Source organism: Telopea speciosissima, chromosome 10 (assembly GCF_018873765.1).
Source record: "Telopea speciosissima isolate NSW1024214 ecotype Mountain lineage chromosome 10, Tspe_v1, whole genome shotgun sequence".
Taxonomy (NCBI): domain Eukaryota; kingdom Viridiplantae; phylum Streptophyta; class Magnoliopsida; order Proteales; family Proteaceae; genus Telopea; species Telopea speciosissima.
This window is the reverse complement of record NC_057925.1, coordinates 25,293,871-25,434,859: the sequence shown is the minus strand read 5'-3', so window position 1 is coordinate 25,434,859 and position 140,989 is coordinate 25,293,871. Positions and strand designations below refer to the sequence as shown.

The 140,989-nt window shown below is 41.2% G+C and overlaps 1 protein-coding gene and 1 pseudogene across 1 annotated transcript; both read right to left on the bottom strand.

Annotated features, from left to right (window-relative positions):
- Window positions 1–39,448: 39,448 nt before the first annotated feature.
- LOC122642816 (ubiquitin carboxyl-terminal hydrolase 5-like) lies at window positions 39,449–87,282 on the bottom strand. The gene is made up of 13 exons (XM_043836416.1): window positions 87,109–87,282; window positions 74,371–74,631; window positions 71,770–71,914; window positions 71,610–71,669; window positions 71,428–71,523; window positions 67,196–67,615; window positions 63,996–64,136; window positions 63,733–63,903; window positions 44,586–44,843; window positions 44,352–44,500; window positions 43,371–43,943; window positions 40,574–40,847; window positions 39,449–39,879 (listed from the first exon to the last, which is right to left on the bottom strand). The coding sequence occupies exons 1-13, from the start codon at window positions 87,231–87,233 to the stop codon at window positions 39,736–39,738; spliced, it is 2,817 nt and encodes a 938-aa protein (XP_043692351.1). The 5' UTR covers window positions 87,234–87,282; the 3' UTR covers window positions 39,449–39,735.
- A 244-nt stretch (window positions 87,283–87,526) lies between these two features.
- LOC122643448 lies at window positions 87,527–129,491 on the bottom strand (annotated as a pseudogene).
- Between the last annotated feature and the right edge of the window lie 11,498 nt (window positions 129,492–140,989).

Sequence of the window (140,989 nt, the reverse complement as noted above, 5' to 3'; positions counted from 1 at the left end):
TGTTGCATTCTAGGTTAGTTTTTCTTTTTTGCTTTACTTGAGGACAAGAAAAGTTCAAGTGTGGGGGAATCTGATAAGCACATTAATGTGTGAAATCTTAGGGTCATAAGCATGCATTTTACTCACATTTTATGGAGCTACTCGGGTATTTTTCTGTGTTTTTCAAGTTTTAGGTCTTTTTGGTCACTTTATGCTATCGGGAGTTGAATCTCCAAATTCACACGTAAAGTTGCCCAATGTTTTTGCACGGCTGTGTTCAGAGCTAAAAGTTAGGCTAGATGGACGTGACAGAATTCAAGTACGCATTCGGTTAGGCCATCACACGAGCAATTATCATTTTCAGGCCGTAAAAGAATAATGGGTCAGAAATGAGCTGAAATGCAAGCCCGGGACAGTCTGCATTTTTTTAGAGTTATATTTGGCATCAAGAAAGACAATTATGATCAAGGGTTGAGATCCTCTCAAGCATTTACCCTCTTTTTGCAGTTTTCACTATTGGAAGAGAGAAAAAAACCACATAGGACCTACACCTGTTCACATGTGACTAAGGGTAGGATGAGAATAATTCTCACTAAAGCAACCAAGGACAAAGGAGGAATTTCATATTCAAATTAGAAGTTTGACTAGAAAGTGGGCTGCAAGCAAGGATCGGCCAAGATGGGATTTGCGCAAGAAAGAAAGGAGAAAGAGTAGGAGAGATAGGGAAAAAAAAACAAAAAAAAAAAAAGAAATTCCATCCTACTCACGTTTCTCTCCACTTCTCTCTTATTTTTTCTCTTTCTTCCATCTCAATTCCCACTCACGGCCTCTCTCTCCCTCTTTCCTAATCTGTCTCTCACAATTTCATCCCACTCACGGCGCTCACCACCTCTCTCCTATTTTTTTCTCTCTCTTCCATCTAAATTCCCACTCACGGCCTCTGTCTCTCTCTCACCATTCTGTCTCATTTTCTTCCCTCTCTCCTAAAATCTCTCCCCCTCTTTAATACTACTTCCCCCCACCGAATATCCCCCTTCTCTAATTAGATTTTCCTATTCTCTCTATCTCTTTTCTCTTATCTTTTATCTTATTTTTTATTTTTTTATTATTTCTCCCACCTAATCACCCTCCACAGTTTTAGAAGGAGAAGAGCTCCCAAAACCATGGGCTCTCTCCTCTCCTCTTCTCCTCCTTCTCCTATATATACCCCTAGGGTTGGGGCTTGTAACTTGTTCAATTGCTTAATAAATTTTTGCTTTCTTCTCCTTCTAATTTTTGGCTTTCTAAGTTTTAGTTTGATTTTATGAGTTTAATAATTCCATGGTTGTAATGCTTTTGATTCAAGCTTTAATTTGATTATATCTTCAATATGGTTGTAATCTCTTAATTCTAGTTCTAGTTTTAAAGCTTTCTAGTCTATACTTCTAATCCTTGTGAGAAGAATTAGAGACTTGGAAGAGGGAGCCATGCAAGGTTTATTCAAGTTGTTCAAGCTTCATCAACTTCATTCATGCAAAGTCTAATCAATTCATGCACTTTCAACTTTGGTAGAAGGGAGTATTGGTTCAAGTTCTTATTTTTAGTTTTATTTTTTTCTTCTTCTTATCCTCTAAATTCTTCTATTATTTTTATTTTAATCTCACTCTCATCCCCTCTATTCCTTCTATTCTAGTAGGACTTTAATTCTCTAATTTTTACTTTTATTCTCATTCTCTACCTCTTTAATTCTTCCATGCTTTTGGAATCTTATTTTCTATTTTCTATTATCATCATGCATTATGTTAAGTTCTTAATATAATTATTTATTTATTTATTTTTCAGTTTTGGTAGCGTCATTTCAAGTGTGATATTAACTTCAATCCGGTTCAAGCTTCAATTAGTTAGTTCTATTTCTTTGATTTCTAGCTTTTGATTGTGGGGTAGCGCCATTTTAATTCCTCCAATTTCGTCAATCCGCGTTAGCTGCATAATAGGTTAGATGGATGTGTGCTAGGACGTAGATGCTTGTGAGTTAGGCTTCGTTAGTTTAATTACCGTTAGTTTAATCCAACACTTTAATTAATTTGGTTCTTGCTTTTAAGTAAGTAAGATAGAGTGGCATACATTTCCTTGTGATCGACCCGTAGCTACGATTGACCCGTACGCTTGCGGTAATTTTTAAACTCAAACATGCATCAAAATCTAAAAAGAAGTGTACACAGGGGGCTAGTTCCACTGAACCAGTGAGGGGATGGGGAATGCGCAAACACACAGTTCACAAATAATCTATGATATATGAAATGTTAATAGATTTTACACCTAGCAATCAAACTAAGTCAATGGTATATGCTACTGTGATAACTCAGATAAACACCGTAGATCACTTAACTTCTCGCCACAGTGAACCTTCGTTATCACAAGGGAGCCTACGCCTGTCGAAACCTCAATACCACCTAGTGACAAACCCCAATAACCATTACTATCCCTGGCCTGGCCTCTCTCACATTCCACAGGCGGCAGGTGCTCTGGCTATCCAACACCTAAACCCCTGTTGGTAAGGGTTGTAGCATAAGGGTACAAAGATCCTAGCTACAGTTATACTACATGCAAGATCCTATCGTCCCGAGAGCTATTCCGGGTGCATCAACGTCTCATACCATCTAGCACCCGGGTACCAGCATGCTACAATGCATGCAGACCAATATGACAAGCAATTTAAAGAGCGTAATCATTTCTAGGGTTCCGGCACCGTAACCCGATACTAGATAAGCTATACATGTCATCACAATCACATCAATTGTAACAAGATAAATAATATGCAATATGCAACATGCTTGATAATGATGCAATAATAAATATAACATGTTTAATAATTAAACAAGCCCAAACAAAGCCCAAAACCCACTTACCAAATATTCGTGTAATGTTCGGGTGTTTAGAAGAGGTTGCCGAACACACATCTTTGAATAAGTTAGATTGCCTACGGATGCGTGAGATAAGTGTTAGAAGAGTGTATGTGGGCCCCTTGATGAGTCCCAAAAGTCAAAGTTAAGTAACTCAAAGTACAATGGGGACAGATTCAGGAACGGAGGTAGCAGGGTGAGTCCATCCCTGGTTCCGTCCAGGCTATAGGGTCAAATCGTTAAGGATGGATCCATAGACGAAACCTACCCATGGATCCGTTCGTGCAACCGTTTGATACCCTGAGACATTCTTGAAAGGTATGGAACTACGGATGGAGGCACAGGGTGAGTCCGACCCTGGTTCCGCCCAGGTAAAACACACAAAATGCAAGGGACAGATCTACAGATTGAAACACGACGCTAGATCCATTCGTTGATCCTTCCAAGTTTTAGAATTTAAACACTTCCACCTTCAACCCTTGAGATCCCATGGCTTCAAGAGCTAGGGAGGGGTGATCTAAACCTTCCTAGGGTCACTAGGTAACCAACCATCCATAGGTTTTAGGGTTTACAATGGTTTAAACCTTTCCTTGGTCAATTCTAGGGTTATGGTTAATGGGAGTTAAGAACAGCAACAATGTTGCAAGTAAGGCATTCTTGGAGTTCAATATTAATTTCAAAACCCCAAGAGGGAGTCCAACATACCACTAAGCACATGACTTGGGTCCCAAGTAGAATCCTAAGTCTATCCATACCAAAGTGGGATCCCCCAAAACCCAAAATGGAAAGGTGGGGAGGAGAGAGAGGTGTGAGCTTTACCTTTAGACCCTTGGAAGCCAAGATTCCACCTCCAAGTAATCAAGCCTCACCAACTTAGCCTTCTTCCCTCTTCCTTCTCCTCTCTTCAATGCCCAATCGATGGTGGTTGTGAAGAGTAATGGCCAATAAAGGCCAAGTTCCCTTATGAACTAAGTCTACGGCCCTAGGGCCTGTTTGGCTTAGGTCCCTAATAACAAAAATCTAATTTAGAACTCATTACTAGGCTTATGGGCCCACCAACATAGCCCATATAAGGAAGTCAAGGGTGGGGTCTGCCATGCTCGGGGCATAGTCATGAGGTTTGAGACACGGGGATGGGGGCCCCACACTAGAAAAACATCCAAAAGCATGAGACAACATGGACGGAACATCGAATGGATTTAATCCGGTGAGTTCGTCCGTGACTCTGTCGCTGCTGTAAAGTTTGAAAACACACTGAAAGCCATCAGGCTTTGACCCACACTTCAAGGCCATAGAGGGGAGGATAAACAAGTATACTTAAGGTTAGTAGCTCATCCTTTGATCGTCACGGCATACCCCCCATGATTCCGAAGAGCTTCCCCACAGCGACGCTAAGCTCATCTTTGAGCAAAGTGTCCAAATGGAGCAACACTGGGTGTGCCCTCTGATACTCCTCGCTCTTAGGGCTGGTACTAGGAGGGTAGTCGACAAAGTCGCCAACGATGAATTTTCCATACTGTCGATTGAGGAACCTTTCTTTGACGGACAAGCCTATATAGTGGTCAATGATCTTATGAGTGGGCTTGACCATCAATGAGAACAGCTCACCGGCATACGTGGCAGCACCATCTATACGTCACACGGATAACAATAAAATATTAGGACTTCGGGTGTGGGTATAACATTCCCCCCACCTTATAAGAAATTTCATCCCCAAAATTTGTCGTACCTTGTAAGTAACCCAGGGAAGGGTACTTCGCCCGCACCTCAACTTTCGCTCCCCAAGATGCTTCTTCCTCCGGATGATTGCACCACTTCATCTTCACATAGTGCATAGGTCGGTTGTGAAGGTGAACAATCTTACTATCCAGAATCTTCTCAGGCTGCTCCTTGTAGGACATATCAGTGGTGAGCTCTGGGGGTTCTAGAGATAGAATATGGCTCAGGTCGTGAACGTACTTCCTCAACATGGAAACATAGAAGACATTATGCATACCATCCAGTGATGGTGGGAGTGCAAATCAATAAGCCACCAGCCCGATCTTTGCAAGGATCTCATATGGTCCAATGAATATCAGACTCAACTTGCTCTTCTTGCTGAACCGCATCACCCCTTTAGTAGGTGATACCTTAAGAAACACTTTATCGCCGATAGTAAATTCCAGATCCTTTCAATGTTGATCTGCATAACCCTTTTGTCTAGATTAGGCTGCCTTGATTCGTTCACGAATCAGATCCACCTTCTCATTTGTTGCCTGGATCAACTCAGGACCAAGGATACGACGTTCACCCACCTCATCCCAGTATAGAGGTGTTTGACCCTTCTTCCCACACTAGGTTTCAAACGGTGCCATTCCAATGGTAGCTTGGTAACTGTTGTTATAAGCAAACTCAATGAGTGAGATATGCTCATCCCAGCTGCCTTGCATATCAATGGTACAGGCTCAGAGCATATCTTCTAATGTCTGGATGGTCCTCTTTGACTATCCGTCTGTCTAAGGATGGAAAACAGTAATAAAACTCAGTAATGTACCCATTGCTTTCTGAAATCAGTCCCAGAACTTAGATGTAAACCTGGGATCATAGTCAGAGACGATGCTAACCAAAACTCCATACAGGCAAACCACATTATCGATATACAAGTGAGACATCTTGCCACAAACTCAACTACATCCCTCTTCATTCCCACTCCACCAGTAGTGACCCTTCAAGTCTCTGTACATATTTGTGCTACCTGGATGGATTGAATAAAGAGAGTCATAAGCTTCGGATAACACTTTCTTCCTCAACTGTGTATCACTAGGAACGCAAAGTCAGTCTCTAAACATGAGGACTCCACTCTTAGCCAAGGTAAAGTCTAGTTCTCGCTGGGTGTCTTCTTTGATTGCTTCATTGATTCTTTGAAACTCTTCATCAGAGGCTTGGGCCGACTTGATCTTTTCCACCAAGGTCGACTGTACTAATAAGGCTATCATAGACAAGGTAACACCCTCTACCAGTAGCTCTAGGTTCATCCTCCTAGCTTCTTCAATAACCTCTTCACTGACCGCCAAAGACACTAAAAACAAAGTCTATGATTTTCGGCTCAGCGCATCAGCTACTATATTTGCCTTACCAGGGTGGTAATGGATAGTGCAGTCATAGTCTTTCATCAACTCCAACCACCGCCGCTGTCGCATATTAAGCTCCTTCCTTATGAAGAAGTACTTGAGACTCTTGTGGTCACTGTAAATCTCGCTCTTCTCGCTGTACAAGTAATGTCTCTAGATTTTCAAAGCGAAAACCATAGCTGCAAGCTCTAGATCATAGGTAGGGTAATTCTTCTCATAATCCTTCAACTGTCGAGAAGCGTAGGCCACTACCGTCCCATCTTGCATTAGAACACTACCTAAGCCCATTTTGGATGCGTCACTATAGACTACCATCCCTCTAGTACCATTTTGAATAGTGAGTACCGGAGTAGAAATCAGCCTCTACTTTAGCTCTTGGAAGCTATTCTCACAGTTCTCAGATTACTCGAACTTCACTCCCTTTTGGGTCAGTAGTGCCATAGGAGCGGAAATCGTTGAGAAGTTCTCAATGAATCTTCTATAATAGCCTACTAAACCCAAGAAACTGTGAATGTCTGCTACATTCATGGGTGTCTCCCAGTTAACTACTGATTTTACCTTGCCAAGGTCAACTTCAATACCCTTGGCGGAAACAAAATGTCCCAGAAATGCCACTTGTTGTAGCCAAAACTCACACTTACAGAATTTGGCGTACAGTTATTTCTCTCTCAAGTGCTGCAATACCAGACGGAGATGATTTGCATGCTCTTCTTTAATCGTGGAATAGATCAAGATGTCATCTATGAAGAGGATAACATACTTATCTAGGACATTATGGAACACCCGATTCATCAACTCCATGAAGGTAGCCGGGGCATTGGTCTGCCTGAAGGACATGACCAAGAACTCATAATGACCATAGCGAGATCTAAATGTTGTCTTGCCAATGTCACCTTCCCTGATCTTCAGTTGATGGTACCCCGATCGAAGGTCAATCTTTGAGAAAACCTTGGCACCCTGTAATTGGTTGAATTAGTCATCGATTCTGGGCAAAGGATACCGATTCTTGATCGATCATCAATTTGTTGAGCTCATGATAATCAATGCACATCTGCATACTACCGTCATTCTTCACAAAAAACACAGGCGCTCCCCAAGGAGACACACTAAGTCTAATGAAGCCTTTCTTTAATAAGTCATTTAGTTGCACCTATAACTCCTTCAACTCAGATGGGGCCATCCTGTAAGGAGCCTTGGACACTGGAGCTGCACTAGGTACCAGATCAATCATGAACTCTATTTCACGATCTGGTGGTAACCATGTCAAATCTTTCGGGAAGACATCTAGAAAGTCTCTTACCACACTTATCTCTTCCAACGGCTTGACTTTCATCTCCGCATCTACCACAGATGCCAGTAACACTGACATCCCTCATCCAACAGTTTCTAAACTTAGAGAGTAGAGATAATAGTTTTCTTGGGTTTCTCCCACCTAATACCTTTGAACACAAACTCTACACCACTCTCTGGTTTGAACAGGACTGTCCTTTTGGCAAAGATTAGGCTAGCTCCATTAGTGGACAGCCAATCCATTCCCAAGGTGACGTCAAAGTCCTTCATGTCATGGACTATCAAACTTGCCACTAGCCCATGATTACATACACGTACAGGACAAGGATCATAATTCATGTCGAGTTTGACCTTGCTGCCCGTTGGTGTACTAACCATCAGGTTTTAAGCCATCTTCTTTGGTTTGATAGGCAACTTCTTGAAGGGGATACGAAGGAGTGTGACGCACCCGATTCAAACAAGGTATAAGCAGGTAGAGAGCAAACATAAATCATACCTGACAAACAACAGACAACCAATCATAGAAACAAAACTTACATGAATGCACATCTCAAGAGTTGAGTGCATTACCTATGATAACGCCGGGATCAGCCCGGGCTTCTTCATTGGTAACAAAGTACACCTGCCCTTGAGTTTTGCTGGTAGGGGCAGGAAGAAGAGAGTGAACGGCTGCCTTAGCTTGAGGTGCCTTTGGAGACATAGTAGGCCATGAATTTCCATGGCGGGGCTTCTGGCAATCTCTGCTTATGTGCCCGACTTCCTTGCAGTTATGGCATGTGATGGTCTGAATCCCATAGTGAGGGTTCATGGGGGCCTAGGCACATCGGGCTTGCGAGACTGAATAGGGAATGCATTAGTGTAAGATCTGCTTCTCTGAAACTTGCCAGATCCTCTGGAATCATAAGAGATCATAGGCCTCTTGCCAGCTTGGATAGCCCTGTAATTCTCTCTTTGCTCATCCTCAATGATCTTGGCCGCCTGCACTACCTCAGTATAGGTGAGGTAGTTGTACAACACTACAGATGTGCTAATGCTAGCCCTCAGCCCTTTCTTGAACTTTCTCGCCTTGACATCGTCAGGCTTTTGGTGAGCAGGAGCAAAGTAGAACAAATCCTCGAACTACTGCTAATAGTTGAGGACTGACTTAGAGCCTTGGTACACATTCATGAACTCTACCTCCCTTCTATCCTGAAAGTTTCGAGGAAAGAAGTTCTATAGTAAGACCTCTGTGAACTGAGCCCATATAGCATTAGGGTGTGTGGCCCAGAAGTTTTCCTTAGTGGAATGCCAAAAAGAATCGACATCACCCCAAAATTGATACACCGCACACCTGATCTTCTCAGTATCGGAGCACTGAAGCACTTCGAAAATCTTCTCAAGGTTCCGAATCCAATGGACCGGTAGAAAAGTGTCACCGATCGACTTCTCGAACACAGGAGGACGGTGTTTTTGAAACTTCTCTAAACGTTTGGAGGGATCCGCATAAGCTGGTGCCACCATTGAAACTTGTGGAGCCTGAGGAGTAGGAGGAAGAGGTGGTACTGGCACAACTTGTGCCAAAGGAGTCCCAGCAGTGGGTGCCGAGAGGGATGCCGGCCCAGGCAAACGTCTGGGGGGGGGGGGGGGGGGGGGGGGGGGGGGGGGGGGGGGGGGGGGGGGGGGGGGGGGCAGGAGCTAGAGGGGGAGGAACTGCATGTACTAGAGGGGGTACTTGTTGCCGTTCTCTAGAGATCTCCCCGAGTTGATTAGTCATTTCTGCATGAAGGTGCGTTGTTCTTGTTATGCCTCTCAATGCTCCCGTTGCAATGCTTGCAACATATTGCTCATCAATGCGGCCACATTTGCACTATTATTGATTAGCGGAGGTACCACTAAGGCAGTGTGTATCGCCCTTGAAACCACCTTAGTGGTTTAGGGACATTTACAGTCCACAAAATCTCAAGCTAAAGGTTATGAACCAGAGCTGAACCAAAGACAGATACATTAAAAGCAAAATGGTTAAACTAAAGATGTTCCATTAATATTAAAAATTTTAAAGTTGCTGAAATGAAAATTACATCCTTGAAAATTCAAACCATAATTAAAAGTCTAATTCCAATTTATATAAAACCTCAAGAATAACTTAAGTCTTAAAACATAAAAGTCTTAATCCAAAGTCTAAAGCTAAAGATAGTTAATATAAAGGTTCATCCTCCTCATCATGAGTAAAGTCCTCAACGCCCTCATACGTATAGTCACCTCCAAATTCCATTATATCTTAAATGTAGTGGGGATAAGCTTCGAAAAAAGTTTAGCAAGTACATTACATGATTCCACAAGTGTAAAAAAATAATCATACAAACAAGTCCAAAAGACATATATATAATGTAAGATATTTAGTATCCTATCAAGAAAATGTACATCACCATGATCATAGCGTATCATCAAATAGATAAGCCAAGATGTTAATACTCATCAACACAGCAATAAAGATAGTAAATAAATAAATGTTGAAAGTAAAGGCAGAAGAAAATAATTACGTCTCTTATGTAAAATCGACTAGTAGAGCGATTGCAATCATACACTGATCATGGCCTTTGTGGTAGCAACACATGCAACAGTCTTGAACTACATCCTCCTACCGTCCCTCTCAATCAAACAAAAACGATTGACACTACCAGTGACCTATAGTAACAGTAGCTCCGCAATGCCCCCAAAGGTTTTACCAACATGCTTCTCAAACTCAAATACTATGGTATGGAAGCACAATGTTCCAACAAGGAAAGTCATCTTACCTCGTCCCCACTCGTAAGCCCATACAGGTAAGGCAAAGCAAATCAATAAAAATATCCTATAACATACATACAATTTTTGAAATAAAGGTTAGCTACACCTCAACTCCACCCTATGATATACTAATGGTAAAACGAACTAAAAATGTGAAAATAAATTTTTTATGTGAAAACAGAATTTTTAAAGAATGAAATAAATATGAGAAAACAAAAATTTTAAAACACCAATAAGTATCCAAAACATGCACTTATAATCGTGAAGATCAAACAATAATCTCCAATCAAATGGTAAACAACTTCTCCAATTAGAAAATAAAGTTACTATAATTAGGGATTCTTATTGTGGACTACTTCTTTATTAAAAGATCTAATTAATTAAATGATTTCAATCTCTTCTATCCTATTGGTTAGGTGTCACCATAATAAAATTTGAAGGATAATTGCACTAAATAGGATTATTCTTATAGATAAAATCTAATTTAACTTAAATATCATCCTAGTGGTTGAGTAATGTGGTAATAGTATTGGGAGTGTTTAAGACCTTTGGATTAGAATTTCTTGAGCTAGAAGCAAGGGAGAGAGAGAGAGAAAGTCCAAGTTGGAAGAAAATAAGTCATTGCGACTAGACTAGAATGAAGCCACGATTCTACTCATTCTCTTATTCCCTCATTCCCTCATTCAAAAAAAATAAATCGTTCAAGGAGAGAGAAGGGCTGGAAAATTCGAAGAAGGGAGGAAGAGAAAGAAAAGGAAGAAGAAGAGAAAGAAAAGGAAGAAGAAGAGAAGAGAAGAAGAAGGAAGGAGAAGAGGGGGATTCAGACTGTGCAGGACCAGTCACTTGACAGGAAATTTTGATCCTTTTTAGAGTCGAATTAAGAAAATTCTATTTCACAATAAAACGTAGCCTCATCTCTTAGCTTCACAACCAAACTAGAGTCACCCCAATCGGATATTGGAGCAGAGAGATATCACGAATTTACTAAAGGTATGTTTTTCTGTCAATAATCTGTGTTTCCCAATTCTGAATTTAAAAAATACTTTGAAGTTAATTTCATAATTAATTTATTCCTTGAACTCCATTCAATCTTCTCAACCCTAGAAGAGGAAGATCATCACCATTAGAGCACTTAGCAAGCTTGAGATTTCAATAACTTTTGGAATTTTTGTCTAATCGGATTTTCTCGAAGAGGTGAGTACTGTACATGATTTTACTTGATATTTTATATATGTCAAACCAGAATTTTATTTCATATCTCTTGTTTAGTTAATTATTTCATGCTCATTTCAAATTTTTATATTGTTTAATTGATGCATGCACTTGAGTGTTTGAGAAGAGTATTTTATTCTTGACTATTTAACTCAAGATAGGTGCTGTTGAAATTTTCTTTAAAAGTATGAATGCTTCAGATAAAATTTATACATGATTGTGATGGTATGACGAAGTGCTTTGAATGGTGCTTCCTAATTGATAAATTCATACATTTTATTGTGCATAAAAATTCTGTTTTATTATTTTGAATTAAAACTTGTAGTTACGTTCCAAGAGAATTGGAGAACTCCAAATGGAGAAGTATTCCTTTCTGATATGGAGTCAGTCTTTCCAAATCTCCATATCCTCAGTCTCAGATTGACATTGAAGAGATGGAGAGGATTCTCTATGCCTCTGCAGTAGGGAGTCTTGTGTAATCTATGTTGTGTACGATTGTGAGTCGTTACCAGTCTAATCCTGGATGAGAACGTTAGACTGCTGTCAAGAATATCCTAAAGTACCTAAGAAGGACTAAGGATTTTCTTTATTTTTGTATTTGATCAGTTGTCAGTTCTAGGCTACACGTCTGGGATGGTATAGCTAATGGATGGAGGTGCATTGTATAGAGGAGTACAAAATAGAAATCTACAATCGATTCCAATTTTTTATGTGATGCAACAAAATAAGGTGTTTGGGTTAGGAAATTCGTAACTTTTCTAGAGAAGTCTCTGATCTTGTCAAATACCCTATTCCCCTATTATGTGACAACAGAGGGGCAGTTGCACAAGCAAAGGAGCCTAGGGCTCATCAGAGGAACAAGCATGTGTAGCGAAAGTATCATCTTATCAGAGAGATTATCCAGCTGGCCGACGTGAGTATCTCCAAAGTAGACACTACTGGAAATATGTCAGATGACATGGCAAAGAGTTTGTCTCCTAGAATGTTTGAAAAACACATGGACAGCATGGTTTTAAAATGTATGGGAAATTGGCTTTGATGTACAAGTGGGAGATTGTTGGATTTATGTGTCCATAAAACCTAGTTCGGTCCGATTCAGTTCGTTTTACTTTGTACTGAACCTGTAATACATTTTGATTTAATATTATCATATAGAATATAAACTTTTTGAGCATTATGTGTCCATAAGTTTTACTTAAAATGGTAGTCACGACTAGGGTTTGGGCTGGGCACCCTTATCATATGATTGTCACATTGGGTATGCCTAGACATATTGATGTTAAGGTACGAATGCGAGTACACATTATGTTGTGCATTGGCAAAAATCTTATTTTTCGATTCCCTCATGTATTACTGCCAAATGTAGGATGGGATAAACATGTGTCACTGAGACCCTGTACCTGAGAGGACCTTGTCACTATGAAATGTGACCGCATTCTTTGGATCATCAATGACTAAGATTCGAGAGAGTCAAAGCTGGTGTTCTGGGAATGCGTGAACATTTCATGAGTGAGAGAGTTACTCAACATGGTCACATAAAGCCTTGTGACCTATAGGTCTTGGTTGGCATGAACGCCTCATGGCCGACAGGCCTTGGTGCTTGTGCGAACTTGATCAGCAATGGAGAAGTACAACTAAGACCTTTTATTACTTGAAAATCTTTAACTTGGGAAATACATAAAAAATTCCTCCTTGAAAAAACTTCAAAAAATTCTTGAAACATAAAAATAACTAAACTAAACTAAGTGTGGTTGATCCTTTACTAGTAGAACTTTTTCAGATGTTCAGAGTTCCAAGGCCGATCTCTCTTCTTACCCCCCAAGAATTTTCAAGGGATATGTCCCTGGTTGTATCTGCTTAGAAACTATGTAGGGCCCTTCTTAGTTTGCCGATAGTTTACCTTCCTTCCTTGGCTGTGATGCTCAAGCCCTTCTTAGAACTAGGTCTCCTTGGTGAAACAACCTCTCTCTGACCCTTGAATTATAGTACTTGGCTGTTCACTACTGGTATGCCATGTTCCTGAGTAATACCTTCTTGCGAACCTCATCCAAGAAATCCAAATTCGCTCAAAGTCCATTATCGTATGTTCACTCATTGAAGTGCAAGACTCAATGTGACAAGGAGAGGACCTCGACTGGTGCTAGAGTTTCGGTTCCATATGCTAGTTGGAATGGGCTCTCTCTTGTGGGTGTCCTCACTGTTGTTTGGTATGCCTATAGGACACTGAGAAGTTCTTCCACCCATCTCCCCTTTGCTTCAGCTAGTCTCCTCTTGATTCCCTCGAGTAGTGTTCTATTTGTTACCTCTACCTGACCATTGGCCTATGGGTAAGCTATGGAGATGGGTCGGAAGTCAATGTGGTACGTTTGACAGAAGATCTTGAATATGGGATTGCTGAAGTGTGTCCCACTATCCATGACAAGAATCCTTGGTATCCCAGACTGGTAGATCACTTTATCGTGAACAAATTTTCCATCTCTTTCTCCATTATCTTCGCCAATGGTTCAGCTTTAAACCATTTGGTAAAATAGTCAATTGCCACCACCAAGTATTTTCTATTCCCGGACGCTGGTGTGAAGTCTCCCAGAATTTCCATCCCTCACATGGTGAAAGGTATAGGACTAAGGATGGAAGTCAATTGTGTCGTTGACTGATGGGGTACTGGGGCGAATAGTTGACATTTCTCGCAGGCCTTAACATAGTTTATAGCCTCTTCTTGCATCTTCGGCCAATAATATCCTTGACATAGTATTTTATAGACTAGGTTTTGTCCTCCCATGTGGCTTTCGCATATTCCTTTATGCACCTCTGCTAAGGCATACTTAGCTCCCTTGGGTCCTTGGCACCTAAGTAGCGGCGCCGTGACCGCTCTGTTATATAGCACTCCATCAATCAACGTGTATTTGGCTGCCCGAATTTTTACCTTTCTAGCTTCGAACTATCCTCGGGCAATACATCATTTTGTAGATAGTTGACAATGGGATCCATCCAGCTTGGCCCTTCCTTGATCTTGTTGACTTGTTTTTCCTTATATGTCGGTTCATGAAGTACCTCGATGTATACCGCACTGGCCAAGTTTTGGAGTTCATTATTTGCAAGCCTTGATAGGGCATTTGCTACAACTTTCTTGATCCGCAGGACTCGAACCATCTTGAACTTCTCAAACTCGACCACTAAATCATGAGCTCACATCAGGTAGGCTGTCATGCGCTCATCCTTTGCCTCGTAATCTTCGTTTACTTGGTTTACCACGAGTTGGGAATCACTTCGGATGGCTAGGAGGGTGATTAGGATTGCTCTTGCGACTGGTAGTTTGGCAAGCAATGTCTCATACTCTGCCTTGTTGTTTGAGGTTTGGAAGGTGAATCGAAGTATGTATTGAATCTAGAAACCTTTTGGTCTAGTGATTATGAACCCAGCCCTGCTCCCTGCTGCGTTACTCGACCCATCCACGAGCATCTTCCACGATCCTCGATTATGCTCCTCATGTCCAACCTCTTTTGGCTCGATCTCTAAGAAAGTGCGTTCGACGATGAAGTCCGCTAGGGCAGACCTTTGATTGTCATTCGAGGTTGGAACTTGATGTCATACTCGCTTAACTCCACTACCCAGGTGATCAGTCGCCTTGATATATCTGGCTTGTGTAACACATTCTTCAATGGTAGGTCTGTGAGTACAATGGCCGTATGGGCTTGGAAGTATGGCCTTAGCTTCCTTGTAGTGATCACGAGCATATAGGCTATCTTCTCTATCTTGGTGTACCTGGTCTCTACATCGATCAATATGTGGTTGACGTAGTAGTTGGGCTTCTGTTGTTTGTCTTCTTCCTTCAGTAATACTGCACTTACTGCTACTGGGGTTACCGCCAAGTAGAGCTGCAATTCCTTATTAGGTTCTGGTCGCCCCAGCAACGGTGGACTCTCCAAATATTTCTTTAATTCCTCGAAGGCTCTCTGGCATTCTTCCGTCCATGTGAAGTCTTTGGAGCTTCTTAGGTTCTCCAAAGTTTTGAAGAATGGTAGGCACTTGTCCCTAGCTCGCAACATGAACCTCATCAAGGCTGCTATCCTTCCATTCAGTCTTTGCACCTCTCTTACTGTTCGGGGTGGCGGCATCTCTTGGATGGCCTTGATCTTCACCGGATTAGCTTCTATGCCTCAAGCTGAAACCATAAAGCCTAGAAATTTTCTTAATGTCATGCCGAAGGTGCACTTTGCCGGGCTCAACTTCATCTGGTTTTCCTCAATACCTCAAACACTTATTTGAGATCGGCTAAATGATCTTTGGCCTTGACACTTTTTACAAGCATATCATCTATGTACACTTCCATGTTGCACCTAATCTGTGCCTCGAACATTTTATTGACCATCCTCTGGTAGGTTGCTCCTGCATTCTTTAGCCCAAACGGAATGACTCAGTAATAATAGTTCTCCTGATCTATCTTGAACGCCGTGTAGATCTCATCCTCTTCTTTCATAAGGATCTGGTTGTAGCCTGAGTATGCATCCATAAAGCTTAGCATCTCATGACCTGCGATCGCATCGATTAGCAAGTCAATCCTTGGCAGGGGATATTCATCTTTGGGACATGCCTTGTTTAGGTCGGTATAATCCACGCACATTCTGTACTTGTTTGGTTTGAGAACCATCACGGTGTTTGCGAGCCAAGTAGGGAATTTCTCCCCCTAATGAACCCCGAACAACTCAGCTTCTCGACCTCTTATTTGATTATAGCTTGTCTGTCGAGGGTAAAATTCCTCCACTTTTGTTAGACTGGCTTCTTAGTTGGATCCACATGTAGCCTATGTTTGACAATGTGTTGAGGTATGCCTAGCATGTTGGAGGCCGACCATGCGAAGACATCCGAGTTCTCCTTCAAGAGTTCCCCAACTTACCTTTCTATTCTTTATCTAGCAACGATCCAACCTGCACTATCTTGGTGGGTTCATCCTTGGTAAGAGGGAATGGGATGAGGTCTTCCACCAGTTTTCCTCTTTGTTCTATGAACTCATCCCTCTGATCGCTAATGAGGTTCTCTATGCATAGAGCCATCCCCCAAGTGTTGCCATTATTCTTCTTAACAAATAGTGCATAACACTCCCTAGCTTTCTTTTGGTCCCCCTTAATCTCGCCAACTCCATTCTCTGTTGGGAACTTTATCTTCAGGTGTATCGGTGATACCATTCCCTTCAGGGCATTTAGGGTTGGTCATCCCAGGATGCCGATAAAGGATATGACTGACCTTAGTACCATAAAGGTAAGTAATCATGATCGTAACTTATCGAGGGTGGTCTCCGAAGGTGTCTGACAATTCGATTGTTCCTCTAATGGAAGAGGAGGCTCCTGAGAACCCATGGAGGTAGGTTGCTTCAGGCTTGAGCTTATCATCACTAAACCCAAACTGCCTGTAGGCCTCCAGTGAGATTATATCTACAGACGCTCCAGTGTCAACCAGCATCCTATGCACGGCTCAATTGGCTATCTCCACCTGCACCACGAGGGCATCTTCATGCAGTAAGCTCACTCCTTCTAGCTCAGCGTTGGTGAAGGAGATTACCATTTTGGTCTTGGCTACTTTGTTCGGCATCTTTGTTACCCCTATGAACCAAGCATGGGCTTTTGCCTTTCTTATAGACTCCTGTCCTGGTCCCCCCACTATAGTGAGGATTGGGGCTCCTCTGGTATTGCTTGGTCCTAGAGCATACCTTCCTTCTTCGTGGCGGCCTCTGTCCCCATCACGATCTATTCTCCTCTCCTCTCGTCGTGGCTCCTCTCTTCCCCGACAATGATCTCTACCTCCTTGACCCGAACGGCTCTCACGAACTCCCTTCACGTACTTATTCAGGTTCTTTGCTTTGATGAGTTGTTCAATCTCCGTCTTCAGTTGAATGCACTCTTCTATGTCATGTTTTGTGTCTTAGTGGAAGAGACAATACTTATTTGGATTTTGCTTCTCGGGTCTTGTAAGCATGGGTCGCGATCAATGGAGCAAGCCACGGTCTTGAATCTATAAAAGGATCTGTGACCTTGTAGTGTTCAGGGGAGTGTAGTCGGGGCTTCTAGCTCGATCAATCTTCTCTGGGCGATGCTCAGTTTTTTCTGATCGGTGATCACCCTTCTCTTATCGATGCTCAATTTTAGTCCGTTTGCTTTCTCCGCGATCATCTGGTGCCGATCTCTTAACCTCCTGTGGTTTGGCTTCGATCACTTTCTTTCGGGCTTGTAGTACTTCGACCATGTTAGCAAACTCATTGCATCGCTCCAGTAGTTCTCTCATTGTCTGGGTCTCATGCCATGCCAGGTCCTTGATAAGGTCTAGGTCTCTTATTCCCCCAGCTAGGGTTGCATGTTGAGTTTGGTCGTCCAGGTCTCTACCTCTAGGGATTCCTTCATAAATCTTGTGACATACTCCCTGAGGGACTCCCCTGGATTCTATACCATGTTCAATAAGTTAACTGTGGTTTTCTTCTGTTTGACACTGCATTGGAAGCGAGTGACAAACTGTTCGCAGAGTTCTGCGAAGGTGTTTATTGATCGAGGCTTAAGCCTTGAGAACCACGAAGTGGTCGCCCCTTTGAGGGTTGCCAGGAAAGCTTGGCAAGAGATAACCTCTGATCCACCAAATAGGGTCATCATCCCATTAAAGTAGTTGATGTGATCATTGGGGTCCGTGGTTCTGCTGTAGAGTTCGAAGGTAGATAACCTGAATCTGGAGGGGAGAGATGCGCTTATGATTTCTGTCGAGAATGGATGTTGGCCTGGTAAGGAGTGTGTTTCGCCTTTCGTCTACTTCTTCAATCCTTCCAACTTCTCGTCCAATTCTCGGAGTCTTTTATCTAACTCCTCATCACGTGACTGTCCATCACGCCTGGTTGCATGTTCACTGTGAACCCGCGCTCGACCACTTCTTGATGTTTCCTCCCGTGGTGAGTTTTAACGTGATGGTGAGAGCTTACGGCGTGATGAGCCTTAATGTGAACGTGAGGGACTCTCTTCATGATATGTCCGACTTGGCCTCAGTGTGCGACTTCCTCATAGTCGCCCCTAGAATACCGATCTTCTAATCATACCATCCTGATTAGGTTCCACCAACCTATGTGTCTGGGATGCCACATGTTCTAATTGGATCGACAGATCCGTAATCCTCTCAGGATGAGGTGAAGGATTTCCTTATGGATGGGCCGAACCTGTGCGTTTCACGGGTCTCTCTGATTTTTTACCTTCAGGGAGAGACCTCCTAGGGTTTTGCTCTTGCCGAGGAATTGGTCCTATCCTTGGTAGTGGCACCACCCTTGTGTGGGAAATCACCCGCTGTCTTAGAAAGTCACGAAAGAGGCCTTGGTCATGTAGAATTTGTCTCTATAAGTCATTGATTTGAACCACAGCTGGTGGTGCATTTGGGTCAGGTACAGCCTCCACAGCTACTTCGTTACTGAGATTTACTTCTACATCGACGTGCTCATTCTTTAGGTTCTCCATCTCTTGAAGTTCATGATTATTGGCTCTCCGAAGAGACCTCTCCGGTGGTGGCGTCTCATTCCTCTCCCTCGAAGCATTGGTAGAGGAAGTTGCCTTCTTACACGGTGCCATTGAGTACTTGGGGATGCGAGCTAGTAGAAACATTGGCTAGCGTCGTTCCCACAGACGACGCCAATCTGTTGCATCAGGAAATCTCCTATAGGTCCTTTTGGTGCCGCAACCTACAAAAGGACCTCAGAGACAAGGGAGAACCGATGTAGTTCCAGCTTAGGACTCTCCAATGCCTAAGTTAGATCTCTCTTAGCAACAGATGAATTACTGGAATTTAATATTGTTGGGGAACTCTAACCCACCTCCATTGGTGTTTTGATGATAACAAACAGATGATAACAAACATGTTGACAAGGTTGTGTGTGTCTCTATGTCGACAGGAAAATAAGATGTGAAACTTAAAGACACAAAGTAAGAGAAGATAATAAAGAGAAGTTCAAGAACTAACCATTGAAGACCATATGACAAAGCTTGACAAGCATAGAAAACATCAAAAGAGTTATTGAAGAGTGAAGAGTGACGAAGATGCTCGTGTGCACTCTTAGAACACTAATTGCATGACTGTAATTGCACTTGCATAAAATAAATGAATGAGCATGTGCATCTTTTAGGGACCATAGGAGGATACAAATGAATCCCCTATGACCTTAGAATAAGCCAAAATTGGTTGGAAAAAGTCCCGGACCAAATCCATCAGTCATACAGTCAGAATCAAATCCTGACTATGATCCGGTCTGTTGATCCGATCGATCGAATCTCAGGGTGTGCATAGACCGGATTAGGCAGTAGCCTCATGGGTACGTTCCCATAGATGATTTGATCGATCGGATCATATAGGACGATGATCCAGTCGACCGGACATCGATTGGATGCCCTTGCTGCCTTTGAATAAATGGTTTCCAACGGCTACTTTTTGTAACAGCTAGGATTCGATCGACCGGATCAGTTTTCAGGTCGACCGGATTGGTAAAAATAGAGCCGTTAGAGCACTTTTTATACATGTTTCTTAGGCCATTAATGAGCCTATAAATAGAGAACATGTCAGACCTTTTCACCTATCCATTACAGTCCAAAATCCTACTTTTGAGAAAGGTGAAAAGTGAGAATTGCTCTCATAAGTAAAGTCTTGTCCGCATCGATCAAGAGTTGACTTCAAAGCTTTAAAGGACCTTCCCAAGCTCATTCAAGGAATTAATTCTAAAAGAAGGTCTGCATTGTGCAAGCATACATTCGCATCATTTGGCACTTGCAAGGAGTACACATCACACTCCTTGCTTAGGTATTTCTACCTTATTTCTTTTTGTATTTAGTTTATGCTTTTAAGTTTAAAAAGCATTGTTTGCATTGGCCTAGACTGTACTTAGGCATTGCAAGGATCCTCTTATCCTTAAAAGATTTCGGATTCTCTTATCCTTAAAAGATTGGGATCCTCTTATCCCGTGTAAAAAGAATGTAAAGGTATTCTTCCCACCTACTGTACTGAAAAGAAAAAACTAGTGAATTCTCTCAAGGTTGAGAGGAGTGGACGTAGGCTAAGTTTAACCGAACCACTATAAATTCTTTGTGTCCTCTATTTGCGCACTCTCTTTTTCTCTATCTTATTTAATTTTTTTCAAAATTTAAGAAGGACATAAATTCACTAGTGATAACCTATTCACCCCCTCTAGGTTATCCAACAGTGGTATCAGAGCGGGAGCTCATTTTGATTGAGACTAAGATCTATGGGATCGCATTACACCAATCCTCTTGAGGAGCTAAATGTCTCTAGACCTCCCTTGTTCAATGGAGATAATTTTTCTTATTGGAAAATTAGATTTTGGAACTTCACATGTGCACATAATCTTGAAATTTGGCATGTAATTGAACATGGACCTTACTCTTTCAATAAGACTGTAGATGATGAAAGTGTACCTAAAGAAACCTCTGAATTGACTCCTGCTGAAAAGGAGAAAATTTAGTACAATTTCAAGGCTATCACCTTCCTACAATATGCTTTGACTGATTTTGAATTTAATAAAATAGCCATGTGTGAAACGGCTAAAGAAATATGGGATATACTTGTGGTTTCATATGAAGGAACCTCACAAGTAAAAGAATCCAAGATTGATAAATTAGTACATGAATATGAACTGTTTAAAATGTTAGAAAATGAGAGCATTTCTAGTATGTTTTTGCGTTTTACTAACATCACCAACAAGTTGAATAGCTTGGGTAAAACATATACCAAGTCCGAAAATGTGAGAAAAATTCTCAGGTCACTTTCCCCCAAGTAAAGACCGAAAGTAACAGCCATTAAGGAAGCAAAGGACCTCGACAAAGTGAGCCTGGACAAACTACTTGGATCTCTTCTTAGTCACGAAGTCGAATTGAGTGAAGATGAAAGATGGTCGAAAATAAAAGAACCAAAGAAGAAGATAATAGCTCTCAAGACAGCTAAATCATTAGATGAAGAGAGCAATAAAGAAGAGGATATCAATTTCTCAGAAAAGGAAATGTCTCTTACCACCAAGAAATTCCAAAAATTCCTCAAAAGAAAAGGAGGCAAATACTTTAATAAGGGATAAGCAAGCAAAGGCAAGATTCTTACCAAAGATAAAACTTTTCCTTCTAAGAAAGATATTATCTGCTATGACTGCAAAAAGTCTAGCCACTTTAGAACTGAGTGCCCAAAAGGATAAGAAAAGAAGAAAGCTTATGCCGCTGAAATTTCATGGGACTCAAGTGAAGAAGAAGTGGTAGGGGATTCTGATGAAGAAGTCACAAATCTAGCTCTAATGGCAACAGAAGATGACAGAGAGGTAAGTTCGGCCTATCTTACTTCTAATTCTAAATATAGTGATTCAATTGATGAGATAGATATGGATGACATAGATGAAGATGATATTGAAAAGGCATTTGAAGCTCTCTATGAGGCAAGTCGAAAGCTTGAAGCTTCAAACTCTTTTTTAGAAAAGGAAGTAATAGAGTTGAACAATAAAATAGATGACCTACGGATCTACATTGCCCAGCTCGAAGGAGAAAATGGGAGATTGACATCAGCTTGGCTAACCTTCACCAAAGGTAAAAAATCTTTAGACACTCTCCTTGGTACCCCTCAAAAGCCACCACAAGACAAAGAAGGTTTAGGCTATAATGGAAAAATCCCATGCCATGCCAAAGGTAAAGAAAAAGTGGTAGAGGGAAGAACATACCAAGGTCAAACGTCAACTTCTCATGTTCCCCTTTCAAGGAATCAAGGATATAGAAATCAAGAGCATAGAAATCAAAGGTATAGAAATCAACATCATCATGCATTTCAATATACCTCTCAAAGAAGGAATAGACCTCAAAGGGAATATGTACCTCAAAGACCTCAAAGACCCCAAGGTCAATATTATAGGCCATATGCTCCATACTCGGTAGAAAGAAGCTATAGACCTCAACCAAATCATAGGCCATATATAAAGTATAACTCATATAGACCTTATGACCATCAAAGATTCCAAAGAGGTAGAAGGACTCAAAACTCCTTCAATAATCAAAGACCACAAAGGCAGAAAAGGACATCATCTCCATTTGACATTTGTGACCCTAGGTGCCAATGACCTAAGAACTATGTTCCAGACACAAACTATAGTCCTAATTACAAGACAGTTTGGATACCTAAGGAATCTCTCAACTCTAACAACAATAGACCCATGAGATTATGGGGACCAATGCATGTGTAAACCTTGTTTTGTAGGTATGCTTGAAGAGCAAAGGGCAAGTAGAATGGTATATCGATAGTGGATGCTCCAAGCATATGACGGAAAATACGAAGTTATTCACAAAGTTGAGAAAGTATGATGGAGGATGGGTGACTTTTGGAGATAATGGCAAAGGAAAGATAATTGACATTGGAAACATCAATATAGAAGGTACTACCATCTCAAACGTCTATCTAGTAAACAAACTTGCCTACAACCTACTCAGTGTAAGTCAACTATGTAGTGTTGGATATAAAGTAAGTTTTGATGTTTCACATTGCTTAGTTATGGATACAAATAACAAAGTAGTATTGAAAGGAACTAGAAATAACAATATATATACTTGTATCATTGATGAAGCTAGTTCTAGCAATACTTGCTTAGTTTCCTATGAAGATTAAAGTGTTTAGCATAGAAAACTTGGGCATATAAATATCAAATTGATTCAATCAATAGCTTCCAAGGATCTTGTCCAAAACTTACCTAAACTAAAGTTTGACAAGAATCATTTTTGTGATACATGCTAAAAGGGTAAACAAGTTAAGGTTTCTCACAAATTTAAGAACATAGTTTCAACTTTTAGACCACTTGAACTTCTTCATTTAGATCTTTTTGGTCCTATCCCTACTCCAAGCTTGAGTGGAAAAGTATACACTTTTGTTATTGTTGATGATTATTCTAAATGTACTTGGACCTCTTCTCTTAGACATAAAAATGAGGCTTTCGATGAATTTTCAAAATTATGTAAGAAAATCCAAAACCAAAAGGGCTATTTGGTCACTACAATAAGAAGTGATCATGGTGATGAGTTTGACAACTCAAACCAGTTTGGGAAATACTGTGATGATGAAAGCATCACTCATAATTTTTTTGCTCCTAGAACACCCCAATCCAATGGGGTTGTTGAAAGGAAAAATAGATCTCTTCAAGAGATTGCTCGGACTATGCTTAATAAATATTCCCTACCTAAATATTTTTGGGCTGAAGCTGTGAATACTGCTTGTTATGTTTTAAACCGTGTTTTGATTCGAAAGATCCTATCCAAAACACCTTATGAGTTATATTTTGAAAAGAAACCCAAAGTTGATTATTTTCAGATTTTTTGTTGTAAATGTTTCATTTTGAATATTAAAGACTTCAAAGAAAAATTTGATGAAAAATCATATGAAGGCATTTTTCTTAGGTACTCTAGCAATAATCGTGCATATAGAGTATTCAACAAAAACACCTTAGTAGTGGAGGAATCTATGAACATTAGATTTGATATTTCTACTCCAAAAGAAAAGTATAAACCTCTAGTTGATGATGATGAGGATGTTATATCCGAAATCTCAAAAAGAGTTGAGACTACCTCTTTAAATGAGAATAATTCTCTTCTAGACACATCAAATGAAGACTCATTAGAACTTCCTAAAGAAGTTAGACTAGTAAGAAATCATCCATTAGAATAAGTTATTGGTGATTTAAAATCAGGTGTTCAAACTAGGTCTAAACTTCAAAACACTTGCAATTTTTCTGCATTTCTATCCATGGTAGAGCCTAAGAACATTAAAGAAGCCTTGATGGATAATGATTGGATTTTGGCCATGCAAGAAGAATTTCATTAATTCGAAAGAAATGATGTTTGGGAGCTTGTGCCCAAACCCAAGAATAAATCCATAATTGGAACAAAATGGGTATTCAGAAATAAATTGGATGAAAATGGTATTGTGGTAAGAAATAAAGCTAGACTAGTGGCTCAAGGATATAATCAGTAGGAGGGAATTGATTTTGATGAGACATATGCCTCTGTTGCTAGATTAGAAGCCATTAGAATGCTCCTAGCTTTTGCTTGTCATAAAAATTTTAAACTTTTTCAATTGGATGTGAAAAGTGTTTTCTTGAATGGGTTTATTGAAGAAGAAGTGTATGTATCTCAACCTCCTGGTTTTGAAAGTTCTTCTCACCCTGATCATGTTTTTGGATTAAAGAAAGCTTTATATGGACTTAAACAAGCACCAAGAGCATGGTATGACAGATTTAAGACATTTTTGATAAAAAATGCTTATACCATTGGTAAGATAGATACTATATTATTTGTTAAACGTAAGGGCTCTAATTTGATTATAGTGCAAATATATATAGATGATATTATATTTGGTGCTACTGATGATTCACTATGTATTGAATTTAGTAATTGCATGAAAAGTGAGTTTGAAATGAGTTTAATGGGTGAACTCAATTTCTTTTTAGGCCTTCAAATCAAACAAACTGAAAATGAGATTTTTATCAATCAATCTAAATATATCAAAGAGTTGCTAAAAAAATTTGATATTAACTCCCAAAAGGCCTCTAACACTCCAATGAGTACCTCTATAACTCTCTCAAAAGATGAGAGTGGAACCCCTGTTAATCCTACTCGTTATCGAGGTATGATTGGAAGTTTGTTATATTTAACTGCTAGTAGACCTGACATCATGTTTAGTGTTTGTGCATGTGCTAGATTTCAGGCTAGTCCAATGCAATCACATATTAGTGCAGTTAAAAGAATCTTTAAATATTTAAAAGGGTCAATTAATATAGGATTATGGTATCCAATGCATAATAATTTTGAATTACTTAGTTTCTCTGAAGCTGATTTTGCTGGTTGTCATGTTGATCGCAAGAGCACGAGTGGTACTCTTGGATCTTGTTTGGTTTCTTGGTTCAGCAAGAAGCAAAACTGTGTGGCACTCTCAACCACCGAAGGTGAATATATTACAGCCGGCAGGTGTTGTGCCCAAATTCTTTGGATGCGTTAGACTCTTCAAGATTATGGACTCCAATTCAATCCTTCCAAAATACTCTGCGACAGCACTAGCGCCATCAATTTGAGCAAAAACCCAATTCTTCACTCAAGAGCAAAACATATAGATGTTCACCATCACTTTCTTTGAGACACTGTCCAAAAGGGAGAAGTAGTACTCGAACACATTGAGACTGAAAAACAAGTTACGGATATCTTCACCAAACCTTTGTCCGAAGAACGTTTCTGCAATCTTCGTTGAGAGTTAGGTATGTATAACCCTTTCGATTGAGAAAAATCCTCTGTGCCTGTCCCTATAGACCTTACGATCCAAATCTGGGGAAGACCGGATGGCGGAAATCTTGTTTTAAACCCAAATCCGTGGGTTCTCAAACCCATTTCTAATTTTTCAAAATCTATCTCTCTTCTCTCCCAAACCCCTCTTTTGAGTTTCTAGGGCAAAATCTTGCCAAATCCTTGAAGATTTTTGCTTTTTTGGTGATCCAAACTCATTCTCACCATCAAATCTCTAGTTTTTCACACCTTTTCTTTTCAAAATCCTTTCCAATCCCTCTTTCTCAAAACCCTTGCTCTCAATGGCTTCAAAAGGAGAATCATCAAAGAAGAGAAAGACTGTGGCTTTAAAGAAGGATCAATATAATGGAACTTTGTTCATCTCAAAGGAGGCATCGATTTGGTGGAAAGAATTTCAACTGAAGAAACTCATTCAAGAAAGGCTAGTAAGTGTTATCGAACTCAATGCCATTCTTTCTTATGAGATAAACACTTTCTTTGAGATGTTGGGTTGGGATGCTATTCTCTATCCCCAAGAGAAAGCCTATACTAGGCTTGTGCAACTATTTTATTACAATCTCAAAGTAGTTGGTATTGAAGGTGACTACACCATCACCTCCTTAGTTAAGGGCAAATATATTTCCTTTGACACTGTAGAACTTGCCCAAATAATTGGGGTTGATGACTCTGGAGAACAAAAGTATCTCCATACCAAGACTTCCCCTACAGAATTTATGGATGTTGATGCAGTGTATGGTTCAATTTTTAAGAATTATTTGGGGGAAACCAAGGGTCTTACTGCTATTCATCTTGGAGACATTCCTAGGGTAGTCAATTTGATTTTGACCTATAATATCCTCCCACTTGGTGGGCATAGAGATGCAGTTATCCATTTCCAAGCATATCTCATTTGGTGCATTGTCAATACTCATCAAATTTGTCTTCCCTATGTGATTATGAAAACTATGGAATTGGCTGCTGAAAGGGACTCCAAGGCAAGCCTCCCCTATAGTCGGTTCCTAACAGTTATCTTCAAGCATTTTGAAGTTGATCAATCTGATGAAATTCCAACTTCAAGTCCTTCGGCAATTAATTCTTCCACTTTGAAGAAGATGGCTATCTCTACTAGTGGAGCTGATCCTCCTCCTCCTCCTCCTCCTCCTCCTCCTCCTCCGGGTCTTCAGGCTAGGCGTAAGCAAGCCTCTTCATCCATCGTTGATAGTGATGCTTCTGATGAGGATGCTAGCGAAGATGAAGAATATGTGACAAGGGTCGAATTTGCTGCATACCAGGAGAAGCTTGATTCTCGCCTGCAGGGCTTTGATAATCAGTTCACAGAACTTCGTGGAGACAACAAGGAGATCATGGCTCAGCTTAGGGCGATTACTTAGCATTTCCACATCTCTACCCCTCCTGCAGATGATTAGTTTTATTTACTTATGTTTTCTTTTAAAGACAATTTGGGTTGTAATACTTTAAACCTACTGCTTTACTTTTGCTATGACTTTTCAGTAGTGCACCTCTCTAGGGGGAGAGTGTTTTGATCTTTAAAGATGATAGACCTGCTTTAGACTCTTACAACTATGTGATGGATGTTATTGCCTTTGGTTGAAATTATTCTACTTATTGCTCATGGATGTCTATTGCAGGGGGAGCCTTCTCTACCTTTGTTGGTAATGACAAAGGGGGAGAAGCTATGCTGATTTGCATGTTATGATTTGCATTTTATATTTGGATTTTATGCTATGATATGCCTGCATATACTTGGTGGATATGATTTTGATGCTTAGTTTGATAACTTTGATCTTTTGATAATGAATGTTGTGCTATATTTATTATTGCCAAATCATATGTTTGTCATCATCAAAAAGGGGGAGAATGTTGGGGAATTCTAACCCACCTCCATTATTGTTTTGATGATAACAAACATGTAGACAAGGTTGTGTGTGTGGTCTTGTGTGTGTCTCTATGTCGACAAAAAAATAAGATGTAAAACTTGAAGACACAAAGTAAGAGAAGATAATAAAGAGAAGTTCAAGAACTAACCATTGAAGACTATGAAGGCATGACAAAGCTTGACAAGCATAAAAGACATCAAAAGAGTTATTGAAGAGTGAAGAGTGACGAAGATGCTCGTGTGCACTCTTAGAACACTAATTGCATGATTGTAATTGCACTTGCATAAAATAAATGAATGAGCATGTACATCTTTTAGGGACCTTAGGAGGATACAAATGAATTCCCTATGACCTTAGAATAAGCCAAAATTGGTTGGAAAAAGTCCCAGACTGAACCCATCAGTCATACAGTCGGAATCAAATCTTGACTGTGATTCAATCTATTGATCCGGTCGACCGGATCTCAGGGTGTGCATAGATCGGATTAGGCAGTAGCCTCATGGGTACGTTCCCATAGATGATCCGGTCGACCGGATCATATGGGACGATGATCCAGTCGATCGGACATCGACCGGATGCCCCTGCTGCCTTTGAATAAATGATTTCCAACGGCTAGTTTTGTAACGGCTAGGATCCGGTCGACCGGATTAGTTTTCAGGTCGACCGGATTGGTTAAAATAGAGCCGTTAGAGCACTTTTTGTACATGTTTCTTAGGCCATTAATGAGCCTATAAATAGAGAACATATCAGACCTTTTCACCTATCCATTACAGTCCAAAATCCTACTTTTAGAAAGGTGAAAAGCGATAATTGCTCTCATAATTGAAGTCTTGTCCGCATCGATCAAGAGTTGACTTCAAAGCTTTAAAGGACCTTCCCAAGCTCATTCAAGGAATTAATTCTAAAAGAAGGTCTGCATTGTGCAAGCATACATTCGCATCATTTGGCACTTGCAAGGAGTACACATCACACTCCTTGCTTAGGTATTTCTACCTTATTTCTTTTTGTATTTAGTTTATGCTTTTAAGTTTACAAAGCATTGTTTGCATTAGCCTAGACTGTACTTAGGCATTGCAAGGATCCTCTTATCGTTAAAAGATTTTGGATTCTCTTATCCTTAAAAGATTGGGATCCTCTTATCCCATGTAAAAAGATTGTAAAAGTGTTCTTTCCACCTACTGTACTGAAAGAAAGAAACTAGTAAATTCTCTCAAGGTTGAGAGAAGTAGACGTAGGTTAAGTTTAGCCGAACCACTATAAATTTTTTGTGTCATCTATTTGCGCACTCTCTTTTTCTCTATCTTATTTAATTTCTTTAAAAATTTAAAAATGACATAAATTCACTAGTGATAACCTATTCACCCCCCTCTAGGTAATCCAACAAAGATGAATAATGGGTTAGAATACCTGAGTATTTATAGTTGAGTATGACGGTGTGAAGTCCCAGTTGGTGATAAGTACTCTTCATGGAAGAGTCTATCACGTAGTAGGGTGTCTCTTTATGAGACCTAGAGTCCTAGTAGGGAAGAGGATCCCTAACAGATAGATATGCATGTTTTTCACGTGTTGGATAACAATCCTTGATGTATGAGTCGAAATAGGATCACATCTCTTTAGGACAACGTCCTTCTAATGATAAGATGACGTAGAACTTGGCGGTGATGTCATGGTTGGACCTCGTTGGCTTGCATGGAAGACTTGGTCTCTGGATGACTTCTTAGGTCTATTCCTCCTGGATTTGTCGAATGGGTTCTGTCGTGGTCTGACTTGGGCCAACCTCTCCTTTGGGTCAGAACACGTGGCATCTCGGGACTGGGCTGTGTACTTTTGGTTTATCACGCGGCCATGCAACAAATCAATGTCTGAACAGGAATAGAATGCAGGATTTTTGCATTCATGGGGGCCGAGGCAATCATTTTGTCTCTCTTTCTGTCTGGGCACAATACTGCCAAGCATGGTTTTTTTTTTTACTTAAAAATCAATAAGAAAGGGATGCAGTTTCCCTTAACCATAGTGGATGGAGAATCCTTGCCTATAGGTTTGAGTGTCGTAAAATGGGTATCAAGAAGAATGGGACAGGCATCATCGACTTCCTACAATAAGAAACTGAATAATAATGACCCTAGATGGGTTGGTGAATCCTGCACTACACTAGTGTAGGAAAACTTTCACCATAAGAAAGAATCGTTCAACAATCAATAGAGGAAAATGATAAACCCTCCCTTATGAGCCACAAGTCATGACACTACCCATCTCCCATTCCCCTATTGACCACTCCGATGGCGATAACATTGGCCCTCCGGCAACTCCAAAGTGTTTTTTATTTCCCCTATAGGATAGATCATGTCTCAAGGTCCCTATGCTGGGAGCCTCACTGTAGGTCAGACTACGGTCCTGGTATCATGTCATGGTTCCCCTGGGAAACCAATTATAAACCAATTAGGGTATTGCACCCCTTGAGTTAGCCCATGGTTGCCCATGGGTGCCCTATTTAAATTTTAGGATTTCCAATGATCGCCCATAGGAACCCTAGTGCATCCCAATTAAGGTTTGGTCAGATAAACCAATGCTCTGTCCTTTCTCTTTTGTGTCCCATGGAATTATGGAACCCAAAAGAGATGAAAAAATTCATCTCTAATCCATCTCATGGAAAGAGGGATCCATCCCATACCCGAATGCACAGCGAAAATAAATCGATTCGGGTTTCTTTCGCATCCCATGAATAATCAATAATTAAAATCAAGAGAAATTAACAAAGAATTGCTAACCTGATGAGCCTCAAGTGTTGCTCCTCCAATAGACAATGGTTCATCCTCCAATGAGCACTCCAAGTAAAAGATCTGAACCTCCAATGATGCGGCCAAGGTTCTTCAAGCCAATCCTAGATGCTCTTCAGTTCTTCAAGCACAGATCTGGGTTTCTAAAACCCTAACTCTCAAACACAGTAGAGAACAACAACAAGAAAAAGAAGAGATCATAAAAGAGAGAGGGAGGACCAAAACACATCCAAGAGGGGGCAGCCAGAAAACATGGAGCATTGTATGCCCCCTCTGCATTTTGGTCCCTTTATATAATAATAGGGTTTAATTAAAACCCTGAATGGATTGAGATAAAACCCAGTGAGAGTCTGACTCTCTCTCTGTTTTTGTTTGACAGTTCTATTTAAACTCAAAGTGCTTCTAATTGGTGGAGAAGTAGAATCTAATAGGGAATGATTTAATTAATTATTTTATTTAAATTTATGGATAATTACAATTAACATCATATCCATTAATTAAATAAAGAGCCAATTATTTTAGCAAATTCTAAATAGCTCCCTACATGATAATAAATTATCATATACAACCCCCCCCCACTTATCAACACCATCATTATGGAATCTAAGGCATGTACACTTGTACTGTCAAACCCCATTCCATAGTACATGTCCATATAAGAGTGTTTGTGTATCTGATCGGGTCCCACAAAACTCGATAAAACACTTTATTCAAATAATTATATATAATCCATTATTTTATGTAAAATAGATTTTGCAAAAACCATTTCTAAAACGGCACTGGATCCAAATTCTGATCCAACCATACACAGACAATCTTAATCTTGGTGTTCCCCAATCGGGCAGTGTGACCATGTTGAGTAACTCTTTCACTCACAAAGTGCTCACGCATTCCCAGAACACCGGCTTTGACTCACTTGAGTCTTAGTCATCGATGAACCAAAGAATGTGATCACACTTTGCAACGACTGGGTTCCCTCAGGTAAAGGGTGTCGGTGATAAATGTCTATCCCTTCCTACATCTAACAGTAATACATGAGGGAATCGACAAAGTAGATTCTTCGCCAATACACACATCAATCATGTGAGTACTCGCATTCGTACCCTGACATCACATGTCTAGGCATACTCAATGCGACGACCATATGATAAGGGTGCCTAGCCCAAACCCTAGTCGTGACTACCATTTTAAGTAAAACTTACGGACACATAATGCTCAAAAAGTTTATATCGCATGTGATAATATTAAACCAAAATGTATAAAAGTTCAATACAAAGTAAAAACGGATTGAACCGGATTGAACCGGGTTTGATGGACACATAAATCCAACAATCTCCGACTTGTACATCAAAGCCAATTTCCCATACATTTTAAATCCATGCCCTCTATGTGTTTTTCAAACACTCCAGGAGACAGACCCTTTGTCATGGCATCAGACACATTTTCAATTGTGTCCACTTTAGAGATACTCACGTCGCCCTGCTGGATAATCTCTCTAATGAGGTGATACTTCTGTTGCACGTGCTTGTTCCTCTGATGAACCTTAGGCTCCTTAGCTTGTGCAATGGCCCCTCTGTTGTCACATAACAGGGGAATAGGGCCCTTGACAAGGTCAAGGACAAACTCCAAATCTGATAGGAATTTTCTCAGCCAAACACCTTCTTTTGCTGCATCGCAAGCTGCAAGGTATTCTGCTTCAGTAGTGGAATCAGCTATAGATTTCTGTTTTGCACTCCGCCACACAATGACACCTCCACCCATCAGATATACCATCCCAGACATGGATTTTCTGTCATCCTTGTCAGTTTGGAAATCCGAGTCTATGTAACCAAGAACTGACAATTGATCAGATCCAAAAACCAAGAAATATTCCTTAGTCCTTCTCAGGTACTTGAGGATATTCTTGGCAATACTTCAATGCTCCCGTCTAGGATTAGATTGGTAACGGCTTACGTTACCTACTACATAGCAAATGTCCGGCCTCATACACAACATAGTGTACATAAGATTCCCTACAGCAGAGGCATAGGGAATCATCTTCAACTCTTCAATGTCTGTCTGAGACTGAGGACATTGAGATTTGGAAAGACTGACTCCATGTCAGAAAGGGATACTTCCCCGTTTGGAGTTCTCCATGCTAAATCTAGCCAGGAATTTTTCTATATAGGTAGCCTATGACAAACCTAGCATCCTTTTCTGGCAATCTCTCACGAGTTTAATCCCAAGCATATAGCTAGTTTCACCAAGGTCTTTCATCGAGAATGTTGTGGATAACCACTATTTCACTGATGAAAGAAACCCCACATCGTTACCCATCAGCAATATGTCATCTACGTATAAAATAGGAAAACATACTGCACTCCCGCTGATCTTCTTGTAAACGCATGGTTCATCCATATTTTGATCAAAACCAAAAGATTTGATTGATTGATCAAACCTGATGTTCCATCTTCTGGAAGCCTACTTCAGTCCATAAATGGACCTCTGTAATTTGTACACTTTTCTTTCTTCCTCCATGGAAGAGAATCCCTCTAGTTGTTGCATGTAGATTTCTTCTTGAAGAAACCCATTCAGAAATGTAGTTTGCAGATCCATCTGCCAAATCTCATAATCAAAGTGTGAGGCGATAGCCAATAAAATCCTGATGGACTTCATCATCACCACTGGTGAAAAGGTTTCATCATAGTCTATACCCTCTTTTTAGGTATAGCCCTTTGCCACCAATCTCGTTTTGAATCTTTCGACCTTTTCATCTGCACCCTTCTTCCTCTTGAAGATCCATTTACATCTAATCGGCTTAACACCAAGTGGTGGATCGATCAGAGTTCAGACCTTGTTGGAATGCATCGAATCGATTTTAGAGCGCATAGTCTCCAGCCACCTAGTGGCATCAACATCCTTAAGAGCCTCAGAGTATGTTATCGGATCATCATCCGATTATACCAAAACCATGTAGAACTCTTCCACTATTTGTTCCTCTTCGATCAGAAGAGTAAGCCTGGTGGGTGGTCTAATAGTCCTCCCATTGCATCGAGGTTCTTGAGGTGTTGGTATTTCAGTGGGTATGCCAATTGGTCTCACTTATAGAAACAAAGTTTCTGAGCTATCCAATAACTCTTTAATGACTACAGGTTCGGACCTCTTGATCAACATTTCTTCCTCTAGAAATGTGACATGTTTACTTACAACGATCTTTTGGTCAACCGGGTCATAAAAATAATAACCTATCGTGCCTTTGGGGTAGCCTAAGGAAAAGCATCTTGAAGTCTTGGATTCCAACTTGTCTATCTGTTGCTTTCGCACATGTGCTATGCAACCCCATACCCTAAGGTGTTGAATGTGGGGTTTACGCCCTTTTAACAACTCAAAGGGTGTCTTAGCGACAGACTTAAATGGAACCCTATTCAAGATATAAATAGTCGTTTCTAAAGTGTACCCCCAGAAAAAGAGGGGTAGCTCACTATAAGTGAGCATCGTCCGGACCATATCCAATAGAATTTGATTGCGTCGTTCAGATACACCATTTTGTTGTGGTGTTCCTGGATTAGTTAGTTGACTAAATATCCCTTGCAATATGAGGTATTCCTTAAATTCATCCGATAGATACTCCACTCCATGGTCTGATCGTAGGGACTTAACGCGTTTATCGAGCTATCTTTCGACCTTGGCTAGGAACTCTTTGAATTTATCAAAGGTTTCCAATTTTGTATACATCAAGTATATGTAACCATATCTAGAGTAATCACTGGTGAAAGTTATAAAATACTCATACCCATACCTTGCTTGTATGTTTATGGGTCCACACACATCAGTGTGTATTAACTCTAACAGATCTGTGGCTCTAGTACCTTTATTGCTAAAGGATTTCTTGATCATTTTACCCTAAAGACATGACTCACAAGTAGGGAATGGTTCCACCCTCAGACACTCTAAGGGTCCATCCCTTACCAATCTACTGATTCGGTCTAAATTAATATGACCTAATCTTAGATGCCATAGATATGTTGAGTTCACCGGAGCTGCTTTCCGTTTCAAATCAACATTCGAAACAACATTCGTTCTAATAGGGCAATCTATGAAGTACAATCTACTTTGCATATATCCAGATGCCATAAAAGAGTTATTAAAACGAATAATTTATTTAGAATTAAAGGAAAAACTATACCCGTCCAAAACAAGTTTTGAAACTGAAATAATCTTCCTCTTAAAAGAGGGTGCATAGTAGCGATCCTTTAAAACCAAATTAACAGAACTAAAATTTAAAATAAAATTTTTCACAGCCATCGCCATGGTTTCAGCTCCAGTGCCCATCCGAAGATGCACCTCATTTCTTTCCAGATTCCTTGTCTCCTTGAACCCCTACAAATCATTGCAAATGTGAATAGTGGAATCACTATCCACCAACCAAGAGTTGGTCGGTTCAAAAGACAAATTAGACTCATAAAGAACGTAAACATCATATGTACCTTCTTTAGCAGCCTCAGTTTCATTCGGCTTTTTGTCTTTCACAGTAGTCAGGAATGCACGACAATTCCTTTTCCAGTAACCCTCCTTGTAATAGAAGCACTTGCCTTTGCCTTTATTGCCAGACTTTCCACCCTTGGGTTTCAGGGGCTTATCCTTATTTCCCTTTTTCTTCTTCTTCCCATTTGAAGAAGGCTTCACATCAGTTGCATTGACTTCAGCCTTGTCCTTTTTCAAGGAAGCTTTCGCCTCTACCAATGTGTTAGCAAGCTCGATGAGCTCCATCTCCTTTTCTGATATCTTGTAGGACATCTTAAAGGGTGCATAGGCTGAAGTGAGTGACATCAAGATCACATCAGTCTTGTATCGTAGACCAAAATCAGTCCCCATGGATTCCAATTTCTCAAACGGATTGATCATTTTCATGACGTGGTCCATCACTGGAGTCCCTTGGGACATCTTGGAGTTATGGATTTGACTCACCACATCAGAATGGGCATGTGTCAACTGCCTATTGAACAATTTAATAAGTTTATCCATTTTACCCCCTGAGGTGCATATATCCTTAACTGAATCCAAAATTGATTTTTCCAATGATCCTAGGATGTAAAGTGATGCCTTGGAATCCCTCTTGAGGAAATCCTGCATCTCTTCATGTGCCTCAAAATCATTTGGGTCGGGTTGAGGAGGAACTTGTTCATCGAGAACTGTGTATAGTCCTTCTATAGTCAGGAGCAATTTAATGCTCCGGTATCAATCGACATAATTTGTACCATTTAATTTGTATTCGCTAATGAGTGTTAATAGGTTGGAATTAACGGCAGCCATTGAATAATAATCTACAGATGTACAAGTAAAAAACATATGCATATTAACAACCAATGATAAAAAATTGAGTATACACATCAATGGTCTTTCATGATTTAGATCTCCCTCATGACCCAAAAAATGAATTGAATACCTACAATCCTTGCATGCATAACTTATCCTGTCGAGAATCATTACACACACCGTGATAGTGTGGACTAAGCTGTCCACCTTATGGGCTTCCAATATTTTCGGTCACTTGGGTGTTATGCCCAGATTTTGTCGGCTGACATACACCCAAGTCATGCATTTACCTGTTGCATTAGTCAGAATCATGGAATCATGAAAGATGGTCCACTGTCGCAGTGCCCTATCACTATCCATATCCTAACGTATCTAGATAGAGGTAAATATAGATAACCATGTGATAACGAGCCTAGCAATGTCCTGTCAGTGTATGCGAGGTCATATCATACAATCTCTACATTTATCTTCAATAGGAGGCCATGGACATGTCTACTGACTTAGTCTAATCCATATCATGCATGTATTATGATTAAAGAGGGATTATGCAACTCTTACATACATATCATGGATGGAATAAAATAACATATTAATCAACATTAAGTGATTATGAGATGGCGGCATTTTTATCAGAAGCAATTAAAGAACCCTCCCAATAAAAATAAAAATTAATAATTTTCTTTTAATTGTAGTTGTATTAATCATGCCATGGATGCCACGCCTCGATCATCTCCTCCGCCCGTTCACGTCTTCAAAGTAGGTGACTTGCATCTCCATAAGTTTTAAGCGCCACATGTGGATCACCATCAACATGCCCTGAGAGTCCTAACACCTCTAAAATTACAACGGAAACCTAGGAAAAATATTCTATACATTTTTCTTTCCATAATAAAGAAACCCCGCATAGAGAAACCAACCTACCATTTTGGGCTACCCATGGGGTGGAGTACATTTGTTTATAAAAAAGAAAGGGGGAGAGAGAGAAAGAGAGAGAAGCATCATATCCACTCATAATCCCAATACATCACATACATCAAATTACCATCCATTTTATTAGAATGTCATTCCCATAATCACATTATAATGCAACATCATGCATGGGCATAAGCAAGCAAACAAAAGCTATGGATTTCTTCAATTATTGAACCACCACATCACATGTGATAACATGTATCCGAGCCCTTGATTAATTAAAATCATATTTTAATTATAAGTGGGTGGAGAGAGGGATCTCTCCATCCATCTACTTCCTCCAAAAACAAAATAAAATAAAATTTTGTTTTAAAAAAGAAATACCCTTTTTTTTTTTTTTAAAAACTAGAGGGTAAACAAAGAAGGTGCACAGCCCACATGCCACAACCCCACGGGCAGCAGCCCGCAAGCCACCAACCGCAGGCAGTAGCCCGCAAGTAGCAGGCCGCGCGCGCAGCTTGTGCGCTTGCTGCTGCCAATGCTTCTCATGGGCAACGCACAAGGGCCAAGGGCAGGGGGCGTGCACAAAGGCTTGGCAGCGTGCGTTCCACCCCCACATAACATTGATCATATAATTTTTTTTTAAAAATATTATCAACGCTTCTTGGATACAATGCTTTCAACAATTAACAACTGGAAAAACAAAATAAACACAAATCTAGCATCACATGGGCAAGTTGTTAAATCTAACAACCTTATACCTACCCATGACATGAGCAAGTTATTAAATCTAACAACCTTATACCTACCCATGTGCACATGGGAAGGTTGTTATAACAACCACTTAACCACCCATGTGTAAATTCAATCAAGAATTTGAAACTTGCATCCTATACATGATAATTACATTAAACAATTAATTACATGATATTCATGGGTGAGAAAGGTGGCTCTGATACCGCACTGTAGGTCAAACTACAGTCCTTAGATCATGTCATGGTTCGGAAAATCAATTATAAATCAATTAGGGTATTGCACCCCTTGGGTTAGCCCATGGTTGCCCATGGGCGCCCTATTTAAATTTTAGGGTTTCCAATGAATACCCATGTGAACCCTGGTGCATCCCAATTAGGGTTTGGTCTCATAAACCAATGCCCTGTCCTTTCTCTTTTGTGTCCCATGGAATTATGGAACCCAAAAGAGATGAAAATATTCATCTCTAATCCATCTCATGGAAAGAGGGATCCATCCCATACCCGAATGCGCAGTGAAAACAAATCGATTCGGGTTTCTTTCGCATCCCATGAATAATCAATAATTAAAATCAAGAGGAATTAACAAAGAATTGCTAACCTGATGAGCCTCAAGTGTTGCTCCTCCAATAAACAATGGCCCTTCCTCCGATGAGCACTCCAAGTAAACAAATCTGAACCTCCAACGGTGCGGCCAAGGTTCTTCAAGCCAATCTCAGATGTTCTTCAATTCCTTCAAGCACAGATTTGGGTTTCAAAAACCCTAACTCTCAAACACAGTAGAGAGCAACAAGAAGAAGAAGAAGAGATCACAAGAAAGAGAGGGGGGGACCAAAACACATCCAAGAGGGGGCAGCCAGAAAATGTGGAGCACTGTATGCCCCCTCTGCGTTTTGGTCCCTTATATAATAATATGATTTAATTAAAACTCTGGATGAATTTAGATAAAACCCAATAAGAGTCTGACTCTCTCTCTTTGTTTGGCAGTTCTGTTTAAACTCAAAAGTGTTTCTAATTGATGAAGAAGCAGAATCTAATAGGTAATGATTTAATTAATTACTTTATTTAAATTTATGGATAATTACAATTAGCATCATATCTATTAATTAAATAAAGAACCAATTATTTTAGCAAATTCTAAATAACTCCCCACATGATAATAAATTATAATGTACAACCCCCCCCCCACAATCAACACCATCATTATGGAATCTAGGGTATGTACACTTGTAGTGACAAACCCCATTCCATAGTACATGACCATATAAGAGTGTCTGTGTATCTGATCGGGTCCTGCAAAACTCGATAAAACACTTTATTCAAATAATTATATATAATCCATTATTTTATGCAAACTAGATTTTGCAAAAATCATTTCGAAAACGGTACTGAATTTAGATTCTGATCCGACCATACACAGACAATCTCAAGGCCATACACAAACAATCTCAATCTTGGTGTTCCCCAATCGGGTAGTTTTGATCATGTTGAGTAACTCCTTCACTCACAAAGTGTTCATGCATTCCCAGAACACCGACTTTGACTCACTTGAGTCCCAGTCATTGATGAACCAAATAATTTGATTACACTTTGCAGCGACAGGGTTCCCTTAGGTAAAGGGTGTCGGTGATACATGTCTATCCCTTCTTATATCTGACAGCAATGCATGAGGGAATTGACAAAGCAGATTCTTTGCCAATACACACATCAATCATGTGAGTACTCGCATTCGTACCTCAACATCACATGTCTAGGCATACCCAACTCGACGACCATATGATAAGGGTGCCTAGCCCAAACCCTAATCGTGACTATCATTTTAAGTAAAACTTACGGACACATAATGCTCAAAAAGTTTATATAGCATGTGATAATATTAAACCAAAATGTATAAAAATTCAATACAAAATAAAACCAGATTGAACCAAACCGAACCGGGTTTGATGGACACATAAATCTAACAACTCATTCACTTGCGAGTTGGGGTAATAAGTTTGTAAGAACCAAGAGTGATGTCAAGGGTCTGAGTCAAGTTCCTCCATATAATAAACTCAAAATTAACTTTGTCAATAAATTTTCCTCCACCCATTGAAACGAAAAAAGAAAGCAAGACTACATGGCCAACTACTAAAAATCAGATAAGCCACAATCCAAATTCCATCCCAATCTCCTTGATCAATTATGACTATTCTGAATTCTCATAAAAAAAAATAAGATCTCATAAATATATATATATATATATATATATATTTTTTTTTTTTAATATTCTGAATAAGCTATCGAAAAGACAAGGTTGAAGGTACAATTGAAAGTTTCTTCCATTTTACAGATTCTCAGTTACTAGAAACCTGGGACTCCTAATGAATCCCGGGACTGTTCTCTCCTTTCTTCAGAGAATTGGCCTGCTTATCTTATAAATCACATATGTACAAATAACAAATGCACATACACCCACAACCGTTGTGCTATCCACCATAACAGACATCTTTGAGGATGCAAAAACTTCACTTCTCACTTTTTGAGCGAACTGTCGTCACGACCAGCATACAACTAAGCTCCGTTGCTTATGGAGACATCTTCGCTCTCTACTCTCCGATAGAAAAGCACATAAGCCGCTGCTGACTTAACCTCTTCCTCGTTTATAGGTGAGATATGGCTGTCATCGAAGTTATACCATTTGTTCTCATCAAGAAGCTGCACAGTATTGAAACAAACACATAAGGAAGAACTTGTTGAAGAATAAGGATTTAACTTCAGTCCTCATGTCCTATACAGCAAAATGTTTTACAGAAACCATATCCACACCAATGGTGCTTAAACCATCTCTAACATAGGTATTTGCATGCCAATCTATGGCCTAGACTTGGAGCGAAAAAAATAGCAACAACTGCATGAACGACCATAATGAAAAGCTATCTTCTTTATGAGACATGATTATGCATAATTAACTGATCTTGGATTAATTATGGGTAAGGTGTGTCACCTATTAGATAGGTAAGGTCACCTTCTAGATGTGACTTTTGACTGGTTTCCTCATGGTGAATGACCAATTACATGGTCATCTTTTTTATTATTATTATTATTAAATTTTTTTTTTTTGAGGGGGGGGGGGGGGAAGGAAGTACTACAATTACATGGTCCTGATCACAATTGTCAAGGCATCACCCAGACGAAGCAGCACATCGGTCTTTAATTTTGGTGTTGTCTTGCGTCCAGGCCCCCTCCAATGCCTTGGGTCGCCTAGACGCCATGACAATTATGGTTTTGATCAACTAAAAAGTTTCACCTGTCTCTGTGGCACTGAAACAATATTTTATAAAAGATCCAAACAGGAATATTACAATTAATGAGTGCAAGAAACAAATATGTGCAAAGTATGCTGATTTACCTTGATATGTGCTGTATAGTGCCCACTTCCCATGCCACCGTAGTGGTTGCTCAAGGCATAGAGCTCATAAATCTGGCGCCGAGAGTTGTTTTTATGGGCAACATAGTTTGTCAAGTCAAAGTCATGAATTGGGAAGTTGACAAAGGTTTCCAGTTTATGCTTCATTGATCTGCTGTAGGAGAATCTCTTGAGATGGATGACTAGCATTTCAGGAAGCCTCCACAGATCCAGCTTCTTGCTTGCTTGTCGTCGTTCTTTGCATCGTGGGCAGTACCTTCATCCCAGATACATTTAAATTCTTTACATATACATGCATAAAAGTAATGAACTCACTTGAATAATACACACAGGTCACAAGGCAGCCAGCTGATTGCAGTCAACACTTATAATTAGGTGGACAAAATTAGAAATGTGAAATCTTTATTATTTCATCTATCTGAATAGTGCTCAAAGAGAAAAGTTGCAGATTTCTTGAGACGGTAAAAAGAAAGACATAAAAGTTAAAACAAGCTGCTACTTTATTCGTTACCAAGAGGATGATTTTCCACTCAAACAAAAGATTTTGGGGAGGGGTGGAGGTAGGAAGTAAGTACGCATCAGTTTGGCACCCACACAAATTTATCTAGACCATGCAAGGATGAGACCCAGCTGAGATTGATGCAAGGACAAATTGGCTCACAAGGTTCTTTTCTAGAACCTGGTCCAGATGTTGGTCCGAGACCAGCACCAAGCCAAGCCCAGCCCTTGCGAATAGGCTCGCCAGGACCTGGCTTGCTGAGTTTATTTTATATGGTTTTTTTTTGGTCCACTTGGGTCCATTATTTTGGAACAGCTGCTGGAGAGACTTTTGGTATTCTTAGTGTGTCTTTTAGAATTCCAAGAGTCAGTTAATTTTCTTGGTTTATGTTTTCTATGTATTGGGGGTGGGGTTCAATGTATTGGGTTTTGTTTTCTAGGATCAATGTATTGGAACTCATTTTCTTGTTTGGAGTTCTAAGAGCGCATTTAATCCTTTTTTATGTAACCAAGAGGCCACAGGCCACAACAACCTCTTCTTCTCCCCCCCCCCCCCCCCCAAACTCCTATTTAATGAAATTCGTGGGTTGCTGTTACAACATCCAGAACAGTGTGAAAAAAAAAAAAAAAAATCCTCTCTCAAGAAACCCTTGTGAGATACAAGTGCTGTGGGACTCCTACGGCTGATAGACTGGTGGGACTCCAGATCTACAACTATCTATCCATCTCCATGATCATCCATCTTCATCTTCACCACCACCAACATCATCACATCAGCCAAGGTAACCTCCATATCAGATCTGACCCTTCATCTTCCATCCCTTATATTACCTATAGGTCCCAACTCCCAAAATCTGAACCAGATCCTGAAACCCATAATCCATCTATCTATTAACTTATAACCTACTCCATAATGGCCCTATTAAGTTAGTATTCTCATCCAAATAGATCCTGGTATGCTAAGCCTTCCTGGCTCCGCATCAGAGATTAGGTTGTTTCTTTCTGATAATTAATAAAGGATTTTATCACTAAAATAACAATATAGAACCACAAGTGCCCCCACAGCAACAACAAAAGAGGCCAAAGTTCCAATGACCCAAAGACACGGCTAAACAATCAGATAAGCACTCAAATATAAAGAATCTATCTGAACCCCACCCTGGTCAGCCCATAAGTAATTAAGTTAGCGGATTGCATCCTCCAAGAGAAGGGGAAGCTTCCTTGAACTTGCTGTCTTGGTTACAGCTTTCTTGAGCAAGTGCATATACCTTCAAGATCCACCCACAGACTAATGAACCCATCTAATCATCATACTCATATCTCTCTCAACAATGGAGTTCAGCCATTGGTTGGAAAGGATGATCTTCATAGTTGTCACGGTGTCTAAGCAATTCTAGGCATTTGGGGGGGGGGGGGGGAATCAAGGCAACACCAACAAGGCATCAAGTTTGAGGGGGAGTGTTGAAAATTTCGTGACATTTAGCAGTATGGTGGTGTTTTAGTGTTACCGGTCACGTTTATAATTTTGTGTTAGTATGTAGTTTTATGTTTAGGAGTCATGGTGATGATGTTGTTGTTGTTTATGAGTCAGTGATTTTTAGTATCGTGGTAATGTTTAGTAGTGTTGCTTTTATGTAGCTGCCCGGGGCGGGGAGGGGGGGCATTTCAATCTTTTTAACTAATTGACTTTATTATAAATATACTACCCACAGTTCGGGAAGCTAAGCACAAGCCGTGGCCTGTTCACTTTTTCTCACGTAACATTCTTCTCTATATCTCTTCCCCTTTCATTCTTCTTCTTGTTTCCTTCTCTTCTTTTTCTCTGATCCTGAATATATTAACTCTGATTTCCTAACAGAGTACAATAATTCATTAGATCCTCTGATGCTGTTTCACAAAGGTTCACTGAGCATATCAACCACCTCTTCTTTTCTATTTATTTTATATTAAAATGTGATTATTATCATCACCTCTCCTATTATATCTACTAAAATTAGCCCCAAGATCCATGAACTACTCCCTATTTGCTACCTCACAGCTGAGCCACATAAATGAAAAAAAGTATTGTCAGTGTTTTATAATTATTTGCCAACGACGGTACTTTTATTATTTGAATTTTTATATACCATAACAAAAATCAATAACATAACTGAAGTATCTGTATTAGTATAGAAAAGTTAAACTCTTTCTTAGCATCCTATATTTTTTTCCTGGCAGCGAATACGCAATCCACATGTAAAGCACCCACACAAGAGAGAGAAAGAGAGAGAGAAAAACAGACCACATATCTTCAGGCACCAATGGTTCTTCACGCAGAAAAGCTTCCAAGCAGGTGTACAAAGACAAAGGTTCAGTACGGGTTTTCTTTGCCACATTTCCATACTTGAGCACCTCTGGCAAATTCTCTAGATAATGGGTATCATACTTCTCTAATTGTTCTTGTGACCAGTCAATAAACACAATAATTGGCGATGATGATGAGGAAAGTCTAATGGGCTTCTCCTCTCCTGTTGTCAGATCAATGCATGCATTATTCTCGTCAACAAGCTGTAGAGGCAGTTTTGAACGCATAGATGGTAGAGAACTGCTATCATCCTTATCTATCGAATCTGATACCATGGCATCTGTGCATGCTTCACCAGAACTGACAGCTTGAGATGCATGTGATGCTGCTGCTGGAATATTGGTGTCAGGAAGATCCGGAGGCCTATGAGTCTTGACTCTTAGCATTGGAGAGAGTATGGTATGAACTATTGATTGTACATCACCTCTCGTGATAACATCATCACGTGAGATTGGTAAGACAAACGGAGTACCATAAGGTTTCCAATCCAGGTGAGCACCAGTAGAGCCCCTGAAACAGGAATTTAAACTGCAGATATATGTAAAATAATACTAATACCATAAGCTTAAAATAAAATTAACCACCACCACCAAAGGAAGAACTGTTTTTTCTCCACAAGGGAAGTATCAAATGAGCAGTGGACCACATCAGATGGCAGGGCTATGCTGTATTCCTAGACTCCATTGATGGGAAGTATTAAGCTGAGCTACCAAAATACTGCACAAAGTGGATATTTTCTTTTGGATGGCCAGTAAAAGAGTGGTACAATAGACAAGAGGGAAAAATGTCGACTGTCTAGATGGCCAATTATTTTAACCTTTCTGGGCTATGCCCACCAGAGAGAAAAGTCAGAAAACCCATTTGACTGGAAGAAGTATTCGTATGCAGAGGGGAATCCATAAATCAAGTTACGCTTACTTTTCTCCACGGCGGTGTATCAACCGAAGAAATACCGTGTTCTTCATAAACTTTGGTATCTTATAAGCAGCAAGGTGGTCATCATCTTTTATTGTGGATAATGATATTAAAGGATCCTCCAAGAATCGATGAATCAGGTGGCTGCGAATCTACAGGACACATTTGAATCAAATTCAATCCACGAAAAATGTACGCATTAACTCTTTAGTGAAAGGATTAGAGTGTTTAAATAACCTCAGCAAGCAAAAGCCTCTCATTGCTTTTCAAGGAACAAGCACCACTAATGGCTTGAATCAAGTCCCTGCAACGACCCTGTTTTGGAACATTCACAGTACAAGGAATTGGCAGTGCACTCCCATCACTAGTAAAAACTGTGACAGTCATGGTCCGAGTAACTGTGAATTGAAGTGGCAAAGATAGATACATGAAAGGATCAAACGTTACGGACACTTTTCCACATACAGGGCAAACCAGAGTTGATTTGTATTGACCCTGTCAAATTTGGATCACTCAGATACATAAATTAAAGGCCAAGAATGGGGATCTGTCATCAGAAGCCAGAGAAGGAAAAGAGAAAAATAATAAATATTAACTTCCAATTTGCAATAGTTCACCACTAGTACAAAAACAAAAGAACAGAATTCAGGTGAAAAGGTAGGCACGTAATCACATATTAATGAGGGATTCATAAGTCACAGAAATCGCAGCTGTGGTGAGACCACCTCTCAGCTTCCCCATAGAGGTGAAAAATCTCAGGGAATGGGTCTAAGCAAGGACATTGTCTATGTCATAAAAATTTATCAATAGTGACTGATCTAATAGAATTCCTTCCGCAAAGTTCTACCTTCTCACACAACAGGAGGAGAGCGGAGAGAGAACTAAGATCTCAACCTGGTTAAGTTGCCCCTACAGGAACACACCCCCTCCAGACCCAATTGGGCTATAGCTACCATTCCCCAGGATGTGTGTGTGTGTGTATGTTTACCCGAGGCTGGGAGGTTGTTAAGGATGTCAACGGATAGTCGAAAATCCGAATTTGATCCGTGTTCGTATTCATTTATGAGGCTCCGTATTTGGAAATTCACAATCTGGAAACTTTCCGAATCCGTCCGAAAACCAATCGAATACGGAAATGGTAATCCCTGTTTCCAACCGATTATTATCCGATTCATTTAGCTATCCGACGTATTAAAATATCCGTATCTGATTCGTTTAGCTATATTACAAAAAACTTTCTGTTCATTACTTTATTTATTATATACTACAATAGTAGAACACCTAGTAGACATGACCCTTTTATAAAAGGGAAAATTATTTAGATCAACTAGATAAGAACGGAAATTACAAGATAAGTAGGTTTCAAATTTGTTTTACATCCACTACTTTCTATTTTAAAAAGATTTACTTAATCCCTAAAGTTGGTTAATACTCATGCCACCTTAGAATAAAATAAAAGAAAACTTCCAAAATTGCCTGAACCTCATTTAACTGTTTTAAAAACTGTGAAATCCAATGAAAGTGCACCTTAATTGTAGGAGTAGAAATCAAAGCGGTTATTATCCCCTAAAAAAATAAAAACAAAGCTATAACATCGAATCCAAAGGGAAGTACATCTCAATTGTTGGAATACAAAACAATAGAAACATATTTTAAAAAAAAAAAAAAAGATGGTTCACCTACCATCCTAGGGTTCACCAACCCCTCCTAGGGCTTTAGTATGTTCCAAATATCCTCCCAATACCTATTCCTGCCCTGCGGTGAATGGCATCTCATTCACAGTTGGTGGAAGGAAACTCGGTCCAAAAAAAAAAGACAAAACAAAAGTGAGAAAAACAATAAAATAAACAGGTAGAGAAAATTGCAAGCCCCTTCCCTCCTATTTTCCCCATCGTGGTTTAAAAGTTTAAAACAGATTTTTGGGGCAAGTTTGGAAGTTTACTTTTATTTTATTCTTGTGTGGCATGAGTATTAACCAACTTTGGGGATTGAGTATATCTTTTCAAAATGGAAAGTAGTGGATGTAAAACAAATTTGAGATCTACTTATCTTGTAATTTTCGTTCTTATCTAGTAGATCTAAAAAAATTGTCCCTTTATAAAATATCAAAGCTTTATATATAATATCAAATTTTACACTTCATCCATAACCCTGATTTCTTTTTGGTTACTATCTATAACCCTGATTTCACGGTTTTACAGGTTTTGTTTTTCATCTTCTGGAGTGTTCCATCTCCAGTCTTCTCCGTATTCCAGATCTGAGATCTTTACTTCTCAAGCTCAACGCAGACAGGTGCTTTCATCTTCACAACTTCAACAACTTCAAGGTCTACTGTTATTTGTTTGATTGCCAGATTCTATGAGCATAGCATCCCTATTGTTTTCGTCTAGGTTTATAACCATAGTTCAAAAACTCACCGAAATCTCGGCGAGATCTCAAGTATCTCGAGAATCTTGAGCTCCTTGAGACGAGACGCCACACGAGACACAAAACATGCACAGTTTCGAATAACTCGACCAAAATTTTGAATATTTCAAGAATCTCGGAGAAATCTCAAATATTTCGATAATCTCGAACTCCTCAATACTCATAGAGTCATAATATAATACTATTTGTACTTGGATGTCTATTTAATATGCATTGTTCATTGTACTTTGTATTTTTTATTGTAAGTCCTTAACTATTTCTTAAATAATAATTCAATATTATGTGTCTTCATCTATTATCGCATAATTTACTTGTTTTACTTGCCAATTATGTCTCATATCATTCAAACAATGTGTAGAATTGGCCTTTACTGCCAACCAAGGGTGCAAAATCCAAAACACCATGTTGGGTGTTTTTTTTGTTTAATTTGAAGATTTAAATAGGTTTAGTAAGCCTAAAACAATCTTCCCTTAAAGTTTCGGAGCCAACTATGGCCATTAGCCCACCGAAACTTCATTCCGAAACCCCCAAAAAAAAAAAAAAATGCACTGTCTCGCTGAGATCTCGAGAATCTCGACCTGATCGAGACGGCTATTCGAAATGAGTTTTCGAACTATGCTTATAACCTATTTGGTTGGTGCTTTCTGAATCATCTTGAACTTTTTATTTTTTGGTGCAATTCCTAGACTTTTATTCATATGTAAGCTATTCTTTCAATATTCTCAGACAATTCCGAGCACAAGCTCAAGCCCTAAACCATGGGTCAACCTTAGCCACTAGGCCATGGATGCTCTTGCATATGGATATTTCAGTTCGTCTGTTTGGAGTCTAACTCTTTCTTTCTTAGCAGGGTTCTTTATGTTTTTCAAGTTACAATTTTTTCTTCTGAACGATTTATAGCTCTTATGCTCTGGTTTTCTACAGGGTTTCGAAAGGCAGCTTCTTGTCTGGATCTTGATTGTTTACTATGGTTCAGACAATTTAATCTTTGTTGAGATATGTTACCCGATTCTATAAGGGTATTTTTGGTATTTTTTGTTGTTATTTCCCTATAGCTAATATTGTCGGCTATATGGGGCTATTTATGTATTTCTGTTTTTCCCTACAAGTTATAAATATGAGGGCTGAATAATCACATTGATTAATTCAGCCATTCTCTCTCAATTTCTGTTTTTTTAACATGGCATCAGAGCCAAACCTACTCTGATCGATTTTTTTAAAACCCACTACCCTCCCCTCAATCGACCTTCTTCCCTTCCCACCCTCTCTCTCGATCTTCTCTTCTCTTCTTCTTTTGTTTTTTTTCCTACATTAGGGCAGCACTAGGGGGGTGATCACAATGATCTAGATGCTGCCCCAACTACCCCAATTCTTCCCAAATTTTTTTTAGATCGATGGAAGCTGCAGGACTGCCTGCGATTTGAAGATTCTGTATTTTTTTGAAGAACAGGCCTCCTCAAGTATTTTGGCTGCTTCTTCCCTTGGAGAATCTTCTTCGGCTGCTGCTCTCAGCCTCCATTCTCTTCCTCAACTTGTTTGAAGACCCCTCCCCCTTATCGATCTCTCTTCTCAGGGTTTTGAAAAAACCCTGACACTAATCGATATTGGGGTTTGGGCTGCTGGTTGTTGCTGCCTCTCATTGGCACCTTTGCTGCTCTCATTCACTATCATTCCCTGCCTCAACTGTGGGATTTTTGGCTTCATTACAGCCCCTATTTCCTGTCATCGATTTCTACCTATATCGATTTCAGTTTTTTTGGGGTTTTTGTGGAAGGCTGCTGCTTAGTGAAGACTGTGGTTCCTTGTTACCATGACTGGTTCTGACTCTTCTTCAGCCACTTTTGGCATTGATGGACAGCCCCGGACTGATTTGCTGCCCCTTGCTGCTCCCATCAAGCTTGATGGCTCCAACTACTTGAAGTGGTCTCGGTCCACCTATTTGACAATAGCTGGCCGTGGCCTTACTGGCCATCTTCTCGGGACAGCTCCAAAACCTGCAGCCGAAGGTGCTCCACTCAACAAGTGGTTGTCTAATGATGCGATGGTGATGTCCTACCTGATTCACTCTATGCAAGGGGGCATATCCGATAATTTTCTGCTTCTGGAAACAGCCCAGGCTATATGGAATGGTGCTAAGGAGACTTATGGTCGCACTGGGAATGATGCACAGGTCTATGAGATTAGAAAAAAGGCCAATGGGACTGCCCAACAGGTACTCTCTGTCTCAAAGTATTATGCTGCCCTCAAGAACTTATGGCAGCAACTGGACCACTACTCCGACTATCAGCCCTCTACTGCTACAGATCTGGCTGCCTATCGCAAACACGTCTGCAAAATACGTGTTTATGATTTTTTGGCAGGCCTAAATATGGAGTTTGATCCTATTCGGGTTCAGGTGCTTGGGCAGTCCCCGTTTCCCACTTTGGAGCAAGCATTTGCCATGGTTCATAATGAGGAATCTCGTAGGGCTGCCATGTTGCATTCCTCGCCTGTTGATCGCTCTGCCTTGCAAGCTGCTTCCAATGTTTCCTCTTTTACCACTACTGATGGTGGTACTGCTGCCCCTAAAGGCCCAGTCAAGTGTGAGCACTGCCACAAGCTCTACCATACTAAGGCTCAATGCTGGAAGCTCCATGGGAAGCCTGCTGATTTTGAAGAAAAAAGAGGCCGTGGGAAGTCCAAACCCAAGGCTCATATTGCTGATTCTGCTCGTACTGCTACTACTGCCCCTTCATCTGTCATTGGGCTTACTCAGGATGAACTTCTAGCTTTCCGTCGCATGCTTCAGGCATCTTCTGCTGCTCCTCCTACGTCACCTGCACCTGCTCCCCATCCTGGTTCTCACTTTGCCTCAGGTATTCCAGTCCATAGTCTGTGTGCCTCGGCTGTATCCAATCCTTGGATTATTGATTCCGGTGCTACAGACCATATGACTGGCTCCTCCCATGTGTTTCATTTTTATTCCCCTTCTTCTGGCCAAGACAGTGTTCGAGTAGCTAATGGCTCCCTTTCTCCTATTAATGGGAAGGGTTCCATACGCTACTCTCCTACCCTTTCCTTAAAATCTGTTTTGCATGTTCCTTCATTTTCTACCAACCTTATCTCTATTAGTAGCCCTATTAAAGATCTGAACTGCAAACTGACATTTTTCCCTTCTCATTGTGTTATACAAGATCTGGAGACGGGGCGCACGATTGGGGCTGGTAAGATGCAAGGTGGTCTCTACGTCCTTGACACGGGTCAGCCTTCTCCATTGCATTTGACTTCCTCTACAGCTCATCATTTACAGTCCACCTCGTCACCTGACCTTCATCTATGGCACTGTCGGCTTGGTCACCCATCTATTAGTACCTTAGCTTTTTTGTTTCCAGACTTACCCAAAAATTGTAATAGGAATGAGTTTTTATGTGAGGCTTGTGTTCTGGCCAAACAGACTCATTCCAATTATTCTTCATTAAATAAAAGAAGTGAGTTTCCATTTGCTTTGGTTCATTCTGATGTGTGGGGCCCTGCCCATTGTAATTCCATTTCGGGTCATAGATGGTTTGTTTCCTTTATAGATTGTTATACTCGTACCACTTGGGTTTACCTGATGAGTCATAAAAGTGAGGTCTTCCGCTGTTTTCAATTGTTTCATCGTATGGTTCAGACCCAATTCAATGTCACATTGCGCATTTTACACAGTGATAATGGCAGAGAATACATGGAGGGTCAGTTCCAACAATATTTGGCTGCCCATGGTATTGTCCATCAGACCAGCTGTGTTGACACACCTGCCCAGAATGGGGTTGCTGAAAGGAAAAATCGACATCTTTTTGAGCTAGCCCGGGCCATTATGTTTACACGGCAGGTCCCTTCTCAATATTGGAGTAATGCCATTCTTACCGCTGCTTATCTCATTAACCGTGTGCCTACCCGTGTCCTTGATGGTCGTTCCCCCGTTGCTCTCCTTCAAGGTTCGTCATCCTTTGTGGTTCCTCCCAAAAATTTTGGTTGTGTCTGCTATGTCCGCAATCATCATCCTCATGGGAAATTTGATCCCCGGAGCATTCGGTGTATTTTTCTGGGCTATTCTGCAACCCAAAAAGGATACAAGTGTTATCATCCCCCTACTCGCCGTACATTTGTCTCCATGGATATTATTTTCCATGAATCCTTGCCATACTATTCCCAGCCACCTCTTCAGGGGGAGCAGGATCAGGTTTTTGAAGACGTGTCTGCCATTCTTCCGGCTCCTATTCAGGGGGAGCCCTCTATAACCTCAACTCCTACAGTGGTTCCTCATCAGGGGGCGTCGACCAGTCAGTCAAATCCCTGTTGATAAAGTATATACCCGGGAGCGCATAGGACAGGTTGAGACTGCCACCACCACCATACCACCTCTACAATCCTCTGCACCTGATCCAGATTCAGACCCTGCTACATCACCTGGTAAGGATCCTTCTCTTGATTTACCTATCGCTGTCCGTAAAGGCGTTAGGTCATGCACCCAACACCCCATCTCCAATGGTGTCTCCTATGATGCTTTATCTCCTTCCTATCATGCATTTGTTTCTTTTCTTTCCTCTGTTTCTATTCCTCAGAATTGGCAGGAGGCGATTGTAGATCCAAAGTGGAAAGCAGCTATGATGGAAGAAATGACAGCCTCACTTAAAAATGAGACATGGGAGCTAGTTGTTCTTCCTTCGGGTAAGAGACCAGTGGGGTGCAAGTGGGTATTTGTTGTCAAGCAGAAGCCAGATGGAACAGTGGATAGATATAAAGCCAGGCTTGTGGCCAAAGGCTTCACTCAGACTTATGGGATTGACTACCAGGAAACATTTGCCCCTATTGCAAAGTTGAGCACTATCAGAGTTTTACTGTCTTGTGTTGTAAACCTTGGTTGGGATCTACAGCAATTGGATGTAAAAAATGCATTCCTACATGGGGAGCTGGAAGAGGAGGTTTATATAGAAGTTCCTCCAGGTTTTTCCTCTGACAAGAATCATGGGAAAGTTTGCAGACTAAAGCGGGCACTGTATGGATTGAAGCAATCACCACGGGCATGGTTTGGTAGGTTTCATAAGGCCATGGTCTCCTATGGATATAGACAGAGTAATGCTGATCACACTCTGTTTATCAAGCGAAAGGGAGAAAAAGTCACTCTTCTTATAGTTTATGTTGACGACATAGTTGTGACTGGCAATGATGCAGATGAAGTTTCTCACCTGAAGGCTTTCTTGGGACGGGAATTTGACATAAAAGATCTAGGCCAGCTAAGATATTTTCTTAGGATTGAAGTTGCCCGGTCTCCAAAGGGCATCTTTCTCTCCCAAAGAAAGTATGTTCTAGATTTACTATCAGAAACTGGTTTGCTTGGCTGTCACCCTTGTAACACTCCTTTGGAAGCTAATACCCGTCTACAAGAGAAGGATGGTGAGCCTATTGATAAGGGCAGATATCAACGATTGGTGGGAAAACTGATTTACCTCTCTCATACCAGACCAGATATTGCCATTGCTGTGAGCAAGGATTTAAGTATCGGTATCGGGTATCGTATCGGTCAGGCGATTTTAAGAGACGTATCATATCGTATCGTATCGTATCGGAGATACGTATCGATCGGTGCAGAAACACATGAAAATGATCAAAATACACATGAAAATACACTTTTGGACACAAAAAACAATATAAACAAGCAATTTGTGTCATATATCATGCATATATACTAAGAATTGTGAATAATCAATAACCAGACAAGTGCGGCACTTTGAAATTGTTATAAAAGATTAAAAGATGAAATTCCTTACATGTAGAGTCACTCTATTGCCATGAAGAATGTCGGGGTGGATCAAAGTCATGTCTGTAAGGGTCTTTAACAATAGGATGATGTTGTGTACTGTCCGAACATAAGCACAATCATCGAGCCCGTCAAAATACTCGATGGTAGTGACTCTCCCACTCATAGTAGAATCGTGTGTCTGCTTCCTGGAGTGGCTAATGTCACGACAAGACTAGGTTGTACTTGTGCTTGATTCTCTCCGTATCCATAACTTCCATACCCTACGAAGCCCCATGTCCATAGCCTGAAGAAGAACCTGATGCATAATGCCCATGGCCTGATGAAGCACCAGCATAATCAGAACTAATGCTAAGTGACTCCATGCCACTCATAAGCACATCACTATCATATGGATTGTGGGAGTGCTTGGCAGACTTGCCCTTATGCGGCTTCCGCGAGTAAGTCTTATGGCCAGCAGGCTCGGGACCATGATCTATATCTTGGGTAGTATATGTGTATCCTGCCTCACATGTGAACTGAACCCCAGCACGATGTTGTGAAGCCTCATGGCCTCCACCACTACCTCCAGCACCACAACTACCTCCAGCACCATGGCCACCACCACCACCACCACTACCATCATCATCATCATCATCATCATCATCATCAGCAGCAGCAGCAGCAACAGAACCACCACCACCACCACCACCATCACCATCACCATCACCATCGTTGTCTTCATCCTCATCATCAACATGTTGTTGAGTTCCTCCATACGGATGACCTGACCTCGTCCTCCTGACTAAACCTTCTTCAGAGCTACTTTCATTTTCTTCAACATTAGGACAAGGATCTTGTGATGGTGGCTGTGTTGCATCCTCATCCATCTGTTGAATGATGCTCTCTATCACTGGATCAGGTTTGGTTGTCTGGCGATCCTCACTTAATTGATCCATCACCAATACCTTATCGGTATCTTCTATCCATGCTCTAACTGGATCTTGATCGTCAAGTAGGTGGTTGATGTCGATTGGGTTGACATCTACATCATCTCCTTCTCTTTCCAGCTCTAAATATTTAAGCTTCAGCTTCATGTTGTAATGGACATACAGTAGCTTCTCCAACTTTGAATAACTCGAGACGATTCCGGTTTGGTGTGTATCAACTCGAATGTACTCCGCTTACGTCGCGACCACTAGAGGATGCCCTCAGGGATAATACTCGAATTGCAATTCGGGTTAAGTGTGGAGCACTAGTACCCCCATAATTGAGCCACCAATCAGCTGCACAATAATAAATGAAATATTAAAAGACAAAACCTATAAGTTAGGTAAACCTAACTTACCTGGGCGTTGTGTGCTCCTAGCATGGATAGCCATTCTATCAGCAAAACCACGAGTGGCCTCCCGAAAATACTTAGCCTAGAGAGGTATTAAAAAAATATTTATATTAGTTCCACTTCCACCAATCACTCTATTCTTGGTTTCAATCATTTATACAACTAATTTAGCTCTAACCTCATCCATGGCAAGTGTGGCCTTCACTACATCTGGCTCCATTCTGTTCACAACATTCCTTAGGGCACGCAATAGATCCGGTCTACACCCTATATCATTGGAGTATTGGATATCCGGATTCAAATAATATGCTGCACATGGTTTGTAATGGATGGTTAGAAACCTAGAAATTCTAATAATAAATAAATAAATAGTAACTTACTAACTACTAAGTGTTTAAAATGAAACCAAAGTCTTTTTATAAGATTACCTGCCCAATGAACATCTTGAACCAACATATTTTCCCATCGATCGGATATAATCTTCAAATACTTCTTGTTTGATGTTGGGTTATTCTCATGTATTTTTCTCTTCATACATCCCATGGCCTCTACCATCTTACCCATGGTCTGCTCTTTATCCCCATCAACCTCTCGAAGCAGACAAAAGAGTGGCATCATAACATTATAAAGTCGGCCCATTGCAGCCCAAAACTTTGAGGAGGTGACAAGATCTTGAACAAATCTCCCAATTTCAGACCTTGCATAATTGCTAGTCAACCACTCAGTAGGGGTGAACATCTGTAGTAGCCCATGCTTTCGGGAAATGAGACTATCAATTGCAATGTAATTTGTTGCAAATCTTGTTGTTGCAGGCCTCACTAAATCCTCTTATGTGTAACTCCTCATCAATGCCAAAACCCAACTATGGTTGTAAATAAAGTTGGTGATTTTCCTTGCATTACCAACCAACTTTTGGACCTTAGGCAATTCTCCTATGTCCTTGAACATCAAATCTATGCAATGAGCTACACATGGTGTCCAAAATAGATGTTGCCTCTTTAACATAAGCAACTGACCAGCCTTCTTGAAATTTGCTGCATTGTCAGCTACTACTTGGACAACATTTTCTTCTCCTATGTCCTCCACAACTTCATCCATTAACTTGTACAAGTAGTTGGCATCTTTGATTTCGCTAGATGCATTGACCAACTTGTGGAAGATCGTCCTTCCATCACAGTAGATAAGAAAATTGATGATGGATAATCTTGTTTGTCCACTCCATCCATCACACATGATGGTCACTCCATATAGTGGCCACTTCTCCTTGAACCTCTCTACATATTCATGCACCTCTTGGACAATATCATCCAAGTAAGGCCCAACAATCTCATGAGGTGTGGGTGGCTTAACATTTTTCCCACACCGCTGAATCTCCTTTACCATGGCCTTGAAGTGGGGATCTTTGGCCTTATGTGGTGGAATCATAGAACTGTGGAACCATCTGGAGATTGCTCTGCCTATCCTTTTACTAAGTGTTTTGGGTTGAAAGCTTTCTTCAATCCTCTGTTGGCTAGCATCCCTTGCTCTATAGACATTAGAATCCATGTCTCTGATATCTAGGCTCTTCTTTCTCTTACCCTTACCACTCTTTGTAAACCGGTCAAACATCCCCTTCACACTGGTTGCTCTACTAAGGCCAACAGGCTGCTTACCCTTACTTAGAGATGGACGACAAGAGGAGCCAACACCAATATCTACAGGGCCCTGGCTGGGTCGAGCTGATTGACTTCTAATCAATTGCTCAGCTCTCCATTGTTGCTCTTTTGCTTCATGTCTTGATTGTTTCATTGCCAGTGCCAACTCTGGGTCCTCCTCTGCTTCCATATCTGATCCTTCATAATCTTCAAAATCTTCCATCAAATTTTTCACCAATGCATCAACATCATCATGTACTTGCTTGGATTTTTTTTTGGAATCTCTAAGGTGTTTTTGCATTGCCCTACTTAACTCTACAGGGCACTTTGTACACTTGGAAACATTTCCATATCCTCCTGCCATGTGCTCTTTTTGCCGAGTTACCCCACCTCCAAGATGTTGGGTGTCACAGAAGTTGCACTGTGTATGCAATCTATTATTGTTTATTTTGGTACAATAAGATCACCCAATGTCTTGTTGTCGCGGCATCGTCCTAAATACCAAACAAAAGTAGATAACTATATAAGATATATATTAAACAATATTCAAATCCACACATCAATAATTTATTATTTATACAAGTATAGACAGACATTATGATGCATGTCATGCATTGCATCATTTCATGTATTTACTACCTAGCAAAGTTGCCCTAAACAATATTTAAACATTTTTATATTTTCTACAACTAGTTACACATTATTTAATTTTTTAAATAATGAAAAAAAATGACATAATGTACTACATATATGAATCTAAGTCTTTGATTCTATTTCAGCCAATTATACATTTTATCAAACTATAATGAAAGAGTATAGATGGAAAAATCAGATTTTTTACATTTTTTTAAGTGTTTTATAAATTCAGAAAATACCCAAAAAAAAAAAAATCCAGATTTTAGGGTAAATGTATAATCTTCTTGGGATGTCATACATCTATACATAATGTACTCCATATCTTATAAACATTACCATTTGTTTTAAAGTTAAGAAGAAAAAAAAATTTTCATTTTAAAGAAGGAATTTTCGGTTTTGGGTAAAAATGGTCAAAGAAACATGGATTTAAAACCAAATCTTTGTAAATGCATACAAAGAATGCATTTTCTATCTTTGTTTCATACCAATAAATCAAAGATTAAAGCAAAAGATTCAAGTTTTTCTCAAAAAACTTACCTAACCCTTCAAGAACAGCTTTTGAATTCGAATGTGGGCTGTTAGATCCACCAAATGATGTGATTTCAGCTCCTCTAAGTTCGTTTTTGGCAAAGAATTAAAAGCCCTCAAGAAATCTTACCCAAAAAGCAAGTTTAAATGTGTTTTTGGAAGGGTTTCTCAAAGCTGGGAAGAGCTTTTTTCCGCCAGGACTGCTAGAGATCGAGTTTTAGGTGAAAAGAATGAAATGGCCATGTGTTTTTTAAGTTAATGATACGTATCGAGACGTATCGAGTCGTCTCGATATGTATCGGTATGTATCGGTCAATACATATCGAGACGACTCGATACGTCTCGATACATATCGTTTTTTAAATATAATAAAATAATCTTTTTAAAAAACTCTCGGCTGTATCGATACGTATCGATCGTATCGTATCGGGTACGTCTCGGTCGATACGTCTCGATACAGTCGAGACATTTGCATTTTAAAAAAAAAAGATACGACTCTGCCTGTATCGTATCGACCACGACTGATACCGAGACGTATCGGCCGAGACGATACGATACGGTCCGAGACTTAAATCCTTGGCTGTGAGCCTAGTAAGTCAGTTCATGCATGATCCCTATTCCACTCATATGGCTGCTGTTCTCCGTATTCTTCATTACTTGAAATCAGCACCAGGAAAAGGGATTCTTTTGTCTCCTCATGACCATCTTTGCATTGAGGCTTATACCGATGCTGATTGGGGTGGTAATCCAGACAGGAAGTCAACCTCTGGCTACTGTACCTTTGTTGGAGGGAACTTGGTAACATGGCGGAGTAAAAAACAAAATGTTATGGCAAGATAAAGTGCTGAAGCGGAATTCCGTGTGCCATGGCCCAGGGCATATGTGAGTTATTGTGGCTTCAGAGTTTATTCCTAGATATCCGTGGTTCTGTTCATCTTCCATTGATGTTGTACTGCGACAACAAAGCAACGATTAGCATTGCCCACAATCCAGTATAGCATGACCGTACCAAGCATGTGGAAATTGACAGACACTTCATCAAGGAGAAGTTAGAGAGTGGGCAGATTTGTATCCCTTTTGTGAAGTCTGGAGACCAACTAGCTGATATCTTCACCAAAGGGTTGAGTGGGAAGTTGTTTTATCCTAGCCTAGTCAAGTTGGGTATGTGTGATATCTATGCCCCAACTTGAGGGGGAGTGTTGAGATATGTTACCTGATTCTATAAGGGTATTTTTGGTATTTTTTGTTGTTATTTCCCTATAGCTAATATTGTCGGCTATATGGGGCTATTTATGTAATTCTGTTTTTCCCTACAAGTTATAAATATGAGGGCTGAATAATCACATCGATTAATTCAGCCATTCTCTCTCAATTTCTGTTTTCTTAACAATCTTCAATAACTTGTTGTACTCAGTCTATGGTTTCACTCATCTTGATCTGAACCTCTGATTTTTCTGGCCCTTTCAACACCGGAATATATTTTTTCCTGTCACACTATGCTTTCTCTGCCCTCTCAAGTTTCAACACAGAGATGCAATCGTAATCTCTATTTTGGGCGATATCTTAATTTTTTTTCTCGTCTGCTTTAGAGTTTTTGAGAGTTTTCATCTGGGATTTGAAGGTTGTGTGTTTTGATTTATTTATTTAATGTGAGAAAATTTGTGTTATTTGATAAGAATGAAGAGTTACAGTCAGAACATAGTATCACACACTTTGTCCCAATTCCCAAAATTGTATCAAGTGCAGAGGGGGGGCACACGCTTCAATGTAAAATAGTTAAATTTTTAATAGTAATAAAATAGATGGAAAACTGGCCACGACTTCCATTTAAAATGTTAAATGGTGTTAAAGCATATCACTTTTATTGAATAGAATATTATCCAAAATCCAATAAAATAAACGAAATCGATTCGAATACAGATTTTGAATATCCGGCAGATAACAGAACGGATTCAAATACCAGAATTGGCAAACGAAATCGAATGCGGATATTGCCATATTTGCTTTGAATTCGATCCGTTTACATCTCTAGAGGTTGTCACTATGGATGCAAACAAACTTCGATGTAAATTGTATGCCCTTGAGGCTCATGCCTCGCCTTTTTCAGATGTGAATGCATCATATCATGCATTAGTGTCTGAAACGATGCATAAAGCAAGTAAAGGGGAAAACAGAGATAAATGACAGAGAGTATATATCAAACTAGAGTCAAGTATTGAACAGAAGTACATCAAACTGGGGTCAAGTATGGAACAGAAGACAGGCATCTGACAAATATGCAAGAGACAAGCAGTCGAGGCCAAAAATGAGCTTGAGATGATGAGGGGACATGTGATAATGCGAGGTGTCTTATAAAAATAATAGTAAAAAAAATCATGGCTGTGCAATCTTTCATCGTTTTCTTAACATTTTAATACACAAAAGCTTTCCTCAACAAAACTCATGAAATCAACTGACATTACCAATATTTTACATCCAGTATATGTGTTCTCTGAAGTGGTTAGCCACATGGCTAGCCTAACTAAGATTACACTGAAAATTGATCAAGTTAACATTACTTTTTTTTTTCTCTTTTTGAAAATACAAGTTAAACCAATTAACTTCAAAACTGCTTTTTGCACTTCAGGTCCTGAACCAGGATTGAGAATTTGCCAAGTTTGGGCTAAAATCTTTAGCCAAACTGTATCACAACTTCTCAAAATCTGTTCCTCTTCTAACACTAAACGAAGAATGTTGATGGCAACTCCATGGGTGACGAGAAAATGCTGGCATTGGTTGTGCAAACAGAAACAAAAACAAATGAAAACATCACTTGTAGTAGAAGATTACGTAGTTCCAACAACATGTAGTCCTATGCCTACATATCTGTACGATACTACAATATGCAGCTGAAGATGCTCTTTAATACCCTGATTTTGGACTAGGGGTAATTGGGTCTTTTTACCTAATACAGGATTAGGGAAAGTTGAAGTGTAGGATCTTGGACTTGTTGGGGTGTACACACGATGGTAAATAATGTGCCCTAGTGTAACACCCTTAATTTGAATTATTCCTTGCCTAAGTGTAGAATTAGAGTTTGTTAAAAGAATATATGATTTTATTTGGGAAGTAATAAATAACTAATAATCTAGTCCACTGGTTGGACCCTTAGTTCAACAAGTTATTAGGTTTTAGGTTCAATTTCCCTACTTACATTTTGGATGAATTTAAGAAGTTTTATTTTTATGAATTTACCTTGTGGTGGGCTCCACATCACAACTAGCTAACTAGGAAACCGTGGAGATGTGGGAACTCTCCTACATTTTTAAAAAATATATATAATAATAATAATTGAAAAGAAAAAGGAAAGAAAGAGGAGTTTGAGTGAAAGAAGGAAAATAAAGAGGAGAGAATGTAGGATAGCAAAGGAGGTTCCACGCATGAGAGGGATTGGAGGATTTCGGTTCTAAGCATAGTTGTCACGGCAGCATGGCGATCCAAGGCGGTGGAGGCCTGTCTAAGCGCTTAGGCGGTAGAGCGGCCGCCTAAGCGAAGCTTAAGCGGTAAAGGCGGTCTAATGTTAGTTTTCTCCCTCCCCCCCCCCCACCCAAAAAAAAACACTCAATAGTCAATACATGATGGCATGATGCATCACAGTATCATACCTTATATCATTAAAAATTAAATTTAAGCCACCTCAAGAAGCCACCTCAAGTCATCAAAATGAAAAATCATACAAGTTACCACTTACCAAACCAGAAAAAAAAAAAATAGAAGCAGCAGCAGGCGTGAAAATTTTTTACAAAAACACAAAAAAAGGAAAACATAGAAGTTAATCAAAGGTAGAAGATGCACAGAAGCAGTAGGCGTCACAGAATACAGAGAAGAAGAAGCAGAAGGCAAAAAAATTAAAAGAGAAGCAGCAGCACTGCAGTAGGCGTTACAGACTACAGAGAAGAAGAAAAAGAAACAAAGAAAGTATCAAACAGCATTACAGCAGTTAATCAAAGGCAGGAGGAAGCAAGCGTTAAAATTTTTTTTTAAAAAAAAGGAAAACAGAGAAGTAGAAGAAGAAGAATACTAAGGAGTAGGGACTTACCTTGCCGGAGCCGGAAAGGTAAGAGCTTTGCTTGACTGCCTGAATCGAGTTGTTGTTGCCGGAATAGCAGAAACGCCGGAACTGAAAGAGTCGAGTTGCTTTTGCGCAGAGAGGAGTAGAAGACTCGACTACTCGAGGCAGTCGAGGGTTTTAGTCTTTTAGACTTTTAGCTTTTGTGCAGAGAGGACTTTTAGGGATTTTAGATTTTTTTAGTTTAAGGGTTATTTATCCATGTAGCAACACACATGTAATACATATATACCAACCAATAAAAATAAAACAAAGAAAATAAAATAGAGGAAGAGAAGAAGCAAAAAGAGGGAGAAGAAGGAGATTCGGACTGTGCAGAACCAGTCACTTGACGACCAATTTCGACCCTTTTCGGAGCCGAATTGAGAAAATATTATTTCACGATTAAATGTAGCCTCTTCTCTTAGCTGCACAACCCAACTTAAATCAGCCCAATCGGAGATCTGAAAAGAGAGATATCACTGATTTACTGAAGGTAGGTCTTTCTGGCAAAAATCTGTGTTTATCAAATCCGAGTTTAAGCAATACCTTGAAGTTGATTTCATCATTACCTTACTCATATGACTCCATTAAAGTGATTCTGAACTAAGAAGAGGTAGACCAACACCATTGAAGTATTGGTTTGAGGTCACTTACAGAAACCCTAGTCGCTTCACACAAGGTGAGTAGATCTTCAACCATTATACTTAATATTTTCCCTTCATATAAAATTTGTTTTGAAACATTGTTTTAAATTTGGAATCTAATTTTAGATTGAGATTTACCATGCCAAAAACATATTTCATTCATACTTTTTATTCAATTAAATTGTTCACACATAATTGCTTGCAAGGAATGGTGATTTCCTTATGATTTAATTCACATATGTGTGTGCAAAAATTTTAATAATGTCATGTTTATACACTAATGAATCTAATGCTTTTTTGTTGATAGTATGAGGGAGGTCTATGAATGATTCTTCATGATTATAACCTAATGCATGATGTTTATAGATGATGCATAAAAATCTGATTTTGTTTAGGGTTTGCCCAATCTTCCCTATTATTGTTCTTCACTTTATGTATTGATATGTTGATGAAAGTTATTGTTTTCATACTTTATTTTCATTCTTTTCAATAGCATGTGTTAGGGTTCAATTGGGGAGTCATGACCCCTAAGTTCGAACTTGGATGTATAGCTTTAAATTATAAACAAACCCTTGATTGTTATTTTGTTGTTTACCTTACTGACATTGGTGAATATATTGAGGTAAGGATAAGTTGGCGAGTTTTTGAGCTACGAGCTTATCCGGAGCTACATGAACTACTAGAAAGAGGGAGATGATCATAAAATCTCCAAGAGGGCATTGCTGGTAAAACCTTCGGGGGCTTTGACTCGGTCTGGGGCAAGATTGATCACTAGTTTCTCCTTTAGTTTCTTGATGTTGAGAGGAGACAATGTTGTTGTAATCGATCATAACTGGAGTTCATACGCCGCTATCATGAGGGCCTTGATTAGTGTATGGTAACTAGTTCACACTAGTCTATCAGGGAGTGATGTGTTTGTAATTTTACGTTCTTTTGATGCATCTTTTGTCGATTATTGCCATATATACTTTTCATTACGGTAGTGGTGATAAGCAAATATAGTTATGATCATTTTGTTTTGTTTTGTTTCAGATCTATATATACATATTATTGTATGTCTTTACATTTTGTATTACTTGTGCATGTTTTCACACCTGTATAGTTGTTGTGGATTTACTTGCTAAGCTTTTCCCGAAGCTTACCATCACCACCTTTCAGATGAACAACTTTATAAATGTGAACCTGGAAGTGAGGATGTACTAGATGAGAAAGTCCAAAAGGACGAAGCGTTTGGATTAGAAAAAGACAACTACTTTTAGAAACTTTACACTTTTTTCAATTTTAGAAGAATTTATAATTTGTTTGAGTTTAATTTAATTTTGGAGATGGTAACCTTTATTTCAGAGTTTTAAGTTTTAATTTGGAAGTCGTAATAGCTTAGTTTAATTACCCCACTTTAGTTGAAGTATTAATCTATACATTTTAGACATGTATTTGTGTTTTGGTTCTACTCCGGTTCATATCTCCTTGACATAAACAATCTTGTAGACCGTCAATGTCCCTAAACCGCTAGGATGGTTTTGGGGGCGTTACATGTTCAATGTTTATGAATTCGCCGATATTAACGGAAATCAAAATATTAAGTTTGTAAAAATGTTTTTTTGGTCAGAGAATCTTAATAATATTGCCAACCCAAGTAGTTAGGACAACCTACATGAGCTGAGTCGTAGAATATTAATAATATGCATCCCATAACATATCAAACAAAGCCATTATGTGTGTGCAATATATGCAAGGAAGAGAATGCATGTTCCCTTACACTAGTATTTTATACAATGAAACAACCAACAATGATAAATCTACAATTCACCTTTGGGTGGTTTCTCTCTTCAAGAAGAATGTGGTTCAATCAAATACCAATGTTTCTTTTGAGTTCCAAGCACATATCTGCATTTAACTAACCCCAAATGCTGGGGTACCATGATCTAGTCACAAGTTTACGAGCGTAAAAAGTTCGAGAAAATTGCACATTTTGCAGCAACTCCAGAATGCAGAATCTAAACCATGTAGCAGTTCTGATCCATGAAGTGATTAACAAGTACATCTAATGCATGATTGCATGGCAATATATGAATCAAATCTTCCATTCAAATAGGACATAAATCTATCCTTTCTATCCTTGTGAATAAATGGAAGACTCAGTGTGCAGTTGGCAGAAAAAATTTTGCAGCATAAAATAAAAATATCTTCAAACATTCTCAACAAATAATGTAATTATGGTAACCAATTGAACAGGGTATTCTGGGGTAAAATCAAACAGGACAAACAATATTCTTTACTTGATAATTTGACATATTAGAACTTGTATATATGATATAAACTCACTTGGCACACATCAACAATTATAGAATCATTCCGAGCAATGTGATTTGCCCAGTACTCATCAGCAACTTCTTCATCAGGCCGACCATCTGCATCTCTAGACTTTATATAAGGTTTGTGTTTGACACGATTTAGATCTTCATGAAGCCCATCTAACAGAAATGCCAACAGTTCCTAAGAACATAGGTTAAGAGATATCAAGGAATGAATAAACTGTATAGAATGTATGAAAAGTTCGTAAGCAGATTAAGATGTGGCACTCAAACCTGAGAATCATGTTGGTTATATCCACTGAATTGGGGTGCAAAACGAGCAAGCTTTGCTTTAAATGGCCGAGGAGCAATTGGCGTGCGTCCTGGAGCCCATAGTTTTCTAAGCAAGTCACCAAATGCTAGAGCTAGTTCCCCCTACATCATTACTAGTTGTACTCAGTAGATTTATAATACAGATCCACCATGTCATTTCCTATTAACTGGAGGCATGAGATCTCAACAGCACACAAAAATAAACTTAATAAGCATAAAAATATTTTGTACCCATGTGAAACATCCCATAGTAGATTGTTGGTGAGGCATGAGATCTCAACAGCACACAATAAAAAAACTTTGCATAAAAATATTTTGTACCCATGTGTTGCCCTATTAGAGGGTCTTAAAGGGCTTGAGAAGGTGAATTTCGTTGGCAATGAAGGCATGATCATCTAAGGAATTTGAAGGCACCCATATTCACAACCCTGGAAGTACATGGCTTTTCCAGAGCTGCAACTACCCCCAACACACTCATTTCTATTGTTCACATTTATTCTACTTTTCATAGAGCTGCTGAGCTAAGAGACCATTTTGTACATGAAACAATGTTCTCCTTCCTAATGAAATTCCTTTTCTGCTTCCAATACCAAAAAAAATGAGGGAGGGGGAAATTATCAGCTACTATTAATAAGGAAATACAGTGTTTATAGACCAATATGTCTTTGTTTTTTAATCATCCTTTCATTAAGAAGAAACTTATAGCTTTAAGACTAACAATTCTTTTGTTGACACATGTTTTTCCCTTACACTGACAAGCTTAAGGTATTGCAATTTGAACAACCTTGATGCAACCCAGGGTCCAAAAAACCCAATTCGGATCGCTTATGGGCCCACCATTCGAAACAACTCAAATAATAAGTCCGATGGCAATTCTGTAAATAATTCTAACTTCTAAGCTTGCAAAGGAGAGTGGCAGGGCCATAAATAGGCAGAAATTTAAAGGGTAGATTGGTAATTAGATAAAGAAAAGGGTAACAAGGGAATTTGGAATTAATGAATAGGTGTAAACTAGGAAATAATAATAAATATGGCTAAAGTTATAATAGAAGGCAAAGGGGAGGGTATAACGGGAAAAGAAACAAATATGGTTACATGCAATAACATGTCACAAGGTTGTCTTCAACCTTCGACAAACACAACCAGGGGGCGGAAACCAGAATAGGTTTTGATTGGAAGGGATTCTCTCACCTGACCTCAGAATTAGTTGAGATTTCAGGAGGATATGACTGATTCACCAACCTGATAATTCCAGCAAGCAATCAAGGGGTGCAACAGCTTTACTTTCGAATGGAACCTGCTGAAACCAGATCTGGCGGGCATGCACAAAGCCGACTTGATCGCAGATTTAGTTCTTCTGATAAGGGTAGTGTTTGGGACCATAGGTCTAGGATTTTAATCGCCCCTCAGGTCCATAAAAATTACAAATACAGGAACCCACGACAAAAGAAGAGATAACAAGAATAAGAATAAGAGATGTAAGAAGAAGTTAAAAGGAAAAGGAAGGAGGGGTCGCACCTGATGGAGAAGGGAGGAGAAAACAGAATCGTATTACAAGCATACATAAAGAAAAATACTAGAAACCAACTCCAATAAGGAAACATGAAAATTGGAAACTAACTCAAACAGGAAACTAAATAAAGACTCTCCTATGTATCTAATTCTATCTAAACTCCCATATAAAAAAAACAAAGTCAATAAAGGTTACAAAATAATCCCAATCGCATGGGCTGGTTTAGGTCTTTTATTTTTTTTTTTCGGCAAAGAGTTTTTTGGGTCAAAATTTGACTCAATGATGAACCAGACCATTTCCCTCATCTACGACCTGCATCAAACCTCCAGAGTTCCATGAGGACTGAAATTAGATCCATTCAATAAGAAAATCATGTAGTCATGTATTATTACGCCATCAATACCCACAGAGTGGTCAAGATCAATCACAATTCACAACATCATTTGAGTTAGGACCTTCGTTCTTTTTTTCATGCGCCATAAATTCCTGTTACAACTTAAATATGCTTTTCACTTGGAAGTAACTCATGCCCCTACTGAAAAATGTCAACACTGTTTTCAAATGCTACCATATGAAGCAATTTGTTCCATTTGCCTAAAAATGCACAGCATAAGCCCTATGCCATGAAGTGCAAGGCATAAAAAACATTAAACGGCCATATAAATGATAACAAAAATGACAAAGAAATACCTTTGATCGAAATACTTTCTTTTATAGGAAATGCTTTTTAGACAAATCTAAAACTGAAAATAAAAAGGAAATAAAGTTTAAGCTTTAATCTTGTGGAAGAAACATTATTTGGGATTACGAAGGACAAATACCCCTACATACCTTAATGCTAGGCACGTGAATAGTGGGTATCTCATCTTTCAGATGAGAACCTCCAAGGTAAAGCCTCACATGCTTTTTGAAAACATGTCAAAGAACTAAGGATTTAATGAATTTCATAACAAACCAAGAGTTCAAAACTTAATAATCCCCAGGTCTAGTCTTGAAGAATGGCCAACTTCCCCATAATGACCTCTGAACTTGTTTGATAAAACCAAATCATACTAAGTCATTTGCATGATGCTCATTATACCGCCCCACCCTCAACTTCCCCTAACCCACCTTCCCCCACCCCCAGCAGAATGGCCAGTTAAGTTGACTCCTGTTAAATATAAGCTACGAAATTCAAGCCATTTATGACTGGGTATGAATTTTATGCCGCCACCCCTCCCCCCCCAAAAAAAAAAACACTTTTAGGGTCAGAATTAGATGTAAGGATTGTGACTTTACTCTGTCTCCATGGTAAGGGCAAGTGGGCAACTCCATCAAAGCTAAGGCACTCAATCTAGTTCAGGGTATCAATGTCCCATCAATAGGGTTTCGGGAGATTAGTAACTGAAGGAGAATCATCTATAATAATTGAAAGAACTCATCAGTAGTGGCAAGAACCACATCAAATATTCTATCACCTAACAGGGTAAATATTGTGAAGTTTTAATTTTTGGATTGTATTGAGATATGGCTCAAGGAAAAGCAATTAAAGTATAAGAAAAAGCACTTCACATAAAAATTGTTGTATAAAATTTTTTTATTTCATAAAAAGGTAAGATTTATGAAGAAATCAAATCACAAAGAAAATAGCTGAAAGCCAGTCACTTACCACCATGCCTAGTGGGTTTTGCCAGTTTATTTCTTGATGATAATCTTCACGAAAATATCTAGCAAACTCAGGTGTGTGCACAAGGCACTGAATTGCACTATTCATAAAACAAGTGTTCCCAAGGTTCAGCAACCCAGTAAGACCTCCACTGGAACCCCTTGTAGTAACACCACTAGTTCCATATGAGTTATCCAATTCTCTAACAGGTGAAGTCAGCTGATGGCTTTGTGACAAGTCTGAACTGCAGCTTCTTGAAACACCCTTGCTTGCAGACATACCCCCTGCAATGGACAAGCTTGACTTACAAGGTTCTAGAAGAACAGAAGTTGAATCTTTCTCTACACACCCATTGTCCTGTACAGGGCTCATACAACCACCAGAAGCATTACCATTTGCATCACCAATAACCTCCACCAGAATCTGTTTGGAGTGAAAGGAAAGATAAGGAAAAAGTTGTCAAAATGTGGCCAATTATCAATGATTTAGATTGGCACGTACTTTCACCAAAGTCAAACTACAAATTATATGTACACACACATGCACATATATCGGCTTTATACCTAGTGTCCTCGTCCACATTGTAAAACCCTAAATTTTGCTTAAGGGTATTTTTGTCTTTTCACCTATTTCAGGGTAAGGCAAGTTGAAGTATGAGAAGTTTGGGCTGGTTGGGAGTTACACTTACATAAGCTTGGTAAGTAGTGAACCCTAGTATGCCTCTTTATTTTGAATTATGTTATTATTTTGCCTAATATGTAATTAGGGCTAATTAGGATAAATATTTGATTTTGTATATGTTAAGATTATCGTGTTTAGGTGCTTGGGGGTTATTTATGTCTTTTGTGGTTCTTTCTAGTTAGTTCTAATTAGTTTTATGTCTCAAGGGTATTTTGGGGTTTTCTATTGTAATTCATTAATGTTTTATTATAAATAAACATTTCTCTCACGATTTAGTTATTCAACTAAATCGTGAGAAGTCTTTTCTCTCTCGGTTTTACTCTCTCTTCTTTTCTCAAGTCTTCTTCTTCTTCTTCTTTGCTTTCTTCATCTAGTTGTCTTGCTACAGGTTAGGTTTCAGATTCAGTTATGCTACAGTATATTTATAGAATAACTAGTAACCTAGCCTTGTGGCTTGATATTTAATTCAAATGGATAGAGGTCTAAGGTTCCATTCTTGAGAGGTAAGAGTTAAATATTATTTTATAGTTTTATTGGGCTTAAAAGGGGGCTTCCACGATTCTAGATTGGAAGGTTGTTTTTTTTTTTTTTTAATAAAAAAGAGAGAAACATGAGAGAGAGGTTTCCTTGCTTGTGCGTGGATAAGGACTGCCCAAAGATAGAGAAAATGAGGAATTTGCATAAATCAAGGATTTTGTGTCACTAGAATAAAAATATTAAAAAATAGGAAGTAGACCTTCTTTGATTTAAATTAGAAAATAGAAATTACTATAATTAGAGATTCTTATTGTGGACTATTTCTTTATTAAAAGATTTAATGAAGTAAAAGATTCAAATCTCTCTTATCCTATTGGTTAGGTGTCACCATAATAAAACTTGAAGGATAATTTCACTAAATAGGATTATTTTTTTAGATAAAATCTAATTTAACTTAAATAGCATCCTAGTGGTTGAGTGATTTGGTGATAGGATTGGGAGTGTTTAAGACCTTTGGATTAGAATTTCTTAGGCTACAAACAAGGGAGAAAGAGAGAGAGAGAGAGAGAGTCCAAGTTGGAAGAAAATAAGTCACTGTGGCTAAACTAAAAGGAAGCCACGATTCTACTCATTCTCTTATTCCCTCATTCCCTCATTCCCTCATTCCCTCATTCAAAAAAATAAATCGTTCAAGGAGAGAGAAGGGCTAGAAAATTCGAAGAGGGGAGGAAGAGGAAGAAAAGGAAGAGAAAAGAAGAGAAAGAGAAAGACGAAGGAGAAGGAGGTCTAATCAGATTTTCTCGAAGAGGTGAGTACTGTGCATGATTTTACTCGATATTTTATATATGTCAAACCCAAATTTTATTTTCATGTCTCTTGTTTAGTTAATTATTTCATGCTCATATCAGATTTTATATTGCTTAATTGATGCATGCACTTGAGTGTTTGAGAAGAGTATTTTATTCTTCACTATTTAATTCAAGATAGGTGCTACTGAAATTTTCTTTAAAAGTATGCATGCATAAGATAAAATTTATACATGATTGTGATGGTATGACGAAGTGCTTTGAATGGTGCTTCCTAATTGATAAATTCATGCATTTTGTTGTGCATAAAAAAAATTTTGTTTTGTTATTTTGATTTAAAGTTTGTAGTTACGTTCCAAGAGAATTGGAGAAGTCACTTACCGTTTGATTGGAGATTATCGTTTGATCTTCACGATTATGAATACATGTCTTGGATACTTATTGGTGTTTAAAAAATTCTGTTTTCACATATTTATTTCATTCTTTAAAAATTTTGTTTTCACATAAAAATTCTGTTTTCACATGTTTAGTTTATTTTACCAGTAGTACATCATAGGGTGGAGTTGAGGTGTAGCTAGCCTTTATTCCAAAATTTGTATGTATGTTATAGGATATTTTTATTGATTTGCTTTGCCTTACCTGCATGGGCTTACGTGTGGAGACAAGGTAAGACGACTTTCCTTGATGGAACATTCTACTTCCATACCATAGTATTCGAGTTTGAGAAGCGTGCTGGTAAAACCTTCAGGGGCATTGCAGAGTTACTGTTACTATAAGTCACTAGTAGTGTCAATCGTTTATGTTTGATTGAGTGAGACTATAGGATGATGTAGTTCATGACTGTTGCATGTGCGGCTATCACAAGGGTCATGATTAGTGTATGATTGCAATCGCTCTACTAAATGATTTTACTTGAGAGACGTAATTATCTTCTGCCTTTACTTTCAGCATTTATTTATTTACTGTCATTATCGCTCTTTCGATGAGCATTATCATATTCGCTTATCTGTTTGATGATACACTATGATTATGGTGTTGTACATTTTTCCTGATAGGATACTAGATATCTTACATTATATGTATGTCTTTCGGACTTGTTTGCATGACTATTTTTAAACCTGTGGAATCATGTATTGTACTTGCTAAGCTTTTCCCGAAGCTTACCCTCACCACATTTCAAATATGACGGAGTTTGGAAATGACTATGCATATGAGGGCATTGAGGACTTTACTCATGATGAGGAAGATGAACCTTTATATTAGCTATCTTTGGATTAAAACTTTTATGTTTTAAGACTTAAGTTGTTTTTGAGGTTTTATGTAATTTAGATTTTAACTTTTAATTATTGTTTTGAGGTTTCAAGGATGTAAGTTTTCATTTCAACAACTTTAAAACATTTAATATTAGTGGAACATATTTAGTTTACACATTTTACATTAATGTATCTGTGTTTGGTTCTGCTTTAGTTCACACCCTTTAACTTGAGATCTTGTGGACCGTAAATGTCCCTAAACCGCTAAGGTGGTTTCAGGGGCGTTACACACATCATGAGTAAATTATACTGTTCACTGACACCTATGCTCATAATATAATGTTTCAAATTTCAAAATTTGAAAATAGTGTCCCTAAAATAGGGCCAAGTGTTGTGAACAGTTGAGTTGAAACTACCTCAATTGAAGAATAAGACATGGTAAACATGTGAGCCCTTTAGGTTTAGGCTGCCAACTCAGCTGCCACTTTAGAGCATTTTCTCAAGGTAAGTAACTTCAATGTGAAAAGCAAGAGAAGCATATACCACTTTGCTCATCCAACTTATTTTTTCCTCTTCGACTCTTAACTGCCACAACTCATGTTACCATCCTAAATGGACCACATAGGTCATCTAGATCACTTTGCATGACCACTCATTTAGAAAAGAAGATTTGACCTAATACATTTTTCTTCTTCTTTTTTTTGGGATAGGTAGCCCCCAAGGAGAGTTCAACTCATGACTCTAAATTGTGAGGTGTTGTGTCTTTGCCAACTGAGCTACCCCCTTGGGGTTACCTAATGGCTAATGCACTTCTATAGCAAGCTACAAAACTTCCAAGCATATGACCACATCAAATGGTGGAGGCAGTGCTGTTGATACCATCAACCAATGAAGCACTCACCCACAGTTCATGAGCTCATCAAAATTCAAATAGCATCGGACTCCCCACTGGTAAACTTGTTCCTAGTAACAAGCATAACTTCAGCTATAAGACTAAAGAGGATCAAAAAATACTCACATCCTGGTCCATCTGTATATTCACAGCATCAAGTGTCTTATCCATGTCATTCATCAAAGCATGTTTCTGATGACCATAATAGTCCCAAATGCATACCTACAATAAGAAAAAAAAAATGAAAATTACTTTGCCAAATTAAATCACCAAAGCATGAATAAGCATCTTGTTGAATGAATGCTCACTTGCTCCAAATTTAGATAAAAAATTTCACACGTTCTTCTGTGTAGCTCACCAACGGTGTCCTGTCCAAAATGGTTTGAATTTCAGACATGCTCTTCCTGACAATTAAAACCACCCTTTAACTGATAACAAATACTCTATGATAAGAAAAGCCAAAACCACCTTCTTGCTTATTCTGATTGTAGCACGTTCTTCTTTTGGCATCGCAAATAATTGAAGGCACAGAGGGTAGACTTCTATAGCCAACTCTGTCTGAGACAAACCAGCACTGATCAATTTCCGTGCCAATGTTGGACCTCCACCATACCTGAATCCATATCAGAGATACATTTGCTTCCAGAATGTGAGTCTTCAACATTTTCCAGTTTCAGAAGCATGTTTTACATCACAAGGAGATTACTGTTCAAAAGAAATAACAGAGTAGCAATATCTAGGCAGCTGGCAGCTTGCTAATGTTTTCCTTTAATAAATGAAAATCAGGGGTACTGCACACAAAAATGGCTGCTGCCAAGATCGATTCTTGTAGAGAATAGGGACAAGAATGTTGAAGGTTGGTGGTGGTGATGATGTAGATGGTTAACTTACTTGGTGAATTTGGCAGGTGTAGTTGATGATGAATGGAGCTTGATAATTGTTAGAAGTTGTCAATGTAAGGGGGAGGGAGTCGTGAATTAGCGCTAGAGCTAGTTCACGATTTCCCTCTTAGGGGTTTTTGGTCTTTTTCTTTTTACCCTATTGTTAAACTTATTAATATTGAATGTTTTGGGGCAGTCAGTGTGTTGCGTCAAGAAACCGCTTGTGGGTCCTTCGGGTGCCGCAACCTGCAAAAAGACCCTAGTGACAAGGGAGAACCAGTGTGGTTCCGGTCTAGGACTCTCCGATGCCTAAATTAGATCTCTCTAAACAACAGATGAATAATTAGAATTCAAGATGGGTTAATGGTGTAGAGTACCTCGGAATTTATAGTGAAGTATGGCGGTGTGGAGAGTCCCAGTTGGTGATGAGTAGTCCTCATAGTAGATAGATGTTCCTCGTTAGTAGGATTATCACTTAGTCGGTTGCTCCCCCATGGGAGGTAGAGTCCTAGTAGGGAAGATGTTCTCGGTAGATAGACATGCATGCGCCCTTGTATGTTGGATAAGATCCTCGGTGCATGAGTCCAACTGAGATTGTACCTCTTGTAGATGGTACCCGGTCAAGTGGTGAGGTGAAGTATATCTCGGCGATGATGCCAATGGCTTGTGTGTAGTACTTAATCTTGAACTTTGAGTGACCTTGTTGGTTCTTTTCCTTCTGGGCCAATCTGACTTCTCTATTGTGTCAATACAATGCTCTCAGATGTTGTCGATGTAAGGGGGAGGGAGTTGTGAATTAGCGCTAGAGCTAATTCACGATTTCCCTCTTAGGGGTATTTTGGTCTTTTGCTTTTTACCCTATTGTTAAATTTATTAATATTGAATGTTTTGGGGCAGTCTGTGATACGATTGTGACCCCCAACTTGTCGCAGCAATTCTTCCTCTCTTCTCCTTTCTTTCTTCTTTATCTTTAATATTATTACAATAATGTAAAAAAAAAAAAAAGATAATTGTAGACAACTAGGGTCCCACTAATGTCTCAGCCATAGGAGTCTCACCTAGGCCACGCTTTAGGAGTACCACCCAAGCAAGCTTGATAAACTCACAAACACTCTCAAAAGAGAAGAAGACAAGTCTTTTTTTTTTCTTTCAAAATTCTGGGTTGCCTTTGAGAGCAGCCAGGACTTGCATTATATAGAGATGGAAATCTTGAGTACATCACAATAACATTAAAGAGACCCTTAGAATTCCAAAACCCCTTTGGAATTCCCCATACATAGATAACAAATCCTACATATGGAAAACTGCCCCCAAGACCTAGAAAGTTGTGCCCAAGACATAGGAACTACAAACAAGGAAAATAATAAATAAATCTAGAAAGTTGAAAAGACTTCTACGAAGATGAGAAGTCATAGACTTCTTGTTGACTTGCGGGCCCAACTTGGCAGCCCCAAGAGTCCATGATTGGACTGGTTGGGTCCAAAATAAAGCTTAGTTCTTGCTGGGCCCTATTGGGAACTTGGGCTGGAACTGGGCTGGGCTTGAACCAGCCGGATGCTATGCATCAGGCGGATTTATGGCAACCAGCTATAAGCCTATAACTATAGCACGGAAGTTCTGTTCCCCAAATTCGGTGGAAATGTAGTCCATACCATCATCTAGTAACGGGTTAAATTTCGGACCAATCTGACTTCTCTATTGTGTCAATACAATGCTCTCAAAATTGCTTGAAAAAGTCACTTCAACCGAGGGCCTCCTTTTCTGTTGTGTTTTTTTTTTTTCAAACCTGCAGTGAGGATTGTTTCAAGAACAGGACAAACAGAATGGGAGATGCCCCATAGCCCATAGATGGCAGGTGGACCATACGCTTGGTATGGACCACCATTTTTGACGTTTGCTCAATACTCAACAGTCAAAATGGCCAAATCATCTGTCCACTTGGAAACAGATTGAAAAGATTGCAAACCTCTTTTGTTATTATAAAAGCATCCACAACGAAACTGTAAATTTAATCATATCAGAGTTGAAACAGTATGAATAAACAATATAAACAGGCAGAAAACCACCCAAATTTATACTTAAAGAAGGCAACAGGAAAAGAAGACCAAAAAAAAAAACACTTGAAGCCACACAGAAAAGGTAAGGATGCCATTTCACTAATGGACTTGTAAAATTACATCATAATTACCATACAAGCAATTGCTTCCAAACTTCTTGCGGAAGCAATATATAGTCACGACCTTCTACCAAAGCATCATGAAGCTCCAGTCCCAAATTAGATTCCTCTGATGTCCCATCATAAATCAAATCAGAATTATCAATAACCGAAGGTCTCTTGAAAGTCTTTGAACCAGCTGATTCACGATATTCAGAATCATACAATGATGATACATCACTTGTGGTGCTTGCTTGGTCCTGGTTCACATATTCAAGCCAGTTTTGCCACCATCTGTTGGTAATAAAATGGAAATCAGAAAATTACGTACAGGTCATTTTTTACCACAAAAGATATAGAATTGATAAAGCACATTGAGCTCTACTAGACCTTAAATTCAAAAAATACAAAATGTAAAATTTTGCAAATAACAAGGACAACAATTTAGTGCAGTACTTAGTCATATAAGAAACCGGACCTCATCACTTGATTGGAGACTTTATCCTTCAAATCAATAACTAAAGGGTGGGGGAAGCTAATTTCATATGCAAGGCCTATCATAGCAGAATACTTCACATGGAAATGGTAACTCATGTCGCAACAGAAGATATACACAGAAAACCCATAACGAAGCAGCAATACTCATCCCAAGGTACACTTCAGAAGTTTAAGAAACAATTCTTTTATGACCCAACCAAAAACTCATATTCTTAGTGATCAGGTCCAGTTCACACCAGAAACATGTTCGCTGGATATGTCAAAAGAGAAGCCACCACCATATCCAACATGTTTAGACAAGTACTTGCACATGTCTAAGTGTGTCCATAATAATAGGTTCAAAAATTTGTTGAGTTGAGAAAGAGGGAGACAGAAAGGGAGTTTTTAGGCCATGGGAATCCAACCTATCATAATAAGCTACAGCCACCATATGTCATGTAGTGTAAAGACAACATACATAACTTAACCACTCACCCAGACACATAAACACAATAATATAATTTTTGCAACACAGATAGATAGTTATATCATTCAAAAACCAACCATTCCCAGTCCCAAATCCTCATTTTTGTGTCCATGAAGTCTGATACATCATGCCTACATCAGAATCCAAAAGCTACATATCACTGTAAAATAAGATCACAACTCTCCAGCAAAATTATAATGGAGCAGAAGGTGGTAAACTTATTCCTCATGTCAAAGACATAGCAATGCTAACCAGAAATTGGTAATCATGCGAATTTAGTGAGGATTAATATCATAGTCATATCCATAGTTCAAGAACTCGCGAGATCTCGGTTTTTCAGGAAGTCGAGACGAGTTGCTATACGATTTTTAAAAGTACATCTTCTCAGTCAAGATGTCGCGAGATATCGAGATCTCGACATCTGGACCCCAAACTCCTTTATATGAGTGCCAGATCTCAAGATCTGGGCGAGATCTCAGTGGGAAATCTGGGTATACAAACACCTATAGCTTGGTATACAGACACTTATGTATACCTAATATCATTTAAGTAAATGTTTTTGTATTTGAATTTCATTTACTTAAGATATTATTCATGAATAAGCAAATACCCCCCTATTTGAATCCAATAAAAATAGTTAAAAAATAAAATTCCAAAAGGAAAAAAAATCAACCTCCCAGTTCAAGAAAAAAAACTGGATTTTCGACAATAGGTGCAATTTTCAACTTCCTAATGCTTGGGTTTTTCTCAATTCTAAAAATTCCATAAATCTTAATATGGTAAAACATTGCTAAAAACCAAAAGTGCTTTAAAATATTCATTTGTTATGATGTACAAAAAAATATTTTCATTCAGAGCGATTTTGACAGCATTCGTGCACACCAAATTAAGTTTGACCGGTACATAACTCCTTCAATATAAATCACATTTTGACAACTTTCCAACAAGTCCAAGATTGCTTAAATCTGATTTATATTGAAGGAATTATGTACCGGTCAAACTTAATTTGGTGTGCACGAATGCTGTCAAAATCGCTCTGAATGAAAATATTTTTTTGGACATCATAACAAATGAATATTTTAAAGCACTTTTGGTTTTTAGCAATGTTTTACCATATTAAGATTTATGGAATTTTTAGAATTGAGAAAAACCCAAGCATTAGATAGTTGAAAATTGCATCTATCGTCGAAAATACAGTTTTTGTTCTTGAACTGGGGGGTTGAATTTTTTTCCTTTTGGAATTTGATTTTTTAAATATTTTTATTGGATTCAAATAAGGGGTATTTGTATATTTATGAGTAATAACTTACGTTACTTAAATGATATTAGGCATAAATAAGTATTTGTCCTGGTTTCTGTCGTGATTTCTAGCATAAGTGTCTGTCCTGGTTTCCCACTAAGTGAAACTCCTATTAGGATTTTGTTTTTGCAAAATCTGATAGTGTCATTATGTTTAAATGGCCTAAAATAGGCTAAGTACCAAGTTTCAGACCCAAACTAGATCTAAAACCCACCGAAACCAGGTTTCGAGTTGGAAAAAAAAAAATGTACCAACACAACTGAGATCTCGGTTTTTCCCAGGGTCGAGTTGGGGTCGAGTTCCGAGTTTTAGTACCTTGGTCATAATCAGAACTTGAAGATGGATCGATTCTAGTAAGGGAGAAGAGATTTACAGCAAGAGGAAGAAGAAGGAGAGAAGAGAAGAGGGAAAGAGGAAGAGAGTTTGGGAGAATCGATTATGTGTGTTGAGTGATTCTCAACACACATATTCACTTCATTAGTAACTTCTAAGAATTACATAGACCTCCCTAGGAAGGTAAATAGAAATAAAGAAGAAATAACAACAATACACCTTAGCCATGTCTAATAATAAGACAATGACAGAATAACCCTTATACAACTATCTAATAACTCTAACACTCCCCCTCAAGCTGGAGAATAAATGTCACACATTCCCAACTTGCACAATAAGGTACTATATAGACTAGAAATGAGACTCTTGGTAAAGATATTTGCTACTCGATCATCTGTCTTCAGAAAGGGAGTACAAATGCACCCAGAATCCAGCTTCTCTTTGATGAAGTATCGATCAACCTCAATATGTTTGCTTCGATCATGCTGAACCGGATTATAGGCAATGCTTGTAGGAGCTTTGTTGTCACAATAAAGTCTCATTGGCCCTTCAGTTTCAAAACTCAAGTCTTGAAGTAGTCTCTTTATCCATATAAGCTCATACATTCCATGAGTCATGGCCCTAAACTCAGCCTCTGCACTGGATCTAGCTACAATTGGTTGTTTCTTGCTCCTTCAGGTAACTAGGTTAGGTTACCACCCATAAAGGTACAATACCCAGAAGTAGCTCTCCTATCAGAGACTGAACCAACCCAATCAGCATCTGTGTAGCCTTCAGTCTGCAAATGATCATGCCTAGCAAATAGAAGACCTTTTCCTGGACAGGATTTCAAGTATCTAATGATGCGATACCCCATATCCAGATGTCCACTCCTAGGAGCATGCATGAACTGACTCACCACACCAACTTCAAAAGAGATGTTTGATCGAGTCAAGGAGAGATAGATTAGTTTCCCAACCAATCTTTGGTACTTTCTTGCATCTATAAGAGAAGAACCACATTCATCACCAAGCTTATGATTCGAATCAATGGGGGAAATTGCTAGTTTGCACCCCCATCATGCCTGTCTCCTTCAAAAGATCTAAGACAAATTTCATTTGGCAGATGTTGATTCCTTTCCTTGATCTAGGTACTTCAATACCCAAGAAGTATTTCAAAAGTCCAAGGTCTTTAATCTCAAACTGTTTAGCCCAAGACTTCAATCTGTTTATCTCAGTACATCATTCCCAGTTACCACAATATCATCAACATAGACAATGAGAGTATTGTACCATTACCTCTTCTGACAAACAAGGCGTGGTCAGCTTGACTCTGATAATACCCATTCTTCAGGATGGCTTGTCTAAATCTCTCAAACCAGGCCCTAGGAGACTGTTTAAGGCCATAGAGAGCTTTCTTCAAGAGACACACTTACCTTCAGCTGAGGAACACTTAAAACCAGGTAGAGGCTGTATGTACACTTCTTCTGCTAAATCTCCATGAAGAAATGCATTTTTCATATCTAATTGGTACATTGGCCAATCTTTATTGGCTGCCACTGAAAGAAGAACCCTGATTAAGTTATGCTTGGCTACACGGGCGAAAGTCTCCTGGTAGTCAATGCCATACACTTGACTATACCTTTTTACAACCAACCTAGCTTTGTACCTTTCCACTATACCATCGACTCTATACTTGATGATATAAACCCATCTGCATCCAACAGAAGTTCTCCCCCTGGGAAGATCAACTAGTGTCCAAGTATTGTTCTTTTCCAGAGCCACCATTTCCTCAGACATTGCTTGCATCCATTTTGGATTAGATTAGGCCTCTATGACATTTTTGGGAATGGAAGAAGACTCAAGGGCATTGGAAAAGGCAATACCTATTGGAGAAATAGAGTCATAGCAAACAAACTGGGCTATGGGGTTAGTACAGGCTCTCTTCCCTTTTCTCATAGCAATGGGAAGATCTAATTTAGAAGGAGAAGTATTACCTGACTAAGGAGGATGAGACTGAGGATGTGGACCCAAAGAGGGGTTTTGCAGGGTTGCTTTCCCTTCAACTCATACCAGGTTGCTTTCCTTTTCCCTTAAACAAGCATTCACCTATTGTGAATACAACATCTTTGAATTTTATTCCCTTGTATTCTTTTTTCCGCTAGCATCACCACCACTACTAGCATCAATATCAACAACACAATCAGCATCAACAACATCCACTTCTTTGTATTTTCCAATATCAAATAGGAATAGAGAAGTGGAGGTAGGCAAGGGAGATAGAAAAAGAATGACATCAGCATCTTGTTCACTTCTAGTACTCTCCCCCTGAAGAGGATGCTGCGGAGAAGAAAAGTAAGGAATAGACTCAAAGAAAATGACATATTTGGATAGAAGTCGTCTTCGGGAAGGAGGATGGTAGCACTTATACCCTTTGGTTGAATCAGAGTAGCCCAAGAAGATGCACTTGAGAGCTTTGGGATCAAGCTTGGTGCGGGCTGATTTGTTGACATGAACATAACAAACACAACCAAAGATTTTTGGAGGCAAGGAGCAGACTGAGGATTGAGGAGAAAGAGGAGCCAAGGGAGATTTGGAAGCAAGGAGTGGAGTTGGCATCAGGTTAATAAGAAAGGCAGTGGTAAGAAGTGTATCAGACCAGAAAGTCTTAGGCACATACATACCAAAGAGGAGACTCCTGGTGATTTCCAACAAGTGGCGGTTTTTTCTCTTAGCCACCCCATTTTGTTGAGGGGTATCAACACAAGCCAGTTGATGGATGATATCATTATTGGTAAAGAACTGTTGGAGCCCCCCATACATGTACTCACCCCCCTTATCAAACCTAACAATTTGGATTCGAGTACCAAACTGAGTACTGATAAGTTGATAAAAATCCTTGAAAGCATCACAAACATCACTCTTTTGTTTCAACAAAATAGTCCAAGTAGATTTAGAATAGTCATCCACAAATGAAACAAAGTAACGAAATCTAAACAAAGTAGTAGGAGAAGATCCCCAAACATCAATATGAACAAGAGAAAAAGGTGCAGTAGATCTATTACCATAATAAGGATAAGATGTGCGACAATGTTTAGCAAAAATACAAGATTCACACTGAAAGACATAAGAAGAAGGAAAAGAAGTAAACAAGTGGGGTAACTGTCTCCTCATAACAACAAAAGAGGGATGACCCAAACGTTGATGCCAAAGCATTACAGACTCCAAAGTACTACAGTCACTCCGACCACAAACATAAGTTGCAGAAGCAGATTGATCAGGTAACCGTGGTTCAAGAAGGTAGAGTCCTTTTTCCGTCCCACTGTCAATAACCCTCTTTGTCTCCAAATCCTGAAAAAGACAATAAGAAGGAAAGAAAGTGACGCAACAATTTAAGGATTTAGTTAGGTGACTCACTGATAATAGGTTAGTAGCAAAATCAGGAACATGGAAATAGGAGTAACTCTCACATTACCCTTACTAGAGACAGAAGAAAGGGAACCATCAGCAACCCTTATCTTGTCCCGGCCAGAGCAAATGGAGTAGGAATCATAATACTGTGACATACCAGTTATGTGATCAGAGGCTCCAGAGTCAATAATCCAGGTGGGTGCAGTAGAAGGAGCAAACGAGACCTGCAAAGCGGAGGCAGAAGTAGCTGACCCTCCAAGGTGAGACATCAGCCGGCAGAGGCCTGCAATATCATCCTATGAAATGGAATCAAGAGCAGGCTGGGGTCCAGATGTCTCAGACTCAGATGTCACAAAGTGAGCCCTAGCTCCCCCTTACTAGCCTCCACGGGCACTAGATGAACCACCACGCATACCAGGGGCTGCCCATGAAGATCCCAACACCTGTCCTTGGTGTGTCCCAGCTTTCCACAGTGATCACATTCAAATCTCTCGCGGTGATCGCCATGAGTTGGCCCTTAGCCTTTCCCCCCACTTTTCCAATCTCTGTGGGAACTAAAAACAAGAGCAGACCTCTCTGTTGATGGTGCAATATCCATAGTTGTTCTCCTTGTTTCCTCACTTTGCAAGTAACTACATACTTCATCTAAGGATGGAAAGGGAGACTTCCCTAGGATCTACAGACGAATGGGCTCATACTCTGGATTGAGCCCACCAAGTAGAGAAAAGATCCTTTCAACTTCTTGATTCTTATAAGCCTTGGCTTCATCCTTAGAGTTGGTCAATCGAAGATACTTGTAGTGATCATATTCCTACCACAGGCTGATAACAGTGTTGTAGTATTTAGAGATCCTATTACCCTGCTTCATATTGGTGACCTTTTGGTAGATTTGGTACACCATTGCATAGTCACCAACTCGATCAAAGGTCCGGGCAACACTGTCCCACATCTCCTTAGCAGTTTCCTTATCCATAAACTTCCTACTAATTTCAAGTTTCATGGAGAAAACCAACCAAGTCATAACTGTGGAGTTCTCAGTCTCCCACTTCAAATAACCTGGATCAGTAGTGGCAAGCTCCTTAATAAAGCCAGTAATATACCCCAACTTTCCCCTACTTCGCAGGAACATCTTCACAGACCGAGACCAGTCTAAGTAGTTGGTATTGTCCAACTTCACAACAGAAATTTGGGTGTTGACGTTATCAAAGGAAGTAATAGTAGGGTGGAATCCACCAAAACCACCAGTAGAAGCTTCCAAAGGTCCACTGACCTCAGATCCAAACATGCTAGACATTGTGGACATGATATGTAGATACTCAACAAACCAACAACAAACAAAAAAAACTTGCACAACAGTCCAGCCAACAAAGGAGGGCAAATCAACAACCAACAGTCCTGCTAACAAGCAACCCGAGAGCAAATCCTTGATGAAAAATCATGAAAAGTCACAACCAACACTCAGTATGCACTTTGGTTCCATTCCACAATAGCCAAAGGCATTCAAATAGTTGACATCATCAATTAACAGGGACCATCTCTCCCATTACAGCCAATAAAAAACTCAACAACATGAGAAACCAGAATCTGTCGATACCTGGGAAGCACCGATGAGTTGAGCTAAGCTCCTCAATCAGCTCCTTTCAATAACAAACCTGTTGGGGGTCTGAAAGAAGGCCTTCAGGCGAATCAAATGCCTCAGTTCTCATTCCAAATAGTGAAGAGATGAGAGAGAGATGAGCAGAATACTCTACAGGCTGGTGGTAATGCTCTGTCCAGCTTCTAGGGCTTCAAATACACTTTGCGAGCTGGGAATCTCTCTCCATTGTTGTTGAGTTGAAGGATACAGCTTCAAAGAATGTAGTATGTGTGATTTTTTAGAATAACCTCTAATGGAATCCTGTACCTTCCTAGGGTTCCAAGAAGAGAAGAAAAGAACCAAACTCTCAAACCAGTGAAAGTAGCTCTGATACGAAGTTAGAACTTGAAGATGGATCGATTCTAGTAAGGGAGAAGAGATTTACAGCAAGAGGAAGAAGAAGGAGAGAAGAGAAGAGGGAAAGAGGAAGAGAGTTTGGGAGAATCGATTATGTGTGTTGAGTGATTCTTAACACTCATATTCTCTTCATTAATAACTTCTAAGAATTACATAGACCTCCCTAGGGAGGTAAATAGAAATAAAGAAGAAATAACAAAAATACAACTTGGCCATGTCTAATAATAAGACAATGACAGAACAACCCTTATACAACTATTCTAATAACTCTAACAGTCATATCATAAATAAAGGATATTGGATGGGATCATGGGACACGGACACCCTTCTCCCAACTCATCATCATTGGGAAAGTGAATTGAAGCATTCTGAAATGAGCATTGAATGGGGATTTGACTTGGGATTTACTGGAGCTATTTTTTCTCCAAAATATGCTGTATGGCTGATCAGCCCTTATCCTAATCTAATTAAGCATTGTGAGAAGATGAACAGGGAGGGACCCCTCCCTCAATAAGGATTCTCCAAAGGCCTGATGACGAAATAATCCATCCATGGAAAAGAGTATTTCAAATTGTGGACCTCACAATCTTAAAAAATAAATAAATAAATAGTAATATTAATATCAAGCTATCAGCATCTGATACCATTAAGGACTCGAGACAATGATTCATGAAGGGAGGCTACTCAAGCACCAGATTAGCAAATCCACCACAAATTTTTTCCTCTATAGGTAAACTACATCTTTTGGACACACCAATTATTTCAGCCCCGATCTCCCTAACTTTCTGCACATATAATTAGTCCCATCCTCATCGCCTGAAACAGAAGAAGCTTAACAACCTCCCCGCATTATCCCACTATCCCTGCTTGTCTGCATGTTTGGTGTATGCATTTCTTTCTTTGCCCTACCAATAAGGATAGGATTGGACAAAACCCATGTTGATGAGCAACTAGAACCATGGCTTGGGAGACAACAGTTTTTCCCACCAGATGTAAAAGTTGAATAAACATGGAAAAAAACCCATAGGTGAGAAATATAAAACAATAGAAACTGTGGAATAATGAGTCTGTGGTGCACATTATTAAATATCAAGTGCCTTCAGGTTTACTGGCCATTGGTTGCTACTTTCTGGAGGTTGCATCAACATCCATTAGAGAAGATATTCTATGAAAAGGAGCGGGCAGAAGAATGGCGGATAGATTAGATATAGTTCAAGCTCATTCATGGGGCCCACAAAATGAGACTGGCTTGGATGGAAGGATTTGTCCGGTGTCTGCAACCACCTAGGCAGGCTGAGAGGCTGAGGACCAAAGGATTTTTTTTTCTCGATCATTGTATTGATAGGGATGCTAACACTTTTATAAGTTTTCTGGTTCATGAATCCTAAAATTTGCCGCCCTCCTTTCTTCACTTCCCCAGACTCTATCTGGGACAGAGCTTCTATCTTTAAGATTGTTAGAGGGCAATTACATAGTTTGAGACTTTGAGCATGAGTACTTTGCAAGCATCCTGGCATGTCATTAGCACATTCCATTGATTCTTCAGCTTTTTTTTCTTTTCTCCTAACAAATTAATCAAGGAAAAAAGACAATAAATCAAATCGTAAGACTATTATCATTTCTTTCGAGTAACAATTTAATCAAATTTGAAAAATAAAGAGGACGACTGTTTCTGATAAACTATCTCACTGTTATGATCAGATAGAGATTGGAATTAGATTAGCTAGATTGTTGGGTAGTTAATTAAGTGGTTTGTTAATTAGTTAGCTAGGGTTGGGTTGTATTGCCCTATAAAAAGGGAGTTTTACTGTATTCAATGGGTATGAATGAAGAAATTAGTTAATAGCTCTCCTCTCTCAATCCCCCATTCTAGGAGGCTGCCCCCTCGTAGTGGCATTATCCCTTCTTCCTCTTCTCTTCCTCTTCTCTGTTTCTAGCAGGTCTATACATAATCGCTTCATTGGTGCTTTCATTGAGAGCCTCGGCAACCCCCATGGCTGATGGACTCCGCCTCACCCCATCCTCCATTTGTTCCCTTTGATCTTCCCCGATTCAAAGGTATCGATCCAGTCGGTTGGATCGTCAAGGCCGAGCGATTCTTCGATTACTGGGGAGCTGCCGATGATAAACGACTTCTCATTTCCGGCTTCCACATGGATGGCCCTGCCCTCCAATGGTTTCAGTGGATAAATTCTGCCGCCCAGTTCACCGACTGGTCCACCTTCGTTTGGGCATTGCAGATTTATTTTCCTCCTATGCTTTCAGAGGAAGAACAGCCCTAAAATTACACTGAAAATGAGGATGACAACACTTCTGTTGGCAATGAGTTTCAGCCTCATTTGCTGAGCCCGTGTGATGAAGATAACATCATCCCCGAAGATCCGACGCCCTTTGCAGCTCCGGAGATCAGATCTGCCATGGCTGCGTCTTCATCCACCCCTGTCGCTGCAGTTGCTGCCAAGGATGTTGCCGTTAAAGAGACGGCCGCAGACACGAGCTCCTTTGCTGCTCTGTTTCCTTCGGAAATCTCCCCGCCACCTGTTTGTGAGAATGCACAAATTGATCGAGGAAAGACGGAAGGTGTGACGTCCAAGACAACGGTGATTGTGTACTCTTCTCCAACCTCTGCATTGTCTTCATCTCCTCCGCCACCACCTCTGCACGTATCCAGCTGCCGGCGTCTCAACTGTTGGACCAGGGAGGGTCCGGATTATAGGGATGCCATGGATTCCATGATTGGGTCTTATGCACAGAGTGATTGTGCAATTGAAGCCCTGGAGTTTTTCCGGCGGATGGATTTCAATAAGATGGTGATGACCGGAGTAGCAAATCCTCCATGGCAGCCAGTGCCCACATCATCGTCCTTCACCGAAGCCCCTGAGATCCGCTACGTTCCAACCAGTACCAGCGATAATCTACGGATCATGTTACGGCCGGAGGGACCGGTGGTCATATCTGCCCTGCTGTTGTCATTGCCAATGAACTTTGTCATTGCCGATGAACTCAAGATTATTAACCCTAGCATTCAAATCCTCTTCGTTGGAACCATACATGTTCAGACTGTTTCGTCTGGCGATATGAGCAGCGCTGACAACATATACAAATCGATTCAAGCTCATCAGGAAACGGCTGCTCGACTGCCTCCGATTGAAAAAGTTTGGACAGTTGACAGTAATAGGCACAGCAAGCAGAGAAAAGAAATATTTGGATCCAGAAAAGAAAGCGAGAGAAAAGTAAGAGAGAGGAAAGAGATAAAACGATGGGAGAATAAAGTAGGAGAGAGGAAAGTAAGAGAGAAAAAAGTAAGAGTGAGGAAAGTAAGAGAGAGAATAGGAAGAGAAGAGGAAGAAGGGATAATGCCACTTCCAGGGGGCAGTGGAGGATTGAGAGAGGAGAGCTATTAACTAATTTCTTCATTAATACCCATTGAATACAGTAAAACTCCCTTTTATAGGGCAATACAACCCAATCCTAACGAACTAATTAACAAACCACTTAATTAATTACCCAACAATCTAGCTAATCTAATCCCAATCTCTATCTGATCATAATGACCTGCTTTTAAAGATAGCGTGAGTGCATGAGTAATGATGAGTATGGGGTACGGTGTGATGAGCAGATGAATAATAATGAGTGTGGGGTATGGTGTGATGGTCAGCTGAATTTTGTTGAGAATTTCAAAATTCTCCTATTAACTTCAATGTTCGACGGGCTTTCGGTCATAATGCAGGTTCGATGGGCAAAGGAGAGCCCAATGTTAGATAGGTCTACACCAATATTAGATGGTCTTAACTGGGCTCAGAGAAGGTCCCAAACCAATTTTGATGGGCTTAGGATTATTAGTCTCCAGGTCGACATGGGCTTTGGCTACCAGCATGACCCCCATGCATTCATGCCTATCCGTCTTCAGCGAGATGAACCACAACTCCGATTCAACAAGGTCCACCTCCGATCCTTCCTTCAGCCTTCAGGTGCCGTAGGGTACGTCAATCGTGGAAAACTATACTAGTGGTGTGTGGGTTCTATGAAGCTGAACCTTGAGGACAAGGTTCTCTGAAGGGGCTGGCAATGTTATGATCAGATAGAGATTGGGATTAGATTAGCTAGATTGTTGGGTAATTAATTAAGTAGTTTGTTAATTAGTTAGCTAGGGTTGGGTTGTATTGCCCTATAAAAGGGAGTTTTACTGTATTCAATGGGTATGAATGAAGAAATTAGTTAATAGCTCTCCTCTCTCAATCCCCCATTCTAGGAGGCTGCCCCCTCGAAGTGGGATTATCCCTTCTTCCTCTTCTCTGTTTCTAGCAGGTCTATACATAATCGTTTCACTCACTTATCCAAAGGAAAAGTAACAGTGATAAATTCCAAGTTGAATGATAATACAAGCCATAATAATCTCTAAAATCTCTAGTTTCAGCCAACGATGCTTCTGGTAATTCTTCAATTTAGCTGTCTTAAGCTAACAAGAGCGGGGAAAGGGAAAAAAAAAAAAAAAGAAGGAAACTTTAAAAAAGATATAATAGAAAACCCATCTCTCGGCCCTCGATAAGAGCAAAAACACAAGCAGTAAGACCGTGGTTTTCTTAAATCGGGAACTGTTCCGAACATTTTCCGTTCTACAAATACTCGTATTTGGGTTTCCAAATCCGTAGCTTTCTGAAAGTAAAGTATAGACAATAAAGTAGGAAAAACGATAAATGCATCAAACAATAAGAGAGAGAGAGGAAGAAATGAATCTATGAGTGATGATGAGCCAGAATATAGAGAGAGAAAGGAAGTGGAGGGAATGAACCTGTGAGTGATGAGAAAGAATGCATCTCCTTCCCTGGACTGAGCTTCGGCAGCCATGGAAATATCTCTGATCACAAGTCTCTCTTCCTCAGGGGTGAGCTCTGAACTACAGATCGGCCCCTCCATCTCGCTTTCGGGTTTCGCCCACCCCTTTGTCCGAAGCTACAATGGTACAACCAACAAGCTCTCTCTCTCTCTCTCTCTCGCTCTGGTTCGCTAATTCCTTTATTCGAAAGGGGTTTTTAGCATTTCAAAGCCCTGTAAAACTTCCAATTTACGCAAACAGGGGTACGTGTCTATATTTTTCACACTTTTCACTTTACCTGAGATGCGTCCACGTGGAAAACTCAAGAACAGTTTTTATTTTTTGGATTCAATACGCATACCCCCTAAAATGCACCTAATATTCCTCATGCCCCCTAAGGTTTTAACAAGTCCATACGCACCCCCTGAAAATTCCACATACCATCCCTACTTTACCTTCCTAAAGCCATTTAAGTCCACACCGCCGACACCGGGTGTTAAATGCTAGAAAATGACCAAACTATCCTTTCTTCTATCTTTTCTAAAATTTGAAAAAATGTAATTAACCTGACCTATTTGCTAAAATTTGAAAAGACCAAAATGCCATCATCTTCTTTTACAATGTAGATACCCAATACTACTACTACCACCACCACCACCACTGCCACCCACCAGTAACACCATCGCCACCGTGAAGCCCCACCTCCAGCACCACCCTTTCCTTCTTATTCTCCTTCTTCTTCTCCTTCTGTTGTTTTTTCCTCATCGCCACCACCACCAAATCCCGACATGGTTCCCCTTCGACCGATATTGAATTGTGGTAATGGTAGTATCGGATCTTTGTCTCCATCTTGTGCAACGTTTTCCCGATTACGTTCTCCGACATGTGTACTCCCGTCGAGAATGCATTCTTCGCTTGTATCACGTACTTCCTATCTCTCATGATTCCTGTGCAAGACTCCCTAAATAGCAGCTTCTCGAACCCCCATTACCTGAAAATGTTAAGATCCCACCACAAAAATAAGGAGATTAATACATAAACCCAAAGATAATTCTTGACAACCCAATTCCAAAACAACACCACTAACAAACAAATCATCAAACATAGAACTTCTGTAACTCCCAATTGAATCCCTAACATTGACTTCAAAAGTTAATAGCATGAATTGCTTGTACTGCCATTCTGCTCTGTTTCTCGCAACTGAAGAAACAGAGAAGGGAAATCATGGGAATTACATTATCGATTCTCTATTCTTAGTAAGTCCTCAAGGATTTTTCCCTTCCCTTATACCAATCGAAGGGATTTTACTCCTCTCCATTTCCCAATCTGTTATTTCTTGTTATTTCCCCTTTGAGAATATGACACGTGTCACTTTTTAATCCAATGGTCATTAAAAAGATCCAACTTTAACCCAACCCCAACCTTAACCTAACCCACCTAACCCATTCTCTCTCCTCTCTCACAACACTGTAAACCATCTCTCCGACAATTCTCCGGCTCAAAGAAGAGAACTCCTTCGTTAGAAATCCAATCAGCTCCAGATTTCAAGCAAGGACAGTAACTCGATTCTCCACTGATTACAGCCCTTAGCATCACCAAGCATCAACAACTGAGTGAAATTTAAAGCTCTAAAATCACATTTGGCCATGACAGTTTCATGGTTCTTTAAGGGGTTGAATTTCATAGCAAAGGAAGACTTATGCAACAAGCACCTGGGGTTTGAGTCGCCCTAAGGTGGGGAATCTTAACTCTAAAGCTTGAGGAACGAATATTGGTGAGGAAGGAGATCGAACCAGAATTTTTGGGGCTGTTACTACCATCCAGAACAGAGCATGGAAAGAGGAAACAGAAGAAGGATCAGAAAAATAATAGGAGAGGAAGAATAAATCAATAGAGGGAAGAGATGCATGCAAGGCTCATGACTGCCATCGTCTTGACCCAAATAAATTTCATTCATTCCAAAAACCAATTTCCATCGTGGGATACATTCCAAACCCTAACCGCAACTTAATCAATTAGATTCCAGGAAAAGTTTCTAGTGGATTCCTGAACTGGATCTTCTATCCCTTCTCCTATCTTTTCTACTTTCCAGGTGAGAACTTTCACTTTTCATCCCTGTGATATCTTGTTTGCCGGAAAATTTTTAACTTCTAGTTTGTGCTTTATTTCAACTTCAATAACAGCATAGATCTTTGAGAAAATTGTTAAAGGTTCTATTACTAATTCAATTTCAAGTTTCCTGTTTCCAGTACAACTCTTCAAAATCTCAGTTTTCTGGTTTTATCTTTTCAATTTGATTTCTTTTATTGATTCTGGTTTCAGTTTGTTGCATTAATTTGATTCTGTTTAAACCTGTCAAATTCTGGAATCACATAGAGAAGTTTTTTTGTTTGTAGATGTATGGTACGACAAGCTGATAGATGGAAACTTCACCATGGACGCCTCGTTGCTCAATCTGGAGCACAGGGCTCCACTCGAGTTCTGCTCTTCATTGAACCATGCCCTCTTTGAATGTCAAAATTTTCTTGGGCATTCTCAATCGGATCCTCTTGGTCAGGTGCTCACCCATGTAAACGAAAATTTTGTGTTGGGAGAGGGGTTTTTTTTTCTGAAAAAATGTTGGTAGAGATTGACGATGAAGGCGTAGGTGCTGACGTGAACCCGCATCTGATTAGAGGAAGAAAGCCTCAATCGGTAGAGGTTAACGATGAAAGCGTCGGAGAGATGGAGAGTCATCGGAGAATCGTGGGAGAGATGGTTTTGCCGTGTTGTTAGAGAGGAGAGAGAATGGGTTAGGTTAGGGTTGGGGTTGGGTTAAGGTTGGATCTTTCATGACGGTTGGATTAAAAAGTGCCGCATGTTGCATTCTCAGAAGGGAAATAACAAGAAATAACAGATTGGGAAATGGAGCGGAGTAAAATCCCAATTGAAGCATTTGGCTTTCAACCAGGAGAAGCAAGACTTTTTATCCTAAACGGTACTGAGGAAAGAAAATTTCTGCTTCTAGCAATGGAAAATAGGAAACCCAAATTTAAATCTAAGTGAGAACCATCTTTCTAGTTTACTTACTTTGAGTAATCCTACGTGGAATCATTCAAACAAAGCTTACTGGACATGGGATTCTGCTCAATTGTGAATTGGGTATAATAAAACAACTCCTGTAGAACCGATTCCAATGCGTTTCCATCGGGCAGATATATATACTCATCGACATCGAAGTAAAAAGTCCAATTCGCAGCGTGTTGGTGCCGATGCAAACAGTCGTTCACCACCAGAAATTGATTAAAATAATATCCATCAAACTCTGATTGCGCCCTATTGTCCTGAATCGTCGCCCTGTCGGCTTACACCCATGGCTCTAGCCATCACTATCGGCGTAACTCCTCTGACATTGTGAAACACGAAATGCGAGCTTGGCCCGTAGAACCAAGCTTGGTAGGCCATCCATTCACTTATCCTCGCAACGGTCAGGTTCCCATACAAGGATGACCCACAATAGCGATACTCGTACTTATACGGAGGGCGATACTTGGTGTCACGTCCTTATCCCGATGTAAGATATTTTACCACATAGGGGTATGATTGGGACAATCACACATCATCCCAACACCTATCAGGATCGCAGATACAGTGTCCCGAGCCATAGCCCACCCTGTCATCACGTTACGACGACAGAAAGGAACGTACCGAAAGGAATAAATCATTCCAATCACAGAGTTAGAAGAGGCGAAATTAAATTCAAATATGTGAAATTATAGAGCATCGGTTCTCTAATGGTAACACATAGTATAATATCATTGTCCGTAACCATTCGATCTCTCCTAATAATTAAACATACAGTTTGTACATGGTCGTGGGATGAATACAGAAATTAAATGATAAATAATTGCCCCAAGGGCACAAATCCTTGGGTGTACATCTACATCCAAGTCACGGTCATCAACTCCACTTGATTCTCATCCAACGGTGCTCGTCAAGAGGTTATCTGCATATAAACTAAAAAGTAGTTGTACAACGGGGTTAGCTACACTAGCTAGTGAGGAAGCAAAGGGGAATGCGCATACATCACACAAACAATATCAAACAGAATGATGCATGCTAATGTTAGATTCATTTTCCACCTAACACACAATTCTATTGGTCAAGTATATGCTACTGTGATAACTCGGGAGACACTGAGGGTCACTTATCCTATCGCCCCAGTGAAACCTCAATTATCACAAGGGGACCTGCGCCGGTAGAAGCCATCATGACCACCCAGTGGCAAACCCCGATAACCATCACTACCCCTGTTCTGGCCTCTCCCACCTCTACAGACCACAGGTGCTCAGACTATCCAACACATAAATCCCTGTTGGTAAGGGTTGTAGCATAAGGGAACAAGCATCCTAGCCGCAGATATACTATATGCAAGTCCTATCATCCTGAGAGGTATTTCGGGTGCATCAACGTCCCATTCCATCTAGTACCCGGGTACCAGCACGGTACAGCATATACAGTTCAGGATGGCATATAACAAATTTTATAATTAAATAAATTGGGGTTCTGGTACTGGCACACTCGGCACCGTAGCCCGATACATTGATGAGCATACTATCACATTCTCAACAGTTCACAATTAAATAAAATGCAATGCGCACCATGCTTATAAATATACTATAGCATGCTTAATGTTGCCAATTATATAATAATCAAACCCAACAAAGTCACCTAGAACCCACTCACCTAACTCGGGTGTAGCCCGGCGTGATTGGCATGAATCTCACCGAACATCGGGTGTCATCCGGCGTGGTTCACATGAATCTCACCGGTGCACCAACCTAGACATACAAAAAAAATCATTAAAACAGGTATAGAGGGGTCCTATGCTAGGCCCTCAAGATTAAAACCAAGTTTCAACCAAGACAGCACGAGCGGACTCATGGGCGGTCTTAGCAGAGGTGAATTCACCCCTGACTCCGTTCAGGCTAAAAGGTAAAATCAGAGCGAGCGGACCCATGAGCGGAACCTCTTACTTGGATCCGGTGGTGCATCCGTTTGACACCTAAGACAATCATAAAAGGGAGCGGATCCACTGGCTGATGTGCTTCTTCAATCTGCCCCTGCATCCGTTCAATTTCCTGAGACAGACCCTAGAGCAACAGGCCCCGGGCGGAGGCAAACAGAGAGAATCCATGCCTTCGTCCGCTCTGGCCAAGGTGCGAGGTTTGTATTGGGCGGACTGACGGGTGGTACCACGATAGATGGATCCGATCGTTCGTCCGTCGACAGTCTCTTCCAGGATTCCAAAGAGTTTCAGCTCCAGCTTGAAGCTTGGAGCTCCTTAGCACCTCAGGGTCATGGAGGGGGTGTCTAAGCCTTCCTAGGGTCACTAGATTCTAGGCACACCTCATGGATCCAAGATCCTACAAGGTTTGGTCTCAATTGGGGTCCAAAGGTTGGGTTTTCAAGTTCAACCAGGGATTCAACAGCCATGGCTGTAAATGCAGCATTAAGGGGTTCAAACCGGATCTAGGTCAGCTCCATTAGAGCTCTGTCTAGGGACCGAACTCCACCTTGAGTCCCAAATGGAACCCTAGGTCCGTCCAAGCTCAAGGAATCTACCAAAACACAAAGGGAAATGGGGGAGAGTTAGGTTTGGGGAGCTTACCTTGGTGGGATCCTCCAATGGAGGAGTGGGGTCCAAGGCTAGGTGAGCCCCCTTGGCCTCTTCCCTTCCTTTCCATTTCTTCTCCTTCACCTTCTTCTTCCTTCTTTGTCCAGTTAACAAGAGAAGGAGATGTGGGGCAGCCAGCCATTTTGGCATAGCTCGCATCTTCTTCCCTTCCCCTTCTACTTCTTCCCTCTTTCCTTCCTCCTCCTCCTTCTTCTCTTGTCTCTTCTCCTCCACGGTTTTGGGGAGGGGGAGAGATATGAGAATAAAGGGGTTCTCTTAGCTTTAAGAGGGGGTAGAAGGGTCCTTAGGGTGTGTTTGGTTAGGGGTCTTAGAATGTAGTTGGGTCCTTAGGCTTAAAATGGGTTTTGGGTTAGGCATTAGGCCATGTTTGGTCCAAGTCATGGCCCTTAGGTCCATATAGTTAAGTATGGTCTGTTTGGATTGGGTCCAAGACTCTCTTAGACTTATTAGCCCTTAGGTCTAGTTTGGTTCTAGTTAGGTTATTAAAACCCATTATCTCCCTAAGTTAGGCTTTGTGGGCCCCACCTACCCAATAAATGGTAAGGGCAGGGGTCCACATGGTCCAAGGGTTCAATTAGGGTGTCCGAGACATGGGTATGTGGGTCCCACAGGAATATAATCTAAAAAGGCAGATGACAGCACGGGCGGATCCTCGAGCGGATTCAGTAAGAGTGAGTCCGTTCATAACTCCGGTGCTTTTGTCATGGCCCAAACTTTGAGGAAAGTTGCGGGGCTTTGGCCCACACTTCCAGGCCTTCGAGGGGGTTCTTATTATAATATTTTCAGTTCGAGGTCATTAGTGTTGACCATGGTCATAAGGCATTATCCATTGGGTAAGGTCTGGATTGTCCCGGGATATAAGGGGATATTTAGGGTGCGGATGTAACATCCCCCTAACCTTATTAAAAATTTCATCCTCGAAATTTGAGGCAACCCGGGTCTCAAGAGCAAAGGCTTGTTGAACAACAATACCTCCAAAATACCCACTACTTGAACTAAGTCAAGGTCGGGTCAAGGTAAGGTAGTGTCCAGTTGACACAACAAGTCAGGTTCCACACTTACTTCCGTACATGGTCACCTTACCACAGGGGTGTGGTCCACAATAGCCTTGACTCTATTTGATTCTAGAGCCGGTGGTCATAACATACTAGTAGGTCAAAGGGTATTACTTGGTCTAAAATCTAGGGAACTTTCCTGTTCTAGGTGGCCTAGTCTAGTGTGTAGGGCACCACTCTGACCTTCATAACTCTAGTCACATTTGGGTTACAGGACTCAACCTGTCTAGTCTCCACTATAGGGTTCACACTCTGAATGCTTTCACTTCTGGTTATCTTATTACCTCACCCAACTTTAGAATGAGTTGGAATATTGATGGAATCTCCTATTGTTCACTCCCAGTACGGAGGGAACGCATTTGGTGACCCATTACTCCATTCATATCTGTCGTTGGAGAAGGTCTTGTTACATCCTTCAGTTTTAGCTTTCAAGGTCTTTAAACCCATCTCACAGTGACTCCACGGGGAAAAGTCCTTTATGGTTCTCCTTCGAGAGCCAAACAACCTCCTATGGTAGGTCTAAGTCAACTCATGCTAATTAATTTACCCAGTCCTTATCAAGTTTATTTACCATTAACCCGTGATCAACATGACCAAGGGTCTAGGTTCAACTAAGTGACCACAGCAAGGCCAAGGTAAGGTTAAACTTGTAGTACCAGAGAATCACTCTAGCCACACAAGTCCAAGGTCTTAAGGGACATATATATATATAAACATATATCACATCAATTCATATGCAAAGATTTAAGAATTACATTCATACCCCTATGAACATATCTGTCACTTAGGTCAAATCACAAGAACAAAAGTTCTCGAGTACGGTTTACTAAGTCTTTTTGAAAGGTCAACTTAAGGTGTAGGACTCCCTCTATGAGTCTAAACATAGTTTGGAGGAACCAAGTAAAGTAAAAATAGAGTTGTCACTAACTCATGTGTCATGAATGGCCTCCAAATACACATGGCCCTTGTGGCTCATTTGATTGAACTAGTCCAAGCCAGCCTATTACCTTTCCTTACCTAATATCTACCCACAGGGTTAGGCTTCCTATCCATACGGCCTGAGTCCATTAATCTACGAGGTCTAAGGGTCTTCATCCCCAAGAGTAGCTCTCCTCCCTTTTTGGTAAGAGGGGAGTCACAGCGCACACTATTGCCTGTCATTCCTTATCGGCTGGTCTGGCCGACGTAGGCCCAAGAATATAAACATCATGGTTTGCATCTAAGGTAAGCAATTAACCATGAATGGGCCAAGCAAAATGGGTGTCCAACCTAGGGTATAGGCATTGAATCATCACACAAGGGGGTGGTCAAAAGGTCTCTAATGCCTAGGAGCTAAACTCTAAAAGAATAGCGAGCGGACTCACGAGCGGTATCAGTGCTCTGGTTCCGTTCATGTTTCCTTCGCAAGACAGGGAGAGCGGACTAACGGGAGGATGCAGAACATGAATCCGTTCATTTGTCCGTTCGTAGAAGGTCAAAAGTCTAAGAGAATATGAATCCATCGGATCTACGGGCGAACTCATGGTGGTGGATCCGTTCATTGATCCGGCCAGTTATAACATCACAAATTTTCAAATTTTTAAGCGGGGCGGATTGACGAGTGGAGTCACAATAACTGATTCCATTCGTTCGTCCGTTTGAGGAATTTCAACAAAAATGGAACCGAGAGTTTCAAAACTCACTTTGGCTCCAAGAGAAAACACAACCGCAGGGAAAGGAAGAAAGGCTCTACAGATTTCTTGAGGAGTTCTCTTGCAACTTCAAGCCTCAAAGATCACTTCTCAATCGATCAAGGTAAAATTTCTCTTCTCCATTTTCCTTTCAATTCTCTATTCTTCTCATTGAGAGATTCCACTTGTGTCTCTTCATCTTCTCCTTCATTTCTTCTTAGACTTGTGATCATTCATTCCAAGTATGATCATGTCTTGACTTTACTTGCATTCTTATGGCCATATATACCATGTTCATGCCAAAATCGATTTAGACTAAGGCCTTTGGGTTTGATTCAAGCTCTAACTATCAATGCCACCATAGGGACAGCTTCTTACTTGTTCATTGCCTTCTTCTCAAGCATTTTAAAGATTGCTTAACTTGTTTAGTTAATTATCTTGGATCGGTCCTAATCCTTGATTGGATAAACTCTTCAATTCCTTAATACTTGAGAAATCTTTCAAGATCCTATTTAATCCATTACATGTACCTAGACTTTGCCAAATCATTTCATTGATATACCATGAAGTACATTTCTTATACATTGTATAACAGTAGATAAAATTCTTGGAGTCTATCTTCTTTTCTTGATAGTTCATCCTCTTAATGTATTCCCAAATGCATTTTATATTCTTGGAATTACTTGCACAATTCTTGGCATTCATTTTTTTCCTCAACAAATGATTCTTGTCTCATGTTGGGATATTCCATTCCATAACTTGTTTATTTGACATATAATGGGGTGTAAGATAATCCACATATGCTCATTGCTTACATCAGCCCTATCCTTCACATCCACACATAAGGGGTTACACGTGGGGCTTTGTTTGCATAATATTCTTGTCTCTTCGCCTTGCCCCAAACACATCTCCAATGATTTTCCATGTTCCCATTATATATATTATCATGGCCTATATATATCCTTTTGATCATGTGTAATCATCTCTTCAAATCATCTCCACATGACTTAGGCATTTTACTTTTCCAAACTTATTTACCAATCACATACATCATTATTCCCCCTTGGCTTATCTTCTTGCTATTCTACTTGGTATTGCCTCATGTGTGCAGGTGGCCTCATGGCCCCAAAAAGAAAGAGGGACACTGCTATTGTGCCTGCCATTCCTATCACCCACCAGGTGCCTCAGTTGACCACTGAAGGGGCCGAGGGACATTCCTGGGGACGTCTTTTTAGCAAGAGAATCCTCATGGAAAGGGACATAACAGTGGAGGAATTGTTGGCGTACCAAGTGGAGACTAGATTTGAGAGGTTGGAGTGGTCCAACATGCTAATTCTGCCCGAGTCCTACTACCTTGCCCTGATCAGAGAGTTCTACTCAAACTTGCTGCTGTCTGAGGGGGATGATGGTGATCTCAGACTGACTACTCTGGTTATGGGAGTCGCCATCAGCTTTACCACTGAAGAGTTGGGGATCATCCTTGATGTTTCAGCAGAAGGGAAAAAGGTCTACTATTCTTCGGACGGCCACCCAAACCAAAGCCTGCACCTGGAAGAGAGTAAAGAGTTGTTCCAAGTTCTAACAAACAACCGCTACAAGAAGAATAAAGATTTCTCCAAGTTTCCTCCTTCCCAGCGGGTCCCAATTTTCATTGCCAAAACAAATTTGGTTCCCTCCAAGGCACGTAGCGTAAATCCCTCTCTGATGTCCGTGGTATTAGCTCACTCCCTATATACTGGCCAACCTTTTTGCCTCCCTTATATAATTATGAAGCACATAGCTCGCACTGTTATGGATCCCATTCGGAATCACGCATTGCCCTATAGTCGATTACTCACTTAGGTTTTCCTCTGCTTCGAGGTTGATCTGGACCAGGAACCCAAAAAGTCAAGCACTCAGGAGCCTATCGGGTTCGATGTGCTGCGAGAGATGAACCTATACCCTACTTATGACAGTGCAGGAAAACAGATTCAGCATGGTAAGGAAAATGGATCAAAGATGATGAGGAAAATGACAGTGATGCCGATTCTGAGCTCAGGGGTCCCAAACCATTCGCAGCAGGTACCTCAAGGGTCATAGGGGGAGGTGATGACTTATCAATGGCCATCAAGCGGCTGGGCGTGTGAATGGCAGATGGCTTCAACAGGATCGGGAAATAACTAAATGCCCAAGCTTGGCGTATAGCGGATATAGAGCGAGGGATAGACAACATCAATTTCTTTCTCGGTCGCGGTGGTAACGATAGTGCCGACGACCGTCAAAAATTATCTTATCAATTCTCTTAATCTCTTGCCCTCGATGGGTACTTTGTGGAACTATTTTCATTTTATTTTCCTTTAGTCTCTTGCATTTCTTTTCTCTTCTCCTTTTCTTTTGATCAAATAGTGTGAAAACTCTGGAAACCTTCAAAATTAATAGATGTATATATTGATCTTGCGTAGCTACTATCAGGTGTTTTAGGTCAGATAGGTGAAATATGATATTTAAACTAGAGAGGGCACAGGTATGCCCAAATAGGGAATGATACAATCATGGTTGGATTCGAAAATCTGGGTTAAGCAGAAAAGAATCACAAGTATCAAATGGTGAAGAACACTAGTTGCCTCTAGGAAAATTGAATTCTTTGAAATGGTTGCATTTAGCGTCATATATATATATATATATATTTAATTCTCTCTTTAAGGTCATTGTGGATTATTATGGTTGGTTAAGTTTAATCCATTACTGTTCATAAGTTATAACATATATATACCCATCTACTATCTATTTAAGATTCAACCAAGCAATTACACAATTGTAGCTTAAAACAACCTATATTTCAAGTTCTAAGTTTCATGTTGCCGATTATCATCTAGGTTCTTGTTTTCACTCCAATCAGTCTTCTCCCTAAGTCTGCACATAATTATTAATGTTCTTGAGATTTTTAACTTAGAACCTAATTGTGGAGAGTAAATCAAAAGGTTACGTTGGACTGTGGTTGGTGTAGAGCATCATTACGCTTTGATACCACTCTGTCACGCTCCTATCCCGATGTAAGATATTGTACCACATAGGGGTATGACTGGGACAATCACACATCATCCCAACACCTACCAGGATTGCAGATACAGTGTCCCGAGCCACAGTCCACCTTGTCATCACGTTACGATGACAGAAAGGAATATACCAAAAGGAATAAATCGTTCCAATCACAGAGTTAGCGGAAGCAAAATTAAATTCAAATATGTGAAATTATAGAGCATCGGTTCTCTAATGGTAACACATAGTATAATATCATTGTTCGTAACCATTCGATCTCTCCTAATAATTAAACATACAGTTTGTACATGGTCGTGGGATGAATACAGAAATTAAATGATAAATAATTGCCCCAAGGGTACAAATCCTTGGGTGTACATCTACATCCAAGTCACGGTCATCAACTCCACTTGATTCGCATCCAACGCTGCTCATCAAGAGGTTATCTACATATAAACTAAAAAGTAGTTGTACAACGGGGTTAGCTACACTAGCTAGTGAGGGAGTAAAGGGGAATGCACATACATCACACAAACAATATCAAACAGAATAATGCATGCTAATGTTAGATTCATATTCCACTTAACACACAATTCTATCGGTCAAGTATATGCTACTGTGATAACTCGGGAAACACTGAGGGTCACTTATCCTATCATCCCAGTGAAACCTCAATTATCACAAGTGGACCTGCGCCGATAGAAGCCATCATAATCACCCAGTGGCAAACCCCGATAGCCATCACCACCCCTGTCCTGGCCTCTCCCACCTCCACAGACCACAGGTACTCAGACTATCCAACACATAAACCCCTGTTGGCAAGGGTTGTTACATAAGGGAACAAGCATCCTAGCCGTAGATATACTATATGTAAGTCCTATCATCCCGAGAGGTATTCCGGGTGCATCAACCTCCCATTCCATCTAGTACCCGGGTACCAGCACGGCATAGCACATACAGTTCAGGATGGCATATAACAAATTTTATAATTAAATAAATTGGGATTCCGATACCGGCATACCCGACACCGTAGCCCGATACATTGGTAAGCATACTATCACATTCTTAACAGTTCACAATTGAATAAAATGCAATGCGCACCATGCTTATAAATATACTATAGCATGCTTAATGTTGCCAATTATATAATAATTAAATCCAACAAAGTCACCCAGAACCCACTCACCTAACTCGGGTGTAGCCCGGCGTGATTGGCATGAATCTCACTGAACATCGGGTGTCATCCGGCGTGGTTCACATGAATCTCACCGGTGCACCAACCTAGACATACAAAAGAAATCACTAAAACAGGTATAGAGGGGTCCTATGCTAGGCCCTCAAGGTTAAAATCAAGTTTTAACCAAGATAGCACAAATGGACACATGGGCAGTCTTAGTAGAGGTGAATTCGCCCTTGACTCCGTTCAGGCCAAAAGGTAAAATCAGAGCGAGCGGACCCACGAGCGGAACCTCTTACTTGGATCCAGTGGTGCATCCATTCGACACCTAAGACAATCATAAAAGGGAGCGGATCCACGACGGATGTGCTTCTTGGGTCTGCCCCTGCATCTGTTCAATTTCCTAAGACAGATTCGAGAGCAACAGGCCCTGGGAGGAGGCAAATAGAGAGAATCCATGCCTTCGTCCGCTCAGGCCAAGGTGCAAGGTTTGTACTGGGCGGACTGACGGGCGGTACCACGATAGATGGATCCGATCGTTCGTCCGCCAACAGTCTCTTCTGAGATTCCAAAGAGTTTCAGCTCCAGCTTGAAGCTTGGAGCTCCTTAGCACCTCAGGGTCATGGAGGGGGTGTCTAAGCCTTCCTAGGGTCACTAGATCCTAGGCTCACCTCATGGATCCAAGATCCTACAAGGTTTGGTCTCAATTGGGGTCCAAGGGTTGGGTTTCCAAGTTCAACCAGGGATTCAACAGCCATGGCTGAAAATGCAACACTAAGGGGATCAAACCGGATCTAGGTCAGCTCCATTAGAGCTCCATCTAGGGACCGAACTCCACCTTGAGTCCCAAATGGAACCCTAGTTCAGTCCGAGCTCAAGGAATCTACCAAAACATAAAGGGAAATGGGGGAGAGTTAGGTTTGGGGAGCTTACCTTGGTGAGATCTTCCAATAGAGGAGGTGGGGTCCAAGGCTAGGTGAGCCCCCTTGGCCTCTTCCCTTCCTTTCCATTTCTTCTCCTTCACCTTCTTCTTCCTTCTTTGTCTGATCAGTAAGAGAAGGAGATGTGGGGTAGCCAGCCATTCTGGCATAGCTCCCATCTTCTTCCCTTCCCCTCTCATTCCCCTTCCCCTTCTACTTCTTCCCTCTTTCCTTCCTCCTCCTTCTTCTCTTGTCTCTTCTCCTCCACGGTTTTGGGGAGGGGGAGAGTTATAAGAATAAAGGGGTTCTCTTAGCTCTAAGGGGGGGGGGGGGGGGTAGAAGGGTCCTTAGGGTGTGTTTGGTTAGGGGTCTTAGAATGTAGTTGGGTCCTGAGGATTAAAATGTGTTTTGGGTTAGAGATTAGGCCATATTTGGTCCAAGTCATGGCCTTTAGGTCCATATAGTTAAGTAGGGTCTGTTTGGATTGGGTCGAAGCCTCTCTTAGACTTATTAGCCCTTAAGTCTAGTTTGGTTCTAATTAGGTTATTAAAACCCATTATCTCCCTAAGTTAGGCTTTGTGGGCCCCACCTACCCAACAAATGGTAAGGGCAGGGGTCCACATGGTCCAAGGGTTCAATTAGGGTGTCCAGGATACGGGTATGTGGGTCCCACAGGAAAATAATTCAAAAAGGCAGATGACAGCACGGGCGGATCCTCTAGCGGATTCAGTAAGAGTGAATCCGTTCGTAACTCCGGTGCTGTTGTCATGGCCTAAATTTTGAGAAAAGTTACGGGGCTTTGGCCCACACTTCCAGGTCTTTGAGGGGATTCTTATTATAATATTTTCAGTTCAAGGTCATCAGTGTTGACCATGGTCATAAGGCATTACCCATTGGGTAAGGTCTAGATTGCCTCGGGGATATAAGTGGGGATATTTGGGGTGCGGATGTAATACTTGGTCTCGTCGTAAGATCCTAGTAGAGTGAGTTCAAGCAAATGGAACAACTAGAGAGACTAGAGAAGCCCTTGTTGCTGCTTAAGCAATCCTTCTCAAGGCGATTCACATTCTCAGCACCGAAAAGCTTCCCCTCTTGTGAACCCATAAAATTTTCTTACCTACTACTCACTTGTAGAAAGGTTGGATTGCTAAGAGCATGGTGGGGCAGGGAAGATTGGAGATGGTGGTGGCGGGGTCGCAGATGAGCGAGAGAAGGAGGGTTAGAGGTGGTAGTGGTGGCGGCGAGGAAAAAATAGCAGAAGGAGAAGAAGGAGAAAAAGAGAAGATAATGATTTGAGGAAGATGAGGGCATTTTGGTCTTTTCAAATTTTAGCAAATAGGTCAGGGCAATTTGGTCTTTTCAAATTTTAGAGAAGATAGAAGAAAGGGTAGTTTGGTCATTTTTAGCATTTAACACCCGATGTGGACTTAAATGGCTTTAGGAAGGTAAAGTAGGGGTCGTAGATGGAATTTTCAAGGGGTGCATGTGGACTTGCCAGAACCTTAGGGGGGCATGAGAAATATTGGGTGCATTTTAGGGGGGTATGCATATTTAACCTTTGTTTTTGGTAAGTAGAGTATATTATAGATAATGTGAGAGTTCATGGCTGAATATTACAAAGATCACAAAGCCATGGAACGAAAATGGGCCAAACCATCCTCGATAGGGCCCTCCTTGCCAGGGAGTCAGCAACGCTGTTAATCTCCCTTGGTACAAAGTTAAAAGAACAAGACACAAAACAGCTTGAGAGGTGTAGAATATCCTCCAAGACAACCCTCAAAAGTAGGGGTGAAGAAGTAATCCCTTTCTATAAAAAGGAGCTAACCTCTCTATTGTCCGACTCAATAACTATCTTCTCGTAACCTTCGAAAATAGCCTCCAGTAGAGATGATCGAATGGCTAAGGCCTCCTCAGTTGCGATGTTTGAAAAAGAAGATGCGATGGAGATAGCATGTAGGGGAGAGCCATTTGAGTCATGACTGACAAAGCCCAAACCATCATGCGATGAGTTTGGTAACAAACTAGCAAATATGAACCCACCTCAGTATAATACCTTATCTAGAAAGAAAAGGGGGGGGTAACAAATACGAACCCACCTCAGTGTAATAGCCTTTCTAGAAAGAACAAGGGCCGGCCGGGGGGTAGAAGGCTCTCTCTTACACACACATCAAGGTCCTAATTCATGCCAAACTTAAGGGCACCCTAAAATCAACCTAACTTTTAATAATTGTGAATCACATGGTTCTTCCAAAAATAGAACGATGATACGCTTGTTACCAGGGTTTTAAAAGTATCGGTAGGTATCATATCGGCCGATACATATGCATATCGGTATTAGTAGGTATCAATGCGTATCGGTATCGATGTGTAACGATACGTACCGATATTGGTGGGTATTGATACAATACTTATTTTTCAAAAAAGTTTGTATCGACCGATACAATCTGATATGGGGATGATAAGGGACCGATACGATTAAGATACACTTGATATGCCTACTTTAAACCTGCAAAACAAAAGCTGTGAGTGAGATACGAAACTGAGAGCAGACGAGCAGCCGAAGGCCTTGGAAACTTGTTTACTCTTTAATATGAGTTGGAGAAAATCATTCAACATATAAAACAACCTTAATCATCACCATTTCAACAAGTTTTGGGGACTTATAGTGCTCAAAACAGTTTTTCTTACTTTTTTTGTGTTATGCATCACTAGATTAGGTAAAAATGACTCAAATCATTGCATCAAACTGATATATATTTACATATTAAATAATAAGGTGTTTTATGCTTCAAAACTGTATTTTATATGTATCATAAGCACATCCATAAGCAGGGGTTCGAGTCTGGAAACAGCCTCTCTGCAAAAGCAAGGGTTTGGCTGCGTACATTATGACTCGCAGTGGCGGGAGCCTCATGCATTGGGAACTCCCTTTTCCATAAGCACATCCATGCATTTCTTAACTATTTTCATGTTTATCTTTAGCGTATCTTGGACATCTCCAATACGATACGATACGTCTCTTAAAATCACACCTTCGATACGATACTTGATACTGATACTTAAATCCTTGCTTGTTACCATGAAACACTTTTGTCCAATAATAAGTAACTACGAATGCATACTGGATGCTGATTTATGTTGTAGCTGTTGGGCAGTCAAGGAGGATGTAATTGAAATCTAAAAATATTACATCAAGACCTGCACAAACTTAGAATGCAACATGTTATCTACAAAAGAATACATTACAACATGGCCTCTAACCAAGTACTCTTCATGAGAAATCATAGGCCCCTATAAAAAAATTAAAAGCACATGGTGTGCATCATCTTCAATGGAAAAGTCCATGTTGCAACACTACTTGTTATACCCAAATATAACCATCCAATCGGGTCATGCAACATCAATAAGGTATCCTAGGCCATATGTGGCCAGAGATTCATCGGATCACTTCCTAGATCAAGACCAATAAGGAATCTGCCATAAGCAGCTCCGTACGACATGTGAGCATGGAATGAACTTCTCCCATTGTCTACTCATTCCTATAAGGGAACTACTAAAATAGAATCAGGGGAGAAAAAGGAAAGAAGACTCATCCTCTTGAAGAAACTCAACTAGCGATATTCTTACCAAGAATAGAATCTTCCATATTGGGACTCTCTCAAGGAACGCCTCTACTAAGCACTGGCCCTATATATACTGGCCTCATACCTAAGCATCTTCACTATTCTCAATTGTTGCTCAGAGAGATCTGACTTAGACATCGGAGAGTCCCCTGCTAGTGCAAACCTGTTCTCTGGTGTCCATTTTACTCTTCTGTGCAGGTACAAACTCAAGAAGATTCCTAGTGGAGATTTCTCAACGCAATAGTTTGGCGCCGTCTGTGGGAAGCGATTACCAAGCATCTCAACCCACTTGAATTCTCTACCAATGACTAGATTAAATTGCAGCAATGCAGGAGGAAACTGGCCTCCACTAGAAATGTCACACCCCTATCCCAATAAGGGATAAAATATTATAAAAGGGGTATGACTAGGATGCCTCCCAACATCCTAATCACCACCAGGATCACCGATGCAGTGGCTTACCTCACAGTCACACAGTCGAGAATCAGGGCTGATATCAGAGTAGCGGAAGACTTAAAATAAATACCGCTGATTCTCATTAGGGAAATAACTACAGTGATATTACATATATAAAAGGTTATCTTTGAGTACAACACTTAGTCTAAAAGTTACTACACTAAAAGATGATTTAAATTACAAAGAAAAAGAGAATATTACATCGAAATATAGCAACACATGCAGCATTAAACAAAGAAAACCATTAAAATATCAATGTCCATAAACCAGCTTTCGCATCATCCAAGTCCTCCATCGCACCTCGATATAAACCTATAACACATTCTAACAAAAGGGTTCCCAGAGGGGTGAGCTTCCACTAGCCCAATGAGCAGAAAATTAAACCACACACACACAACAAATATGAGACTGCAAGCCGAACCTGATGAGAAAACATCATTGGCATCCTATATCATCAATGATGACTCACACGTCAGATCCGATTTACAGTCATGCAACATACACAGTAATATGATATACAATATGAATAATGATAAACGATGATGATGATGATGATGAGATGTAATGTATGTATGGATGCTATGCTGTGTAGAGTAATGAAATTGTATCCCTGGTACCGGAACACACCCTCGATCCCCAATGATACAACACCATTAATCTACGACATAGTAGAGCCATATCCTTGGTACCGAAACTTACCCTCGATCCCCAATGATATAACCCTAACTACGTTAGTAGAAGCCTGTCGGTCCCAGAACACACCATCGCTCTCCCAACAAATCTCCAATAATCTCAACCACGGTACCAGAACTTATCCTTGATCCCCGGGCTGGATTATCAGTAAGGCGATACGGTGTAGGAACTTACACATCTACCTCCCGTATCCCTTTAACACAAAATTACAAATTTCAATATTGTGCAAAATGCAATATGAATCTATTGTGTCGAGAGGTATTCCGGGTGCATCAACGTCCCATTCCATCTATCACCCGGGTACCAGCATGACACAGCATATAACAGGCTAAATATAATACATGATGAGAAACATTAAACAATCACATTATCATTTTATCCATTTTCAATACAATCACCACATATAGCCATCAACTAACATTCACACGATCATAACCATAGTTAAATAATGCAAATATGCGTTATGAATGAAGTATGACAAGTAAAATGATTGCAAATGAAACATAGAATCATTTAATAAACAAACAAAGTCCAATCCCCACTCACAATATGCTTGCTTGTCGTTTGATGTGTTTGATAAGATTTGCCTTGGTGCACGTACTCCTGTACCAGTTATGAAGTCTGAGGATGCGTGAGAATATTGTTAGAAGTGCATAGGTAGGTCCTATGAGGGGTCCTAACAATTTATTTGAAGTTTGGGTCAAGATAGCAGGGGCGGATGAAGGAAAACGGAGTTAGCCAGGTGAGTTCGGTCGCGCCCCCGCCTCCATTTTTTTGAAATCTGAGAAGATTTCTACCTTCAGCCTTTCGTCCATGGAACCACAAGGGTCCCAGGGTTAGGGAGGTGAGTCCAACCCTTCGTTGGAGGTCCAAAATACATAATCCTTTATAGGACTTAGAGGATTCAAGGGATTGGATCCAACTCCAAGGTTTTCCCCAAGTGTTACTATTGTGTATAGCAAAACAAAAACTTCCTAAGCCAATTACTTTCAATCTTCACCCCTATAGGTGTTATGGTTTTTAGGATCCTATGAGGATCACCTCAAGGTCCAATAAGATTACTAAGGCCTAGCCTAAGCATTAGTCTTGGGATTCACGGGTTTGGAATCACTTTTGGGCTTTTTCATTTTTAGGTTGAGATCACAAGTCCCTTAGGATAGCAAGGGGTTTTGATGGCATCAAGGGTAGACCTTGGCATCACAATAAGTCACTTGATTAGTATATTTAGGGGGGTACTTTAGGTGGTAATTAACCCCTATTAAGATTTATTAAGTCTTACACAAGCAGCCACAGTGTGGGCGAAGTTACCGATTACAATCATGTTCCTAAGTTGCTGTCAAAATATATCAGCTGAGTTTAGAACCACTTTTGAGGGTCTTTTATTTGGATTTGATCCATGGTTTTTTCATAGAAAATGTAGTCCTTCGAGTCTACTTCACAACGCAACTTGAATCGCATTGATACAATATGTATAGATAAAGTTATGGCCAAAACACTGAATAGTGGTCATGCTATAACACTGCGGGCGGATCCACAAACGGATTCTGTGGGAGTCCGCTCGTGCACCCGGTCGAACCCTGAGACACACCCGAGACACACTCAAGGGAGCAGATCAACGGGCGGATGCACGATGGTTAGTTTGGTCCTTAGTCCGCTCGTAGCAGGAATGGGTTTTTCAAGTCCGAACTTCATCCAAATTGATCCCCAATGCCCCCAATGGCTTCAAGGGCTTGTAGGGATGACTTCCAAGATTTATTAAGGTCCCAAATATCCTAATGGCACAATACATTAAGCCATCTATGGTCTATGTCCAATTCCAAAACCCAAACTTAGATTTTTGGGTGAAATCTATAGGTTTTCATGGCTTGGGTTAAATGGCACTTCAAAGAGAGGTGAAAGGGTATGCGAAGGCATCCCAAAGGGTCTAAAATCATCCCTCCAACAAGAGCATTGGGTCCCAAATGGAACCCAAGCCAAATCCAAACTCCAAAATCCCAAAACCTAACTAGAAATTAGAGAAATAGAGAAATGGAGGAGGAGAGATAGCTTACCTTCAAGGGAGGCAGCAAGCACAAGGCTAGGTGAGCCTTCTTTAACCTCCTTCCTTCTACTTCTTCTTCTCCTCTTCCTTTCTTTCCTTTCTTCTTTCCCTATCCGGACAGCAAGAGGGGAGGAAGAGAATGTGAGTGGGGGAGTTGAGTTCTCCTTCCCCTTCTCTCCTTCTCCTTCTCCTTCTTTTTCTTCTTTCTTCTCCTCTCCTATGGTTTGGGTAAATGGGAGAAATGGGAAAAACTTAAGAGGTTTCTCCTCTATTTACCCCCCTTAAGGCTAAACTAAATAACAAAATGTAAACTACCTAAACTACCCTTACCTTTATTCCCTTTTCCCTACAATAAGCCATGGTCCAACTATTGGGCCAAGATTAAACCCATGGTCCTTGAACCACATGCTTCTCTTGAACCAACCCAACTTCTCAAACTTAAAAAGAACCTATTGGTTATTAAAATGAAATGGGCCTTAGGGCATGTTTGCCTAGGTCCTTTAAACCCCAAAATTCATTTTAACTTAAATTGGGCCTTAGGGTCAGTTTGGCTAGGGTTCTTAGGTCCAATTGGTTTGGTTATGTTTGGCTCAACTTAAGGCCCAAAAATGTGTTTTAGTCTAGGGCTTGTTTGGTTTGGTCCAATTGAAAGAAAAATCATTATTTGTTTTAGTTAAGCCATGTGGGCCCCACAACATAGCAAAATCAACATTCAAAGATCAAGGGTGGGGTCCACCATGTCCGGGGGCATAGCCCTGAGGTTTAGGACATAAGGACCTGGGCCCCACACAAGAAAACAATAAAAACCAGCATGACAGCATGAACGGATTATCGGTCGGACTCACCAGCAGTGGATCCGATTGTTGGTCTGTTCCTGCTGTCAAGGCCGAAATCAACAATAGAGGATGTGGGGCTTTGGTCCACCTATCTAGGACTTCAAGGGGACACTTATAATAATATTTTAAGTTCACAGTCATAGGTGTTGAATATTGCCACCATGGCATTACCCTTTGGGTAAGGTCTAAATTGCCCCGGGGTATTAGGGTATATTTTCGATGCGGGTGTAACATCCCTCCAACCTTACTAAAAATTTCTTCCTCAAAATTTGACGTGTCTGGCGATCCGAATAGATGAGGATACTCCGACCGCCTTTCATTTCCTTATCACCTAGATGCTCCTTCCAAATGATTACACCACTTCACCTTCACATAGTGGATGGATCGGTTATGAAGGTGTAAAATCTTAGTATCCAGAATCTTCTCAGGCAGTTCCTTGTAGGACATATCTACTGCGAGCTCTGGTGGTTTCTGAGATAGAACATGGCTCAGGTCATGGTCATACTTCTGCATCATGAACACGTGGAAGACGTCATGCACACCACCTAAGGATGGCAAGAGTGCCAACCGGTAAGCCACCGGCCCGATTCCTTTCAAAGATCTCTTACGGCCCAATAATTCTCGGGCTTAACTTGCCCATTGTTGCTGATCCGCATCACCCCTTTCGTCTAGATTGGGCTGCCTTGATTTGCTCGCGAATCAAATCCACCTTCTCACTTGTTGACTGGATCAACTCGGGATCAAGGATGCGACGTTCATCCACTTCATCCTAGTACAGGGGCGTCTGACACTTCTTCCCACACTGAACTTCGAAAGGTGCCATCCCAATACTGGCTTGGTAACTGTTGTTATAAGCAAACTCAATGAGTGGGATGTGCTCATCCCAACTGCCTTGCATGTTAATAGCGCAGGCCCGAAGCATATCTTTCAAAGTTTGAATGGTTCTCTCCGACTGTCCATTTGTCTGAGGATGGAAGACCGTACTAAAACTCTGCAAGGTACCCATTGCCTTCCGTAACCCACTCCTGAACTTTGATGTAATTCTGGGATCATGGTCAGAGATGATACTAACTGGTACTCCAAGCAGTCAAATCACTTTGTCAATATGCAAGTGAGCTAGCTTGTCCATCGAGTAAGTGATCCTCATAGGGATGAAATGAGCTGTCTTCATCAACCTGTCATCACCACCCATCTGGCATTGACGTCTCTAGGTGTACGTAGGGTTGTAAATGGATAACCAAAAATTTGAATTCGATCTACATCCGTATCCATTTTGGAGCATCCGAATTCTTTTAGAGATATCCGAAAAAAATCTGAATACTTCGATAAAAATCTGAATCCGAATACTTAATTATAAAAACTTAAGTAAATAATGATCTTGAGGGTTTTTTAAGATTCAACAGGTTCTAGAATATGAGGGAAAGAGAATTATGATCTAAAACTATGGATTGAGAGTGAATTGTATCCACTAGGGGGAGGAAGGTTCGGGTTACACAAGGCAAAGGTGTAAACGGATGGTCAAAAATCTGAATTCGATTCGCATCCGAATCCATCCGAATCCGTTTAGAGGTATCCGAATTCGACAATGAAATATCCGAATCCGATTACATCCGATCCGTATCCAAGCCGAGTCTGATCGGTTTACAGGCCTAGGTGTACGGGGTAACCCAGTGATGAAATCCATGGTAACATGCTTCCATTTCCATTCTAGAATGGGCAATGACTGTAAAAGGCCATGAGGTTGCTGCCTATCCGTCTTCATCTACTGACATGTGAGACATCTTGCCATAAATTTAGCTACCCCTCTCTTCATCCCACTCTGCTAATAACACTCTTTTAAGTCTCGGTGGCTACCTGGCTGAATTGGATAAGGAGAATCGTGGGATTTGGATAATACTCCCTTCCTCAACTGAGCATCACTAGGTACGCACAGTCGATCTCTAAACATGAGAACATCATTCTCAGTCAAAGTGAAGTCCAGTTTTTGCTACGCGTCTCCTTTGATTGCCTTACTTATCCTTTGAAACTCCTCAACGAAAATCTGGGTCGACTTGATCTTTTCCACTAGTGTCGCCTATGCTGATAAGGCTGCCATAGACAAGGTAACACCCTCTACTAGTAACTCTAGGTCCTCTCTTTCTGTAGTGATATTACTCTTTTGTCTGGTTTGAGCTACTTGGACTCAGGTTTCTAGCAACATTTACCACTAACGATATAGTTTAAGACGATCCTGGGATCTGTGGGTTATAGGTCAACGCACATAAGAGCCTAAGAGGTTTGATCTTTGGACATAACCATTAAGAAACCAAAGGTCCAACTAATCCTCTGGATCATGCCTAAAGTCACACTTCCCTTATTTGGGTTGCAAGGTTGGGTTTGTACTACTTTCTTACAAGGCTTTTATTCTGAAAACTTTCACTTCCGGTTCTCCAATACCTAACTCAATTTTAGAATGAATTGGAATATTGATGGGCCTCATGCTGTTCGCTCCCAATAATGGAGGGGACATTCGGTGACCCATTACTCCACTCATACCTATTGTTGAGTAAAGTTTTATCAAATCCTTCAGTTCCTGTTTCCATTTTAACCTTGACAGAACTAACTAACTATGCTAACACATAAAACAACACTCAACAAAGCAAAAACACCGACTATACTACTCACTCACAACATCAGCAAAACATGCGCAGAAAGAAAGAAAGAAAATAATAATAATAATAATAATCACATACAAGCAAATAAGCCAACTAACATATAATTAATAAAATCTTGTGCTAAATAGGTGAGGGAGCACAAATACAAGCATGAACAGGTATGGTGAGTCATGTGATATACCTGTCATCATGACTAGATTTATCCTTGTGGGCAGCTCCTGGACTTATGACCCAGCTGATTATAGTTGTGGCAGCGAATTGTCAGTTAGGATCGCACGTATGGTGTAATCACAGACTCGCCTTGTGGACAACTCCTGGACATGTGCCCTAACTCGTGGCAAGTATAGCAATGAATGTTCGGTCCATACAGCGACGGTGTCACCATAGGTGGGGGTGACTGGAATGTCGGGTCCACTTCTGGTGTACTGCTCTGTATTAAAGTTGAGCCGAGGTATTGCCTCTCCTTTGCCTCGCTTGGTCCCCTAGAATTTGGGAATGACACTGGCCTCTGACGTGCCATCTTGAGAGCATGGTAGTTCTCTTGGTGTTTGTCCTCAATCACTTCTGCATAAGATGGGAAATTGTGCAACACCACAGATGTATTAATGCGAGGTCTCAGCCCCTTCTCAAATTTCCTGGCCTTGATGGCATCAGACTTCATATGATTGGGAGTAAAATAGAAGAGCTCTTCAAAAATCTACTGGTACTCAAGGACTGACTTGGGTCCCTGGGTCAGGCTCATGAACTCAGCCTCCTTCTGATCGCGAAAGCTCTGAGGATAGTAGTTTCCCAGGAAGGTCTCCCTGAACTAACCCTATGTAGGGTTGGGATACAGTTGCCTGAAGTTATCCTTAGTGGACTGCCACTAAGAAACAGCCTCGCCTCTAAATTGGAAGGCAACACACCTGATCTTATCTTCATTGGCACATCAAAGTACCTCAAAGATTCTCTCCATATCCCTTATCCATTGTGCCGGATAGAGGAGGTCGGTGGTCGCCTTTGGAAAAGTGGAGGGGTTGAGTTTCTGGAACCTCTCAGTAAACTTTGAGACATCAACCCACTCGGGTGTTGGAGGTACTGGTTGTCTTTCTCTTTCTTGCACAATAGTCAATAACTGAGTACCCCAGGCCTACATGAATGCCCGATTCTCTTGTTGCATATTTCGTAGTAAGTCTCCCAATACCGTTGCCCCGTCTGGATTGGCTTGGGCAATAGGGACATTCGGTCGAGTTGTGTCTGAAGGGTCAGCATTATGCTCGCTCGGAGGAGGACTCCTACTTGAATGGGTGTGAGCCAGAGCGAAAATCCTGTCAAAAGACTTGTACTAAATAAATGAGTTTAATATATATCATAGGTTATAGCATGCATAGAAGAAATACCTATGCAGCAGAGTGGTGGCGTTACTCGGGTCTCCAATCTATCCTAATGTTTTATGCTCTTTTCTTTATGTACTTCTTTGTTTCTAACAAGGTTTTAATCATACTTTTCTTGCTGTCCTTATTGTAAATTTGCACTCAAAATAGCAAAACCTATATTTGTTGCTATAATGTAAATAAGAACATCACAGCAGGCAAGGTGTAGTTTTATACATATTGTCCCTATTGTCTTTACTATTGTTTAAGTTTGTCGTTAAGACTTTTAGTATAAACCAGTGCACCTACGGTTCAGCCGGACTGTGAGTTAAGCAAGAGCATCAATGCTCTGGTACCATGTTTGTCACACCCCTATCCCAATAAGGGATAAAATATTATAAAAGGAGTATGACTAGGCTGCCTCCCAACATCCTAATCACCACCAAGATCACCGATGCAGTGGCTTACCTCACAGTCACACAGTCGAGAATCAGGGCTGATATCAGAGTAGCGAAAGACTTAAAATAAATACCACTGATTCTCATTAGTGAAATAACTACAGTGATATTACATATATAAAAGGTTATCTTTGAGTACAACACTTAGTCTAAAAGTTAATACACTAAAAGATGATTCATTTTACAAAGAAAAAGAGAATATTACATCGAAATATAGCAACACATGCAGCATTAAACAAAGAAAACCATTAAAATATCAACGTCCATAAACCAGCTTTTGCATCATCCAAGTCCTCCATATCACCTCGATATAAACCTACAACACATTCTAAAAGAAGGATTCCCCGAGGGGTGAGCTTCCACTAGCCCAATGAGCAAGAAATTGAACCACACACACACAACAAATATGAGACTGCAAGCCGAACTTGATGAGTAAACATCCTTGGCATCCCATACCACCAATGATGACTCGCACAGCAGATCCGATTTATAGTCATGCAACATACACAACAATATGATATGCACTATGAATAATGATGAACGATGATGATGTTGATAATGAGATGTAATGTATGTATGAATACTATGCTGTGTAGAGTAATGAAATTGTATCTCTGGTACCGGAACACACCCTCGATCCCCAATGATACAACACCATTAATCTACAACATAGTAGAGCCATATCCCTGGTACCAGAACTTACCCTCGATCCCGAACGATATAACCCTAACTACGTCAGTGGAAGCCTATCTGTCCCGGAACACACCATCGGTCTCCCAACAAACCTCTGATAATCTTAACCACGGTACCCGAACTTACCCTTGATCCCTGGGCTGGATTATCAGTAAGGCGATACGGTGTAGGAACTTTCACATCTACCTCCCGTATCCCTTTAACACAAAATTATAAATTTTAATATTGTGCAAAATGCAATATGAATCTATCGTGTCGAGAGGTATTTCGGGTGCATCGACGTCCCATTCCATCTATCACCCAGGTACAAGCACGACATGGCACATAACAGGATAAATATAATACAAGATGAGAAACATTAAACAATTACATTATCATTTCATCCATTTTCAATACAATCACCACATATAGCCATCAATTAACATTTTCAATACAATCACCAAATACAGTTATGAAGTCTGAGGATGCGTGAGAATATTGTTAGAAGTGTATAGGTGGGTCCTATGAGGGGTCCCAATAATTTATTTGAAGTTTGGGTCACGACAGCAGGGGCGGATGAAGGAACAGAGTCAGCCAGGTGAGTCCGATCGTTCCCCCGCCTCCATTCTTTTGAAATCTGAGAAGATTTCTGCCTTCAGCCTTTCGTCCATGGAACCACAAGGGTCCCAGGGTTAGGGAGTTGAGTCCAACCCTTCGTTGGAGGTCCAAAATACATAGTCCTTTATAGGACTTAGAGGATTCAAGGGATTGGATCCAACTCCAAGTTTTTCCCAAGTGTTACTATTGTGTATAGCAAAACACAGACTTCCTAAGTCAATTACTTTCAATCTTCATCCCTATAGGTGTTATGGTTTTTAGGACCCTATGAGGATCACCTCAAGGTCCAATAAGACCACCAAGGCCTAGCCTAAGTATTAGTCTTGGGATTCACAGGTTTGGAATCACTTTTGGGCTTTTCCATTTCTAGGTTGAGATCACAAGACCCTTAGGACAGCAAGGGATTTTGATGACATCATGGGTAGATCTTGGCATCACAACAAGTCACTTGATTAGTATATTTATGGGGGTAATTTAGGTGGCAATTAACCCCTATTAAGATTTATTAAGTCTTACACAAGCAGCCACAGTGTGGGCAAAGTTACCGATTACAATCATGTTCCTAAGTTGCTGTCAAAATATATCAGATGGCTTTAGACCTAGTTTTGAGGGTCTTTTATTTGTATTGGGTCCATGGTTTCTTCATATAAGATGTATTCCTTCAAGTCTATTTTACAACTCAACTTGAATCGCGTCGATACGATATGTATAGACAAAGTTATGGCTAAAACACTGAACAATGGTCATGCTGTAAAATTGCGGGCGGATCCACAAACAGATTCTATTTGTGTGAGTTCGCCCATGCATCCGGTCGAACCCTGAGACACACCCAAGACATACTCAAGGGAGCGGATCAATGGGTGGATGCATGATGGTGAGTCTGGTTCTCAGTCCGCTCGCAGTAGGAATGGATTTTTCAAGTCCGAACTTCATCCAAATTGATCCCCAATGCCCCCAATGGCTTCAAGGGCTTGTAAGGAAGACTTCCAAGGTTTATTAGGGTCCCAAATATCCTAATGGCACAATACATTAAGCCATCTATGGTCTATGTCTAATTCCGAAACCCAAACTTGGATTTTTGGGTGAAATCTATAGGTTTTCATGGCTTGGGTTGAATGGCACTTCAAAGAGAGGTGCAAGGGTATGCAAAGGCATCCCAAAGGGTCTAAAATCATCCCTCCAACAGGAGCATTGGGTTCCAAATGGAACCCAAGACAAATCCAAACTCCAAAATCCCAAAACCTAACTAGAAATTAGAGAAATAGAGAAATGGAGGAGGAGAGATAGCTTACCTTCAAGTGAGGCAGCAAGCACAAGGCTAGGTGAGCCTTCTTTAACCTCCTTCCTTCTCCTTCTCCTTCTCCTCTTCCTTTCTTTCCTTTCTTCTTTCCCTATCCAGACAGCAAGAGGGGAGGAAGAGAATGTGAGTGGGGGAGTTGAGTTCTCCTTCCCCTTCTCTCCTTCTCCTTCTTCTTCTTCTTTTTCTTCTTTTTCTTCTTTCTTCTTCTTCCTTCTTTCTTCTTTCTTCTTTCTTCTCCTCTCCTACGGTTTGGGCAAATGGGAGAAATGGGAAAAACTTAAGAGGTTTCTCCTCTATTTACCCCCCTTAAGGCTAAACTAAATAACAAAATGTAAACTACCTAAACTACCCTTACCTTTATTCCCTTTTCCCTATAATAAGCCATGGTCCAACTATTGGGCCAAGATTAAACCCATGGTCCTTGAACCACATGTTTCTCTTGAACCAACCCAACTTCTCAGACTTAAAAATAAGCTATTGGTTATTAAAATGAAATGGGCCTTAGGGCATGTTTGCCTAGGTCCTTTAAACCCCAAAATCCATTTTAACTTAAATTGGGCCTTAGGGTCAGTTTGGCTAGGGTTCTTAGGTCCAATTGGTTAGGTTATGTTTGGCTCAGCTTAAGGCCCAAAAATGTGTTTTAGTTTAGGGCTTGTTTAGTTTGGTCCAATTGAAAGAAAAATCAGTATTTGTTTTAGTTAAACCATGTGGGCCCCACAACATAGCAAAATCAACATTCAAAGATCAAGGGTGGGGTCCACCATGTCCAGGGGCATAGCCCCGAGGTTTCGGACATAGGGACGTGGCCCCATATAAGAAAATAATAAAAACCGATAGCTTTCAAGGCCGAAATCAACAATAGAGGATGTGGGGCTTTGGCCCACATATCCAGGACTTTAAGGGGACACTTCTAATAATATTTCAAGTTCACGATCATAGGTGTTGACCATTGCCACCATGGCATTACCCTTTGGGTAAGGTTTAAATTTCCCCAGGGTATTAGGGTATATTTCGGATGCGGGTGTGATAGGAAACCTCTCGCAGGGGAGAAGAGAGGAGGCCCGAAGGATTGCCCCAACTCCAGCAGGGAAGTGTCCTTCGCGGACGTCCATCTCGCCAACTGGAAAACTCCCCGTCGCCAGCGGTGCTGTCGGAAGTAGCATTTTCAGATCCAATGGGCGAGGAAGAGCCACCCGAAGATCAACTGTCGCCGCCACCACCGGTACCCCAATTTCTTGACCCCAATGCACCACCCACGAACACCCAGGTCAAAGACCTGCAGATTCAGATGTTGTAGACCAATGAACTGGTTAGAGGGCTCATTTGATAGCAAGTAATAGCAGCACCGCCACCATCACAACCAAGCCCCACGACAATGCTGGGAGTGCCAGCCTCTCTGAATCAGATGAACTAAGACTAGATGCTACCATCACCATCTATGTTAGAAAGAGCAGAGCCGTACGGGATTGTCCCATCCTCGCCAACATGGATCTACCGTCGCTCCTGTGGCCAGGACTGGAGACCTTCCCACTCGAGATCGTGGAAGGCTACACGGTAACTACAAACCCGTTCGGATCTCCTCCAAAAAAATGAGAACCCAATATAGCCCAAGAAGTGACAATCGGATGAAAGCCAACCATACCCACCAATCCGTACAGAGTGAGACACCGACTCGGCAGAAGCATCTCCAAACGACTGAGAGGGAAACCGAGGTGAATCGGGTTTGACGATTCACTGAAGGCGGACTCCCACCTAGACCAGATAGGGTTCGAGGGCGACGATCGAGTAGATCGCCAATCACCTTGACCAAGACAGGGGGACGGATTCGACAATCCCTCGATCGGCCAGAGACAAAACCTGAAGTAGAAAGTGATTTTGAGAAAAAAAACTCAAGGAAATCGATAAAAAACACAAGAGCCTGGACCGTCGATCTACGGTGAAAGCAACGCTTGTCCCAGGCAGTCATCCCTATTCAGCGGCGATCATGAAGTTTGAGCTCCCCTCCAACTTTAAACCCCCAAGTTTTGAGAGGTATGATGGGAAGACAGACCCACACGACCACATAAGCTACATTAATGCCATGATGACAATGTACCAGGTCAGAAGCAATACTAAGCAGAGTGTTCCTTAGTTCACTCAAAGGGGTAGCAATGGTGTGGTTGTCGAGCCTCTCGCCAAGATCAATAAATACCCGGGCAGAACTATATGTTGCCTTCTTTGCCTGATTCCAGAGTAGCATCAAGCAGAAGAAAAAAATTGCCAACTTGTTGGCAGTAAAACAAAGGAGCGATGTATCCATATGGGAATAACTCATGAGGTTTGTTCAAGAGTCACGGGACGTCAAAGATCTAGACGAAGCCATGTCCTACAACGCTTTATATGGGGATCACTGACCACAACCTGGTTGTGTCCATGGTCTTAGATCCTCCGACCAACATGGGAGAACTGATGGACCAATGCAACCAGTATGCGAACATGAAAGGTGTGCTGAAGGCCAGGAAGGCGGCTGAATAGAAAGCTTTAGAATAGAAGAAAAGATCACCTCATGATAGAGACGATCGAAAAGAAACAGACAAGAGGTTTAAAGTAGAGCTTGGGCCCAGAAAGGGATTATAGCCCCTAGTACACTTGTCACACCCCAAACCACCCCTTGGGAGGATTAGGTAGGTGACCCGAATTGCATGCCAGCAATCCGCCAAATTCCATGGATCTAGAAGCAGTTAATCCATTCACAGACACACAACCGTCATAATACAACATGTAAAACTCAGAGTGCTGCAGAAAACTATATTTACCTTAACAAATATAAGAAGCGTAATAATACAGGAAATGATGTTATATACATAAATAAGTCGAATCATAGTACGTCCCGTCCCCCTCCTCGCTTCGTATCAGCTTCATATACATCTTAGTTTCGGTATCCATCCACACCACTACACTGCCTAAAGTCTACGATAGCTACACTATCACTGGAAGCATTGGTTCCGGCAAGGGCCTCCACTTCGAAGGTATCACTTTCCGCCTTGCCAACATCCCGTTTTCTCAACAGCACTACTCCATTTTTCAAACCAAGCTCGTGGTGCTTGCTTTAGTCCGGCCTTCTGTAGCTTGCATACGTTGTTGGATTTACTTTAAGAGGGAAGGAGGCTCTTTTCTCTTCTTTCTTTGGGAAGTTTCCTTTAGAAAGGTGCCAAGAGTGAGCCCAAAAGGGGATATCCTTCATCGATCCAATTAGTGGTCCACCTGACGGAAGATGTGATCAATTGTAAATAGATTATTGCACATCGTGATCGTGAGATGACAACTGAAAAGTGATAGCTTGACATCGCTAAAGAATCAGTAATTGACAGCAAGAACTAAGAATAAAAAAAAGGAAAGTACCAACCAATTAGATTGGCAATGTGCGCTCCTGTGGGAGTCGAACCCACCACATAGGTGCCTTGTTCTACCGAGAGATGAACCCAGGAGCGGGAAACTGAGAACCTTTGAACGACCGAACAATCTCTGAGCTCACACCCACAAACAGGGCAATAGAAGTTACCATATACTTCTAAAACAAAAGAAAATATATATACATGGCGAGATAATTCAACCCCAAAAGGAAAGAAGAAATACTAGACTAAAAGCAGAAATGGGGATAAACTCCTATAAAAAACAAAAAGGAGTCCCCAAGATAAAAAGCATCAATAGTAACGGTAACACCCTTCACGGGTCATCATTGGTAGTCACCGTGAACACTTGTATCATCGGCATCACCTCCGTCGGGGTCCATACCAATATGGTCATAACCACCATTGCTCTCCTCCACGTAATAAGCCTCCCTGCCACAGTGACATCTACATGTAAAATCATCTAACAGAGAACATGTATAACAAAGTGTGAGCTCCACCGAGCCCGTGAATGAAACATATCATCATGCATGCATATGTAATCACAATCATATGGATCCTACATGAAGTGCAGTCCAGTTATTTATTAGCCATCTAACATCACAACTAAGGCAGGTTAGTGCTACTACAATCTCCAATACATGTATCCCTGGTGCGGGCTTTTAACCCCTTCCCGCGATACACCCATTGAGTTGTCGGAGAGGACTAGTCAGCTCCCGCATTCCTTCACCAAGGTCAGCCCGACCAGCCCTCTATGATTGACCTGTGAGGCATCCATCCCTTTTTCTCCTTTCTTTTCTTTTCTGGCTTAAAGCCCGGCATATAGCCCATATTCACATTTCTTTTCTTTTCTTTTCTCATATATATGGTCACTCCCACAGGCATCCAACACCTTAACCCCTGTTGGCAATGGTGAGTAGCACGAGAGATGAAACTCTAACCCCATGTCTATATGACATCGTATGAGTCAGGCGGTGTCAATCATATCCCATTCTATGGGCTACTACAAGCCTCATTTCCAAGCCGGCTACGACATCTAGTCTAGCATTCACAATCAGCATAGAGTATTCAACCATAATTTCCAGTAGTCAACACAGTGTTGTATTGAATTTTTAAGATTCATGAATTAAATATATATCACAGTATTATTATTATAGAATTTAAATTCAGCATATCATTTATGTTACATCTACATATGTGATGACATTCCATTCACCTTGGTCTGGTCCTACAGGTTCTGTTGCTGGTTCAGTCCGGCTGGAGTCTGGCAGTGTACCTCGAGCGCGGGATCAAACCCTAAAGTAATAAATCAGAAATGTATCATTTAATTAGTCAAACTATTTCAGAGGTCCTAGTACTGATCTCGGCTCACTGGTCTGACTCGGTGCTTAGTCTGGCATCACTTGGAATTCTCTGGGTCTTGCACTGGGCTTTGGGTCCATGTCACGGTGCATCATCCGGAGATGTTGTTCAGGGTCAAGTCTGGTATTTTACTAGTGTAACATGTAGTACATGGTCCAAACAGTCTCATAATTCAGTCCTTAGGTCAGCAGTGTAGCTGGACCATCTTTGGAAGGGTTGCCAAGCCTTGTGGGGCCCACTTGGATACCCCAAGTATAATTAATAGTGGACAGATGTGAGGGGGTATTTTGGTCATTTACCACCTCCTTACACTGTTCATGGCCCACTGGTGAAGGCCCATAGAGTCAGGTCAGCAGATCAGCCCATTTCCATTTTTTGGGCGATAGGTGCATCGCCTAAAGCTTGTTTGAAGCGTGAATAGGCTCCAAAACTGGAAATTTTCACTATGGCCAGTGCCTAGGTCGACCCATCATGCATGTAGGGTTGTTGTGGACCCCATGAGGAGTGGTTTTCAGTGGTCCACATGGATCATGACATGGGCCCACCATTTGGCAGCCAGGACCTGTCCAGTCAGCACAGAGAACAGTTGTCCAGCTGTGTCACAGCTCAAGGCCATGCTTTGGGCTACATGCAAGGACAGATTTACGTGTAAAAACATAGCAGTAGGCTGTCCCTACCAAGATCCAGGCAAGAACTAGCTTGCATGTATAGATCCAAGCCCAGACTGCTTGTTCTGGGTGCAATAAGGCAGTACAGTCTGGCACAGAGACTGATCTCAGTCTTAGGTAGGTAACAGCAACAAAAATCTCATGAAAACACTTAGATCCTTTATGCAACAGGTTTGCATGTCAGATCTGAGGCACTATAAGGCAACCCCAGGTGTTCTGGGCTGTCCTTGACCAGATTCACTTCCAAAATATAGAGATCCAAAGGAGAGAGCAGCATATATGGGCATGGTTTTTATTCCTGAGATAAACTGAGGATGCTACAGCAGCTGAGATGGATGCAGTGTAAGCTCCTCTCCTCCCTTTCTTCTTCCTTTCCTTTGCTTTTTCTCTCTTTTCTCTCTTCTCTTCCTTCCCACGATTTGAACAGTGCTAAGGTCCTATTTTAGGCTGGGGCCCTTCTATTTATAGGCCAGCCATGACTAGGGCCTGTTTGGCAGATTGGCCCCACCCCAAGGATGCATTCTTATAATTGATTCTGGGCCATTCTAGCCACTTTGGTGGGGTCCATAGGGGTCCAAGGGTATTTTATGGTTCCCAAGACTCCCATCTAGCTCTGGAGGGTGTCCATGTCCTGTATGGGTAGTCCCCACATCTCTACAGTTTAAAATAATCAGTTTTACCACTCTGGGCGATTCACTGGGTGATAGGTGCATCGCCCAGTGCATCACCTAAAGAATACAGCAAAGCTGTATCTCATTGTGCTTGCACAGGGGCTTGGCCCAGGGCTTAGGCCTTATACCTACACCTTACCCAGGGTCCAATACACATCTTTTCAGGTGTGGGCCCCACATTTATGGAGAGGAGAGAGAATACTTAGAGTCCAAGTTGTACATTATGCAGTGTGCAGTACAGTAGCATGGAACTGCAATCCACCTCTTGGCAGGTATGTAGGAGGTCATGCCCAATGGATCAGCTACTGGTGTGATGCTCCACAGAGTGCTTGGAGAATTGGCCAGAGGTTCCTGTCCTTCATTCAAATTCCTAGCCAGTTAGGGGCAGGTTTGACATTTTTCCCCACCTTACAAAAATTTCATCCTCGAAATTGGCTTACCTTGTATCTCAAATAGTTGGGGATACTTTTCCTGCATTTCTTCTTCGCATTCCCACGATGCTTCCTCTATGGGATTGTTTCTCCATCGAACCTTGACGAATCCGATCATACGGTTACGGAGGTTATGTTATTTCTGTCCAATATCTCCATAAGCTGTTCTTTATAGGTCATATCCACATCTAACTGTTCAGGTTCAGCTGAGAGTACATGTGCCGGGTTATTGATGTACTTCCTTAACATCGACACATGGAAAACATCATGGACACCCTGCAAGGATGGCGGTAATGCCAACCGGTATGCTATGGGTCCTACTCTGTTGAGGATTTTATAGGGATCAATGAATCTTGGGCTCAGCTTGCCCTTCTTGTTGAAACATAGCAATCCCTTCGTTGGAGACACTTGGAGGAATACCTTCTCTCTGACTCTAAATTCAATATTCTTCCTCCGATGATTAGCATAACTCTTCTGTCTTGATTGGGCCGCTTTAATTTTCTCTCTAATGATATCCACCTTTTTACAGGTTGCTTGTATCATCTTGGGCCCAAGATACTTTCGTTCTCCAACCTCATCCCAATACAACGGGGTCCGGCACTTCTGACCATAAAGAGCCTCATACGGTGCCATGCCGATGGTGGAGTGGTAGCTATTGTTGTATGCGAATTCCACCAAAGGTATGTGGGCATCCCAACTGTCATTCATTTCCAAAATATAGGCTCTGAGCATGTCCTCCAGAGTCTAGATTGTTCTTTCGGACTGTCTGTTCATCTGAGGATGGAAAGCCGTACTGAGATTTAGTTGAGACCCCAGTGCCTTCTGTAAACTTCTCCAAAACCTTGAGGTAAATCGGGGGTCCCTATCAGAAACAATGCTGATAAGCACGCCATGTAAGCGGACTATATTCTCAATATATAATTAGGCGAGCTTTTCCATTGAATAGTTTATTCTGATGGAATGAAGTGAGCCGCCTTCGTCAGTCCATCTACAATCACCCAGATTGCATTCATCCCTTTCCTGGTGTTGGGTAGATTGGTCACAAAATCCATGGTAATTCTTTCCCATTTCCATTCAGGTATAGGGAGTGGCTGCAACAATGCATACGGTCGGTGTCTCTCCGCCTTTATTTGTTAGCAGGTGAGGCATTCAGACACGTATATAGCTATAGATTCCTTCATCCCAATCCACCAATAGTACTTCTTCAGATCCTTGTACATCTTTGTGCTTCTAGGGTGGATTGAATAGGGTGAGTTATGTGCCTCCTTAAGGATTCGACATTGTACCTCATAATTGTCAGGCATGCACAATCTATCCCTGAACTTCAATGCCTTGTCATGGGCCAACGAAAAGTCTGGGTCCTTGTGGACACCATGCTGCACTTCCTAGATTATCTTGGCCAGTTTAGGGTCAAAAGGATGTTTTTCAATTATCTCTTCCCGGATCGACGACTGTATATCCATAGCTGCTAGCTGCGTAGCCGTTCCTTCGATCAAGAGCTCTAGGTCAAACTTCCGAGCTTCTTCCAATAGTTGCTCGCCTACAACCAAGGATGCAAGAGATGCGGTTTGTGATTTCCTCCTTCACGCATCCGCCACTACGTTGGCCTTGCCAGGGTGGTACTGGATCTCACAATCGTAGTCCAATTCTAACCACCTTCTTTAACTCATATTCAGCTCCTTCTGGGGGAAGAAATACTTTAGACTTTTGTGGTTGCTGAAGATCTCACTCTTTTCACCATAGAGATAATGTCGCCATATTTTTAACGCAAAGGCCACTACAGCCAACTCTAGGTCATGAGTGGGGTAGTTCTTTTTGTGTTCCTTCAATTGCCTTGAGGCATAGGCGACCACTTTATCTCTCTGCATTAAGACACCACCCAATCCCGTTCTGGATGCAACGGTGTATACCACCATTCCTCCGGTCCCATCTGGAATAGTCAAAATTGGTGCCGTCACCAATTGGTTTTTCAACTCTTGGAAGCTTTTCTCGCAAGCGTCATTCCACTCGAACTTTGCGCCCTTCTTTGTCAGCTTCGTCATGGGCACCGAGATGCATGAGAAATTCTTAATAAACCGGCGGTAATATCCAACTAAACCCAAGAAACTTTGGATCTCAGTGGCATTCTTCGGGGTCTCCCACTCGAGAACCGCCTTCACTTTGTCAAGGTCTACCTTAATGCCGTCCTTAGTGACAATATGCCCCAAGAATCCAATTTGGTGAAGCCAAAATTCACACTTGCTGAACTTGGCATACAGCTGGTGTTCCCGCAAATGCTGTAACTTGAAGGTAAGTTGTCGAGCATGCTCCTCTTCACTCTTGGAGTACACCAGAATATCATCGATAAACACGATGACAAATTTGTCCAACACTTCATGGAACACTCTATTCATCATTTCCATGAACGCTGCTGGGGCTTGGTTAACCCGAATGATAAGACTAGAAATTCATAATGTCTATATCGAGTTCTAAACACCGTTTTATGAATATTACCACTCTTGATCTTCAATTGGTGGTATTTGGACCTAAGATCGATTTTGGAGAAAACTCTTGCTCCCTGTAGTTGATCAAATAGGTCATCAATGCGCAGCAAGGGGTATCAATTCTTGATCATCATTTTATTTAGTTCACGATAGTCGATACACAAACGCATACTACCATCCTTCTTCTTCACGAATAGCACGGGTGCTCACTAGGGAGACACGCTAGGTCGTATAAAACCCTTCTTTAGCAAGTCTTGTAGTTGGACCTGCAATTCTTTCAGCTCAATAGGTGCCATTTGATAAGGTGCATTGGATACTGGTGCTGCACCGGGAGTCAGATCGATTGTGAACTCTGTCTCACGATCCGGCGGCAGCTGGGTCAGATCTTCAGGAAACACATCAGGAACTTCTCTGACGATGTCAAGTTCCTCCAAAGGCTTTATCTTTGCCTTGGTGTCCATCATAGTGGCTAAAAAGCCTTGACATCCTTCATCCAGCAACTTCCATGCCTAGAGGGCGGATAAGGTCGTTCTTCTGGGCTTCCTCATCGGTTCACTTTGGTAGGTGAAGACCGACCCATCATCTAACTTGAATATAATCTTCTTCTCCGCACACACGACATTTGCTCCATAGGCGGATAGCCAATCCATGCCTAGTATTACGTCAAAGTCCTTCATATCAAACTTTATTAGATGTGTGGTCAGTTCTTCCCATAAATTTTTACCTGACAGGGGTCATAGACTTCCTTCAGGCTCACGACACTACCCGTCGGCGTTCTGACTACTAAATAATGCCCGATGTCCCTTGATTGATCAGTCATCCTACTCGCAAAGGTAGTAGAAACGAAAGAGTGGGATGCGTCCGAGTCGAATAGTACTCACATGGGAATGGTTGAGACATTCAAGGTACCTAGGGTTTGTATAAAATTTAGGTTTCACATTTCCATAGGTCATTCCCTACAATTTAGTAGTGTTCAGTGGACTTACCTGTCATTACTTCGAGGCTCGCCTCCGCTTCTTCATTAGTCAACACGAATACCTTTTATCACGCCCCTATCCCGATGTAATAAATATTTCCACATAGGGGTATGACTGGGACAATTACACATCATCCCAACACCTACCAGGATCGCGGATATAGTGTCCCGAGCCACAGTCCACACTGTCATCACATCTTGATAACAGTAAAGAATGTACAACAGGAATAAATCGTTCCAAATACAGAGATAGCGGAAGCGAAATTAAATTAAATCATATGAAATTATATAGCATCGGTTCTCTAATGATAACACATATTACAAATTTAATCATAACTAACCAATCATTACTCTCCCTACACATAAACATACAGTTTATACATAAATGTGGGGATGAAGATAAAAAATAATAAAATACAATTAATTTCCCCAAGGGCACCAATCTTGGGTGTACATCTACATCCAAGTCACAGCTGCTGGTCCCACTTGATTCGCATCCAACGGTGCTCATCCAAGTAGTACCTCCTGTATAATCAACTAAAAAGGGTTACGTAACGGGGTTAGCTACACTAGCTAGTGAGGGAGCAAAGGGGAATGCACATACACCATACAATCAATATCAGTCAGAATGATGCATGCTAATGTTAGATTCATTTTTCACCTAACACACAATTCTATTAGTCAAGTATATGTTACTGTGATAGCTCCGGAGACATTGAGGGTCACTTATCCTATCGCCCCAATGAATCCTCAACCATCCCCTGGGGACCTGCGCCTGTAGAAGCCATCATGACCATCCAGTGGCAAACCCCGATAGCCCTCACTACCCTTACCCTGGCCTCTCCCACCTCCATAGACCGTAGGTGCTCAGACTATTCAACACATAAACCCCTGTTGGCAAGGGTCGTAGCGTAAGGGAACAAGCATCCTAGCCGCAGATATACTATATGCAGGTCCTATCATCCCGAGAGGTATTCTGGGTGCATCAACGTCCCATTCCATCTAGTACCCAGGTACCAGCACGGCATGACACATACAGATCAGGATGACATACAACAGTTTTCATAATTTAAATAAATTAGGGTTTCGGTACCGGCACATCCGGTACCCTAGCCCGATACAATGGTGAGCATGCTATCATAATCACAACAGATCACAATTGAATAATAATACAATGCGCATAATGCTTATAAATATATATTAGCATGCTTGAGATTGACAATTATATAATATTCAAACCCAACAAGTCACCCAGAACCCACTCACCTAACACAGGCGTTGCCATGTGTGGTTGACTTGAATCTCACCAGCGCTCCCCGTCAACCATCGAGTTGGGTAGCCTAGGAATACAAAAACACTCATTTAAATCATGTATAGAAGGGTCCCATGATAGGCCCATGAGGTTAAAATCGAATTTCAACCGAGACAGCACGAGCAGACTTATGGGCGGTCTCAGCAGAGGTGAATCCGCCCCTGACTCCGTTCAGGCCAAAAGGTAAAACCAGAGCGAGCGGACCCACGAGCAAAACTTCTTACTTGAGTTCGGTGGTTGATCCGTTCGACCCCTAAGACAATCATCAAAGGGAGTGGATCCATGGGTGGATGTGCTTCTTGGGTCCGCCCCTGCATCCGTTCAATTTCCTGGGACAGGACCCAAGAGCACAGGCCTCGGGCGGAGGCAAACAGGGTGAATCCGTGCCTTCGTCCACTCAGGCCAATACGCAGGGGTTATACTGGGCGGACTGATGGGCAGTACCACGATAGATGGATCTGGTCGTTCATCCGCTGGCAGTCTCTTTCGAGATTGCAGAGGGCTTTTGCTCTAGCTTGAAGCTTGGAGCTCCATAGCACCTCAGGGTCATGGAGAGGGTGTCTAAGCCTTCCTAGGGTCACTAGATCCTAGGCTTACCTCAAGGATCCATGATGTTACAAGGGTTGGGTCTCACATTGGTCCAAGGGTTGGGTTTCAAGGTTTAAACCAAGGGTTCATTGGCCATGGCTACAATTGCAGCACTTAGAGGCCTAGGTCAACATCCATTAGATCTTCTCCTCCTCTTTCTCTTCTCCCTTAGATCTGGCCAGCTGGGGAGGAGGTGTGGAGCTGCCAGCCATCTTTGCATGGCTTCCACCTTCTTCCCTTCCCCTCCTATTCCTCTTCTACTTCTCCTTCCTCTTCCTTCCTCTTCCTCCTTCTCTTTTCTCTTGTCTCTTCTCCTCCATGGTTTATGGGGGAGGGGGAGAGATAAGTGAATGAGAGGGGTTCTTTTAGTTTTAAGGGGGGTTAGATGGGCCTTAGGGTGTGTTTGGTTTAGGGGCCTTAGAATATAGTTGGCCTATAGGTCTTTAAATGGGTTTTAGTTTAGGTCTTAGGGCTTGTTTGGTCTTGGTCCCAACCATTAGGTCCATTAGCATGTTTGGGGTGCACCCTAAGTCCATAGGACTTAATTGTCCACTAGGGTTTGTTTGGTCTAGGCTAGGGTATGTAAAACCTATTATTCACCTAGTTAAGCCTTGTGGGTCCCATTTCATGGCCCACTCAACCAAACAATGGTGAGGGTAGGGGTCCATATGGTCCAATGGTTAAATTAAGGTGTCTGGGACACGGGTATGTGGGTCCCACAGGAAAATAATCCAAAAAAGTTGATGACAGCATGAGCGGATTATCGATCGGATTCACCAGCAATGGATTCGGTCGTGACTCCGGTGCTGCTGTCATGGTCCAAACTTCAAGGAAAGTTGCGGGGCTTTGGCCCATACTTCCAGGGCTTCAAGGGGAATCTTTCTATGGTATTTTCAGTTCAAGGTCATCAGGGTTGACTATGGTCATAAGGCATTACCCATTGGGTAAAGGTTCAAACTGCCCCGGGTATAAGGGGATATCTGGGGTACGGGTTTAACACCTTTCCTTATGTTCGATTGTCCTATGGCTGAAAAGGCCTAGCATAGGACTGGTTTGGTGAGTAAGTGTTGTATCCGCAGTGCATGCATTCCCTAGCCATATGTCCTTCTTTGTTGCACACGTAGCATCTGTTGGACGGAACGGCCGGTGATGAGGCTTGGTTCACTTAGCTTGTAGCTGGTCGGGCTGCCGTTATTGCTTGACTCACGATTGGTTGGGCAGGCCGATTATAAGTGGGGTAGAAAGGGTTCTGACCCACATCTGGCCTACGATACGGAGTCGGATTGGGACTCGAACTAGCTCCTTGGAAAACCTTATTCAGCCAACCGAAGTTCTGGTAGTTATTTGGCCTCTTGCCCAATCTGGGCGACGTTGTAGCTTTCTCTTTTTCTTTCTCCTTCAATCTATCTTCCATAGTCTTTGCCTTGTTAACCATCTGAGCGTAATCTCGAATATCCATAATTGATAGGATGGACCAGATTCAGGTTTGAGTCCCTTCTTGAACTTCTTTGTCTTACTGACTTCCCCTTTTAGGTGTTCCACAGCGAAATGGAATAGATCTTCGGCGCTGATAGTCCAGCATCGACTTGGTTCCTTACACAAGTGCAGAGAACTTAGCTTCCTTTCTGTCCCTAAACTCTTTAGGAAATAGTTCTTAAAGAAAACCTCTTTGAATTGCTCCCAAATAGGATTTGGATGAGCGGCTTCAAGATTTGGCTTGGTGGCCTTCCACCAGGATTCAGCCTCATTCTGTAGCTGATAACCCGCACATATTAGCTTTTGCGCATTCGTACATTTAAGCACATTAAATGCCTTCTCCAGGGCACTAATCCACTGTTCCGGCTGCATTGCCTCCGAGTTTAACTTGGAAAATACCTTGAACCTCTCCATCACCTTGGCTATAGAGTTTTCCGCTAGGTGTTGAGGTACAGGTGGTGGAAAAAGTATTAGCCGGTTGGGTGGTGGAGGTGGTGCTACCCGTTCTTGCATCATGGCCACAAATTGTGTAGACATTTGGCCCAACAGTTCTTATTGTTGCTGCATGGTCCGCATCATAGTGGTCATGAAAGCATTCACCTCAGCAGCTGCTATACCTGGCTGAGGTGCCGCAGCAGTGGCTTGAGCAGCCATTGGTGCCCTCGGCAAAGTAGCCGACACTTCAAAATTTTGAGCTTCGGTTCCATCCGGCAGCTCAACTTTTAGGACATTTCGAGGGCGTCTTCCTCGACGACCACCTCGGTTGGTTCTAGTGTTAACCATGTCTGCTTTTCAGGAAGAAGCTACTTGTTTAATAATCCAATACTTCTTACCATGGTCAACAAACAATTCCTATTTAACACATGTACATTACTTATTCCACAGTTCCCGTGAAATCATGTTGTCATCCCAGTAAGGTGTATTATTTGTTTAATACTCTGTTCTTGTTATTTGTTTATGTTTGAGGAGTGGTTTATGTTGTGATATGTTATGCATGATGTTATCTTAAAATTTAATTTAAACAACAATATCTTAATTATATACTTGTGTCTAGCAGGCAAGTCTTTGCAACTTCCAACTGGTGATAAGAGCCTGCACGTAGAGATATCCTATGTCGCTCCTAACTCCGTTAGCTAGGGTTAGGTAAATGGCTTGACCCACTGTCCACTAGTGTCTGCAAGTGCTAGGTAAACAACCAACTGGTTCTCAGCACGGGCCTGTATCTCTCATATCCAAATCAGTCTCTTCCTCAGTTGTCTAATATAAAGCATGTTGCTGGGGTCCCTAAGCCCGAACAACGCAATAAGGTCCTGCCATGGAGAAGTTCTAAGTATCAGGACACTATGGTCACGTAATCTCAAAATTAAGTACAACACTATAGGGAAATTAGGCAGGAAATAAATAGGTCAACCCGAGGTTGCACATGGTGTCTCGGTACCTACGGGGTTCATAGCTCACTCGGGAGCCTATTAGATTCTATTCCTGGTTGAACTAGGCTATGGGTGTGGTAGGGTCTACGCTCCTTGGGGTTCTATAATCACACAATTCAACATACCTATATACCAATGTTCAAGTTTGCACAGCATCACTCAACCACGGTTCGTACGCACACGTATATAAGCACATAATATTTAATATTAAAAGTACACATTATTATATATATATATGTTACCATTCAAATAAAAGAGAAATTTTATTTCCTTTATTCTCTTATTCCATGCTTTATTAGTTTATTCTTATGTGATAACCTATTATTGCCTTAATTGTTCAATAATACTTATTATTATTTAATTATTTATATTATTACATTATTTTTTTTTCAAATAATTATTTAAATGATGTTTTTTTTGTTCATTATGCTATTTTTGGGTGAAATTTACAAGTCCATAAACATTTACAACAAAACTGCTGAAAAATCATTCTTTGGGCGTTAGGCCACATCGCCCAGAGAATCGGGGCCCAGCCTATTTTAGTTCGAGAAGGGTCTTTTTCATCTCATTTTTACTCCTTAGCGTTCTAAACTCCTAGGGCAGAGCTCCAAGGTTTATTTTGACTTCTTCCACACCAAATCCACGTGTTTGCACAATTTTCCCGCGCACCCATGCCAATCTAGGGTAAGTTCTTCATATATCTTTTCTATTTTGGACTGCTGTCCACAGATTTGTGTCTTTTGCTTTGAAATTACTGATTTCCTTGCCCTAATTTGCTTTTATTCTATCTTCTTACAACACCATGTCTACAAGACATAGTACGGGAAGGAAAACAGTGGCACACAAGAGGCTACGGTCAGATCCCGCACCTTCCTCGTCCTCTACCGTGCCACCAGCCTCACCAAGAGAGGATTCTTCTTCTGAAGAACCAAATTTCGATCGATTTTGGTTTTCTAGATTTGAGCATTTTAGGGATTGGACCAAGTTCAAGTCCAAGAGCATAGTAAACTGAAGGATGGTGCAGGTGGATGACTTCCACCAACATGGTTTATATGCTAGGTTCAATGCCCTAGGCTGGGCATCTATGTTGTCACCCATAGAGCCATGTTACCCGAACCTGGTTCGGTACTTTTATTGCAACCTTGTGCCATCTGGGGCAGGAGAATTTGGTCTGGAGAGTAGGGTGAAGGGGGTGGACATCAGACCTACCACTGCCGTCTTGGCAGAGATCCTAGGGCTGCCTAACACAGGTGAGAGATGCTATTACAAGCTTAGGATAGACATTTCTGACATGTTTTCCTTGGAGACTAGGAGGATGGTCTTCAAGGCATTGACCGGGTCAGAGGGGGTTCCGAAGTCTGAGGCTGACTACAAGCCTAGTGCCAGGATTGTTAGTAGATGCATCTCCTATAACATCTACCCGAAGGGTGGTAACCGGGGTAGTATATCTATGCTTCAGTCCTATATTACTTACTGCTTGTTGGGGGCTGGTAAGGTGGGTCCAGTGATCAACCTCCCGTATCTACTGATGCAGGCTATGCCCTACCATGCACAGAGCCCTTTTGATGGGAACCTACCTTACGAAAAGTTCTTAACTCTAGTGTTTCGGTATTTTGATGTTCCCCTGGCTGGTGAGTACATGGATAGGGACAAGTCTAGACCTATTAGTAAGACCTAGATCCTAAAGATGAAGGTGTAGGGGGAGCCTGAGAGTGATCCAGAGGATGGAGATGAGATGGAGCAGGGACAAGAGCAGGAGCAGGAGGTTGGCCTAGAGGAGCAGGGGGATATAGAGGGGATTGGCACACAGTTTACTGATCTGCCCTCCTATGTGCCGATCGGTGCTACTATTTCACAGGTGCCGGAGTCCTACGGATGGTCTGATATGATGGCATAGTTTCAGGGCCTCCGCACCCAGCTTCCAGAGATGTCTACGAGGATGGATCAGGGCGTCACGTCCCTGGAGGGGAGAGTAGGTTTTGTGGAGTGGCATTTGGATTTTTGGGACTCTTATTATCGCGTCGACTCCCGACAGACTCAGGCTTCGCCGAGCGACATACCTCCTCAGGAGTAGCATTCCAGCCCAAGTTTCTTATGTTTTAGCCTATCTTGATGTAGTTCTGACTCTCTTTTTTTTTTTTTTTTGGTTTGTGTAGTAGTTTTTTTTTTGTTCTAGCTGATGTATTTGGAAGTAATTCTACCAATTAAAGCTTTATGTAGTGGCTTCGGCCACAGTTAACTTTTATTAATGGATATATGAGTTATGTCTTTTATTTACATTTACCCCCTGTAGCTTTTAATTATTGCATGTTTTATTATCTTGCAAATTTATTATTCCTATTCCGCCGTCTGTGAATGTAGAAAGAGCTTCACGCTCTGATACCAAGCTCTGTCACACCCCAAACCACCCCCTGGGAGGATTAGGTAGGTGACCCGAATTATAAGCCAACAATCCACCAAATCCCACGGATCTAGAAGCAGTTAATCCATTCACAGACACACAACCATCGTAATACAGCATGTAAATCTCAGAGTACTGCAAAAAACTATATTTATATTAACAAATATAAGAAGCGTAATAGTACAGGAAATGATGTTATATACATCAATAAGTCGAATCATTCCCTCGCTCACACCACAGACAGGACAGTAGAAGTTACCATATACAACTTCTAAAACAAAAGAAAATATATATACAGGGCGAGATAACTCAACCCCAAAAAGAAAGAAGAAAAACCAGACTAAAAGCAGGAACGGGGATAAACTCCTATCAAAAACAAAAACGAGTCCCCAAGACAAAAAGCATCAGTAGTAACGGAAACACCCTTCACGGGTCATCATCAGTAGTCACTGAGAACACTCGAATCATTGGCACAACCTCTGTTTGGGTCCATACCAATATGGTCATAACCACCATGGCTCTCCTCCACGTAATAAGCCTCCCCGCCACAGTGACATCTACATGTAGAATCATCTAACAGAGAACATGTATAATAGAGTGTGAGCTCCACCGAACCTGTGAATGAAACATATCATCATGCATACATATGCAATCACAATCGTATGGATCCTACATGAAGTGCAGTCCAGTTATTTATTAGCCACCTAACATCACAACTAAGGCAGGTTAGTGCTACTACAATCCCCAATACATGTATCCCTGGTGCGGGCTTTTAACCCCTTCCCGCAATACACCCATTGAGTTGTCGAAGAGGACCAATCAGCTCCGCATTTGTTCACCAAGGTCAGCCTGACCAGCCCTCTGTGATTGACTTGTGAGGCATCCATCCCTTTTTCTCTTTTCTTTTCTGGCTTAAAGCCCGGCATATAACCCATATTCACATTTCTTTTCTTTTCTTTTCTCATATATATGGTCACTCCCACAGGCATCCAACACCTTAACCCCTGTTGGCAAGGGTGCGTAGCATGGGTGATGAAACTCTAACCCCATATCTATATGGCATCGTATGAGTCGGTTGGTGTCAACCGTATCTCATTCTACGGGCTACCACATGCCTCATTTCCAACTCGGCTACGAAATCTAGTCTAGCATTCACAATCAGCATAGAGTATTCAACCATAATTTCCAGTAATCAACACAGTGTTGTTTTGAATTTTTAAGATTCATGAATTAAATATGTATCACAATATTATTATTATAGAATTTAAATTCAGCATATCATTTATGTTACATCTACATACGTGATGACATTCCACTCACCTTGGTCTGGTCCTACAGGTTCTGTTGCTGGTTCAGTTTCGGCCGAAGTCTGGCAATGTACCTCGAGCGCGGGATCAAACCCTAAAGTAATAAATCAGAAACGTATCATTTAATTAGTCAAATTGTTTCAGAGGTCCTAGTATTGATCTAGGCTCACTGATCTGACTCGGTGCTTAGTCTGGCATCACTTGGAATTCTCTGGGTCTTGCACTGGGCTTTGGGTCCATGTCCCGGTGCATCATCCGGAGATGTGGTTCAGGGTCAAGTCTGGTATTTTACCAGTGTAACATGTAGTTCATGGTCCCGACAGTCTCACAATTCAGTCCTTAGGTTAGCAGTGTAGCTGGACCATTTCTGGCAGGGTTGCAAGGCCCTGTGGGGCCCACTTGGGTACCCAAGGTGTAATTAATAATGGACAGATGTGAGGGGGGTATTTTGGTCATTTAACACCTCCTTACACTGTTTATGGCCCACTGGTGAAGGCCCACAAAGTCAGGTCAACAGATCAGCCCATTTCCATTTTCTGGGCGATTCTCTAGATGATAGGTGCATCGCCCAAAGCCTGTTTGAAGCGTGAACAGGCTCCAAAACTGAAAATTTTCACCATGAGTAGTGCCTTGGTCGACCCAACATGCAAGTAGGGTTGTTGTGGACCTTATGAGGAGTGGTTTTCAGTGGTCCACATGGATCATGACCTGGACCCACCATTTGGCAGCCAGGAGCTGTCCAATTAGCACAGAGAACAGTTGTCTAGCTATGTCACAGCTCAAGGCCATGCTTTTGGCTACATGCAAGGACAGATTTATGTGGAAAAACAAAGCCATAGGTTGTCCCTACCAAGATCCAGGTAAGAACTAGCTTGCATGTACAGATCCAAGCCCAGACTGCCTGTTCTGGGTGCAATAAGGCAGTGCAGTCTGGCACAAAGACTGATCACAATCTCAAGTAGGTAACTATAGCAAAAATCTCATGAAAACACTTAGATCCTTCATGCAATAGGTTTGCATGTCAGATCGATCTGAGGCAGTACAAGGCAGCCCCTAGGTGTTCTGGGCTGTCCTTGACCAGATTCACTTCTAAGGAGAGAGCGGTAAACAGTAGAGCAACATATATGGGCATGGTTTTTATACCTGAGATGATCTGAGGATGCTTTTGGAGCTGAGATGGATGTAGGGTAAGCTCCTCTCCTCCTTCCCTTCTTCTTCTCCTTCCTTTCTTCTTCCTTTCCTTCTCTTTTTCTCTCTTTTCTCTCTTTTCTCTCTTCTCTTCCTTCCCACGATTTGAACAGTGCTAAGGTCCTATTTTAGGCTGGGGCCCTTCTGTTTATAGGCCAGTCATGACTAGGGCCTATTTGGCAGCCTGGCCCCACCCCAAGAATGCATTCTTATAACTAATTCTGGGCCATTCTGGCCACTCTGGTGGGGTCCACAGGGGTCTAAGGGTATTTTATGGTTCCCAAGACTCCCATTTACCTCTGGAGGGTGTCCATGGCCTGTATGGATGGTCCCCACATCTCTGCAGTTTAAAATAATCAGTTTTCCCACTCTGGGCGATTTACTGGGTGATAGGTGCATCACCCAGAGAATACAACAAAGCTGTATCTCACTGTGCTTGCACAGGGGCTTAGCCCAGGGCTTAGGCCTTATACCTACACCTCACCCAGGGTTCAAGACACATCTTTCCAGGTGTGGGCCCCACATTTATGGAGAGGAGAGAGAATACTTGGAGTCCAAGCTGTACATTATGCAGTGTGTAGTACAGTAGCATGGAACTACAATCCACCTCCTGGTAGGTATGTAGGAGGTCATTCCCATTGGATCAGCTACTGGTGTGATGCTCCATAGAGTGCTTGGAGAATTGGCCAGGGGTTCCTGTCCTTTATTCAAATTCCCATCCAGTTAGGGGCAGGTTTGACAACACCCCCATGAATACTACAAAGGCGGCATCCTCATGCAGATACACGATTAGGGGCTCCTCTGACCCCCAAGACCTATGATCTCTTGAACCGAGGATCGAAACGAGAAGAAATATTGTAGATACCACAGAGATACAGGGCACGACACTGAAGACTACTGCCAATTGAAAAGGGAGATTGAGGATTTGATAAAGATAGGCCACCTGCGTCGCTACATAAAAGGCGAGGGGGGGGGGGCGGCAGAAGGGACAACCAGAGGGGAGACCAAAGAAAAAATTACCCCATGCGCCATGGGGCAAGATGACATAGAGGGGAAGAAGGACGGCGAGAGGGATGACCCCCAACCCAAGAAATGACTAGCAGCTAGACGAATGAGCGATAGAAGACACCTGACCCACAGGTCTGGCCGTCCTCACAATCTTTGGAGAACCCGACCAGGAATCAAGGAGAAAGGCTAAAGCCCACGCCAGGTTCGTAGGGATAGTAGAAGCCGGGGGAAAGAAGGCAAGAGCGACCCTTACAATATCCTTTGATGACGACAATTTGGAAGGAATCAATTGGCCGCAAGATGACGTGGCTGTGATTGAAGCCATTGTTGGAAATAGGGAGATGCACAGAAACCTGGTCGATACTGGGGCATCCGTAGATATGCTGTCATACCACTTGGCCTCCTAGATGATGCACTTCAATACGAAGGCACTTCGCTATACGACTTCTCCGGAGCCTCGACACCTATTAAGGGCTCAATGAAGCTGATAGTGACGGTCGGGAAGAGCCCATGCACCACCACCATGCTAGTCAAATTTATGGTGGTAAAGGTAGCATCGACGTTCAACGCTATTCTAGGGCGCACAAGTCTCAACGAGATGGGAGCTGTAGTATCAACAAAACATCTCAAGATGAAATTCCCTACAGAAAAAGGAATTGGAGAGTGCCGCACAGAACAAAAGAGATCCCGAGAGTGCCATATTACCTTTGTCAAACAGACAAAGGGCAATTGCAGAGGGTTAGCACTATCGGTGGAAATATATGATAATCGGGACAAGTCAAAGGAACGTCGAGGAGTACCAATGGAAGACTTGGCCAAGATACGCCTAGATGATGCAGACCCAAGTCGCACGGTGTAAGTGAGAGCCCTACTGGGAGCCAAACAACGAGAAAAGCTTGCCACCTTCCTGAGAAGAAATGTTGATGTATTCACCTGGTCTGCGGAGGACATGTCGGGGATCTCAAGACACATTGTCGAGCACGCCTTGCACATCGGACCCACCCAAAAGCCAGTCCAGCAAAAATGAAGGAACTTCGCCATTGATCGGCAAGCAACAATCGAAGAAGAGGTGGATAAAGTCAAATGGTCAAGCTTCATCATAGAGGAACAGTTCCTTCTTGGTTGGCAAACATAGTAATGGTTCCTAAGTCCAACGACAAATGGAGAATGTACATCGACTATACCGACCTCAACAAAGCCTGTCCAAAAGATGAATATCCTCTGCCCTGCATCGACCTTCTGATAGACACCACATCGGGCCATGAGATGCTAAGCTTGATAGATGCTTACTCAGGTTACAACCAGATATTCATGAAAAGGGGAGATGAATCGTATATGGCGTTCATGACCGACAAGGAAAATTACTAGTACCTGATGTAATCTTTCGGTCTGAAAAACGTCGGAGCCACCTACTAGAGAATGGTAAATAAGATGTTTAAGCATCAGGTTGGGAGAAATATACATGTTTACATAGATGACATACTGGTTGAAAGCGTCAAGGCTGAACAACATATAAAGGACCTCGATGAAGTCTTCCAAGTATGATTGAATCAGTTGAAACTCAACCCCACCTAGTGTGCCTTTAGAGTTACGTCAAGTAAATTCCTGGATTTCATGCTCTCGAGAAGGGGAATAGAGGCCAACCCAGTGAAGGTATAGGCCATAAGGGACATGGAGCCACGTACGGTTAGGGAGGGGCAGAAGCTGAACAATCGGGTAGCAACATTGACAAGGTTCATGTCCCGTGCGGGAGACAAGTGCTTACCATTCTTTAAAACACTCAAGAACTTGAGAAGCCCAAAAGACTTTGTTTGGACTGAAGAATGCCAAAATGCTTTCGAAGAACTAAAAGCATACCTAGAAAGGCCACCTCTACTGGTGAGGCCAGAGCCGAACGATGAACTACTAATGTACCTGGCGGCATCCTCTGTGGTAGTAAACACGGTGCAACTAAAAGAATACGAGAGGTTACAACAACCTATCTACTACGTCAGCCACGTGTTGCTGGACGCAAAAACCAGGTACCGGGAAGTCAAAAAGTTGGCGCTAGCCCTAGTTATAGTCACTAGAAAACTCAGGCCCTACTCCCAGCTCACAACATCACGGTGTTGACTGATCAACCATTGAAGAAGGTATTATACAAGCCAGATGTATCCAGGCGGCTCATAGCATGGGCAGTAAAACTCAATGAATACAACATTGAGTTCAAACTGCACATGACAATTAAAGGGCAAGCACTGGCTGACTTCATCATGGAATGTACCCGCTCGGAGAGCGAGCAAGACGAAGAAACGAGCCTAGGGGTTGTAATCGAGCCCCTTGGACTATATTAGTAGATGGATCGAGCCGTTCGGAAGGAGGAGGAGCGGGGCTTATTCTGACAAGCCTCGAAGGACTCAAGATCTAGTACGCTCTAAGGTTCAACTTCCCAGCATCAAATAATGAGGCAGAGTACAAAGCCTTACTAGTCGGCATACGTGTAGCACATTCGGTGCTGATCGAGAAGATCATGGTCCGAGGAGACTCTCGGCATACGTGAATGGAGAGTAAGAGGCCAAGGATGAACGCATGGCTGTTTACTTGGCCAAGGCGAAGGAACTGATAACGGGGTTTAGTAGTTTCGAAATGTAAAGAGTACCCCGAGAGGAGAATGTAGCTGCTGATGCGCTCTCGAGGCTATCCATGATAGAAATATTGCAGTTAGACCGAGCGGTCTACGTTGAGACGTTAGACGCACCCGCTTATAAGGAAAGAATGGTGGCCCAACTAGAGAAAGAACCATGCTTGATCAACCCAATCAAGCAGTACCTGGAAAATGAGGAGTTGTCAGATGACCGAGCAAGGAAAGTGTATTCAAACAAGCGAGTCAAGGAAAGTGTATTCAAACTGGGCGACTGAGTACTCAGGAAAGCAAGCGTGTCGAAACCAAGAAAGCAAGGCAAACTCGCTCCAAATTGGGAAGGACCATACATAATATCCAAGCAGATCCGCCTGGGAACGTATCGCTTGAGGACTCCAGGGAGCAAGAAGATACCACACCCTTGGAATTCTGAAAACCTGAAAAAATTATACCAGTGAAAGTGTTCACCGAACGACATCCAGCATTCTACATGCCATTTTAGTGCTTTAGCCATCTTTTCCTTACAACATTTTATCTAGTCAAATACTCTATTGGTTCATGATATCTGATTTCTCGTTCACAGAAGAGGCACGAAAAACCCCATCCGTGGGACACAAAAGACCTCACCCGTGAGGCGTGAAAGACCTCACCCGTTAGGCACGAAAGACCTCACCTGTGGGGATGGGGCATGAAAGACCTCACTCGTGAGGCACGAAAGACCTCATCCGTGAGGCGCGAAAAACTTTGACCAAAAGCAAGCAAAAACAATAAAGAATGAAAATGCGTGAGCGACCCGAGCGATAACAATCAAACCAAAGAAGACCTGAGAGGCAATAAAGAAAGGCATTACTTTATTAGTTGGCAGAAGTTACAATTCTGGATGGAGTTACAATTCCAGACGATTTTACAACATAGAAACTGAACAAGTAAACTTCACAGCAACTCCCAACTAGCCATACTTGACTTCTGATGAACATCGCAACTGGCATAAGATACAACTAGCTTGAATAGGATACCCAAAAGCCAGAATGAGGTGCCCGACGAAGAAGCTCGCGCTCAAACCGGACAAGAAGTAAACGCAAGGGGTCAAGCGTACACTACCACTGTCAGATGCCGCCGTAGAGACCTATGGAAGTTTCCAAAAAACCTGAGCGGACAAGAGTGCGCCTAGACCACAAGCACACACCAGCCGAAGGATAAGCACGGAAGACTCAAAGGAGCATCAAGGAGGGGAATTAGAGAGAGCCTCACCAAGAGGTGTCACGAGGAGACCACCTGCTAAATGGGAATCACCATCGAAGGCTTCAGGCTTCTCTGAAGCTGGAATGGATCCCAGTAATGAATCCCCTCCCCACGAATTTTGAAGAGGTAACCACAGAAAGAAGACAGCCACCTCAAGATTCCCCCCCTCTCTGTAGCTGAATGCTACCTCCAAGCTTCGACGCAAGCATACTGCATAGAGAGGAATCCCCCAACCTTGAAGCAATTAACGACGCTGCATGTCGTTCGAAGATCAAGGCTGCAAGGGCACTGTCATTCGGAGATCAAGACTGGAGATGAAGAAGGGAGCATTACAGAAGCATCAAGCCTATGGAAGCAACACCCGCTGTAACCACAAAAGCGTTGACAGAAGTTACAATTTTGGACGGAGTTACAATTCCAGAAGGAGTTACAATTCGAGATGATTCTACAACATAGAAATAGAACAAGTAAACTTCACAGCAACTCCTAACTAGCCATACTTGACTTCTGATGAACACCGCGACTGGTAGAAGATACAACTAGCTGGAAGAGGATACCCAAAAGCCAGAATGAGGTGCCCGATGAAGAAGCTCGCGCTCAAAGCAGACGGCAAGTAAACGCAAGGGGTCAAGCGTACACTACCACTGTCAGACGCCGCCGTAGAGACCTATGGAAGTTTACAAAAAACCTGAGCAGACAAGAGTGCGCCTAGACCACAAGCCCATACCAGCCGAAGCATAAGAATGGAAGACTCGAAGGAGCACCAAGGAGGGGAATCAGAGAGAGCCCTACCAGCAGGCGTCTCGAGGAGACCACCTGCTAAATGGGAATCACCATACGAAGGCTTCAGGCTCTTCTAAAGCTGGAATGGATCCCAGTAATGAATCCCCTCCCCACGAATTTTGAAGAGGTAATCAGAGAAAGAAGACAGCCACCTCAAGATTCCCCGCCTCGCTGTAGCTGAATGCTGTCTCCGAGCTTCGACGCAAGCATACTGCATAGAGAGGCAGTCCCGAACCTGGAAGCAATTAACGACGCTGCAGGTTGTTCAAAGATCAAGGCTACAAGGGCACTGTCATTCGAAG

What these genes read in the sequence shown, in the direction of transcription:
- LOC122642816 (XM_043836416.1), bottom strand. Translation starts at nt 87,233, where the DNA reads ATGGAGGGGCCGATCTGTAGTTCAGAGCTCACCCCTGAGGAAGAGAGA. An exon ending in TAATTGTTGATGTGTGCCAA is followed by an intron (nt 44,844 to 63,732) that starts GTGAGTTTATAT and finishes CAAATTTGACAG; the next exon opens with GGTCAATACAAATCAACTCT. An exon ending in ATACACCGCCGTGGAGAAAA is followed by an intron (nt 43,944 to 44,351) that starts GTAAGCGTAACT and finishes TTCCTGTTTCAG; the next exon opens with GGGCTCTACTGGTGCTCACC.